At 38.1% G+C, this 116,323-nt stretch overlaps 3 protein-coding genes across 3 annotated transcripts; all 3 read left to right on the forward strand.

Moving 5' to 3' along the window:
• The first annotated feature begins 16,339 nt into the window (after positions 1-16,339).
• LOC139722946 (NADH dehydrogenase [ubiquinone] 1 alpha subcomplex subunit 7-like) lies at positions 16,340-21,439 on the forward strand. Its single transcript, XM_071634229.1, has 4 exons — positions 16,340-16,390; positions 18,119-18,171; positions 19,488-19,637; positions 21,317-21,439. The coding sequence occupies exons 1-4, from the start codon at positions 16,340-16,342 to the stop codon at positions 21,408-21,410; spliced, it is 348 nt and encodes a 115-aa protein (XP_071490330.1). The 3' UTR covers positions 21,411-21,439.
• Positions 21,440-29,164: 7,725 nt separating this feature from the next.
• Positions 29,165-37,779, forward strand: LOC139722947 (uncharacterized protein F21D5.5-like). The gene is made up of 5 exons (XM_071634230.1): positions 29,165-29,576; positions 33,820-33,998; positions 35,418-35,756; positions 36,207-36,441; positions 37,471-37,779. Exons 1-5 carry the CDS (start codon positions 29,291-29,293, stop codon positions 37,719-37,721), a joined length of 1,290 nt encoding a protein of 429 aa, XP_071490331.1. The 5' UTR covers positions 29,165-29,290; the 3' UTR covers positions 37,722-37,779.
• A 4,856-nt stretch (positions 37,780-42,635) lies between these two features.
• On the forward strand, positions 42,636-106,907 carry LOC139722953 (AP-3 complex subunit delta-1-like). Its single transcript, XM_071634235.1, has 32 exons — positions 42,636-42,817; positions 45,878-45,973; positions 53,772-53,933; positions 60,926-61,033; positions 64,039-64,104; positions 64,717-64,780; positions 65,849-65,988; positions 66,598-66,671; positions 67,754-67,803; positions 69,689-69,738; positions 75,153-75,201; positions 76,224-76,369; positions 77,031-77,179; positions 77,843-77,969; positions 78,948-79,130; positions 79,556-79,711; positions 81,652-81,797; positions 82,198-82,290; positions 83,228-83,448; positions 86,247-86,294; positions 94,844-95,007; positions 96,137-96,216; positions 97,083-97,263; positions 98,623-98,835; positions 100,726-100,881; positions 101,877-102,032; positions 102,253-102,300; positions 103,288-103,425; positions 104,689-104,829; positions 105,110-105,195; positions 105,746-105,953; positions 106,812-106,907. The coding sequence occupies exons 1-32, from the start codon at positions 42,716-42,718 to the stop codon at positions 106,905-106,907; spliced, it is 3,897 nt and encodes a 1,298-aa protein (XP_071490336.1). The 5' UTR covers positions 42,636-42,715.
• The last annotated feature ends 9,416 nt before the right edge of the window (positions 106,908-116,323 follow it).

Below are 116,323 nucleotides of genomic sequence, written 5' to 3' on the forward strand. Positions count from 1 at the left end.
GCACTATTATTAAACAGAAAGATCACTGAACATGCATTCATGATTTGAAATGATCAAAGGTTTTGCCAGTTTATCAACACCATATCAACATCAATTGCATTCTACTTTTAAAATTGTTCTTTTATTTTTCAATATTTTTTTTTTTCATGTTTAATATATATATTTGTTTACTTCTTTGAGGTGAGAAATCTGCTACCCGAATGTAGGTAGTGCTTGAAAACTTTTGCTGTCATCTGTTAACAGTGATAGTTATGAATGTGCTCTGCCATCATGTTGGCATGTGTAAATGCAATATTTCAGATTTGAAATTGATTGCTGCAGTCCAACCATCATTAATAGTTTTATGTTTGAAACTTGCAATCATGTTGTATTTTGGCAGAGATGTTCTTAGTAGCAGACAGATGATAACTTGCCATAAGTTCTCATTTTGCTCGTATGCCTATCTTGCAGGTGATTTGTAACATAGTTTGAAATTTTGTGGTAGTGTTGTCTCAAAATTGAAACTATTACACCGGTGACTACCATTGCACATGGTGAATAAATAATGTTAGAGCATGTGATGGTGGTACACTGGAGAGTCAACTTACAGAGATTGGATATAATGAAATATGTGATGTAAGAAAGCATGTGCCTTGGTTCCAGTTGAAGGATTATTATTCCTCCTCCTCCCCTCCTCCTCCTCCTCCTTCTTCTCCTTCTCCTTCTTCATCTTCTTCTTTTTCTGGCTACTGACATGAACAAATTTCCTGGACCTAAGGCTCTGTTATGTAACAAGCTTCCACTGTAATCAAATATTTGTACAGATATCTTAATTTGTGATTCCCTTACAATATATTACTGTAGTCTATTTTATGGTCTTTTTAAAGAAAAAAAAAAGGATATCAAAATTTCAGCATTGTTTGAATGTTATAATTTCAGGATTTTTAAATGTTTGAATTGCATGAAAAAAAAAAAGCATTTTGGATGTTCAGTAAAGGTACCTCAATGTCGCACTGCAGCAATCAAGGAGCCTCGGCAGATATATATTGATAAGCCTAAGAGCTTGTTAGACAACATGAAATCCAAGGAACCTTGTTACCTGAGAAATCCCCCAGTTCACCTCCCCACACCCTCCCCACACCCCCCCCCCCCTTTTATGATGCTTATTGGAACAAACAAATCAGGCTGTTCACAAATCTTGCTGATGTATTTGTACCTTTTTGTGTTTTTACCCCTTCTTTTTAATACTCAGGTGTATTGGTTTCTATCACCCTCAACCTACATGTTTATTTCACTGCCTTTAAGAAAAGTTTGAGTGTACTTTTCACCTTTATCCTTTTATTTCATTTAGAAAATGGAGTTTCTTTGTGGTAAAGAAACAAAAGAAACCTTGAGAATGGGAGCTGCCATAATACCATTTAGTTTGAGTATTATAAGTATTATTACTTTTGTTTATACTATCCATTATCCTGAAGTTTTTGCTAAGGGACACATGTCAGCATACCGTCAGGATAGCAGTTTTAGTAGCCATTTTGTTTATGTTGCATGCTCACCCTATATGCTGTATTTTCAGGAGATATTCGACATCAATATCACATTTGTGTCCCCAGGCCATTAGGTGGTGGAGGAAAAATGTAAATGCGGAATATATTTCACGAATGCTGCATTGGTGCTGTAACACCACTGTACATGTACTTATATAATTATGTCTTCCATGTGAGCTTTTGGTTTATTCTGCAGTGAGCCATCTGGTGTCAGATCTTCCACCACACCACCCCCCTTTAACCCCCTCAGCATACCATCTTTGGGATGCCACTGTGATTGAACACAACTGTTTCACACCTGGCTCTGAAGGGGTTAGTGCAGGCTTCTGATCAACATTGAACATTACAACATGTATGCCTCAAAAGAGGCCAAGACTTGGATGAATGCTATGTAAACGAAAATGAAATTGATGGAGCACAGCTGAAAGGCACTACGTAGTAGGATATGCAATAGTCTATCCGAGAACAAGAACCTTTAAAAAAAAAAATACAAATTTGGCCAAAGTATTTGGCCACAGGGAAAATACAATGTAACTTTTTTGTGTGAGCAGAACTCCTTTTGATCATTCATCTACAGTATCTGTGGCAGTATTCAACTTGGGTCAAGAACCCCCCCCCCCCCCCATAAAATGACTTCATCTAATTCTCAGTAGACAGTTGGAATCTTCATCACTTTGGTGATTAGAATGCACATCTGGTAGAGGGTGCACATTCATGTATTCCTTATAGGATAGAATGTATAAAAACTGTCAGAAGTAATTGTATGTGGCAAAACCTTTCCCCGCTCCCTGTAGCTCCCCAATGTTCCCAGCGTCAGCCTACTGGATACACTTGCAATCACTGTCACTTTGAACCTAGGTTAATGTGAAAATCTGAAATGCCTACTCCTACACAAGGGGATGAAGGGTGTATGGAAACTTAAGTGTGCCAAAGAAGAGAATGTACTTTAAGCAAGTACATTGTACCTGTATCTTTTTAATGCAAATAGACTGCTTTTCACTAGGTCGTCTTCCAGTGTTTTGCCAACTTGCATTGTAGAAGGGCACCACCACTTTATACTACATCTTTACTAATATTCCTGATTCCTGCACCATATCAGTTTTATGTTCACATTGGCAATATACAATCGTTCAAGCATCTCCAATTATTATGTTGGTGTTGTTACCAGCAGATATCATCTTCCATTACAGTTGAAGCCGATGAGGGTTTGCTCGAGTAGATAATCTGTAAAATTCCTCATCCCAGTTTTAGTGTCATTACACTCTGGTGTAATTATGTGTAAAATGTGTGTATACTGTATACGCCATATATTTCGCGAGTCTAAATTTTCGCGAATCGGGAATTCCCGACGATTTCGCAAGTGGTTAAATTCGCGATCATGGAGTCCTGTACTGAACGGAGAAATGTACATGCGTACGTCACATCCACATTGGGATCAGAGTCAATATTTTCACGTGTCTTAAATTTCACGAATAGCACCTGCCTCGCGAAATTCGTGAAAATAAAAACCTCGCGAAATATTTGGCGTATACAGTACTTCATCCCCATTAGACAGCACCGTTGTAAGATGATGCCATTGCTAAACATCAACAACTGTTGCAGCGATGGATAATTTAACGTTATTGTGTCGCGAGTGTGATGATAATGTTCATGCTTTGAAACTGACATTTTCCAGTAGCCCAGCTGCTGGCTTTGTTGACTTTGGCTGCAGCATATGGACAAGTGCTGTTCTACTAGTGGAACACAAATTAATTGTATGTATGTATGTATGTACCTGTATCTGCACTTTGGTCCAGTATACCAACAACTTATTGTTCATATACTCCAGCCACTTAAAAAAAAAACCCAACAAAACAAAACAAAAAACAAACTTACAGGAGCAAGCAGTTATTGATTCACGTATGGTTGCATGGAAATGGCTATAAGCCTCATTTCTTTCGTACTGCAAACTCTTTTCTCCTGTCTGTGGAAAAAAAAAATGCATGTGCTGAAAGTTTATGTTGAAGTTGAAGTACTGGGTGAGCAAAAATGTGCCTATACTGTATTTTGAAGATTATACAACAGAAGCAAATATATATCAGAATAAAATTATTTCATACAAAGCAAGCCCGTCTTGTGTGTAATGTTTCAGGAAGTAGGCAGAATTACTGCTCTAGTACGATCCTCAATATTTATTTCTACAATGTTCTGTATGTTGCTCATAAAATATTTCAATGACAAGTCATTAGGAAAGCTATGGGAAAGGTTGTCTTCATAGTAAACTACTGTTGCAGTCAAGTTGGGAAGGAAACCAAAGACCTCCGAGACTGAATGTAATTGGAAAAAGATACACACACACACACACACACTCACATTGTTACCCTTGATCATTCTGTGGGCAAGTTGATAAGAATTTGCTTGTACAAGTGTACTGTAGAACCTTGTCTTTGGGGAAAGAAGGAAGAAAAATATGCCTCTTGAATTAAAGGACAAGTCCACCTTTATAGACATGTGGATCGAATGAATGCAGCATTATTGGTAGAACACATTAGTGAGAGTTTGAGGAAAATCGGACAATCCGTTTAAAAGTTATAAATTCTTTCAGTTTCTGCTTAGTCACTGCTGGATGAGAAGACTACTATACCTTGTAATGTCACAGGTGTACAACGATTAAAGAAAATACATATAAAAGAAAAATCAACATATTTTCACTTATCTCGCAAAATAAAAGAATGCTTGACTTGCCTCTTTCAGAAGGTAGGGGGACTAATGTTACCCTGTCCTGAACATACATCAGTGACAAGGCGAGTAAATGCACTTTTTACCAACAATTTAAATTTGGGAAATTCTGTTCACATTTTCCTCATTATTGTTGTACGCATGTGACATCATACACTGTAGTAGTCTTCTCATCCAGCAGTGACTGCACAGATACTTTAAAAATCCATAACTTTGGAACGAATTGTCCAATTTTCCTCAAACTTTTACCGATGCATTCTACAAATATTGTTGCTTTCACCCAATCCTCATGTATATGAAGGTGGACTTGTCCTTTAAACTGAGCTCGCCCAATGTACAACACAGGTCCATCACATTGAATACTGCACCACACACACCAGCAGATGCTTGACCATGCTACCTTACACTACACCACCATAACTTCATACTGTAAATCAGTGTAAGTGTATACACTTGTAATATATGCGGCAAAACTTTACACCATATTTGAACTGATTTTGTAGTGTATGTATTTGTTTTTCTGAATTGTGGCTGTTGTCTTTTTCTCAGGAGTGGACCATTTCTACAGTGTATTACAATTCATGGATGTTTCTTTTCACATAGCCTACATTGTAGTATGTAATGAAGCATGTCATTACCTATTCCACCCCACTTAGTTGTTGCTAGGTAGGGCAAGCCTACGGCAGGCTTTGTGGTTGTTTAAGGACAACTTTCGTGAACAAAACATGTATAGATTTGATTACAAGTATGAATTAATGTAATGCAGATCATTTCTACATTATTTGACATCAACATTGATATCATTTTGCACAAAAAGTGCAAAAATTTTTTTTTTTTCCCTCTCGCTCTCTCTCTCCTGAAAATTCATGACTTGGAGATACGAGGTCTTGTCAACCAAGAGACAATTGCTCATGTCACCATCAGTATGTCTGAAAAATCTTTCTCTCTCATGAGCATACACACTAACATACAATGTATAGGAATATTCACAATCAACAACTCCCGCTGACAAGCATTATTACACATTCATATGCAATGAATGAGGAGAACTGAAGAACAGCATACAGCTGTATTTACTGATTCCAGGGCTGAGAAGCTTTATTTCAATCCATGACTAAGTTTGTTGTGTGTTGTGCTTTGACAATAAACTGGTGAGTGATGGAAAGTCCCTTGACACATAATCCTGTTTGGAGAGCCATGACCTTCAGTGGGACTCGAAGGGAACATGTCCAGATGAGACAGATGTGTGATGCAGCTGTACTCCAGATGCTGTGTGGATATACCAAAAAGGGAGAACACCCATATCAAAGTGCTGTGAAATATGGAAATTGTTCGCCTATAGATGTATTTCCCATATCTGTAAAAGTGGTTCTTTCGCGTACAGATACTTTCGCCGTTTCCATCGGTGCCGACTTTTTCGCGTGTGTTTAAATTCGCGGTCGGCAAAATCTGTGAATTCACAGGCGGCAAAAACTGTTTTATTTTGCACATGAAAACCCAAACTATAATCCAATTATTCTTTTATTTATTAAATAGAAGTTAAAATTAAATGCAGGCTTACCTGAAATCCCGTCTCTCGAGTACTTTATAACATACGGACCGCACGCGTGGGGCACGCGCACAGGAGTTAACCTACATTGCGCGGAATCGCTGTGTGTGTGTTGACCATCAATACACTCAATGTGCGGGATCTTCGTGTGTGCATGTGCGCAATAGCGTCGTAACAAGCGGTGAGTTCAAAACATTTCCTTGCGTGGTTAATTTCGCGCGACTTTTCAAAACATTTTCGCGCGACATTAAATTCCAAGTCCAACCTCAAAGCGCGAAAATAGAACCACCACGAAAGAAACCACTTTTACAGTATTCACTTTGGGCTCCCTTGTGTTACAGCAACATGATTAGATATGCATTTATCGTACACATACATAGGCAAGTGAAATACCATCCCACAATGGAATTCCTAGAGATTGAAAAGGCTGAAAGAAACCCAAAACCTACAAACAAAACAATACATACAATGTGATACAAAACAAAACTCTTAAGGGCTTTTTACACTTGTAAATTTTTGCTTAGTCCTGTACCAACGGTGGGGCTAAGGGGGGGGGGGGGGGGGCCTTAGCCCCACCGTTGGTACGGGACTATCCTTAGCCCACTTTCTGGTTACACTCGTTTTTGCCAAAGTGGGCTAGCCCCACGGATAATCCCGTACTATTTGGCCCTGCAAAATAGCAGGGTTAGCACTGCAATTGCCGTGCCAAGCAAGTGAGTGTAAACAGAATGAAAAAATAATCCTGGGCTAGGCGACGGAGACAAAGTCCGACCCTCACTGACCAATCAGAAACGAGGTAATCAAGTGCTGCCGGTGCGTGCGTGTACGTGTACAGTACACAGCGTAATCATGAATATTCATGTGGTTTGGAAAGTACCGGACTAAGAAATACGAGTGTAAAAAGGTCAACTTTCTCCTTAGCCCCGGACAAGAGCTTAGTACGGGACTAATTGGCGAGTGTAAAAAGCTGAAAAAATTGGTACGGGACTAACGATAGTCCTGGGTCAGAGAAAGTATGGGGTTAAGAAACACAAGTGTAAAAAGGGCTATACAGGGTGTCTCTAAAAAAAGTAAACCCAACTTCAACGGCAAATTTTCAGAAAACTATAAAATATTTACACATTATTTTTTCATGGTTACATAGTCCAATAAGTCCTCTGTCCAATGATACCACGTAGGTTATGTAACTCTCATGCATGACTGAGCATGATTCAACTTAGTGAATGGGTGTGAAATCATCACTGTGGCAAGTTCCGTGATCAGCATACTTTCTCACATTGTACCAGATGGCTCTTTGTGTTGGAGGCTGCCTGTCGGGGAACTGCACCCGAAAAGCCTCTTGAACTTCCACGCAACTTCTTGTTTCCTGGTATCGAGTTACCAGGAATACTCTCTGCTCAATTGTCAACTGTACCATGTTTGGAAAGCATGTGAAGTGTGCCTGTGTCAGGAACAACCTTTGCTGACAAAAATTTAACTTCAAATATGCCCTAAATGCATGACAATATCAAGAAATAACTTGCCACAGTGATGATTTCACACCCATTCACTAAGTTGAATCATGCTCAGTCATGCATGAGAGTAACATAACCTATGTGGTATCATTAGATAGAGGACTTATTGAACTATCTAACCATGAAAAAATAATGTGCAAATATTTTATAGTTTTCTGAAAATTTGCTGTTGAAGGTGGGTTTACTTTTTTTAGAGACACACTGTATATACTTTGCACTTTTTGTCATATTGATTCATAATGGGTTACAAACAAATGGAGACCATAATCTACCTTTGTAAATGTATCCTCCCTGTAGGGAGAAATTAAACCAAGTTTCATTGCATAACATTTTTTAATCACACTCTACCTCGACATAATATCATCACACTTTTAAGTAGACTACCGGTACTTTTATCTTGCTGTACACTTGTAAATTTCAGATAATTCTTACTTTACCAAAATGTTTTTAATTTCATGAAGGAAATAAAACACGAGAAATGAAAATTGAAGCGAAAAACTCACATAGGTGTAGCCTCTGGTCCAGCAGTTTCTCTATCTTAATCTTCTTGCCTCTCTCTCAGACTCCAGCAGTGTGAGAATATCTCCCTCGCGGACTGGTCCCTTTACATTGCGGATGATTGACCTGTTTGAGTCGTCCAAGAATTCCACACGGACTTGTGTGCACTGTCCCTGGGACCCGGTTCGGCCCAAGACTTTGGTGACCTACCACAAATATAAAAAAAAGGAGACTTCCAATTCATTACCCTGGATGCGTGATTGCAACAGGTGAATATGAATGTCACAGACATGTACAGGTTTAGAAAACACGAAAACTATAACCAACTAATAAGGTTAGGAGTCTAAGAAAGTATCAATTGTGTCTTGAACCCAAAATACCAAACTGACTGCTACAGAAATAGCTCTCTTCCATAGTGCATGGTTTAATCGAGTGATTTTTTTTTTTTTCATTGATGTGCAAGTTCTGTCAATCATGTTATGGGAGATTGTTTGTATATGTTCCAATCAAAATCCATGTCAACACGTATGTATTGTGCACTATGTAGGCCATTATACAGGTATGTGGATTTAACATCATTCTGTAAACTGACAAAAGGAAGCAACATGTTTTTATTGCATTTATTTCATCACAATACAACAGTATTATACGAATCAGATTATTTTCTTCATAGGACACTGTTTGAAATTCAAAAACGTATATTATTTTATAAATGTTCTATGGTGATTTTAATCATTGTGAGATTTTAAATAATGAATGAATTTATAAATGTCAGTCACTAATATTTTGTCAGTGTTGGGCAGTATTGGTTTAGAAAATTAATGCCTATTGGATGAAATTGTTAATATAATAATAGTTTATGTGTTAATCATGATTTGAGGGATGAATGCTGTGAATAGTGTATATATAATGTGAATGTTTTTTGTGTGTATTTAGATAAATTGAATGCACTGTGAGATCTGTAGTTAATTGGTTGAGAGGGTTTTAGTATATTAGGCAATTGCGTATGAATGTACATGAGTATGTAGATACTCACTGTACTTTGTCACTGGGAAAATACTAAGAAAGACATATTGGCATATGGATTTATATTTTCTTATTTAGACCTATATTCATGAATTGCATAACACACATCTATTTACACAACAGTTAGATGGAATTAAATAATAAAAGCCAGGAACAAAAGTATAATTGAAGTTGGTTACAGAAATGAAAAACTGAATGCCTTAAAATTTTGTTTAAATGTAAATATTTCTACCATGTTTAAATGTTTAAAATTGTTCGATTAGGGGCCTACAAGGTATCTCTAGATTACTGTTTGTTTGTTTTTTTCATGAAGCTTACTAACCCCGTCGCGGGGCGCTGTAACACAGTAACAGCGCCCCGAAGCAACCCATGCAATTTTAGGAAGCACTCAAATGCACTGCAACACGTAAACAACTCACCGCTCAAAAGGACACTTGGATTCGCAACGAAAAGCCACATGATATAAAACCATTATTGTTGAACAATAGAAACGACTATGTATTTCTCACCATTACCTCCGAAAACAAGATAAATAGTCATCTTTGAGACCGTCTAGTCGAGATACTGTCCGTTCGCCGTTTTGAACGTATCACGCAAATATACTGATCTGCGCATGCGCAAATGAATATTCATATCTTACGTCATCTGCCATATCATTATGTACAATGTTGCTCGTATTTGGTTCTCGGTCTCATTTAACCCTATCTGTGTCACGGGCCGATTAAATCGGCCCAAAACCTGCCATGTAAATGCTTGGGCCGATTAAATCGGCCCTATTTTGATTGACAGATTACTTCAATGGCTATGACACTACCACTCTCTAAACTCATTTGTGATTGGCTGACAGTGTAAGGAAACGATATCCAGTGTGCAAAAAAGCATCCCCACCTTCAACCAATCAGGAAAGCCTTCTCAAAGTCAAAAGAATTGTGGTGGCCCCGCCCATGTTTATTTGCATTCAGACTGCAATGTATTGTGTACAGTTTTGCTATAGGTTTCTTGTGTGGAGAACTTACACGAATCTGTATATGTGGGACTGTAATAAGATCGCCGTGTGCGATGAAAAGATCGTACACATGGGTCAATTTTCATCCATTTTATCTAAGTCAATATAGTAAAATATGAAGTGAAAACATTCAGGATAGGGATTTCAACATCTTTGAATTCTGTGAAGGGGTATGGTTTTCGTGATATCGGCCTCATAAATGAACTGTAGAATAAATGAACACTGCACATTCAGTGCAGCAGTTGTAGCTGTTTACTCAGCACTAACAGCGGTGCAATGGGTCTCTAGTTAGCCGGGGCTAGCGGGGCAGGGTGCTAGGAGCAATAAGGGTACAGTAGCCTCCTACCCGCAGCTGGACAGTCTCGGTCTCGAAGCTTAGAAGCTGAGGTATGTTTGACTGTCGATCATTATTATCTAATAAACCGTTACTTTATGAAACTTATGTTCAATGTAGGTTTATCATAAAGCAAATGACTACATTGTTGGTTCAATTCTGTTCAATGAGGAGAGTGCAAAGGAGTCTAGCATACTCAACAGGAATGGACACTCTGAAGACTGAATATTTTCAGTGACAGTTTTTACCCTTAGATTATCTTACCATACATGGCAATATTATAGGACAAGAATAATCTAAACTACAAGTAAAAGTCGTATAATCAATTAATATTTTCATCCTGACTAGATGTTAGCATGCTTTATCTACTTTCATGCCAACATTTCATTCATAAAACCAGAAATTGTGCGAAGTGTGTAAAATGTAGGTTGTACTTGCCACACACTTTTGTTCATAAAATGAAAAGTACTAATGCTACTGACAAAATAATCACATCATCTGAAAGCTGAATAAATTCTCTACAACATTTGTATAGACCTTTTTGGGGTATAAGAGCATATTGTGTGAGAAAATGAGGTGGTAACATGTACAAGTAAGTCTGCAAAGATAATTATGTGACATAAGAGGGCGTCCTACTTAAAATGTGAGGGCGCCCTCACTCAGATTATTATGTAATATGAAAGTATAGACCATAAGCTTTCAAATGATGTATAACATGACACATTAATGTCAATAATAACAATCAGAACTGGCCAACAACAATCCCATGTCTCCGCACTGCAAAATGTCTGAACATTCTGGCTTCGTCTATGTGACAGAGATAGGGTTAATAAAGGACACTTGTTCGTACCAATACGATAGGTATCATGGAGTTCAAAGATGCTCTAAGTGAAGTAGAGGAGGATGCAAAAAGAATTAAGTTCAAAGTGGAACAAATAGAAATTATCAAGAATGCAGTGAAACAGAATGACACCTTCCTAATGTTGCCAACTGAGTATGGCAAGAGTGCTTGCTTTGGTTTCATCACCAAATCTTGGAAGTTGGATAAAGCAGGGCTGCACACTAACCCATTTTTTTTTTTTTTTCTGCCGGTCCAACCTGTCTCTGTCGGATCAGTAAATATCCATTTTTCCTCCCCATTTTTGTACTGGTCGGAACAGAAAATTTACTGGTCAACAACAACCTGAAAAAGCATTAACTGGCTTGCAAATTTATTTTCATGTTTTTGTCGACAATAATATTACCTCCCCCCCCCCCCAAAAAAAAAAAAATACATTTTGCAAATAAACATTTTGTAAACTCAAGTGCCTTGTTTACGGATCATTTTCTTGAGAAGGAACAAAAAGGAATCATTTGTGAATTGATTTGTTGATACGAAAAGGAAGTAAAAAAAAAAGAAAAAAAGAAGGGACTGAAATGCGGTTTTTAACTTTCCTCCGAAAATTTCTTCCCGTATCTTGGCGTTCTTGAAAGTACACTGCAGGGTCGAATTTGTAATGCTTTGTACTCCTATCTCTTCTTCGTGTATAGAACCATTTTAAAAGAATTGAATGTTTGTGAATCAAAGTGTTAAATGATTATGAACAAAATCAGATTGTATCAAATGCGTTTGTGACTTTTTGTCAACATCGGCGCACGTAGAGTAACACGCGTTACTTAAGTTCTGCGCTTTTCACATTTTTGGTGCTCAGCTGGATTGTAATGATTATATGAATTATTTTTGCTGTATAGTATTTTCTGATGCACGTGCCAGAAGGGGTTCTTTATTTTTCTCCCGATAATCTTTTCGCATTTGTGCATGCGCTCTTGAAAGGTATATACGGCAGCATACGGCATCAGGGTCAAATTCACGATTCTTTTTGCGCTTATTTCTAACTCAAATATCAGCGGGATTGTGACGATTTCATGAACTTTACTTCGGATCACTGTTCGGATGTAATCTGTTGTGATGAACACACCAGAATTGTTGACAATGCACCCTTTATTTTGCTCCGGTAATCTTTTCGCATTTCGTAAATGCGTCCTCTCGGATTAGAAGAAATGATACGGCCGAATTCATGATTCTTTTTGCACCTCTTGTTCTCCTCAAACTTCAACGGGATTGTGATGATTTCATGAATCATTTCGGCTGTAATTTTTATAATGCACGCGCCAAAAGAGGTTTAAAATGTGTCTTATTTTTCTCCCGAATTTGTGCATGCGGTATGCGTTTTTGAAAGATACACAGCATGCAGGGCCAAATTCACGATCCTTTTTGCGCCTATTGTTTCCTCAAATTTCAACGGGATTGCCATGATTTCATGGATTATTATTCGGCTATAATCTTAATGATTCACGTGCCAAGAGGGGTTGAAAATGTGTTCTTTATTTTTCCCCGATAAAATCTTCGAATTTCGTAAATGCGTTCTTGAAAGATCATAACACGGCCGAATTCATGATCCTGTTTGCGCCTATCAATTTAATATCAGCGGGATTGTGACGATTTCATGAATTCCTACGGCTGTAATCTTTTACTTTGCACACACCAAAAGGGGTTGAAAATGTGTCCTTTTATACTTTTTACCGATATTCTCTCCCACATTTCGTAAATGCGCGTCCTCTCGGATTAGAAGGTATTCACGGCCGAATTTATGATTCGTTTTGCGCCTATATTGTCTCCTCAAACTTTAACGGCATCGCGGTGATTTTATGAATTATTTCGGCTCTAATCTTTTGTGATGCACACACCAGAAGGGTTGAAAAAACATTCTTTATTTTTCTCCCGAAAATCTCTTCGGAATTATTCATGCGTTTTTTGAAAGACAGTATTCAGGGCCGAATTCGATATCCTTCTTGCGCCTATCGTTTCCTCAAATTTCAACGGGATTGCCATGATTTGATATTCGGCTGTAATCTTTATGATGCACCACCAGAAGGGGTTGAAAATGTGTCTTTTATTTTTCCCCCAATAATCTCTTCGCACTATTCGAATATCACGATTTTTTTGCGCCTATTTCTATACCTCAGATATCAGCAGGATTGCGATGATTTCGTGAATTCTTTCGGCTGTAATCTGTTGTGATGCACGCACAAGAAGGATTGAAAGTACATAGTTTTTTTTCCCGATAATTTCTTCGCATTTGTGCATGCGTTTTTGATAACCAACATGGCATGCAGGACCGAATTCAAGATCCTTTTCGCGCCTACTGTTTCCGCAAATTTCAACGGGACTGCGATGATTTTATGATTTTTTTTTTAAATTTTTTTCTCGTCACATTTTGTGCATGCGTTCTTGAAAGGTAAACAACAGGACAAATTTCGTTATCCCTTTTGTGCCTATCTTCATTATGAGACCATTCTGAAGGAATGAAATGAAAACAAACGCAATCAGATCTTTTAACCTGCTGTAATTTTTTCAATTTTTCTAAAAATCTGCACAAGTAAACTCGTTCTATCATGTCATCTGCCACGCTGCTGCAAAGCCGGGATCGGATCATGGGTTAAAAAAAAGGCATAGCTGAAATGACCACAGAAATGCGTGCGCCTCTACGAATACATACTCCTTGTCTGATGGCATGACCGCCGATCGCAAGCAAACGAACGATGTAAACGCGTTGGGGAATACCGGCATGCATTTCAGCAGTATTGTACATACACGTATGTATAAGGCTTAAAAGGGTATTGATCAAGCAAGACAACATTAAAAAAAAAAAGCCATGGGGAGGAATGGAATACAATCCCAATGACCATGTGGATGGATCTGAAAGGGTTAATTTCTAGTTTTTCATTAACCAATCCATTATGCCTTTAAGATGAAAGCCAATCTAAAATTTTATCAATTTCACGACAATGATAAAAAAAAATCCAGCAGAACAGTGCAAGAATGATAAAAATCGGATAAAAAATAAGGAAGTTATGACATTTGAAATTTCAAAAATTTTCAGAAGACACTTCTTGTCCCATTGCTATGAATGAATGAATGAATGAATGAATGAAAATGAATGAATACTCAAGAGTCAATTTTATTTATCTGTATGTCACAGTACATAGAAATTTAGCTTCCAATTCTTCCAACTTGTTACACACAATAATTATGAAACACACACGCACGCGGACACACACACACACATACACACAATCAAACAGAAAGTGACAAGCCTGACAGAAAAAGAAAGACAGGAAGGATCTCCTCTCATGCGATAGAAGTCTTGGGGGGGGGGGGGGAAGGTCTCTCAATAAATAATCAAACAATTCTCAACTATTGGAAATAAACAAAACATGTATGTAACAGAAGTGTATTCGATTCAAATCACAGTAGAAAATGAACATGAAGCAAAAATGAATATGAGTCCCCAAGAAGCAGAGCATGTGAGTGGAGCCCATTGTGAATGTACAACATTTAATAAAACTATAATGTACAGTGTGAAAGGAAACTTGATCTACATAGATGAGACATCTGGGGCATTTCCTCTGCAGACTGGGGAAAAAAATAAAAAACAAAACAAAACATACCCTCTATCATGAAAATCACCTATTATTTTCTTAATCCTTCACATCTCCAGATGTTCATTATGTGTGCACTTCCTTTATTGCAAATAAATAATGAACCACACATTCGAAATGCGCTTTAAAAACGAAATAAATAAGTGCCGGTAGGCCCGATAGTAAATCATCGCCCAGCATGCATTCTATTTGTTACGTCTCATGAATATTCATTTCAGTTCTCAGCGAGCCGTCCGGTTTTTTTCCACACGCATACATTGCGTATTACAGTATGTGCTACGTTTTATCCATATTAGCGCATGCGCTGTGTAAGTCATACTACAATACGAAATGCGGTAGGACTATAAAAACCTCGGATAAACTCTTTCACAGGGCTCTCAAAACAGATCATATTGTAAATCGACTTCTTCTGCCGTGATTGTAAGTATCTTATCTAAGAGTAAGGCCACTAATTTCGGTATAAAACCCTCTATTTTGGTCTCTGGTCACGTAAATGCTTAGCCATATCAGGTGCTTCCGTGACAGGATAGGTTTGCTGTGCGACCCCTTTACGGTACGTATTTGTCCGTATGGGGTCGCTGGTGCGGTTAGAAGCTTACCAGCTCAGCATTTTAATTTACCCATTTTGTTTGGTCACATGTAGAAGTTCTAGGTGCCTACTTCTTGACTTACAATTTTCTATTCTAATAATAAGGATTTTTTTTTTATGTCTGTTTACACAAGTTGAAATTTTGAATGGGTGCACAAAGATGAGTCATATAGGGGCGTAGGGCCTATTCTAGATCTATATGCACAGCATTGACCTGAACATGGGTTTATCTGTAACTTTAACCTGTTCGTTTGAGACATGTGCATGTGTGTGGGGTTTGAGATGTCCACGAAATCCATTCACAACTTTTCGTCGGGAATTCTGAGTTAATGTATTATGTACTTGTAAGTTGTATGTACACAATCACAGACAGCTGACAGACATAAATTTTACCTGTAACCTCCTAGGCGGAGTTGATAAGTTATCAATTATGTGGTATATACTGTGACTTTTGTAAAATTTGGGACGCGGAATTCGAGATATCAACGATATGCGATACGACCTTCCGAGTGACCGACGGTAAAGTTTACATTTTACAAGCATACAATGTACATGTGAGGGAGGCATGCATGCACGCAAACGGTTCTCATGCCATGCTTACTATGGTACAGTCATTGTCATTACACAGGTAAACGTAAGTCGCACTCGCACTCTCTTCCCAAACCCTACTCACAATTTACACCCTTTTCTGAGAATCAGCCTTCCGAGACTTGATTAATATCAAAACATGAGAACATGGTGACATCTAAAGCTACGAAATTGTTACTCATTTTTGCATCAGTACGGAAAAGAAGGGATAAAAGGACCTTTGCAAGTTTAACTGGCTTATCCATCGTGTGATTCTGGCAACTCGTGTCCGCTGAAAAGAACGAAAAAGAGGCAGTCGATCAAGAAAGAGTAATATCAATTGTCCCTAACTGGGAACTATCCAGTAATTGATTCCTTGAAATTGAATTTAAATAATAATTTACTGAATAAAGACATTAAAATGCTTTTAAATTCTTAATTTTAGTACATATTTGGCATCATACTAAGTCGAATAACGCTTTAACAAATAACCTTTGTGAACGAGGATGTAATGCTACAGAAAAAAATTAAAAATGGCGACAGCGTCAAAAATTATTCAAAGAGTGCGGAACTTTTTCGCTGGGGTAAGATGCTTTCCGTTTCTGTAACACTCCTATGGTAGCTTTTTTTCTTATGGATAAAGGTACATCTAAGACTTATCACGTTTGATTTGTAAATTGAATTTGCAGATAATTTATAAATGTACGATTACTTGATGCTTTCAATTGGGAGAACCTTAGTCCCATATGTTCATATTTATGTAATGCGGTCAGCTGTACCGTACGCTGCACTGTACGCGTATAACGGAGCTCATTATTACTCATTAGGAGTTCGATTGTCGGACGTCCGAAGCAAAGATCAATTCCGTGATCCGCCGCCGAAAGGCTGTTTTACCTGGAGCAGATTAATAGTTCTCTATAGGCCTATTCATAATTTTTTTGAGATGGCCTTATTATATGGCTATTCTTTAGTGCAAATACTCATCAGGAAGTCATACAAAATTTAATTTAAAACGTTTCATGTAACTAGCTCTAGATTCTAGAGCTATAACTCATTCATATATATATATATATATATATATATATTTTTGTAGCCTACATTTACAAAATGTAGCTTTTATCATGTTTGTCTTATATTTAAATTAGTATGATACGGGTGGCAATGGTGACCATACCATGTTCTAGTTATTGTGTTACTTGTTAAGGCCTCGTAATCTGTACAGATAGATGCCATTTCGAAACTTTCTATCATGTCTATTGGTGAATGTATGGACAGATTAGACGAACGTTGTGAAACTGTCATATAAAATTTACTCACATCTTTGTCTGTCCAGGGTTATTCACCACTATTTTAAGTCTAGAAATGGTATAAAATACAGTGTTCAACAGAATTTGTGTGTATAGTTTAGTGTTGTTTTCTTTTCTAATTAATGTTGGGCCATTCAGTTGAAAAAACAACAAATTTTCAATGGACATACAATTATTATTATTTTTTTTTTTAATTCCTAGAACCCTATCTAATGTGGGCTTGTTACATACTGTCCAGCGTTTGGAATACTCATTCACCACAAATTTTTCATTTTGACAAAAATTCTAATCGCTTCTTTGAAGCAATTTTGGTGCAGTTATTCTCAAACAACTGTTCTAAATTAGTGAAAAAAGAAGAAGAAGATTGTATTGTATTGTATTGTATTGTATTGGGGGTAGTGCACACATTGGAAACAGAAAATAAAGCAACATCCCCAAAATGTACCCTTATACTGTGTGTGGAAATGCCCAATTCTATTTCTTTCAATGAAATCTCATTCCACTGCAAGTGCAACTCTGTTTTGTCTGGCCTTTAAAGGGGACCTCCGGATGATTTTCAGAATTTATACTGATTGGGATAAGGAATGAGAATGTTTTCAAAATTTATAACAAATTACAATGAACAAGGATGATGACATGACAGCCTCACCATAAGAATGCATGAGTTAGGGCTCAAAGAAGCAGAACAAAAGAAGAAGGCATGCACAGATTTTTCACAGGTGAACTTGTTGAGCAGGCGGTTTTGTAATGGAATTGCACTGCTACATTTCTGAAATATGAGGCTCTGATGTCATCAACACTGTTCAGTGTAATTTGTTGAAGATTTTCAATTCATTGGTTTCTCTGCTCAAGGACCACAATAAATTCCACAAATCTAGACATGGAGCTGTTGATTTATGTACTACATGATGTGAAATTATCAAAATCGTCCGGAATGTCCCTTTAAGTATTATGAGAATACGCTACATGTATTATCCTTGCATTCTATTTCCCCTTTGCCTACAGAGAGACTTACAAGCAAAACTGAACAATCGCTATGCATATGGACAGTCTCCACGGTAAGTTACAGGAGTATGACTTGATAACACTGTCAATGAGTCAAGTTCAATTACATTTAACATGGTTTATTGTACATTTTGGTAAAGAAATTGCAGTGCAAGTAATGGATTTATTACCACAAGCTGCTGTTTTTTACAGTGGGATTCTTTCATAACTTAAAAGACTTTTGTGATGAGGAAACAGAAAAATTGATTATCAACAGTGTGCCTAAAGGATTGTTTGACAAACCAGTGTTGTTTTGATAATTCACTTCATTCTTGTGATCATATTTTGAACATACAATTCCAACATGTATGGGCTATGTTTGTTAGGCTTCTGTTATGACATGGCATTTTTCTTCCCATTGATTTATTGTCTGTAACTGCTGAATATATGTACAGGGGAAACTCGGTATAACGAACACTGCTATAACGAGATATCGGTTATAACGAGGAAATTTTCCCGGTCCCAAATTTCCTTCCACACAAGTCTATGTAAAATGCTACTCTTATAGCGAGATCGGCTATAACGAAATAACTGCTATAACGAGATAAATTTTGTGACTTCCAAACAAAGAAAAACATAGCCAATCAAACCTGCTATAGCGAGGTAAAGCAAAATGCCTTCGGTAAAGCTTTACTTCGCCTGTGCTATCATCTTCCGAGATTGTAAAGCTTGATGCGCCAAAAACAGTCTTGTACACTAGTCAGTGCACTCCAGCTAGCACTGCATGTTGTACGTGTAAGTGTGTGTGTGCGCGCACACTGATACATGCAGAAAATGTGGTGGGACGGCCATAATGTATGCATGACCTCATCATGACGTTTAGCAGGAATGAGACAATCTGATGCTGTGATTGGCTTTCTACATAGGGAATTCCCCATCTTCACACACACGCAGTCATAATGTACATACAGAATGTGTCACATACACACACAACATTGTGCAGCCCATATTCAAGCTTCCATACAACACACACCCATACGATAACCACATACCGATCCACATGCGATCTTGATACAATCGCAAGCTTTATAAATTTACAAATTCAAACATCTACAATTAATAAGAAACACATTCATGACTTGATATTGGATTTCCTTGGCGAAAAACATCTTCTTACCCATAAAGGTGAGTAATTCCCTCACACACAATATCAAGTTATCAGTATTGATTGAAATATGATGGGTAGTCCCACATGTGCAAATTAATGTCTTTATGTTATGCCTTCTTTTATGCCTACTGATATAACGAGATATCGGCTATAACGAGGAAAATGACTCGGTCCCGACCACCTCGTTATATCGAGTTTCCACTGTACCCTGTTATTCTCCAGAACCCAGCCAGACCCCATCCTACCTGATGGACCATCCCACAAACTAGCAGCCAACTACTACTGCACAAGGGATGGGCGGAGGGAGACATTTCCTCCAACGCAAGTGTTCTCCACCACTCAGAGGCTGCCAGCTCCTCAGGCAGCAGAGGGGTAAGAGTGAAGAGTGTGCAATTACAGTAAACCTCGCATGAGTCGAAGCTCTCGGGACTGACAAAAATGCGTCGACTTAAGTGAACTTCGACTCTCGCGAGAGTCGATTTTTTTTCGACTCACAGTTATGTACATGTATTATAGTACATTTGCATGCATGTGTGTGTGTGTGTGCGTGCCCGTGTGTGTTTGTATTCAAATTTGTCTGTTCTTGAAGATAATGTTCTTATTTTGTTCTAAATTGAACATGGAATTTGCATCAATACTAGTGTAGTTAAACGTAGTTCTAAGAATGTCTGCGCTAATGTGGCAATGTGCATGTGCTTTGTCTATGTCTATGGTGCAACATAGGTAGCCATCTCTGTCAACCTACCATGAGACAAACACTCTCCCAGGCCCATCCCACCTCCATTGAACAAAACTATACAGCCAGCCGGGCACACACAAACAAGCTCCGCCCACTTGGCCTGTCACTAAAATATTAAAGCAGCAATTGGTTGACCAAGGAGTTCTGGCTTGACATGGATAAAGTATGGATGTGAAGTGTGTATGGATAAAGTATGGATCGATGTGCTGTGTATATACATGTATACATGTGTATGTATTTGACATGCGTGCGGAGCGGTACGGTGAGTGTGCATGCTTACCTGCAGCAGGTCAGGGATGGGGTTCTGCGACTGCCGATTTTTTATTCTCCTCTAAATGTAATGAGAATGCCAGAGAAATCTTCTTCGGCTCAAGTGATGTAAACTACGTGTATTTTGTACAAAAGGGACTGAATGTTTTACTTCGACACAGCCGAAATTCGACTCTCGTACTTCGGCTTATCCAAATATTTCTTAGAGAAAATACATAGGGAAAAATCGGGACTTTTTATTTTGCTTCGAGTTAAGTGATTTTCGACTCACTCGACGTCGACTTATCCGAGGTTTACTGTAGTTTCATCCCCACGAGAACTTTGACATGTGAGGGTGCTGTGGCATAGTGGATAAGACTCCCCACTCCCGGTCAGAAGACCCGAGTTTGATTCCTGCCCAGTGCTTACATCCTTAATAGACAAGATGTTTTTACTTGCTATGTCCTTCAGGACCCGGGTGTATAAATGGTTACCTGGCTCTGCTAGGGTAATAATAATGGCAGGACCCTCTGGTAGAGCAGTGGCAACACTGAAGAGGCTACCCTGGCTAAATTATCGTCATTATTATCTGGGCAGCCATGTGCTATTTAAATTGACACCATTTGTGAACACAAGATTTCTTTCTTGTTTATTAGGAAACATTATTCCCAAGCTTATTATATTCATCCTTGAAAATATTTGCATCAATATTCACTGATCTCATTTATGCATACTGTAAAAATTAGCAGATTCATGATGATGCATTTTGTTCTCATTGATCACTGTTATGATGTATGATTATAAGGTCTTTCTAAATTTCTCTTTTAATGATATGCGCTTGCAAAAAACATTTCTGATAGTCTCACCCACAATCACCACATATTGTGAATGTGTAATTTACAGTATACACATATTTAAGAACTTGGCTGCACATATCTTTGTTATCTTTTTTAATGATATTTGTACTCAGTGTTTGTGAATGTGCTTATACAGTATCAGATTCCAGGTGTATCTAGCTTGTACAGGTTGTATTTGATTTTTTTGTGTGTGTTTTTTTATTCAGGGAAACAGCTGTTGGAACACCTGTCAAGAAGCCAATAACACCTGGATTGCCTCCACCGGAAATGAAACTCTCTACTGATGAACCATACTTATGATCAACAAAACAACAACTTATGAAGAAGAGATGTCTTATTTTAAAACCAAAATATTTGTTTGAACAGATTTTTTGTCATGTGGCAATCAGTTCATCGCTGTGCAGGAACTTCATCTGTCCCATTCAAAGTCACTGGGAATTTGAGAATTTTAAAGGAAACAGGATGAGTTTGTTTGTTAAATATCACACCTACCAAAGTTTGACATGAACCAACCGGTACACCAGCATAACCCTAAATGATTGTGGAAAATTGTGCATGGGTAACATCACTTCAGAGCAGATAAGAGACCCAACCCCCCCCCCCCCCCTTCATGGATACATAGCAATAATGAAATCTTGTGCTAAGTTAATGGAGACTCAAATATGTTAATCTATACAATGTACTGAGGAAGTCATAAAAATTAAGTTTGCATTTTCTGACAGTGACTTATGGGACTGAAAAGTTGTTACAGAAACAGTCCTCTTTGTTTGCCACATCACACTGTTCGGAAGGTCTGAAAAGTACAAAAGTGGAGTAATTGTTCATGTAAATACTAAGATACCTGAGAATATTAAAACCAAAAAGAGAAAAAAAAAGAAATAAAAAAGAATACTGATGTACATGTGGTGAGTCATATTCAAATTCTGGAATGTCTTTATGTTTTGTGTAAGTGTACATATGTCAGCTTGATGAAGAGTTATGGTGAGTGTGTGATGATTACAAGTGTGTAAATGCATGAGTTCTGATGAAGTTGTCATTAACTTAATTCGTGAATGATCAATGTGTGTGTGTGTGTGCGTAGGGAAACAAGCGTAGATTTAATAGTACAGCTGTAATTTGCAAAGCAGGAAATGTGTCATATATCTGGATATATATATATATATATATATATATATATATATATATATTATAAGCATATGTATTTTTTTTTTTTGGGGGGGGGGTATGAATCGACCTCAGTGCAGACTTGTGGGATAGTGAAATCTATTAAATCTTGTAGTAGTCCCCTATGATTTATACTCAAATAATTGGACATTCAATTCAATTCAATTTATTTCATATTTCTCATATACACATGTATATCAATATTACATCAAAAGTAATAGCACAAGTTCTTGTACAATTGTACCTTGTCAACGATATACCAACCCCCCCCCCCCCAAAAAAAAAAAAAAAAAACACGATATACAATGTACATACATGGTATACACAGTAGTTATAATGATAACTGGTCGAAATCTCCAGTCAGACCGCAACGTCCTGAAAAGCCTTCGCATTTATCGTACGCGTATGCATGGACCTCGCGGACATGAATACGTAATGAGCTGGGAGACCACATTTTTAGAGTGTCTGTAAATCTAAACGACATTATCAATCTTCATGATTTATATATCGATAAAAAGCTGAAGAGTTGTACTTTGATGAAATTCGACCACTTGATAGGTTATGACATATAAAATATACTGAACAAGGAAATTATAAAACACAAAATTTGCATATTTTTCATTCTTTTTAAGGGGTACACTAGACCGACGAAATTAAGGTGGACCAAAACGGAAGAGGTATAAAATGAAAGAGGAAATATCATTCTATGAAACCATAATGACTTTATGTGGACTGATCCTATGAACGGGTCAGGTTGGCGAATAAATCATTCCGTTGTACAATTAATTTTTGACGAGATTTCAGTTTGCCGCGAATACGCGTTTCTGATTGGTTAATTCCCTCTGAGTGGAGAGTTGAACGCACCTCGCGGAATGACAGTAAACGTGTACTCTACATAACAGTAATGCACTGTGTGTAGATGACAGTGTAGGACCCTATGGTGTGTGTGTGTGCGCGCGCACAATGTATGTATACGCGCTCAGGTTCAGGCAACTGCAGCTGGTGTAAGATCTCCACGTAAACAACAAGAACAACACCCCACTCTGATCGACAGCTCAACTTTGGCTTGAACTTTTTTTGCCGGCACAACTAGATAAGAGTAGAGTGCATTAATAAATAGCATACAAATCAATAATAAAAGATCTAGCACTGTGTTTGCACACATGAGTTCTTTGGGACTCTCTTTTTGGTATTAGAATAATTATTCCTTATTAATCCACTGTATACATCGCTGAGTAATTTATCTAATGATACCCTGGGAGCGCATGTATCTCAAATTGCCACACTATGATTTTTACTCGACGAGACTTTCAATTTTTATTGTTTTCTAAGCGAGGGACCAATTCAGTTCTTAGTGGCTATTATAACAGGTATATCTAAAACGTTGACTATCATTCATGTGGTGATTCAACCTATGAACGGGTCGGGTTGGCAATAAATAGAAAGCCTTGTTCTAATTTGTCTCAGGGTCGTTTGGAAAATATCGATATAATGCAGATATATGAATAATGGTATCATAAGCTCATTTTGTATAATGTAAGCAGTAAAAGGTTGTGATTTATTTCAAATATTCACAAACCATGTCAATTAGTCACGGATAGTAGATCTTCATGTTGCCAATAAGTGAATCTCGTAGACCATGCACTTTGTCTCTGAATTATCTCGCAAAATCTCGGGTGCTGAAAAGGACATGCGCAAATACCTGCGCGTACGATAAATTTTTGATTTGAGCTCATTAACAGCAGCGTTGCGGTCTGACTGTCTCGGTTCGGGTTGTACAAAGAGAAGTATGACGGGGACCTACATGAGAGCAAGCTTGCTTGGCTGTAAGCCCCGAGTAATCAATGTTTGTGGAAGAGAAACGGAGAAGAATAAAAAACGAATAAAAGTTAAGACCTGGTGATTTAATTATACCAAATACGGGAAGCAGAAAATAATGTTGTTATGATTTAATATAAAAAAAGGGGAAAAACGGCCTATACTAAAATATGAACCATAATGGTGACCGAGCAATGTTTTCAGAGTAGAACATGATTATAAGAGCCTACTTTGGTGTACTAATACTCTAATTTATTCTTGCATTACAACTATCACATGCAGCAAAGCACACACAAAAAAAGTGACATGTACAGCTATTGAGTCATTGGTGCCTGTCGTCGAGCTCTGGCAAATTTTGTTTGGGTAGAAAGTGAGAGCGAGGTAGAGAGGAGGGAGAGGGGGAGACGAAATAGAGTGCGGAATCGCTAATGATGAATTCAGAGAGCGTGACGGCAGGCCAGACTGCAATCTGCAGTGTGACTGTTAACAAATATGTTTGATCGGACAAAGATATACAACAATGTGTTATACATTGCGTGTTTATTCAGTTATGTGTCTGTAAAAATATGCATTCAACAAAAACTCTTTTAATTTGCGTTTGAAGGAATGTAAAGACAAGCAGCTTGTTATTTCGGGAGAGAGGTCATTTTAGTATCTGGGGCCTGTGTACATTATCGGGTTTTTTCTTCTCGAAAACAGTTCGAGTACGTGGAAGATGAAATGCGTCATTTTGGCGGGTAGGATAACTGTGAATCAAATTATTTTTTCTGAACATACAAGTAAAAACATCTGGTAACTTCTTGGCGGCCAGGAAAATTGGTACATGAATATGCCGACAATATAAGTGAATAGGTCTGGTGTTTTCAGTATTTTGTTTTGAAGAATAAATTGTTCGTATATGGTACAAATATCCGACATGGTTGATATTTCTATATGGCACGTTTTTGCAAGAAGACTTGTAGATGCATTCCCCCATACAAGAATTCCATCATTGAGGTATGGAGTAATCAAAGTAGAATAAAGACTATGAAAAATTTGCCTTGGAATAAAACTCGTTTATTAAGAACACCCGTGTTTCTAGAAAGAATATTACTTAAAATAAATAAAGTGGGATTTCCAAGATAAATCACTATCAATGAAAAGCCCTAAAAAATTTGTGCAATTGACTTGGTTTAATTCAATTTCATTAAATTTGATGTGAAGGGGAAGTGTCTTGAGACGACTGCTAAAAAGCATACAATGAGTTTTACTTATATTGAGTGATAATTTATTGGCGTATATCCAAGACTGCACGTTCTTGAGTTCTTTATTCATTGTGTCATTGAGAGTATGAGGATCTCTGTGTCGGAAAAACATTTTGGAATCATCAGCAAAACATATAAAGCACATAATAAAACACATAATAGACACATAATATTGGGCATGAGGTAGAAGGTTATAAATCCCAAAAGTTCCCCTGTCATGAAACTGCAATACGTAGTGAGTACAATGTACAACTGTACCACCACAGAGATAATGAAGTGATTATGTCGTAGTCTCAAATGTCACTCTATGATGGACATGCAATTTTCCATTCAAAAATTTTTTTCTGTGCTAAAATTAGGTAAAAAACAGATATTTTGTGTCTTTGCTTCAATTCAGAGTTGAAATTACTGGCAATGCGTTGTAGTGAGCACATTGAAAAAAGAAAGAAAGAAACATTTCCATCCTCTAGTTTCGCATCTTTTATTCTAATTTGTGCAAATTTCATAATGGTAGAGTGGAAGTTGATTTCTTATTTGAGATCCTTGTTGTTTATTTGTTTGTTCATTTCCATCTGAGAAGATGGCTGGATAGCCCATATTCAGCTACGCTAAGCTGGTCTTCCATGGGGTCCAGTTGGATGTGAGGTGGGACCACTTCACCGGGTTAAACGCCCTGCTCTTTGCGATGAATGAATGAAGCGGGATCTTTTACGTGCATGAGTTGTAACTCTCTCATACACGCAGTGGCGGATCCAGAGGGGGGGGGGGGGGGGGGGGGGGGCGCAACCGGCGCACGCCCCCTTTATTTTTCGTTAAAAACAAAAGAAATAAAAAGAAAAAAATGAAATGAAACCCGGAAGTGGCACCAGAAATATTAGTTGCGCCCCCCCCCCCCCTTTACAGAATTCCTGGATCCGCCCCTGTACACGGGACCTCAATCTTATGTCCTATCCGAGGGACAGAGTGTTTTGCCTCTTGCTAGGGGGGACGGTGTGATTACACACAACATTGCTCAGTCCAGACTCAGGTTTGAACCCGGGTCCTTAGGATCGTGTGGCAGACGCGCTACCGACTGAGCCAACTCACCGCCCTATTATTCACAATCTTTGTTGTGGTTCAAGAATATTCAGAACGCTGCTAAGTTGCTTGGCTGGTGTTCATTATTCCAAAGATTTTTTTATTCCGAATTACACAAATTCCATTTATCTATGTTTGTTAATCCAAAAATACAATAGGGTTGGTTAAACTGAACATTCGTGACACTCTTCCAAAATGAATTTAATGAGGTTCGTAATTCTGATGGTTCATTGATCCAAAAATAAAATAAGGTTAATTAGTCCTTAGATAAAACAAGGTTTGTCAATCCGAAAATAAGAACATGACACTGTGCTTCCAAAAGAGTCTTCAGATTACAAACCCTATGGTTTTTCGTTTTCAGATTAACGAATGATTAATGGGTGTGATGAATCTTTCGATTACAAGCCCTATTTTCTTTTATTAGGTCTTCATAATAACTAACTAAACCTAACTATGCAGTCTCTGACATCCATTATTGGCAAGCAAGCAAGCACAATTAATATTTTTATCTCAAACTGACATTTTTTTTTTTGTTATGTCTGATTTTGCACTGAGTTAACATGTTAGTTTTCCAAGTCCATCTAATATTCCTACAATGATAGGTAATATATGTAATAAAATTTAGAATTTTCAATTTAAAGATAGCAAGATGATAGTTTCTAAATCTGTAGTTCTCCAAGGACTTGATGGGTTAAAATGAAAATTAGGAGGGTGTCATTCTGGCTCATTTTTAGGAAACTGAGGAAAAGGTATGGTACAATTTAGGGTGTGCAGGGGCCACGAAACGTTTTTCACTGTGCAAACTTGTGTGCGTGCATGTATGTGTGTGTGTGTGTGTTTGTGTGTGTGTTCTCTTAAACTTCTTAATCGGGGATATTGTAGTGTTTCACTCCAGGCAACCAGGGATTTACACGTATTTCACATCGGGCATTATGCTCGTTTGTTCAGAGTTTAGATACATGTAAAATGAAAAAGCGCCCTCTCACGTCCTGTCCGTTCAGGGGGCATTATTTTCATGAAGCGTTTTGGTCGGATATTTTTCTGACAAACTGTTATACATGCTGCTGAAATCCTTGCATCTGATTGGCTGAGAACAATTTTGTCCGACAACTCTGTCGGACAATGCTCCATGAAATACCCCCTGCACTCGTATTCAGGGCCTGTATGTATTATAATAGTGTAGGATCTAAGCGAATAGTTTTCACACTTTAAACTAAACGGGGAAATTTGAAAAGTTGTACACTATCCCGCATTGTTGTGTTTGCATCTATACACTACATGTAGCCTGATTTTTTACTTACTATTAAGAAGATGGTATAATAGGTTTGGTCGAAGTGGATGGGGATTCAGATTTTAACTTTTTGTGAGATATTAGAAACCACTTACGAAAATATTCAGATGAGCATACATATTCTAAGAGTAATTCAAAGTTTTTGATTAAAAAATACTTTTGAAATTCCTGAGATATCCAAACACAAATAGGTCCTAATGAAAGGTGGGACCCACCTTTTATTAGGATCAACCCTGTTTTGGGATATCTCATCCATTTCAAAACCGACTTTCATCAAATAAACTTTGAACTCCTCTTTAATTGTATGATCTTTAATATTTAATAAGCGGTTTCTAATTGTCTCGCAAAAAATCCCTATCTCAACCAAAATATTACTCTAACTTTTACTGTCATATCTTTTTTTTTTTCAGAAACGATTAGGGGCCTCTTGGAATATATCCCCTGCTGAAGCATCTTGCGAGAATGGTGTGTGCAGTGGGTGTGTGTGTATCTGAATACACGTACATAATATGTACGTGTGTGCGTGTGCAATGGGGGAGGGGGGGGGGGGTAGGCCTACTGCAATCCCTGACACGATTATGATGAGGATGATATGATTTAAACGTGTATTTCGTGCCTTGGAATTCAGGAAGCATATTGTGTTTACTTTATGTTCCATGTATGGATTCGCAGTGTTTCATATCTTGTTTTCAGATTTTAAAAGCTCCTTCCCCTTCCCCTCTACTCCACCATGCCCCCGCCCCCTCCCCCCCCCCCAAAAAAAAGGACGACATGCCAAAATGTGGTCTGCCATGGTTAAACGCTGTAAAGTGTATCCTTACAGCGCCACGGAGGTGGATCCCTACTCCAGCTCCCCATCTCCGCGCAGAGAAACAACTACATTGTATCACTTTGATAACAAGGTAGATGTTCTAGTGCAAGTGATGGTGATGATGATGATGATGATGATGATGATGATGATGATAATGATGATGAGTGATAATGGTGGTGGCGGCGGTGGTGGTGGTAGAGGTGTTGTTGTTGTTGGTGGTGGTGGTGATTGTGAACGATGATAGATAATTATGTTAGGCCTATGAATATGGATCCACTTTGTGTATTTGCAGCAAGTCTTCAATAAAAGCAAGTCCCCCCCCCCCCCCCCAAAAGCTCACAAAATGGTATATAGACCAGCAGGCATAGGTACACTTTTTGATTATTAATATCGAAAATTTAATGCGTTGGTATTACAAATGTGGTTAATTTTCTAACCACTATTAAAGATTACTGCTATAACAGGTGTAGAATCATGTGTTCTATTGCACTGTGTTCGTAAGCCGCCAGTGGGTACGGACATGTTGGCGCTTGCAAGCTTCGTGTGTACGCGGTATTCTCAGGCCGGTGGTAATGGGTGCGAAGTTCGCCAACGACGTGACATGCTCGTACTTGTATGAGTGTACACGCGTGCAGAGCTAGCGAGAGGGTATAAGTAGCGAAGGTTACGGCGTTGGCATAGACAAACCCACCAGTTACCAAAACCCAGAATTGAAAAGCGATATTGGTAAAAGCAAGTCTGCTTGTGGATACTGCAATCTAATACAGTCATCAATATGCCACCTAAGAAGAGAGGAGCTCCGAAAACGTCGCAGAAAGTAGCTACAAGTGATGAACCTGAAGCGAAAAAATCGCGTCGAGCTGCTGCGGCAAAACCCGCGGCCTCCGACATGGAGGTGTGGTACGATGCGGATTGGAGCGCCGTGGGGGAGACAGGCTCCAAGGGGCTGCCGCCAATGTTCAAGCTCTCCGGGCCAGGTGTGAAAGGATCAAGCAAAGTGGCTGGATTCGATCTAGACTACACACTAATCAAGCCCAAGAGTGGCAAGAAATGGCCAACAGGTAAGTGTGCAATGGAATAAAACCCTCAACATGTTGCTATTCATGATCAGTTTGACTTGCTCGTTGTAAACCGGGTACAAATTTTCTTTAGGATTGAACGGAGCTCCCAGGTACAGGTGGTGGGCGTGTCCGTCTAGGCTAAGGGCCAACAAGGGAGTGTCGTGTGATCGATACATCAGGTGGGATGTGTCAACTTTTTAGAAGGTGGAATCGAAGAGATAGAATGAATGACATAACTTTTAGATGATTTGTGCACTGTGCGTGCTGTGGTACACTGTAACACCTGCACAAGCATTATAAGTTGATTAAGGAGATTGAACCTGAAATTAAGAGAAAATGACAAAGTTATTCCCTATTATATGGATCACTGGATGTGGTGCAACTGAAAGAGCATGCATGCAGATAAACTGTGTGAATTTGATAAGGTATGTTTTTATGATTTTGACTGCAGTTTCAACCTTACATGTAGGGGAAATCAATAATAAAAGTGATCTGACAATTGATGTTTCTAAATTCGTGCTTCATAAAAAGAGCCATGAAGGGAGCATTATTGTCTTATACAATATGCATCACAAGTTCACAACATGTGAGGTTGCATTTCTGAAGACCACTTTGAGGTCTGCTGAGAACACAGAATTATATCTAACAACTCTCAGACACTTACACTTTCAGAGATATCTTTGTTAATAATTAATTGTAAATTTTTATAGTATTAAATTTTCTTCTATACCATAAATCTCATTCAATCCAGAACAACTCTCTCCCTCTCTCTCTCTCCCTGAGCAAACTGCTGCATGTTGTAAATCATCAAGTAATCTAGAAGAAATATACAGAAAATGTAGTTTCTAAGTTTCAGAATTAAAAAAAAGAAAAAGAAAACAAAAGCCAATCTATAATAACTTTTGAATTGTTTAAAGAGATGGAGTTAAAAGGGGCCTGAGCTTTCGATCCCAGCAGAATCTTCATCAGAGGCAAAATGACAGGCAGGGAAAGCATCCACAAAGAAGGACTATACACAACAAGCACAGTCAGGGGAGGACTAGGGACACAGAACAAAGGAAACAAAAGGGATTGGTTAGAAGTCATGGGCAAATAGCCCAACAAATAAGGGAGGGGGATTAAAGCAGGAGGGTGGACAGACAAAAGGCAGAGGAGGGTCAGTGATGATCCCAAGGATCAGAGGGGGCAACCTGTGAAGGACAAGGATGAATAGGGAGGCAACATCAAACAAGATAAGGAACAACAGAGGGATAAAGAAAAGAGTGAAATGGCCACTAAGTAAAGGGGGGTGGGGCTGAACAAGCAGTGAGCCCTGATTATTACCTCATGTTTAAAAAGATTTTACCTTGCAGGACCATATTCCCCTGTTTCTGGGCAAGTCCAAGATATCGCGCACCTTACGTATGGGACATTCAGAGATTTCAAACCCCTGAAAAGTAATGAAGGAGCACTTGGATTTTATTGTTTATCCTCAGGAGGACTGGTAGCCCTGAGAAGAATATTGTGTTTAAGTTTGATGTCATTTGACCTTGGGTTAATGGTTTTATTAAGAAAAATATGCCAACTTACGTATGGGACCAGAGAAAAACTGGATTTTTCAAAATAAAGTTTGAACTGAAAATTCTCTGAAAGTACCTTACTGATCAAGTTCAGTTTGGAAGTGAAGAAAGGTACAATACTGAAGTATCTTTCAGCAAAGTTTCACTGCAAAAGAATAAAGCATATTTTCATGAAGTTGGTTTAATTAACGAAAGAACACCTTACATATGGGACATGGCTCAACTTACGTATGGGACATTTGTCTTTAGTGCACAAATGCATTCATGGGAATGACTTTAAATTTCCCCATAGTGTCATATTCAGTTCCACAAATCATGCTACAACATGTAACAAATGAAATAGACTTTTAAGTGGGTACTTTCCCGGTTCAGGTACCTAGCAAAAGCTAAAATAAAACAAATAAAAGTAATTACCAATTTACAATTAAATGTCTTAGTTTGGATTCCGTCATGCATTAACACTGTTCTCATGATGTCTATACATACAGATATAGTATACTGACACTCTATTTCTAGCCCATTTGTAATTATTCTAGTCAATATTTTTTCATCAAATGAAAAAAAAAATGAGCGAATTCTAGCTTGTGACCTTGATATAGCATACATGTACATGTACAATAACTAATTTGTAGTCTTGATAATTTCAACTTTAGAATCAAATACAGTTTGAAGTGGGTACTTTCAGTAGCTCTAGGCTTACCTTGCAAGTTGTCTAAGTTTTTATAAAGCTTTATAATTGTTTGAAATGTAGCACAAAACAACAACAACAAGAGTACTTCATTTTGCTCTGTAATCATTATGTTTTGCCATGTGAACTTTAGCTGAACTGCAAAATCAATCAAATTTTAATGAAAGTTTTACATTTTAAGGAGATAGAAGAATGTATGTACCAATGCTGTTTTTTTTTTTTCAAATTGTTTGGCTTCATGTCTACGAAACCAAAGATGACAAAATTTGTGTTACTTTGTACATACATACATGCTTGTGTAGTGATACAGGAAAGATTATCATTTGCACATTCAAATCTAGATTTGAAACACTCAAGTAACTCACTGATTTGCAAATTACAATTTTGAATAAATTCTAATAACCTCATTTGATCATACACTACCAGATTGCAATGTATGTTGCAATGTGATTGTGTAGATGTGGAGTACAAAGTAAGTATGAGTTGATGAAGGTGTCTCAGAGCACATCTGTCTCTTCAAACACAAAATAGAAAAGAATATTGAATTCCCTATTTGTTTGTGTAATTTGTGTTTTCAGCACTCCAACCACAGAACCAGTATTGATATTGTGGTTTATGGCAAATGTAAACTATCGTCTTCATTTTACAGGATTTTCAGAAATCATATTCGTGACCTTGATAAGTCATGACATATTCTGAGGGTGAGCAGTTGAAATATTAACAATCATATCAAAATAAAAAGTATTCTCATAGGGTTTTTCCTTTGCTATCAACTCTAGTAATGACAAAGTTACGTGCTGTCACCTTAAGTGATTTTTCTTTTCAGTAAGACCTATAATGTTGTCATTGACGAGCGCCATAAGCACAATTGTTTTGATTTCCCTTTTGAGGCTGTACAACCTGTAGTACATGCTGAACAGTGTACTGCACCTAAAATGACACTCAGAGAATCCCATTCTTGGACAAAATCATTTTGTAGAGAGGTAAAGTTGAAAATGATAACTGAATTAAGAAAATGTCCAATATCAAAATGTTAACGGGGAATGTTAATTTATAAGACCAGCTGCACAGCCTGTAATGAAAATAAGAAAATACAAGTATAAATGAATATTCTTTATTTTCCTTTCTTAATCATAGAATGACTCAATAATGCTGTTCTTACACTCTCCCTGAGGTCAACTGAGTAGGAGAGGCAGATATATCCTTCAGAGTAGGTGCAAAGATAACCATTAACCAAACAAATGTAAGGACATATAGCATCCATGTCAAAAGGCGGTTTTCCCATTCACTTTGTATGTAATGTCCCATACGTAAGGCATTTGTCCCATACGTAAGCAAACTTTAATTAGTTATAAGATGAAGGACTAATTAAATTTCCTCATTTAGTTTTGCTAATCTGGAGTTGAAATGAATAAATTAGAACTTCCTAAAGTATGATTGGTCAATGTTACAAATCTTTAGAAAAAACTTAAAAAAACATACTCAAATCCTTACGTATGGGACACTATGTTCTGGGAAAGTGCATAATTTGCATAATTAATGTGCTGACCTTGTCTTACCAATTGCAGATTATACTAACTCATACAGGGGTCATGTCCATTAAGGAATTAGGTCAAGGACAAATTCAACTGATTTTAGATGAATATTTATAGTTTGTCCCATACGTAAGGTTTGTTTTTGATTTATGCAAATCAAGGCCATATTTCTTGCATAAATTTGCATAATTTAATCTCTTCTTTGCTGGAAATATATGATTTAACTCTTTGGCTACAACATGATATCAATAACTTTTTGATAAAATCAAGATGAATTTTGAGCATCTGAGGGGACATTATCTTGGACTTGCCCTTCTGCATACCTCGCCTCTTTCCTCAGCACTTGGTGTACAGGGACTACCATTGTTAAATCATCCAGGAAAGAACAGATTATAATGAATACAAATTGCTATTTGTGCCGTTTTTCATTAATGCAATTTCAAATTGCCCACCCACACTAGGTCCATCAGACTGGATGTTGCTGGACAAGGTGGAATCGAAACTGAAGGAGTTACACAAGGATGGATACAAGATCGTCATCATCAGCAACCAGCGAGGAATGGAAAAGGGTCACACCAAGCCAACTGACTTTCAGAGAAAGATCAATCAAATTGCCAACTATCTGCAACTACCTATTCAGGTAAATTGTGAGTTTCATATGAACTCTTTGATAGCTCATCCAGTCCTGAGGAAAGTTTGATGCAGAAATTATCATTTTGTCATCATTACCTGTTGGATTGGCAACTCTGGATTTTACTGTATATACAGTGTATCTCATATTACAAGATTGGATGGAACAGGTCAATTCATAATATCTGTATAAATCATGGGTTAAAGAAAAAAAGAACTTAAGAATTTGTCCATTTCCAGGATATACACAGAAACGGTATCTAGTTAATGATAAGCCTTGTTTAACTTTATCCCTTATCAATCAATGCTTGGATTAATGTGCTTTTCATGCAAAGGTTGATTTTCATTTCCATCCACACCTTTTTTTTTTTTGGTTGTTAAAAGAGATGGGAGCAAGTTGATTTTCCTTCAAAGCCCGACATCTGTTGATCCACTTTACATTACTGTCAAGCAACTGTTCAGTCTTAAAAAAAATAAAAAATAAAAAAATAAATATCTGAATATATACATTGCCTCCCCAGTTCTACAGCCAACATTCTTTGCTCCAAAGTTGATTATTTTCCTCCACCTCATGTGGTGCCATTGTAAACTACAATGTACTAAATTGTGTCCTTGATACTTCTGGTATAGTAAGTTTCAAGCAGTTTGTGGGACCCCAATTATGACATAGCATGTATTCCCTCTGTAGCACCTCCATGGTATATATCCCTACCTTTACATTTGTATTTGTAGGAGAGAGAAAGAGAGAATGTGTGTATTGATATTTTGTTTTGTGTATGTGTTTATATATATGTCTGGGTGTGGGTCGGTATAGATATGAGTGCCTCCTCACTTGCATAATTCAAATCACTCATGAACTACTCCATTCTATGCTGCATCTACAATGATACAGGGAAACCTTGTTATAAAGAGGTTGGGCATCATATACATGACCAGTGCTACGTTTTGAAAAGTGAAGGGGCCCACTTTATATTTTCTGCTGCCACTTCTGGGTTTCATCAGCTGACAAGCAAAAAAGAAAAAAGAAAGAAAGAAAGAAAAAGGCTGTTTCCTGCACTCCATTGGCTGGCAAACGTCAAAAGTTTAACCACAAAAGTGTGTGTGTGTGTGTGGGGGGGGGGGGGGGGGGGGAATGAGCTCCTTTGCCCCCAGGTTCCACCAACCCTGATATACCAAAACCCTTTTTGGACGAGGTGATATTGCAGGTCCTAACTTTAGTCAACTTTATACATTTCTTTGTTGTTGTACCCTGGTATACTATAACAAGGTAATTGTGATTTTTAGCTCCTCATTGTAATGAGGTTCAATCCCTTGTTTAGTGAAATTTGCTGCTTCCATCATTTATTGGTATTAGGTTGACATTGCAAGTAACCTGTAACTTGGCTTAAGTGTGCATTTTTAAGGGTTAATCTGCTTGTTCATTGTACAGTGCTTTGCTGCAACTGGAGAAAACCACTATCGCAAGCCAGCCACTCTCATGTGGGACTACATGGTTGAGGAGGAGAACGATGGAGTGAAACTCGACATCTCAAAGTGCATGTATGTTGGAGACGCGGCGGGCCGGCCCAAGAACTGGGCCCCAGGCAAACCGCGGGATTTCTCTTGCTCTGACCGCATGTTTGCCATCAACATTGGAGTCCAGTTCTATACACCGGAAGAGTTGTTCCTCGGCGAGAAGGCAGTCCCATTTGATTGGCATTCCTGTGATCCCAAGAAGGCACTGGAAGAAGCCAAAAATAAAAAGCCTGCAAGCGACTACCACAAGAAGGTAAGGCTGCAGAGACAATAGTTGTCGAGGGATACTGAAAGGTCAATTGCAATAATCTTGAAAATTACTTTACAGCTTTGTTGAAAAATGTGAAAATAGCGCAAATAAAAAGACAACCTCATTTGCAGGTCTTCACAGAGCTGAGAAGAGTGAAAAAGAAGGAGTCATGAAATTAGCTGGGAAGCACTGCTTTTGTAGGGCTTATGTTTATGTTGAAGCATTTTAAAACTTAAATATGATAATTTTGGAAGGAACACTTGAGCCCATGATAGTTTAATAGCAAACATGAATGGATTCACATGGAACATATAGAATAGTGAAGATGAATATAAAGCTAAATCATATTCATCATTCTCATTTCATCAAGAACTATTTATGAATTGTTTGCATTAGAACTTCTGAGTGAAGACATTGTCATTTTTAATATCCCTTTACTGTATATTATTGCAGAGCAAAGACCTGGTCCTGATGGTGGGACCACCCGCATCAGGAAAGAGCTTCTTTGCCAAGCGGTTCCTGGTCCCTCATGGCTACACCTGGGTGAACCGGGACACCCTGAACACGCCTGCCAAGTGTCTGAAGGCCACGGCCGATGCAATCCAGGCGGGGAAGTGTGTGGTTGTGGATAACACCAACCCGTCTAAATCTGCCCGTGGAGACTACATTGACCTGGCCAAGGAAGCAGGTCAGAAACCATCACACAAAATCATTTCCTTCTGTCCCCTTTTCTCCCGTCTCCACTAGTGCAACTTCAACTTCCAGCTCTCTGCTGCCCCTTACTTGTCACTATTTGCCTTCCTCACATTCTCCCTACACTGTATGTCGCTTTCCTCCTCAACTCTCCTCTTTCTAGGCTTTTCTTTTGTCAAGCCTCAATCCCTACAGGCTACAAGGACTACGTATACATGGTGTTATGCGCAAACCTTTCTCCCTCATTTACTTCACCATCCAAACCTTCAAGCAACACATAAAATCATTTCATATTTTTGTGCTCTTCAACTAACAAAAAACTTCCAAAGCAACAGCAATAACCGAAAGACAGTGAAGTACAAAGATGAGCAGTGCTTGGCCTAAGAACAACCTTGGTGATTTACTTTCTGAGATATCGTAGATGAAATTGAGCAGAGATGCTGTTCAGGTTCATTTAATTTTACTTTGATAATACACATCAGTGAAGGCATCAGTAAAAATCACCCACACAAAGTACTTGGAACAGTCCAACATGCCTGAGGTGATAGCTGAGAGTGTTTGGACTGTTTCAAAAGTACACTGTATATACCTAGTGTGGTTAGTCATACTACAGTGATGTGTATTATATGTTTTATAACATGATGAAGCAGCTCCTTGTCATCAAAAAGAATGTCAAATGTAGGCATTTTAGATTCTGCAGCAGCCAGCCATTTTCACAAGTGTATACAATGATGAAATCTCACGTGATCATCATAGCAAATGTGAAAGTGCTAATGACCGCTCAATATACTTTACTTTTATAATAACATCCAGTCATAAGCAAAATTATGTTTAAGGCAAAATGAATATTGCATGTTTATAGATTTAAGTAAGTATTGTATGTCATAGATTTGAATAAGTAAAACTACACTGTATTTGGAAAGCAGCAGAAGCCATTTGTGCAAGTATATAAAATGAAAATAAACAGAACTTGGCAAATGCAAATTATGTTTCATTAACATGTTGTGTCCATTCTCACCATCAGGCTACACTGTTCGCTGCTTCATGATGCAAACTCCACTGGAGCTGGCCTTCCACATGAACATGTACCGACAATCGCTGACAGAGGGCGACACACGACGCATCCCAGCGGTGGCCTACAACATGTACAAGAAGAATTTTGAGATGCCGAAAACCAGCGAGGGCATCGCAGAGATTCGGGAGATCTCATTCATGCCTCATTTTGAAAGTGAAGCGGACAAATCAATGTTTTTGAAATGGACGGACATGAGTTGAACAGTTATGTGCCACTGACTTGTGATCTATTCCATAGAATATTCTTCATAGTGATGAGTGTAGGTCTGTAAAACTCTGTCTTTCAAAGCTTTAAATTTGTGGAATTTTTTTATATGTCTTTCGTATTCCTCTTGCACTTTGCAAAACCTTGCAAAAAGCCTGTTAATGTTGTGTCAAGATGAAACTACTGGAAATTATTATGTGCCTCAAAGAGTAAAATTTGTCTTTTATAGTATAGAGTGTGATACAAAGTGGTCCTTTGAGTGTGAACAGTTCTTCTGTTCGTGAAATATATGTGCCAATGGATAGATTTTTGTACCAGTTATTGATTATGCTCATTGTTAGGGAGCAGGATGTTCATTCAAAATGTTGTTTAGTTTGCAAAAAAGAAAGTATATATATATATATATATATATATATATATATATATATATATATATATATGTGATACTTGTATGTGTACTCTGTATGGTGAATTTCAATTTTGTTGCTTGTAGAAAGTAAAAAAAAAAGAAGAAAATATTGACTGTGATGACTTTTTTAAAAAATCAATGACTTACTGATTTCCTTATTTCTATATCAAGAAACACCTTCTATTACTAGGTCTTCTTTTTTGCCAGAATATGATGATCATCTGATTGATTTTGAAAGCAATAGTTAATGATGAAGATATCCAGGTAATAATATTGTGTAATTTGCAGGCAAAGACCTATCATAGTGTAAGAGGTCATGCAAGAAACTGAAGAGATATGTTAAGGGTGATGGAAAACTGTCGTATGGGTTGTCAAGATATCATCCAGTATGAAGGCTAGTATGTCAGCATACAGGTAATATTATACTCTCATGGTCAAAGAATTGAGCATGAAATCTCTCCAATGTCCAAAAACTTGTGACTCTGCTATACATGTACATGTAGTTGTAAGAGTATTATGTTTTGAGCAAACCTTCATGTGTAAGATTAAGTCAACTTCTTCACATGTAATCTAACCTCATATTTTTTTTTTTTTGTTTCTGCAGCTGTCAGGTATATACTGCATATTTTAGTAACTTGTACTTACTGGATACAACAAATTTTGCAGGTGTGTGCAACAGGCTGCTCCTGTTTTCTGTTGTTTCAACAGATATGGCGTTGCTGTCATATAATGTGTCATTTCAGTTTATATCTATTCAACTGCTTGTTTTCTGGGTTTTTTTAAAAAAAAATTTCTGGAACATGATGTATATCTTGTAATCATACATACATGTATATGTATATATATACACACACACACACGCACACACACACACACATATATATATATATATATATATATATATGTATATATATATATATATATATATATATATATATATGTGTGTGTGTGTGTGTGTGTGTGTGTGTGTGTGTGTGTGTGTGTGTGTTAGAAATCCAGAAAAGGATTTATTTTGATAGCAGGGCTTCTGTGTCAGATCTCAGATGTGAAAGTGTAATTGTACATTTCTTTTTGAAACTTAATACAGCGTGTACAACTCAGTGACAGTACTACACCATATCATTATTGCATAATTGTTAATATACAAATGATGCACAGGATAGAGTGCACTACGCCTACACTAACGCCACGAAATAATCCTGTGCATCATTTGTTTTATAAAATGGGTCGAAAATTCGAAAACTAACATCATTTTTCAGCGTTTTTCACATACCTTTGTGGGTCAAGACGTCCGAAGATGTTCGTCCCAAACTTTTACGCACGTCGCACTCGCGGAAGTCCCGCACATACAGTATAAGTATAATGGGGGGTTGGGTTTCCGGACACCCGCATGAAAACTTACTTATTTTACATAGAATATGCACCCTTTACCTTAAAGACTTGATATAGACTCCTCATATAGGCCTACTAGACAACATACTCTGAAAACGGCGTGAGAATTAACCTGCTAAATCGTTGGATTTGCTCTTCAAAGTGACTCCATGTACGCGTCCGGTCCCAAAACGCTTGGTCTACTGTACTGTACAAAGTGTACGTATAGTACAGTATACGTACGTACGCCACATATTATGTTATGCACAAGGGAAGACAGGCCGGCCGGCCGGCAGCCCGAACTAGAAGTTGTTTACAGGATTGACAGCGCGTACGTGTATGCATGCAATTCATCAAAGGAGCCGCCGCGCGCACAGACGATCGGCAATCTACCATAGGATTACAGGCAGTGCAGTTGTACTGAAGTAAAGGAAGGAGGTGTGTCTCATTTCAGCGCTTCCTATTGGCTACATTCTTGAACCCATTTTATAAACCTTTTTAACAAGGTCCAAGCTTGGTGCTGTGATGTGGACAAGTTACCAGATAAACAATTTCAAATTGAACCACTTTTTAAAATGATACTTAAAATATCATCAAGAGTAATGTCCATAATGTCAACAATAATAATGATTGTGATAACAACAGTATGACCATCGTCTGTCCTCCACTAAAGATTCCAGCTGGCTTGTACGATGACATTAATCAAAATAACCACTGGGGCCGATACTTGTGAGTTACCTACACAGATTTGAGACACCATGCTTTGACGAAGAGCTTGCCTTTTATCTTACGATATAAAATGCACCTGTAGTACTATAATATTTGGAAATGTATATATTGTCCTGATGTTTTTGTCCTTTCTTGGTGGAAGGGGATTTTAATTATCACTGAAATATGAAGATTTGTAGTTTTGTAAATGAATGTTTGGATGAAATACCTTTGTACTTTCAATATACATGTAGCGTGAATGATTATGGCAATTGGTGAGTATTCATCCAATGTAGTTCATCAGACCACATGATGCTGATGTTTGCAATACCGTTATTTATATGTGTAAATGAACATGATGCACATTATCTATCCATATTTTGATGCAATTGTAAAAAATTCAGCAATAATTCACGTGCATTTGTACTATGCTGAAAACTGTGTTGTAAGGGAGTGATGACACAAAGATTTTTTTCCCCCCAAAATGAGACATTTTTAGTTGCAGAAAGTACAGAGGAATCACGATATAACGAGATTGTCGGTTACGGGTGATTTTTCTCGTTATATTCGGATTCTCGTTGTATCCGATCTTGTTATAACAGGATTGCCCTGTACATCCAATTGTCTATCAGTCTCTCTCTCTATCTATCTATATCTATCTATCTATCTATCTACTAGTATCTATCTATCTATCTATCTATTTATCTATCTATCTATCTATCTGTTAGAATGCATTGATTTTGAATGTCATAAAGTTATAATGTGTCAGCAGCAATGTACTCACAAAAAAAAATTGTGCAGTTGATTAAACTCTCAGACACTGAATTCTGATACAATATCATGTTGTTGATGTTTCTTAGTATTGAGTTGCTTATGTTGAAGATAAATGGTAGATAAAAGGGGAATGATACCCAAACATTTATGTGAATTGAATGCAGTAATATTACTATACATGTAGTAGAATGCATTAAGTTTGAGGAAAATCAGACCATCCATTCAAAAGTGCTGAGGCCATCGTTGGATGAGAAGACTACATGTACAATAGTTCATTTTTCTAGCATAATACAGCTGTATTGGAGCATTTAACTTACCTCTTTTCGGAAGCAGCCCTGGGAAATAATACTATACTACCCATAACATCATGTCAGTAACAACCCAAGCAAATTTGTATCATCATGATTATATGAATTTTTAAAGGAATTATATATTTGTGTTTTTTTTTTTACAGTGATGGCACTAAATTTTTTTAATTCATGACTGTTGAATGTATTATCAGATTTTCGCGCAAACTTCAGTGATGTATTCTACCTGTATTACTGCAATTTGCTGCATTCACACAATTGACACACCGTTCCCCTTTATGCTTAGGTGTGGTATATGAACCAGCTATCATACGCCCTATTTTGGAACTTGTGTTAACAGTACAGGAAACTCTGCCCTGTGTTCTTAAGTTGAATCTTAATGAAGAGATCAAATTACTGGCAAACAAATGAGTAGCACCTAAATTAAAAGTTGAAAAGACATGAAAGTTACAGAATTTTTAACTTAAATCTGAATTGTACATCTTACTACGTATTTGAGATATGGTTAAAAATGTAATATTCATGGTATAGTCGTAACCAGTTGAGGACGAGTGTATTTTGCTATACAAGTATATAACACACATTTTTCATAGACACCTACTGGAGTATGAATATGGGGGTAGTGTTAATTAATACTCTGAATAACTTAATGAAACTCTCACTCAGTATTCTCCATGTTTATTTTTGTTTTTTGCTCCAACTATTTTTTTAAAGTTAAAGATAATGATTTTAAAGTTTTTTTCTATTCTTTCTTTGCCTACAGATGGAACAACTATGAGAATACATATGTGTAGCACTCTTTACCCCACTATTCACATCTGTACATACAGTAAACTTTCATGTATACACCTGTGTTATACACATAATCATGTTTGTATACAAATATACAAACTTGAATCTAATAGTGACTTTACATGTATCACTGTCATTGAATAGAACATTAAATCATTTTGCTACATTTGAATTAATCTAAAGAATGCAAACGTTCTTCCCTTTACTTTGAGGTACCGTATATATGTATATAATGTATTCCATCATCTTTTAGTAAAATCAGGGAGGTTGGACCTCTTTCTATCTCCCTGTTAAAATCTTAGATGTTTGTAGTGAATACTAACAGTACAAGTAAACTTTCTATCTCAAAAGAGCGCTGTCTAGTTGAGATTTACGGTCCATCGTGTGACGTGTCCACTGGACTTGTCACGTGACAATTAGCTATGCAAATCTAGGCGATCGATGTACAGTACATACATACAACGTACAGCTAGCTATGCATACGCTAGCTAGCGCAGCTGGCAGCCGAGATAGCGAACCGTACATAAAAATTGTGGCAGACTGTGACAGACTTCGGGGGTGGAAACGTGTCTTTGACCCCTTACGGTAAACATTTTATCGTCACAAGGCATCTGCAAGACAAAGCAAGATGTCGGTGGCTCTAAAAAAGGTGAAGGGAAGCCTTGAGAGGGTTTTCGAGAAGAATTTGCAGGATCTTGTTCGAGGAATCCGCAGTAACAAGGATAACGAAGTGAGTATTTTCTACTCTTTTTCTCTCGTTTAAATCAGTCTAATTTTATGCTAAAAATCAGTACCGATGTTCCTGTGGCTGGGTTGCATTTTCATCACTGTGTTAATATTTTGCAAGTACCGCACTTATTTTTCATCACTGAGAATGAGGGGTCGAAATATTAACTTTTGAAGGTTATTGAAATCACTGTAAAGCTAAAGGCATCGCATCTCATCGCAATCGGTACGCCTGCGCCTGCTGCTACCATCATCATGCACAGCCGTATGGCTATGGCTGAACCCATTTTGTACAGAGAGGCTGAGCCCTGTGAGACTGGAGGAGGGCTCTTTCATGCCTGCTGCACGAGCCTGTGCTTCGTGCACTTGCACAGCACCGGCCCGGTACTTCGGCCATCTGTCTGTAGTTGCACTATGCCATAGCCATCGGCTGGGGTGTGCTGCCAACCAGTTCTTAAGTGTCCAGGTAGCTGTCTGCCGCAAATAAGTTACGCTGCACTGACCATGGCCACTGTATATTTGGTGACTATTGCCCACAAAGAGTATCATTAAAACTGAAAAGGAAATTTCTCTGCCTGAAGAAGGTTACCCCAATTGCTCAACGCGAGAGGGGTACAGCAGAGCTACCAAGTCTCACGCATACAGGGGGTCCTCATGAGGCGGGGCAGTCCTCGTACGGGGGAGCAGTCCTCATGAGCGCAGAGACTCCAACTCTCCCGTTTTCGACGGGAGATCTCCCGCCGAAAACCCATTTTTGCAAAATCTCCCGTTCTCCCGTTTGAGATTTAATTTCTCCCGCCCTGGCTCTGTGTCTCCCGTTTTAACAGGATTTCTTACTTATTGCTAAATTTGAAAAAAATAAGCCGTAGATAGCACCAGAGAGCATCTAGAACCCTAGGAACTTCGCGCTTCGCACACATCAACTTGGAGTCTCCCGTTTGCTAGGGGTTTCAGGAGGGAGAATCTCCAGATCAGAAGGTGCTTTGGGTTGGAGTCTCTGTGAGCGGGTTTCCCGGACTGTTAGGAAATGACACCTGATTGGGCCTTTTCATCAATGAATGGTTTTCAGCCCCTGCCACAAATAGGCACCCTGTACAAGGCCTGTCGCAAACCGGATTGTTACTCTAGGCCGTATGTATGATGATGTCACGCAGCCTCAGTAAACCAACGGCGCCCTCCGTCAGAGGACAAGTGATGCTAGTGCTGTGAAGTACACATCTACATCATTGTATTTATACAGGGTCAGCATTTATGTGACATCATTACCTCTGTCAAGGGAGGAGGTTATGTTTTTGTTACCGTTGGTTTGTTAGTGAGTTTAGTTTGTCCGTGTGCAAAATAACTCAAAAAGTAGTTAACGGATTTGGATGACACTTGCAGGAAAGGTTTAGAATGATACAAGTAACAGATGATTAAATTTTGGTAGTGATCCGAGAATTTTGAGGGAATTTATGAAGGATTTTTGATATTTTGGCAGGTAGGGTCATTGAACTTGGAGTTCAGGCTGCGCATATTTGAGGTTTGCATGCGTGCACTAAAGTGCGTGCTCTAGTTTCTGCTAGGGCGCGGTGCGCCGTGCAGCTGAGGGTTTATGACATAACAAATGCTTCTATATCATATTAGGAAATCGGGCTACTTTCAGCACACTCTTTGAAGTACTGTACACTGGGTGGAAAACACTGATACATGTATCTATATGGAAGAACAAGATCAGTGGTGGAAATGAGCCGCATGCTTGGCGGAGCCTGCGCTCTCAGAGTGCTTCTGTAGTTAACTCTAATTTCAAGATCTTCCTGTTATCTGCTGAGTGTAAATGGTAAATTTGTTTACATACATGTATTGTTTACTGTTACAATTCACAGCAACAGACACAAGGATATTTTACATACACACCTCTGTTGTTGAAAATGAAGATGAAAGTATGCAGAAGTTGTCCGATTGACGACGTGAAATATTGCAGGCCACTCACAAATTTAACCTCTGAATGAGATGCACTGTATTTGGGGTCACAGAATTTATGCATGCACCCACACAAGTTATCTGCAATGATCTTCAAGACTGAATATTAAAGGAGGCAGAATAAACAAGAAGATACTGAAATATTTCTCCTGTGCTGTACGTGAACAAGCATTCATATTTAAGTCTCCAGTGTACAAAATTATTAGCCCATCATGCACAAGGCTGCAGATATAATTTCCATTAAGATATTTTCAGGTATTCTATTGTGATCTGAGAAGTTATACAAAAATTAATTCTATTTCTGTGCACTTTTGATACAACAATGATGAAGTAAGTGTTTGCACTGTGATTTCAGCATTAATATATTATACTCATAAACCAGTGCAGTGGTTATTGATATGTTCTAGACTGTGTCAGTGGCTCATGGTTAATGATGCATCCGTTGAATCATTTTCTTATCAGTCCTCTATCATAAAAGAAAAATGATTATCTAAATATGATTCTTGTTATGTAAATATCCGTAACATACTGTAAAAGAGCCGTAATTTACATACATGTACAGATACTTTCACAAATGAGAAGGACACAGACATTTTCACAAGATGTTTTCATTATTTGACTCCAAGGCTATTGTAAGGGCATGGCACTTTGCTGTAAATGGCAATATTAATGCACATTGTTAAATTCGCAGCCCGATAGTGATTCGCAAGATTCGCAAAAATTGAACCCTTGCGAAAATAACAGCCTTTAGTATTGCCTGAACATTTTCTCTCTTGGAAGATGAACAAAAACAAAGTGTACAAATCTTGCACTACATGTAAGTATTAAAAAATGCAGTCAGTTCTAGTGTGAAATAGATTAATTGGGATGTTTTTATTAAAGCCCAGTTACATTTTATATGAACATGACTGCCAATGACTTAAAGTTTGTGGCTATGCATAATGCGTGTGTGTTATTTTGATGTAGATTTTTTTTTTACATGAGAATATTTATCACTCTTTTCTATGAGGTAGTGAAAGATTAAAGCAAATCTCTTCATTTTTTCTGTTTTTTTCCAAGATGAATTCACAGGCTGTAATGTGCTTTGTTTGTTTGTTTTTCACAGGCCAAATACATCTCATCATGCATGGAAGAAATCAAACAGGAACTGAGGCAGGACAACATTGCAGTCAAGGCCAATGCAGTAGCCAAGCTAATTTATGTGAGTATCACTAGCAGTAATGAAACTGAAAGAAGTCAGACAGGTCCTAAATGTTACGCACATGCCAGTGGTTGTGCTCCAGAAATTTCTAAAGCATCTTATTACAGACAAACACTGCCCTACTGTAAAGAGAAAGTGTTATTGTCGTGACATACTGTGTGCGTATACTAGTCTATCAGCATATCTCCCTGTATTTTGGAACCAGGGGGTGAAATGTGGCAATTGATGGATAGGAAATTACAAAATCATCTTGGCAGATAAAGTATTCAAAACCATCAGTGTGTGAAAGGTAAAAGCAGCTATGAAATGTTGCAGGTGGAATTTGCAATTGGCTGAGTAAAGCAAATAATTATAGAAAAGACAGGTTGTACCAAGAAAATTGAGATTATTGTCCACAGGTATTTGTAAGAGTAATGTCATGCCATGGTCATTTTAGATGACTTCAACTAACTAATGTATTTAAGGTTTCAAAGACAGCTTATTGTGTGGCTGCGTTATTTGAAGCTTTTATAAATTCCTTTACATTTGTAAGATTTTGGGATCTGGATAATGTGTCCTAAGCATTCTCTAAGTATGCTTTACTGTGCACTGTTTGCAGATTAGCACCCCAGCAGGAGTGTTTGTTTTTTGTTTTTTGTTTTGTTTTGTTTTATTTTGTTTTTGTTTTTGTTTGTTTGTTTGTGTGTTTTTTTTTTTGTGTTTTTTTTTTTTTTTGCGGGGGGGGGGGGGGGGGGGGGGCAAATTAGCACTGCTGTCTGGAAACTAATTGTCAGTTAAAACAAATTACTGTACCTGCATTGTTGTATAAACCCCCATAATCCCTATTGTGTTACCATGATCCTTCTGTTGGTCTGAGGCACATTGCTATGTTTTCACCTGAGTGGGCTCACTAACTTCACATCGACAGTTTACTTGTACAACCATGTAGGTCAAGTTCAGGGGGGCGTTTCATCAACGAGTTCGTCGGCGGTTTTCGCCGACAAATTTGCTATCAGCCAATCAGACGCAAGGATTTCAGTAACTTTTAACATTTGTCAGTGTAAATCACTGACAAAAAGTTTCATGAAACGGTCCCCAGGTGAATTATTGAATGCTGGTGAAAAAGTTTGGCAAGTGAAGGTAAACTGCTTTGCATGTAAAGAGTTGAATTGCAATTCAGAAGTTTCTGATGTGAAACAGTTTAGAGAATCTATCCACACATTTGGTTCTCACTGGTTGAAATTACTGAAATTTGCTTGTATTCTGGATAGTTCATTCACCGGGCAAATTTCATACAAACTTACATGAATTTGCAATGGGTTTAATAGCTCGGCTCATTCAAAGGCAGTGCAAACACACATTTATGCAGATGTACAAATAAAGCATACATGTAGTTCTGATATGTATCATAACCCATCATTTGCAGGAATGTGGTTGTCCATATTAATATACTGTCTCTATGGGGAACAACATCCAAGAGACAGCGGGGTGACCCAGTGGTTTGCTGTATCTGCACAGGCGCCCTGTATAAAGGCAACATCAATTTAGTGTCCGCCAGCATAGCGTGCAGTACATGCTTTGTGGCATATTTGTAAAATTAGGAAATTGATTTCGGGGCTCAGACAGAAACTGGGTTCTTCCACCATCCACTGTGTGTAATTTTTGTACATTGTAATCATGTTAATGGGCAAACCGAAAACATCTGCCTCTCAAGAACGAACCACAGAGATTTATAGCTAATGAAACCAGACAGAGAAAAGGAGAAGACATCGTACATATTACTCGTACTGTAGATTATAACCTCTTGCTGGTTGGCTCTGCTACTTTATGGTGAAGACTCTACCCTACATTTGTACATTGTATGTGTACCTAAAGGTCATGACCTCTATGTTCTCCTTTCAGTAGAAGATACTTGAATACAAAAGTGTACATCTGTCATACCCTGATTATATGTAGAATACAAGTGAAGTTACTGTATACGGCAATATTTTCGCATACAGATATTTTCGCGAATCGCGGTATCAGTGGCATTTTCGCGTGCTGTTAAATTCGCGATTGATACTCTCAGTACTAGTAACGTTAGTAGTATGGTCTACTCTGCCAAGCCCGAGAAACACGTTCAAACACTTGCCAACGTGCTCGTAACGTTTTTCCATTTGCATTGTGACTTCCCAAACATGACAATAGAAAAGACACAGTAGAAGATTTATAAAATGAAAAATTACGGGAACTTGCAGTGAGACACTCACACACGGCATTCACAAGTACCTACCAAATGTTGCAACATAAAACTCTAGATGACAAATTTTCAGAGCTGCGCTAGCGCTAGCGAAAGTTTTACATGCATCCCTTGGCCTCACCCAACCACGTCGAGCCAGTGTTCGTTCGCGTAGGCAAACGTAGCACGTAACTGCGACCAGCAGCCCTGTACGCATAGCGTATAATGGGACCGCGGACTGTAGCATTCAGGATCATGACAGGGGAATATCGCGGACAAATGTCAACTTGAAATCGAAAAATTTTTCATTTGAAGACTTCCTTAAATGTAAAGATGAAGTATTGAAAATAGGGTTCGTGCAACGTTTGGTCCTGCCAATAGTCCCTTTCTGTTCGAATTGATGACTTAATGTGACTCGGTCCAGAGGAACCTGGGGGAGCTACACTGAATTGACGGCCAGCGCATACTCACACAGAAATCTGTAAATTTGTGCGCATGTGATGTGTGCACATGCATGCGCTGGCCGTCAATTCAGCGTGGCTCTCAAGCTCTCCCAGGTTCCTCTCGACCGAGTCACATTAAGTCATCAATACGACCAGAAAGGGACTATTGGCAGAACCAAACGTTGCACGAACCCTGTTGTCAATACTTTAACTTTACTGGTAAGTCTTCAAATTGAAGAAATGTTTTGATATCAAGTTGATATTTGTCCGCGATTCTACGCTGTTGTGATCCTAAATGCTACAGTCCGCAGCCCCATAGCATACGTACTATAGGAGTGTGTGTACGTACTCGCCGGTGTAACATCCGCGTTGGTCCGGCCAGCGTTGGATGCATTTTGTCATCGATTTGTACATAAGGTATGACGGGGTAATATTTTAGCATGTTTTTAATTTCGCGATCAGCCCGAAACTCGCGAAAATAACCGCGAATACAGTATACACTTCTTCTTCTTTTTTTTTTTTTCGTAGACACAAAGAGGGCAGACCTTTATATAGCAGAGACATTGTTCAGTGGTCAGTGTTCAAAGTTCCATGTTCCTGTTCACTAATTTCAGTGTTCACCTTCAGTAGCAAAATCAATTTGTTGCCATTTCCTGTCAAATTTCCTTTCACTTCATCTGTGTTTAGAGGACAGCAATGTTGCATACAAATGGAAATGCATCCATGATGGACAAGTCAGATTGCAGGGTGCTACAAAAGCACTTGCCCGATTGCATGGGGCAAGTGAAAATCAAATTCGGGCAAGTGTTTTCGAACAGTAAGAACAAATGCTTGCCCGAATCGGGCAAGCAGAAAGTTTTGAAGCCACCTTTTTTCCCTTATTACCCCCAATAAACCCAGAAAGTCAACCATACAGAAGCCCCCCAAAATGGCCGTTTAGTGATGCAACACACTTTATATTTCATTTCAGCAACTTTCCAACACATGAAGAAGCCCCATTACACAATGCAGCGCTAGCAGCAACACTTGATAGGATAGAGTTTGTTACTACAAGTACTCCAATGTGTTGAAGCGTGCGAATCAATGTATGGTGTTTATTCAAATGATTCTGTTTTTTTTAAGCCCTTGACTTACACATGATTTTCTATATTATTTCCTTTTATTATGGGCTCTCTTTTCGGGCAAGTAAAACTGATGTTCGGGCAAGTGTTTTGCAGCAAATTTGAGAATATGCTTGCCCGACTGGGCAAGTGGTAAAATAAAGTTATGTAGCACCCTGGATTGGTGTCTTGTTCTCCAATAAAGTGTTTCGTAATATTATTAATAGTGCTGAATTTGATGGCAATTAAAGGCTGCATCGCCGTACAAGCCACATTCAGACATTGGCACCAAAAAGAAGAAGAAAAAAACAAACAAACGAAGAGGGATTAATTCCAGTCAAGGAGTGTGTAATGTAACTTCAATAATTCTATTCCTTCTTGCCATACGATGTACAATTGTAGCTTGTTATGCAGTAGCCGAGTATTGGATTACAGCTTTTGCACTATTGTGTGATGCCTGCAGGGCAGGTATTACAATCACCACTATGGCTACACAAGCCTGCTACTACACATTGTAATTACTATTCACAAATGAACTTGTTTGCATTGTGTTTGTTTGTAAGGCTTTCTTTAATCTCCCAAAAATTGGTATGGAAAAAAACAGCGATTAGTATTAAAGTGATGAGAAAAACCAAGTTTTCACTTAATTGCAGAATGTATTTTAAACATTGTTTGTATAAAGATTGTCTAATTCATGGGATGATAGTGAGTTGCTCCTTGGCACATTGCATAGTCCCAAACATGATTATGTGTGTCAGTTATGCAGGTGATTCACTGGGTTGAAAAGACCGTGATTTGGTTTTACTGGCATAGATATACACTTGTAGGCCGAACCCTGAGTTTACTTCGCATTAATTTGTGTTGAAAATAGTGGGACTTTTTGACATTGCCTGTGAATACAGTACATACATGTACTAATTGTCTTGCATGCATTTGTACCTTGTATGTCATCAGAATGCCCATATTTTGTCTTTTTCCCCGATGAAATCTAATATTTGGTGATGTTCATTTCATGGTATTGTGATGAGAAATAGCAGTTCCCTCAAACTTCTTGTTTACTTTTCTTGAACATGTGAGCCATCAGAAGAATGATTTTTTCTACCAGGGTAAACTCTACATAGTGTATGTCAGTGAATGTCCTATTTTAAGAAGGCCCTACCCCTTACCATTATCACATGCTTTGCAAATGAAATGTACTTCTGCATGTACCACCTGAGGGTTTATAATGTAGGCCTACATGTACAAGTATTCCACCACGTGGCTGTGTGTGTGGGGGGGGGGGGGGGGGGGGGTGTTCTGAAGTGAAATATACTTGCATGTACCAGCAACAGCAACTACTACCTGTCTACTGAAAAAAAAGAGAAAAGAGTTCAATGTTTGTAAAGCAGGAATTATAAATCCTCAACTGAATTTTGAATAAAGGAACATTTTGTTTTTGTTTTTGTTTGTTTGTTTCTTTTTCTTACCTGTACGCAGAAACGATACTGAACATTCACACTCCTTGTGAGGACGAAGAAAATGAGAGGGGGAAAAAAATGTTGCTTTGATATCAAATGAGCAAAACAAAAGCAAGAGATAAGGGAGCTGTCTCCTGATTCGCAAAATTCGTGAAAATAAAAATTTCCGAAGACATTATTGGATTTGTCAGTGCAGAATGTGACCTAGTAGGCTTACAAGTTTGATTGATGACTCATGAGGTGAACATGCCATGACGTTTGTACAACACACAGTATGCAGGGTCAGAGTGCAGCATTAGAATACGAAAGGCCAGCTTCTTTTCAACCTGTCCCAGGTATAATTCTTTGGTTTGATGTACACAGGACTTGTGTACATTGTATATTCATGATGCTTATAACTTTCTTACTTTTCATAAGTTCAGATAGAATGAAGGTAATTTCCTATACATTCTTAAATATGAGCTGGAAAATTTTATTTGTATATTTGTGGCTGTCTTGAAAACCTCATCTTTCTCAAGATGAGTCAAATGATGCATCATATCATATCAAATCATATATCATATATCATATCATATCATATCATGTCATGTCATGTCATATCATATCATATCATATCATATCATATCATATCATATCATATCATATCATATCATATCATATCATATCATATCATATCATAAGTATCATACCATGTACCGTAGTCCATCTGGAGGCAGACAAAAAAGGAAAGTGAACATCAACAACAAAAATTGTTGACCGAAAGAATGCCAGACTGTGATGGAATCTGAGCTTGCGTCAGCATCAGTCCCCATTTTGTCTCAATTTTCATGCACCACAAGGTAATAACTCTGACCTTTCAGGGCTGAAATTGATATTGCTGGTGCTGAAATCTATGATGCTTGGTTTGTGCAAGTAAATTGGCTGTCCAAAAGACACCTGCTCTGTCACCATATGGTTACATGCGGTATGAGGACATGTGTTGAGGAATATGCTTTTCTCAGGATTTGAGTTTTACAATGTACACACACTGTAGGTGTTCTTTTTTTAGGTGATCTGTGAAAGCTCCTTTTTTGTCAGTGTTAGCAGTGCATACAATATTGTATAATGTACAATACTCTATTTTGAGTGGTTAACAATGTTTAGCTGAACATTAATTTGCTGTGGGTTTCCACCCGTGTGTTTAATTCAGTATTTGTGGTGTATCTCAAATGCAATTTGAAGAAATTGTGTGTGTGTGTTTTTCTGTTCTTTCTGTGAACACAAACTCAAGTTGCAGAAACATATTAAACTGTATCAAAAGCTCATTTAAAGGCATTGTTGAAAATTGTATTTCAGGTTTCATGGTCATGTGTAGCATTGCAATATATTGCATTAAATTTGTAAATGTCACACATGTACTGTATACTGTTGTATGGGGACCTTTAGCAATCCATAGACCCTGAGAGTGAAATGAAATGGCAAGTGAATTCATGGCTAGTTCGTATACTACAATCCAGTCAAATGATTACCATTCGTTACCCAAGGGAATGGCAGTGTTAGTTTAATTTGTAAATCTTAATCTCAAAGTCTGTTGATTAACAATGTGCCGGTCTTGAAGTTTTGAGCCGAACATTGTGAGTGTGAAGAAAAAATTGGTATTCTTTTTTAGGATTATTATTATTATCATCATGTTTATTTTATTTATTTTTTTTTAGTGTAGATTGAATTTACTTTAAAAAAAAATAGAATTTTAGTACCATCGGCCAGGTTGCTATTATCTGTAGTAGCCTCCGATTTGAAAAATTGTTCATGAATGTTTAGCCCAGGTATTAATGTACATTATTTCCCATTGTCACACCAGAGATTATAGGCTAAAGAAAAAAAAAAGTGTGAAAAGAGAGTGCAAATAGTACCATGTGATTTAGAGTAAACAATGCTGGTCTTGCCTCCCCTGAGTAGCTGACAAGAGACCTTCTTTGTTAACAATCGTGTGTCAGGTCCTCATGATAATACAATACTATTACTAATACCACACTGTACATGTAGGCATGTGCAATCCCATACACGCCGGCCTTTATTCGGGCATGACTGCGATCAAGGAGCTTCTGCTCCTTGCTGCGATACACATAGAATTTAATACGCGGGAGGAGGGGGTAGTTTCTAATAACATTTCATGCATAAATACAAATGTGTCTAAAGATGTATCAATATTTGGTCTTAATCCACACCAACTTGTGTCAGCCATAACTGGGGGGGGGGGGGGGGGCTTAAAAAATGAACAGAAAACATGATTCGATGGGTAATGTAATGAGTCGTAGTACATGTAAGTTCATCCAAAATTTAAAGGCTGAGATACCACAAGAGAGCATCTACTTTGTATATAACCCAGGAGCTCCCACGACCCTGATGTGGGCCCTAAGACCCCAGCCGCAAGCGAATGTTGTGGGTCCATGCGCATAATGCTGTGTGTGTGTTCGTGCGATCAGAGCCTTCAGCAGACGAATCTCCCATTTAAGAGATACTTTGGGTTGGAGTCCCTGCAATTGCTTCAAAATAGAGTAATTTGTTCTTTCTCTCATTTCATGTAATCTACATCATGGGTCTTTTCATTCCATGCCACAGCTAAATATGTTGGGCTACGACATCAGCTGGGCGGCGTTCAACATCATCGAGGTGATGAGCTCGCCAAAGTTTACCTTCAAGCGGATTGGCTACCTGGCCGCTGCCCAGAGCTTCCATGAGGGGACGGACGTCCTCATGCTGACCACCAATATGATCAGAAAGGTATGTTCTCTCTCGGTCCATTGTACAAGTCAGTTTTCACACCATCATCCGGCTAATAGCTCAGAGATATCATTTCCAGAACCTTCTTTGTATGAACATTGAAAGTTTAAATTAAGGAGTACATCAAGTCTGAAATACATGCTATGTACTTGTGAGTTGTAGATAAATTTAAAAATCTGTATCATGTCCTACATGATCAATCAGTATGCTTTGACAACTTTCCGTAGTAGTAAAAGGAATCCATGTCATGATTGTATTAAAATGAGTTCACCTGTTCAACAATATTTCTTGTGACCTTTGCAATTGAAGCTGCAAGAACTTTATTTTTATGCCTCCGCAACGAAGTGGCCGGAGGCATTATGTTTTCGGGTCGTCCGTCCGTCCGTCCGTCCGTCCGTACGTCCGTCCATACGTCCGTCCGTCCCGTTTTGTTTTTGTCGATATCTCAAGAACCGTGTGGTGGTTTTACATCAAACTTGGTATGAGGGTATATCCTTGGGGGATAATACTTTGTGTGGATTTTAGGGTCACAGGGTCAAAGGTCAAAGGTCACAGGTTATTTTGTGGAAAAAAAAATGAAATTTCATGTTTTTCTCCATATCTCGCAAATGGTTCAAGGTATCTTCATGGAACTTAGTATATATGCTTGTACCGATGGGCAGTGATTATCTAGGGAAGTTGGGGGTAATGGGTCAAAGGTCAGGGGGGTCAAAGGTCAAGGTCAACTCCTCAAAATATCACTACTTTCCTTATATTTATGCAATGAATGAAGGTTTTTTTTTTTAACTTGATGTATACATGTATTACCCAATATATATCCTGTGGGAAGTTTCTTGCCAAAAGGTCAAAGGTCAAAAGGTCAAAGGTCAAGTGAAAGTGCTGAATTGCACTTTTTCCTCCATATCTCAAAAGTAACTCAAGGTATCATCATGAGACTTACATATTTATGCATGTTCAACCTAACAGTGATTCTCTTTGGAACTGTGAGGTCAAAGGTCAAAGGCCAGGTTTAGATAATGCTATTTTCCCATTTGATACTGAAATTATACTTTTTCTCAATACCTTGAAAAATTACTCAATGCATAAACTTATAAAAGGGTCAAAAGTCAAGTAAAAATCATCAGTTCCCCAAATACCTGCACTCTGACATTTTAATCATTCATCCAATTGAACCTATTTCTAGGAAAGTGAACATTCAGCACATTTGTGTCAAACCTGTCATTTTAATATTTTGCCAATTGTTTGAAACTGTTATCACACATTGTCAAGACATTGTACTATAGACCTATTAGGAGAACCATGCATTATGGCGGAGGCATATCAGTCGCCGTAGCGATATATCTAGTTTCTACATGTAAAGTACATGTACTATGAAATGCATAGATCATTATGCAGTCAATTTTAGATGTCTACAACTAAAAGTTATTGCCATTCTATAAATATGTTTGTATTCTGACACATCTATTAAAATGTCAGGTGTATTCATGTACTTTAAAATTTACCCATGAGCACACACACACATACAATCACGCACAAAAACACTGAAGATACAACTTTGTACAAGGTTGTACACCTATACATGAAGAAGACTTTCCTGTGTACTGTGAAAGCTGTTCACAAACAAAACACACCAAAGCAGATACACTGTACCTACTGTAAAAAATGGTACTTTGTGTTTTCATTCAGATGGCAGAAGTATTTATGAGTTATGGAAGACTGGCAAGTTTGGCAGCTGGACTTAATCAATTTCCACAAATTACATTTCTGGGGTTTGGTACCATATCTTCTTATAATTTGTTGTTGTTGTTGTTGTTGCTATTTTATAGTTGATGTTTCCTGAGTTACTAGTGTAAAATATTAATTCTAATTTGAGATTTTGGTTGTTAACATGATATTGATTTGGTTAGAGAATTTTCAGAAACTCTGTACCCGGTAATTTCTATTCAAAAATTTATTTGAAAAATTATTATTATAAAATTTTTGCTTACCTCCAAACTTGGCAAATTTTTATAAATCTGATTCTGATTTTGTGCAGACTTAGTGAATTCAACCAGATCTATTTAATCATTCTTTATATTAAAGATGAGCAGTGAAATTCTGAGTTGCCAGATTAATGATGCAAGGTGATGATTTCAGCAGCCAGATTGCCTCTGGAAATCCGATCCCTTCTGTTGACGTCGTTCAAACCATTACTAATTGAAGAGTATACCTTAATCATTTAATGAGAGCACGGGCTAGATAGAATCCCAGAAGTGGACGCCGGAAAATCCACTCAAAGCAATCTGCAAGCATTTGTATGCTGTCAAAAAGAGCTCTGGTGACCAATATTACAAATACAGCAAAGTGCAAGTACATTGTAGAGGAATATTGCATGAATAATGCAACTTCTTACCATTTAGACTTCCAGCACATACTGCTCGGCCCAGCAAGAGAATTGTGTGGACCTCACCTCAAGTAATCATTTTTTTTTTTTCATCCCGCCTCGGTTGGTTTGATCCAGGCCTTCTAAAGAGCAAGGTCATTATAATTGCATCTGCTTCCCTTGCTTGGCCCGTGGAGATTGGAATACAGACTGGTTATTTATTTATTTTTTTTCTGGTTATTATTCTTGTGTGTTTTCATGACAGGAGAGGGGGGAAAAAATGTGGCAGACATCATTTACTATAATATGCTGTCTTCAGATGCACTGTATGCTTGCAGCACAATGTTCAGCTCGTTTACATCCTGTGTGTGCGTGCAGATCTATGTCGAGTAGAGTGAGAAGTGCAGATATGCCCTTCAGATATTTATGGGTAGGATACTTGAGGGAGAGATGTGCAGATGTTTTCTCCAGACTCGCTGTCTCTCTATCTTCTCTCTCCCCCTCTTTTCTCTCTGTCCTCCCTTCTTATTTTTGTGTTTTGCCCTTCTGTCTCTCCTTTCTTCTCTCTTCTCCTCCTGTAGCCTCCTTCCTCTTGGCTACGCAGTTGAATGCTGCAATATGGAGAGGTCTAATTCAGTTTATTCGTAAATACATGTATTACATGCACATGCAGTATGTACAATGTGCAACACATCATGCGTTGCTCTTTGGTTGAACCAAACGTGCTGAATTATCACAGTGCATTCCCAATGAAAATTGTATTACATGATTTATGAATGTTTGGTCTACTCATACTAATAGTTACAGTGAATAGAAATGATATCAAACATAGTGATCATAAGAGCTTTTTCTTCAGTAGTAGGCCTACAATTTTATGTGCTTCTAGTACAGAGGAATACATTAAGTGTGACTTCTTTCTGTCATATCCTTTCTGATAAATCCTGTCTCTCTCCTACCCAAATACATCTACTAGAATACTGTAATCTTGAACGAAACAATTTATGCACAGTGCTGTAATTAGTAGGTGATTTTACATCATTACTACAGTCTACACAACTCTGTATGTATTGTGGACAAGCTGTCAGGCATGAGTAAAGTGCATCATACCAGTAAGAACAGACCAACCCGATCCCCCAGGAAGTATTGCAGAAAGAGTTCCTATCCACTGTAGTTTTGATCTGTCTCATTATCCTCAGCAATTCCTGTTGCCAGAAAGGATTCTTGTTGTCATGAATGATATCAAGCCACCGTTGTCACATGTACATTATTGTATATATTTTGCCTTTAGCTGTGTGTGAGTTGATAGAGGCAATGATATTATGCATGTAACGGTAACGGTGGGCTTGTAGTATAGATTTACTATCTACAATGTATCACCACTTACTTAAAGGCCAACCCTATACATGAATTTCACATTTTCTTACCAATCTTTGCACTAAATTGCATTGACCTATTCTATACATTTTGTGTAGTTTGGGTTAATTTCATTGTAATATTGGATGGATTGGGTTTGAAGGATTCTACTGTTACAGTACAGTTGTAGTTGTTCATGGGTACACAGCATGTGTTGAATCATACAGGCTCTCATGCGCCGAGAGTATCAGTAATGATAGATACGGCACATACATGTACTTTATTCTAATTATTATTACTGGGTGTGTGCTTTTTTGCACTCATGTACAAACCTGTATTGATATGAGGGTCATTTTGTGCCCTGTCATACATTATAAGTATTCCGCCCTTAAAGACATTATTTACCATTTGCAGATGAAACAAAAACCCAGCTTTATTGTATCAAAATAATTCTAAAACGTGAGTTAGAGATAGTAGACACAACCAGTGTAAAAAGGTTAATCGGTCTAATCAATGTTGAGTAAATTGTTAAATATACAAGATGTGAGCAATAATTATAATAAAATTATTTCTAGAATAGACATTTCACAGTAATGGTTTATTGAGAAAAATAGTGATATTTCCCTACATTTTAGGCTTTATTGCAAAATCTTTATATACAGTTTAGTTGGATGTTCTGTGATACAAGTGACCTGCACATTACGAATGTGATGACTCAAACATTTTTTAAATCACTGCTCCCAATGGTAAATAGTACCGTTAAGTGAGACCCAGTGATTATTAAATGTCTACAAACTTGTAGTTGCCTGTATTACCACTATACACAAATGCTGCACAATGGAGAAGTGCATTGTCATACATGTGGGTCTGTCAATATTGCGCATTGTACATGACAACATATTAACTAACACATGTAATCTGTTGTGATAACGTAAAACTGAACAGGACTTGCATAGCCAGAACCAATATGAGACGGGGGTGGCCATGACAGGATTGTCATGTATCTTGACCTCTGACCTGTCACATGATCTGGCCAATGACATCATGGCACTGGTAAGTATCCGCGCAGTGATGGGGCAGGGCGGATTGCCGCTACCCCCACAGAGTTGGCCACCTCCTCTTCCTCTTCCATGGCGTAACCCCTCGTGTGGACAGTGACACTACCACCCCCCTTTCGTACAGTATTGTACATACCCCATCTGTCACTTGTGCTGGCCGTTCCATGGTACATTGTATCTCTCTGGTTCAAGTAGTACACAGGTGGTGTTGGTCGAGTAGTGGTACGCGATGTGGATCATAAATGGAATAACCAATTATGTGCTCTCACCCCCTTCGATATACTCTTTTAGAAGTGGAGTTAAACCTGACTTGGGTGTGTAGATGCTAAACAGCCTGCACACAGATTATGCCCACTTTGATGTTTTATTTGGGAGGCATTTGGAGTTGGCAGAGTGAGGTATGACTGCAATGTATTCTGACCAGTCGTGATCTTTTGACAGTGCTCTCAAACCTGTGTCTGTGAACACAATCTTCTTGTGATTTTCCACCCCCCCCCCACACACACACTTATACAAATTTAAGAGGTCCATACGATTTATCAGCCTAAATCTGAGATGTGCTCTTACACTTGTATGAGCCGATGTCAAAGGCACAAAATGAGTGATATTTTACATTGAATTTTGGATCATGCTAGCCACATGATCACTGGTATTAAGTTGCATTGCCAACATAACCTCATTTGCTGGTCTGCCAAGTGTCCAATTGACCTCCTCTCATTCCTTCTGTGTACTTATTATCAATATCATGGTTGTTATTTGGTGAAAAGTGTAATTGTGTTATTTCTGTTCTTTGTTTCCCTTCTCTCCTTTCTTTACCTCCTTGCCATTGTCCCACTAATTTCTCCCCCCAAAATTGCCTGCCATCATTTGCTGTATAATTCACACAATACTAAAAATCACACCAACACCACTAAATGCTTCCAAATATTTATTTGTTCATGATGCATATTATGGCCCAATATTTCATACATCCCTTTAAACTATGTAACAAACTTATACATATTTTTTTTTTCAACCACCATTTGCCTCCTTGGAATTTCGCATCGTCTTGTACAACATTGCTTTTGCAATCATCACCATCACCATCATACCAATGTATTGAAATCATTTTGAATCATCATTGAAAATACATTTCCCCTGTACCATGATTACATTCTTCATTTGCTCCCATCCCACCATGTGCTGTATGATATAATTTCATACCTATCCATGCTCGTATCATGTTGAAAACATCCCATCATGCTTTGTGTTTTATTTTTATTTATTTTGTTTTTACCCTTTGTGTTTGTTTCCTTTGTGTAACCACTCACCGATCTCATCCCACATGAACAACTCCCTCAAATTCCACTTCCATGAATATATCATTTTCTACAACTCATTCTGCAAATCCCCACAAAATTGTTTTACTGGCCAAACCAATTTTTCTTTTCTTTCACTTGCCTATTATTTTCTAATACGAAATTCAAATTTTGTCCCTTCTCAATATTTCATTTTTCTGCATTTTCCCACATTCCTTTTTCTGGAAAATGAATTTGTCATCATAATTTATTTTTGGACTTTTTTTTGGAACCCTGGCATGATATACTGTTAAATTTACCCTTTAATGAAATCACCTCTTTTTTATTCCACTGATTGATACCATATTTCACATTCATTAAACAAATAACAATATGCATCCATGCTTTCATACCCACTCCTCCACACCTTACGTTTCATACAACTGAACCATCTTACTTCACATGGCGTGCTAATACTCCCTTAACCATATTATACTACATTTGACAAACCTTTTTCAACATGCCACACACCACATATCAAATGCCTAAACCATTTTAACCCATCTTTATCTCCCCCCCAAAAAACCATGTTTATCCTTGGTTCCACATCAAATTAAAATAATCTGATTCTCATGTTCACCTCTCATGATAACGCTGTGCCCCATCTGCCCTGGTCTGTTGTGGATCCATTTTTATCCCCCACTGTCCCATTTTCATTTTGTCAAATTGATATATTTGCCTTCATCTCATCCCTCACCCTTCTACGGTTCACACTGTGTGACACCCGATCATTTAACATTCCATCCATCAATTTTTCCCCCATCAATAATTTGCCACATTGCCCCACCCTGTTCCTTCATCGGATATTCACTGCCTTGCCCCTTCCCCCATCCTACCCCGCCCCACCCCCATCCCACCTCCCCCCAACTTGCACCCATGTAGGACATTAACAGTATCGGCCAGTATGATGCGGGCGTCGCCATGGCGGGACTTGCATGTTTCACCTCCCCTGACCTTGCCAGAGACCTGGCCAATGACCTCATGAGTCTGGTGAGTGGTGTGACCCCATTTGACCTTTTGGCCTCTGTTCCAGGTGACCTTTCACACCCTTAATATGATGCAAACAGTCTTATGTACTTGTTATTCCCTGTAACTTCCATTTTAGTATTGTTGTTACTTGATGTTGTTGATCTACCAGTGCAGTCTATCTTTTGTCAATTAGTGGTCAATTTGTCATCAATTGTTGAAATTCAACTACAGCAGGCTACTTTTCATAGGAACCTCTAATTTTCCACCCAAATATTACCAGAAAATGTTACATCCACCTTGCCTTGCCAAATTTTTGTATTCTGAATGTTTGTCCTGTGGTGTGTTGTTGTTGTTTTAAAGTGGGAAAATTAATTCCATGTGTAGAAAATAGTGTGAAAACTTGTCACACATTTGGACACCATTACATCCCCAACCAATTCATCAAAAGTCAGGGAGTCTAGTAGTTGTTTTTTTCCATTTTTTGTTGCATTGCATCAGCCATGTCAGTACTCCATAGTAATCACACCAATACCTGCAGTTGTATCATGATTGGTATTACTGATGTGCTGTGAAATAAAGAATAAACAGTTGCAGATGTAACATGGACACCATGTCAACGTTACATCCACAAGCCCAATTGTCGCACAATTTCTAATATTATTTGAAAAGTATCACAAAACAAAAAGGTCTGTGTTCTTTAAATGCTTCATGAAGGTAACACAAATATCACATCAAATGCCCAACTTTAGGTACATGTAAGCCTTATTTTAAAAGTAATGATCAAATGTCACAAAGGGTTTCCCAACTTTGTGAACAGTCCCAGATACCACTCTAGCACAAATGAAAGAGGAAATTACAGAAGCCATTGCTAAGATGTGCTCTACAGATGCCATCAATTCAGAAGTCTGCATCCAAATTTTGTTTTTAACCATTTCCAACAAGTGTCTGAAGTCCCCATAGACCTAGCATGTAGCCAAACAGGTTCCTGTTGGCAATGGCTTAAAGGAAATATCCTTTTTCACAGCCTCCATCCCTCCCAACACTTGGTTGATACAGGCTTGTATGGTTAGAGTTTATGCTACCGTGAAAACATTATTAGTTTTATGTATGATATGATTATTATTTTAGTAGTGTCTGCTGTTCTTTGCCTTTATTTAGAAGGTACACAGCAGATTTGGTGTTTGGTCCGAAATTGTGAATTCCAGGAAAATTGAAATTTAATGCTATAGACTGCACTTCTTGAAGAAGACTTGAGAGAGTTGCCAATGATTATGATTTTATTTTTTTGGTAATATTCATTTTACACACTGGTGTGTACTTACTTGTACAATGTGGTTTAAATGAGCTGAAAAAGGATCTAAGTCAAACTTAAAATCAAACAAAAGTGAAGCATACAATGTAGTACCTTTTTTTAATATTTTTTTTTACCCAGTATATCTTTCTGGTTCTCAAAGTTTTATGGGACCTAGAATTAATTTTTCATGAAATCAAAATCTAGACACCCAACTGCAAAGTGTGCTTTAAAGGCATTATATACCATTTGCAGATAACAAAAACCTGGCTTTAATGCAATGTGAGTTAGGAATAGAACAACCGATGTAAAAATGTTAATCCGTACAATCAATGTTTAGTATTATTAGATTTATACAAAATGTGAGCAATAGTTTCATGTATGATAAAATTGTTTCTAGAATAAACCATCCACAGTTATGGTCCTTTGAGAAAAATAGTGAGATCTCCTTATATTTTAGGCTTTATTGCAACATTTTTATATGGTAGGATGTTTTGAGATATACTGACCTACACATACAGCTGTACGCATCAATTGTGATAACTCAAACATATTTTAAATCTTTGTTCCCAATTGTAAAAAGTATCTTTAGGAGTAGATGTAAGAATACTTTGATATGTAAATCCTCAGTGCATGTCATCCCCTTTCCTGTCCCAGTTTATCCCAGTGTGACAATTTTATATTAAGTGGTGTATTCTGTCTTGTCTGCGATCACATGTACTTTTGATTTGGTGTTTCAAAGGAGAGATTGTATTTCATTCCTTATATGTGCCAACAAATGATTTTTGTCTCAAGGTGCCCTGTAAACCCTTTTATTTCCATCCCTTCCCAACTCTTCATGTTAGCGTAGATAAGAATTTTATAAGTTGATAGTATCATTAGTGTTTATGTGTGTGTTTGTTTATTGCTCTGCTGTCATACAAGTACATGTATTGTTTGCGGCACTTGTGTTTTAGATTCAGTTCCTCATATTCTTGTGCTTTATGCCTATGTGGAGATTAGATTTTAATGTTAATGTCCACACATTGGCTATTGCATTCATTGACTTGAATAGTGGAGATCCTAGCTTAAACAAAATTATTTGCACGTTTGCGGGATCATTGTTATATAAAACATTTTAAAAGTTGCTGCACAAATTATAGAAGTGGCTCAAGATATTCAGTGTTAGATTATTGTGTAATTGAAATATTTTTGTTGTACGAGTAACTTCAATGCATGATTCTTTTCTAAAATGGGTACAGCAAAGGTGTTGTGGCTCGGAACAATTAATACTTTACAAGAGATGTGCATTTTAAATTATCAAGTATAGAACAGCAACATGTCTTCTACTTGAATTTTTGTTTTGTTTTTGTTTTGATGTAGACAGTGTTATGCAGTGAGTCACCATGTCTACATTGTAGGTGTGTGATTTATGACTGACATGCAAAATCATCTCTCATCACTCTTCCTGCACAAAGGGATAATGTACAGCATGAATGTGCATTGATATAGAGTTCTACAAATCGGGGATCTGAAACCAGTGGCAACAAATTCAAACTTAATCATACATACACGTTGTAGAGGGGCAATGCATGAATGACACGCATGTGAACTTACAATGTACATTCAAGAGTAAGAGATTGACATTTTCTGCCATGTACAATTTTTATGTAAATTAATTGATGTACAATGTTAAAGTGAGAGATCACTATGCATGAAATCATATTGGTTTTTTTCTGTCTGCTGGGACTTGAAGATGGCGTCCACCAAACCGTACATCAGGAAAAAGGCTGTGCTCCTCATGTACAAGATATTCCTCAAGGTACTGTAGTTCTTCGTAATGTTTCTTTGTCCACTCATCAAGGTAGTCCTTCTTACCTTCTCTTTCTGTTAGCACTGTCAATCAAATATAATCAAAACATTAATACCAGTATACAATGCATCAGAGATGCATGTGTTATGAATTTATCTTATCATTGTTTTAGCAGAATGATCCTTTTCAGAGCATGTGGTATGAAAGTGCCCAATAAACCTAATTTTTATCAACATACTTGCTCAACTCTAGATTGTACTGTAGATATTATCCACACAAGTGATATGTGACAATCTAGATTGTACTGTAGATATTATCCACACGAGTGATATGTGACAATCAACAGGTTAAACTCAGCCTTCAGGCATTTAAATCAGATTTGCAGCTACTGTGTTTTGTTTTGTTTTTCTCCTCACTATCACTATGAATATGATATGTACCTCATCAGCAGTTTTGATTACACTAGCACTATACACTTTATGAAAAGAAGGACACAGACCACGTGATGAATGCTGCCATTATGAGGCCTGGCATTATATGTGGTATGATACTGTTGTATGTACATGTATACCTAGGTATGTCACAAATTTCATTTGTGATGTTTGATGAACTCTCTTGCAGTTTCCAGATGCATTGAGGCCAGCTTTCCCTCGACTGAAAGAGAAACTGGAAGATCCAGACCCAGGTACAGTTTTATGATCTATTGATACCATGTGATAAGCACTGCAACTGATACTGTAACTAAGTGGTTTCTTTTGCATACAGATACTTTCGCGGTTTCCATCGGTGCTGACTTTTTCACGTGTGTTTAAATTCGCGGTTGGCAAAATCTGTGAATTCACAGTCGGCAAAAACTGTTTTATTTTGCACATGAAAACCCAAATTATAATCAAATTATTCTTTTATTTATTAAATAGAAATTAAATCAAATGCAGGCTTACCTGAAACCCCGTCTCTCGAGTACTTTATAACATGCTTGTACCATCATTGCGCGGTATCGCTGTGAGTGTGTTGACCATCAATACACTCAATGCACGGAATCTTCGCGTGTGTATGTGCGCAATAGTGTTGTAACAAGTGGCGAGTTCAACACATTTTCGCGTGATGTTAAATTTGCGGTTCAACCTCAAAGCGCGAAAAGGGCGAAAATAAAACTGCCGCGAAAGAAACCACTTTTACAGTAGCTTCTCAGTAACATCAGTACACCTAAAATCAATGGACATCATACATATCACTTTCTGATATTCCATACAGTGCGGGTAAAGTTGCGATCACAATACACTGTCACCTACGAACGCCAACTCATTACTGAGATATTGATGTTTCAATCAGACATATCTCCTGGTGTGTACAAGGCATCAAATTTCAAGCTCATGCACACAATTAATTTTAGATGTTTCAAACTGTCCATGATTTTTGCTCTTTTGCATTAAAGGCATCATTTACCATTTTGCAGATGATCCAAAAACCCAGCCTTAGTGCTTCAAACTAGTTCTGAAATATGAGTTTTGGATAGAAACAACCAATGTAAAAATCGTAATTGGTATTTTTTAATCACTGTTAAGTATTGTCAAATATGCAAAATGTGAACAAAAGTTATACTGAAATTATTTCTATAATAAACCGTTCATAGTTATAGTTTATTGAGAAATCTCAAACATTTTTTGAATCACCGCTCCCAATGGTAAACAATACCTTTAAAGTCGTACTGATTGTCTCCCCCTGCATGCTCTTTCCTGGATTGTGACAATAGGAGTGCAGTCGGCGGCCGTGAATGTGATTTGCGAGCTGGCGAGAAAGAATCCCAAGAACTATCTCTCCCTGGCGCCACTCTTCTTCAAACTCATGACATCATCCACCAACAACTGGATGCTGATCAAGATAATCAAACTGGTGAGGAGTCCCCCTCATGGATTTTTAGTCTACCGATCTCAGAAAGTATTGGTCCTCGCTCTCAGGGCTGTACATAGAAGGGGCTGTGTTGGAGAGAAAGTCTTACTATATTTTCATCAAGATATTGAATCTGTAGGTAAAAGCATTTCCTGCTTTCCTGGCCAAAATGTGAAATTGTCCCTCAAGTGTGGACTCCATTTAGTTTAAAGCATAAAGAAGGTCTATGATACATGAAGGTGATGACAGTAAATATTGATTAAAGTTTGCCTCATGCAGATGTGAATGTATGATTGGTATTTGATAGTATGAATTGATTACATACAATGGATTCTGATGTGTTGTACAGTTTATCCTTATGTTCAATATTTACCAGATACTGTTTGATGATTTTTTGCAAAATCCTTGAGCAAATTTCTTGATTTTCTAGTTGGAAGATGATGCGAGCAATTGTCGATTCTTCTTTGATTTCAAGGAAGCTGACTGCTTTCCATCTCTCCAGTACCACCAATTTTTACTATACAACAAGAATGAAGATGCTGCCCTATCAATTTCTGTTTTTGTTTTGTTTTGTTTGTTTATGTTTTGATAATTTTTTCCCCTTTTCCCCAGTTTGGCGCCCTGACACCGCTGGAGCCAAGACTAGGGAAGAAGCTGCTGGAACCACTCACCAATCTCATCCACAGGTAGCACCATACTAGTCTCATGACAATGCTGCTGGATTTATGACTGTATATGGTCTCTCAGAAATACCTTTGGAGGGGGGAGGGGGGCATTTCATGAAGTGTTTTGTCTTACAAACTTGTCAGACAAATTTGCTCTCAGCCAATCAGATGCAAGGATTTCAGGAGCTTATAACAGTTTGTCAGAAAAAATATCTGACAAAACGCTTCATGAAATGCACCCCAGAGAGAGTTTTGCTTTCAAGGCAGTTTTAGTCTGAAAGGAGAATACTCAAGTGTAGAAAAAAAAAAATGCACTGTGAATGATTATACTGCAATTACATATTGTATGTGTTGAGGATACATACTCGGCAAAGTGCCCTGTGTTACCTGTCTTTTTTTTTTTTTTATATGACAGCCTCTTTAAAATTGTGTAGTGACCTCTTATGTCATAGTGCTGTTGTATCACTTGGCTCAAGATGCGGATACACAAACCTAAAGAATGCATGCACTTGTATGTAATGATCATGTGAACCTGAATCGAGAGCCATTTAGAGTCCTGCTAGTCTAACTCAAGACCTTCAAATGTAATAATTCCGCTTCATGTTCCAGGTTGTCTTGTAGGAATACAGTAACATCAGATGAATAGGATGGTAGAGGAATTGTAAAGTCTCCCATGTTGTTACAAATCAGTCAGTAATATTTGTCACAGCCACATACACTTGTAAAATCACTTTTGGGGAAAAAAATGTGTCCTTTGCATCAAATGATTATGTTTGTGTACTGTAAAACTGGCAGTTACGACTGAAAAGGGGAGAGGGGAGAGGGGTTGAAGTTGCTATTAGCACTGACCAAAAAGACATGGTTTAAATAATATTTTGGTGTACAACTTGGTGGGGGAATGATGAGATGATGACATTATGGCCTTTTCCAATCCATGCATCTCTCATTAAAAAACAAACAGAAAACAAAACAAAACTGGATGCTCCCCATACATATATCCCAGCATCAACAGCATCAACTCTGCCTACAAGTGAAATCTGTAACTTAGTAAAATTGCCTTCAAACGAAATGAAATTTATGTTTTTGCTTTCATTAATCCACAGCACTTCTGCTATGTCACTGCTCTATGAGTGTATCAACACAGTCATTTCAGGTGAGTAGGAGATATGTCGTCTTTTCTTCCTTATTCTTTAAAATGCATAACAAATGTAGAGATTTGATACAGATTGTATATGTATGAACATCTCATTAAAGAATTCCTTTTAATGAAACTTTATGCAAATTTCACATTTAGGAATCATGCAAGGCCAGTGGTTTCATAAAGTAAAATCTTGTAGTAAAGGACTCTGCGTGAAAGATCTACTTCAATTTGAATGATTGTTGAATGTATATACTTGGCTAAGAAATCAGAACATGTGATAATTCCACATTGCTTAGTCCCATACATTTCAAATCATGCATGGCAAACAGATTGACCAACATAGTGTGATACTGCAGATTAGGCTAGGTTCAGATTGACCAACATAGTGTGATACTGCAGATTAGGCTAGGTTCAGTTGAGTTATGCATATTGGTATAATATGATCTGTGAAATTTCTTTATCTTCATGAACAAAGAAGACCTAAACCATGCAATATCAGAGAATATTTCTACCTAAACCTGACAACTAGTAAAAGTGTCATTTAAAGTGTCAATGCATTATAAAAGTTTCTCTGAAATATGTTTAGCAAATTTACCTTTCAAGGCTCACAGTGTTAGCATGTAGTGAATGAAGAATATGTGTGTATGAATACTCTGGTTAAGCTATAAAGTACATCACTGATTGCATGAAAACATAATCAAGCAATAAACTATGCTCTTAACCATGCAAAGGAGGTTTAAAATCTCCCCAGATGACCATACGTTTAATATTCTACAACTGTGTTGACTCCTGATGATGTTTCTTGTTGGTTGAGGACTTGGTGCCATTATATTATTTGTTTAGCCATTATCAGTTTCAATAGCCTTTGGTGTACTGTGTTCTACATGGGATATTCATCAGGATGCAAGTCTATGGTTGCATGCCACGCAGTGGGACTTTGGTGATCTTTCTTGATGTGTAGTCATTCATGGCTTCAGTTCTATGTTATGTGAGCAGCCTAACCTGAAAAACACTAGTCCCAAATATACTTGGGTAGGCGTCCATGGAAAATGCATGTTATAGCAAAATCAGCCCGTCCTCAATGTCAGGATTAGTATTTACACTGTAGCAGAGACATGACCAATGCCTGTGTCTGCATTAACTAGGAGTCACTGTGTGAAAATCTTTTTTTACGTTGGCTATTATAAATAAAATAATAAAAGTTTTTTAGGTACATGACCTCAGGTAGGTACATTGTACCTGCCAGTAGATGCTCACAGTGCAACAGACACATACACTACATATGTAGTAAAGTTCAGCTGATTGAGTCATTCAGTGCACAGTGTAGGATAATATTTTGACCTGCAGCTCTAAAGGAATGGTAAAACTTTTTTTTTCTTCCCCCACCACTTGCATAAATCAAAACACTGCCCTTTGTGGCAAAGGAGCTCTGTTACTTTCTTGCAAATAAAGATTAGGATGCTAGGGCTGTGTTGATTATGTATTCTGAGCTAATGGGAAATTTCATGCCTCTTTCTAAATATCACTTGAGATTAATTTTCGAAACCTATCGCACTCTTTCATTCTGTAGAGTGCAGGTGATATATGTTCTCAGATCTAATAGGAAGAGTTATTTTTTAGCTGTTTTATCAAAAGAAAAAAATGTGGATGAGGGTACATCCTTCTTTATCTTCTTTATTCTGTATCTTGGAGGAGGATGTATTGTGTGAGTGGGCCTTTAGTGTGGGGGCTTTTAAAGTGTTATTGAAGCTTCGACATTTTGTTTCATTCCCCCACTTCCATCCTTCTTTTTCTTTTCCTTCTCTGTTTCTCCACCCGTCCCTCCCTTTCTCTTCCCACTGCCCTCTCTCCTCTCTCTCTTTCTCTTTTTATTGGACTATCCCTTGATAACCTGCAGTTTTGATTTCGTTGTCTTCAGGAATACCCGACCACTCTGCGTCCATTCAGGTATACCATCTCACATTATTCAGAATGAATTTGCATTTTACACATTTGTTTTCTCTCAAGGTAGTTTGAAGGCCTTTCATATTTTATAGTGTGTGTGGGTGTGTGGATGTGTGTGTGCAGTTTTCATTTGTAAATGCCTTCGAAAAGTGTGGACCACTGTCAACTTCCCACATGTGCAACTGCAGTCCCACACTTCGTATAGGTGTGTGTGGGGTAGCTGGATGGGTACTAGAATTACCGTTGTATCTATGAGTCAAGACAAATGGGTGCATGTTCATAAAGTCTTGAGGCAGTTTGTGGATAGAATGCACGACATCACATATAATTGTATGAGGTCCACTTTCCCAACAGACCCTGTTCTGTGATGAGGAAAAATAAAAATGTGTGTTCCAGTTGACAGATCCATGTGAAAGGCATTTACAAGTATGCACCCACATGTGCATGTAAGCAGGTGTGTGAGTTCCTGAGGTGCCGCATGGTGTTGGTTTCTTGGAAAACAGAGATTTGTTGCTATTGGGAATCGAGGGAAGTCACTATATTCAAATGGGGATCGAATCGTGGCTGTCGTATATCTCCAAGAAGGGGTAAATATCATTACCTGTCCATCATCAGAAATAAAAGAAAACAATTAAGGCTATTCATGACAAATAAGCGTTAGCCCCTGTCCAGCACTATCTGAAAATTATGCCAAAGTCAAACTGTAGTAGATTGCTTTGTAGCAAGTATCTACTGTGGCATTAAAAACCCATGTTGTCAGGACTTTTTATCTGAATTAAATCAATTTTAGTTAGAATCTTTCTGATTTTTGTCAAATTTCCAGTGCATCCACGTATATGTGGGGCTATTGATTTTTTAGCATTTCCCTTTACACTGTAAACTGTTCTATGGCAGAAACTAGTTCAAAGACTTGGGAGATCCCACCAGAAAAGTAAAACATGAAATAATTGAATCCAGAAGACAGGCCTCAGTGGCTTACAATGTGTGTAGTCTCTAATTTCTCTTAAATGTGTGGTGCTTTAAACAAAGTTTCTTGGTTTGAGAGGTGAAATGTCCATCAACTTCATTTTCTAAAACATATACCTCTCTGGACTGCAATCTTGAGTCTTGATATCATCCAAAAGCATTCGTAAATCTTTATCAAGCAGAGTTTTAATTATTATTTGAAAGGGCTGCCAGTACACTTGATGCTTACATTTCAAAGTTTCTTGTGATCAATCTCTGTTTCCAATGTAAACCTTCACCGGATGCTTGCACTTTGAAATGCGAATGCAAAATATTTTGTTGTCTTTCCCTTCAGAGAGCTCACTTCCTTTAACTCTCATGCCACCATATTTTTTCTTTTTTTTTCTTTTTTTTTTTAAACATCCATGATTTTAGCATGCTACTAATCTTTTAACATGCATTTGTTCCAACTCTCACCCGTAATGTGAGTTAGAGTTCAGCGAGCCCTTTTTGCAAAACTTTCACCGAGGGGCTGGGGTGTCATCTGACCCAGTGGTAAGCAGTTAAAGAATGAAAACAGGTCTTCCCAAATGAGGTTTTCCAGATTGAATGCTGCAACTTTCACAACATGATGCCAGGGCACTTGGCATGCTGGGAGTGGCTGTGGGTAAATGCTCGTGAACAACTGTAAAACGTGTTACCTGGCATGGGGGGGGGGGGGGGGGGGGAGGGGTGGGAATGATCAGCTCAGAGGGAAGTTCTCTCACACTTTCATTGAGTACTAGGATCTTTTATTTATTCATTTCTTTTCTTTTTTTTAAGTAGATGAGCTTTGTGCAGTACCAAATTGGTAAAGATTGGTTTTGTTGCATTCACTCTGCTCACAAGAAATTGTTTTATTTTCCAACGTGATGTACATCAAATTTTGCTTCTAATCAAAACCAGTATCAGTTGCTGAATAATTCTTTCATTTTGATATATTTTGATGCTTGTTAATCAAAACAAAGAGTTTGCATAGTAGAATACTTCGATTTATGAGCATTCATCATTCGCTTGTGCACCTGTAAAGAGTCTTGCACGTGTTAGTAAAATGTGGAATGTATCCGTAAAAGAAAATCCCCTCCCCCAAAAAGAACTAAAAAAAGTAACAGCCTGTGGTATGCAGATTCATTACTGCAAAAGCAAAGAAAAGAATCCAAACTTTATAATACTACTAACAAACAAGCCATGTATATGCAGCTGCACAAGTCAAATTTTCTGTATGAGGTTGTTGTACACTTGACATGGCTTCAAATAACACTACACTTGTTTCAAAGATTGTACATGCTGTACCTAAAAGCACAAGCATAGCAAGCTCCTGCTTAATAGCAAGATCATTAAAGCTTATTAGCAGTGCCAAAAGTTTTGATACTGTATTTGAGCTACTTACAAGTTGTTTTAGCAGTTTGATAACTTGTTGATTGAACCACCTGCTAATTCCAGTAGTTTAGGAGCTGATCTTGAAATGCATTCAGATGTGGAAATACGCATCACAAATGTATAATGAAGGGATAAAATTAAATCAATTAATCTGGACTTACTGTTTTTAAGTGAATCAGAACTTACACCAATTGATCACAAATGTATGTAAATTAAACCTCTGTTTGATATAATATGATCTCCAAAGAACCTAAAAAATACCAAGATCAGGGTAATATTGAAAAAAAAAGTGCTCATGCATGCAGCATCAAACAGTTTGATTGTTATATGATTTTATGTCATGTGGGCAGCCTGAATCTCAAATAGGGTACCTGTAGTGGGTAAAGCACATTTTGCAAGACTGACCTGTGGTGGGCCCCAAATCTCAATCTTTCCTTTGTGGATCTACATCTGCAATACCAGACACCAGGCAAGGTCAGAGAAGGGATGTGGTCAGGGGGTTAAGGTCAATGGTATCCCCGCCTCCCAATTAATTTTTATTAATCTAGCGGAGTGATATATATTTAATATCTGTTGTGATTAAGTGTGGCGTGAAACTTTTGAAACCAGACAGTAACCAATTACTAGAAGTCATTATGCTGAATAATATAAACATGACTCATTTGTGTTCACAATTCAAGCTGACAAATCATAGCAATGTTGTAGTGAGCCAGAGTGTGTTAACACATTCACCATTACTAACTGAGGTGTGAGACATTTACCTGTCTTTTGCAGACAGTAACCTAGTGCGATATTTTTAATTTTTAATTGTTATCCATTGTTTTGTGCTCTTTTATCCATTAGAAGTATTATATTCATTGGGGGAAAGTTGCTCATTAGATCATGGCATATGTTTGCTGTTTCATAGAGATTAACTATGTATTTCCATAAGAAATCTGTTTATGTACTCAGCTGTTGACATACAATTCCTAAGAGGAGCAAAAAAGTGTGTGCAACATGAATGTTGTATATATTACAGTCACTCCTGCTTTATTTACCAACTGGCTTTACATGTCGAGGCATCTGTCCATAAAATGATACATGTATTTTACAAGATATCTTAAAGGAAAAGAGAATAATACAAAGCACTGAAAAGAGAAGATGTAAATTTTATCTTTAACTATTAAAAAGGCAAAATAACTCATGGATGTACTCCAGAAAAAGGTAAATTGCTCAACCTGTTGATTTAGACTGGACTGAGAGAGGAAGTTGGTAAACTTTGCCTCATTTGGCAGTCCGGAACTCTGTGCATTAAAAGAATTCAGGGTATCTAGATATTACCACAAAGACAACAACTAGAAATCTTTTTAAAGCATAAGCCAATCAGCTTTTGCTGTGGTAGTGATAATAACTGCAAATCACCATGAACAGTGTATCTTTAATATGAGGAAAGATTTTGGAAACATGCATAAGCTGCGACGACTGCAGCACCAAAACTACAGTCATACATCTTGGATGCATGTGACTGCATTGTTATTGCTGAAAATATTCTAGAGGGGAGTTGTAGTTACTGCAATTTTGAATCCTTTTTTTGAGGTGCTTTATGAATCAGATACCCCTGGACTCCAGTGGCATTTGCCCCCTCCCCCCCCCCCCCCCAAAAAAAAAGAAGTAAAGAAAGGAACGTTCCATGTATGATTGACATGCACCATGGAAGAGTGGGCGGAGTCATAGTCTTGTTTCATGCCATGCATGCTGCATGACCGATACAAATGGGTCTCCATGCATGTTTGGTAAAACCTTGGGCCATGGCACAGTCACTCACTCACTCACTCTTGTTTTTTCTTTCTTTCTTTTTATCCTCAATTGGTATAGTCTTTGCCAAGGTGTAGTGATCATCCATTTCAAGTTTGCTGCCATTTTGTCCAATTCCACATGGTCTTCTCTACATGATGTCTAATACTAGTGCCTGGAGTATATGAGTGCATACTCCCAGACCCAGAACTGAATCCGTATAATCCTAAACCATACTTTTAATCTGCATTCTGAATCCTAGTGCCTGATCCATATCCAGATCCTAACAAGTCTAAGTCCTCAACACCCTAGACTCATACTAAATCCAGGTGTGCAAGGGAAGGACAAAGTTGGAAATGGACCAAATGAGATAGACCAGGCGGGAAAGACCAAATGGGATCTAGACCTAATGGCACTATCCTAGGTTCCATCAGTTGGTCTCATTGTAATTTCCTCTCTAACTCAACCATAAGGTTTCCAGGAATGTTATGAGCTCTCCCCCAATTCTTTCTCTCCCTCCTTATATGTATGGTGTTGGTACAGATTTATACCTTATGAGCATATTGGTGATGACATGTGGACAGTGGCATGCATTCTGGGATTTTATATTCATGTACCATTATCAATTATCTACTCCAGTGGAAAAAAATAAGGAAAGTTCAAGGAAATATTAAATCTGTCTTCCCTTGTATGTGGTTGCCATCAATAAAGGCGCATGTGTAGTAGATAACTTGAAATTTTTTCAGTCAATATGTGAGCTGTAACGTCATTGCATATGGAAAATGCTGATAGCAATTAAATTCCATGTGCTTGTGAGATAAATAATAGTCATGAATATAGATGAAATTCCTGAAAAACACACACACACAAGAAGAGGGAGAGTTTTCTATTGTATATAGACAGTATCCAAGACAAAATTTAAGTATATTATCGTACAAACACTGTATGAAGATGTTTCTCATTGAGCAACCTATGTCAATAAAAAGAAGAGAAAAGAAGAGGGATCAATTTTGTTATAAACAGAAGTGATTCTTCTAAGACAATTTTACTTTTAAGTATGAAAGTATTGAATGAAGAATCATGTTCTCTGTGAGCACACTGACTATAAGTGATTTTTTGTTGTTGTGTATTTTATTTCTTTTATTACGAATGTTGAATTTGTTTGAAGAAATTTGTTAATTCTAACTCATTTGGGGAAGTGTTTGTACATTTTGACCGAGTGAGTATCGGCAGTGATATTGATGACATACGTGTTTGGTTTTTGACTGCTACTCTTGCAGCTGTGTGTCCAGAAGCTGAGGATTTTAATAGAGGACTCTGACCAGAACCGTAAGTTACCACAACTTTGTCTTTAAAAGCCTCTGGCACTATGCATGAAAGGGAAGAAGAAGAAAAGAAGAAGAAAAAAAAAAAAATTGGTCTTTTAAGATACTATTAAAAAGGCAGAAAGCATGCACACACTTCATGTGTGCACGAACAGAACCCCAACAGAGAATGATTTTAAATTGCCCTAGTGGAGCTGCCAAGTCAGGCCTGAGTCTGCAGGAGGCTTCCAGAAAACTTCAATATCTCTTCATGTCCAGATATTACGATAATAGAAAACTCTCAATTTTGGAGGGAATTATTTTTTGCCCATTGGGATTCATACATGTATATCATGCAATATCTTCTTGATTGCTCATAGGAATTTTCTTTGATTTTGATTGGTGAAATTGCCAGCCCTGCTGTAGTAACTATATTTGTATGTAAATAGCATTTGTTTTCTTACAGTGGCATACAGTCAACATCGAGAAAGCCATGTGATATATCACAGATCATGCCCAGTAAGATGGCCATGCTGTCATTACCAGTGGTGACCTTGTTTGCAATCAAAATCAATGTTAATTGTATTATAAATCAAATATAGCCAAAAGGACGCTTCTGGCGATTAGAAGCAAGCAGTAAGTTCCCATTTCAATAATGACTATGATAATAAAAGATAAAGAAAACACTGGTAGAATTTTTAGTTTTATGTTCTCTGATCAATGGATAGACATTGTATAGCACCGGGATAATGGAACCTCTCCTTTTGTTGGGAGTGTAAGTGCATGTGTGTGATGCTTGATGTGTGTGATGTTATGCGACAGTTCTCCAGTGTCTCTAAGCAAGCATGTTTGTGTATTTGCTTTTTACACCTGCTTTTAAATTGTTACATGAGCGATTATTCATGCAATGGTTACAGAGAAAATCAGACTGGCTTCCATAGAGGAAATTATAAGAAGACCCTACCCCCCCCCCCCCCCCATGTAATGAATTTATATTAAAAAAACAAAAGCGAAAGCTTGAATGACAAACTTTCCATGTTCCTGTAGTGAAGTACCTGGGCCTGCTAGCAATGAGCAAGATCCTCAAGACCCACCCCAAGTCAGTCCAGAGCCACAAGGACCTGATCCTGGACTGCCTGGACGATAAGGATGAGTCCATCAGACTGCGGGCCCTGGACCTCCTCTATGGCATGGTAAGCGTCGTGACCCTTCAGATCGGAAATTATCATCCTGTCCACATTCATTTATTATCACTCTGAATTTTAGTGCATCTATTATATTGGGGAAAGATTGGATGAAACTGTTCACATCATTTAAACAGATAGAAATTTGCAGAATATGCTTATTTGAAGACATCTTGCCTGTGATAGATTTGAATGGTTGATGTACTAATTGTGCTGTTGTCATCTCCACTATTGTCTTGACGTCTGTACAAATAGTTTATGAGGTGTTTTTACCCAGTTCACCTTTTGATTATTACCAAGGAAAATGGACTTTTACATTTATCAGTGTGTGTGCCATTCACTCCTTTTCCTTTTCAAAGTGCATTTATGTTATGCAGATAATTTAGAGTGTACACATGCTCTATAATTACTTACGATAGGAGATCCATGCTTGCATGTACAATTGTGACAATATATTTTGATATGTCTCATTCTTCAATATGTACATTTCATTTAATCCCAAATCAAATTGTTCTATGGACTACCGTCATCGTCATCTGTACCTGTAGAGCAAGTGTGTTTGGAAATTGGGTTTCTTGGTATCAATTGTGGAAGCAGCCTAGTAGTGATGATGGGAGTCTTGAGAGTCATGGCTGACCTGTAGACCGTTTGTTTACCCCTAACCATCCAGGTTTCCAAGAAGAACCTGATGGAGATTGTGAAGAAGCTGATGATTCACGTGGACAAGGCAGAGGGGTCGGTGTACCGGGATGAGCTTCTAGCCAAGATCCTTGAGATCTGTAGCCAGAATAACTACCAGTACATCATCAACTTTGAGTGGTGAGTTGCTTTTAGTGAAAACAAAAGATAGTATCAGTTGTCTGCCTTCAGTTGGTATTTAGTGTTTGCTTATGTACTGTCGAATGTATACTGAAATTTGGCATACTGATACTTTCACAAATTTCTAATTATCATAGCATTTTCACATGTTGTTCATTTTCACGGTTACAGGGGTAGTAATCATAATTTCACCTTTCACAAAATACTAATAAATACAGGTGTAAGAATGAGTAACAAGAGACAATTCTAGTATTGGATGTTTTTACTCCGTGATTCCCTGAACATAAACAAGTAGTTTGTTTTGCATTCAAAGTGCTGTACTAGCGTGTTATGCCTCTGACATTGCTACATCATTGCCCATGCAGCGTGCTTACTAGACTCACAACAGTTACTAGTTGCGTGTGATCCAGCACTGGCGTGGCTTGACCTTTTTTGAGAAATGATGTTTTTGCACGTTGTTGTTTTCGCACATTTTTAATTTTAATAGGCAATTTGCGAAATTTCGCAAAATGAAATCGCATTGACAATTTCAGTTCGTATAGTATGCTGTACTTATAATATTTTTTGTTAGAAAACTTAATCCCAAGCCAAGTGAATTGTTGGGGGGAAGAAGCTTTTTGTACTTCATTCAACATGACTTGATTCATGCTTGTTATTTGGCAGGTACGTGAGTATCCTGGTGGAGCTGACGAGAATTGAGGGCACCAAACACGGGAACCTGATTGCAGCCCAGATGCTGGATGTGGCTATCCGTGTGAAGGCCATCAGGCCCTTTGCTGCTAGACAGATGGTAGGTTGTGGGGTTCAGGAGAAGGAGGGAGCGGAGGTCCCGCCTGATTCTCAGTGATATTTTAGGTGACGGGGAGAGATAAACTTGTGAAAGGATTGGCACTGATGGGCTCACCATTGACCTAAGTTGCAGATGTGGGCAGGTACTAGGTGTGTGCAAATGGGTTTATACCAGTTCAAAGAAATCCTGTTCTTGTTCTAGAGGATCCAAATGTAAAGTGTACTGTATCTTGCACCTTTTTCACCTGTTGGTAATTGAATTTGCAAAATGTATGTTTTGTGAAGTGAATTGTTTTCTCAGTGCAAGTTACATACATTGCTGGTCATACCCCTCCCCCATCACTTCCGAGTAATGTGTGTCCTATACTCCTTTGCGTTTTTTTTTTTAAATGTCACAACCTTTGACACTGGGTTATAAAAATCAGTTTGGAAATAGGATTGAAATGGGATTTCACAAAGTTTTAAAGCTGTAGGATGCCATATAAACTTGTGGAGTCCTCACTTACTGAGTGATGCATGTTTAACCCAGAATATATATTAAAGAGTGAAAGTGTAAATCAGTTGTCAAAGATTGTATAAACTGGATTTTGTATAAAATAGCATCTACTAGATCATCATTTGCATAGCTTTTTTTGAGATGGCATTTGTCCAAATGAAATTATTAAATACTAAATGTGTACAGTCATACTGTACCTTCCTTACCGAACACCTACCGTGTACAGCCACTAGAAAAATTCGCCCAGAGAGAAAAGCCATGTTAAAGACACTGTCTATAGTAGCCACCTGTCCAGAGCGACCACTTTTTTCATCTCCCTTGGGTGGCTCCTTTAGACAGGTTCTTACTGTTAGTTGATGGAAGCTCATTGATGCTTGCTGTGCAATTTTATGTGAAGCATCTGTGGCAGTTATCACCAGGGATTTGAATCCCCAACCTTCAATGATCCCTTCCCCTCTCCCCTGCCTTGCTGGCTTATCACAGGCCATGCTGCTGGAGAACACCCACCTATTGGTCGGCAACGCCACCCAAAGGAACGGCATCTGTGAAGTGCTCTACGCGGCTGCCTGGATTGTCGGGGAGTTCCCCGGCTACCTATCCCAGCCGAACGTCACGCTGGAGTCGATGCTGAAGCACCGTGTCACCAACCTGCCCGGACACATCCAGGTGCGTGCACGATCCCCTTTTGACATGCAATTTTATGTGCCCCAACAAAAAAAAAAGATTGAGTCTTTGTAGTTATGTTCTCCCTAATACAGATGAAGCTATTTGATAATCTCAAGAGTCAGTCTATCGGGATTTATAGTTGTGGCAATGATTTTAAAACTTGTGATGTTATTTTTGATAATGCTGATGATGAGAAAGATGAGGATGATGATAGATTGATGAGGATGAAGATGCTCCTCTGCAGTGAAAGTGATTTTGCTATTAATGCAATAATAGTGGCAGACTTCCACTTATTACATTCATAGTGTTGTGCTAGTGAAACCAGGTGTTGCTTTGATTAGTACTGATGGAGATGATAAATCAAGTGAAGGGCGACTTTGCCAGTGGGCTTCAGGTATTCTGTCCTCACGTTGCCATGGCTACAGGGCATCTATGTGCAGAATATCTTGAAGCTATACAGCAGCATCCTGACCAAGCTGGAGGAGGATGAAGACAAGGAGGACATCCAGCGGGTCACTCAGCTCCTCATCGACAAACTGCCATCCTTTGCTGAGAGTGCTGACCTGGAGGTCCAAGAAAGGGTATGGCGGCTTGCTATATGTGTCATATATTTTGCAGGGTGTTTTGGGTGCTTTTTGCAAATTTATACTGAATTTCCAATAATGTTATTTTTGTGTTTTCAAACGATTTTATTACTGAATAAATGTATGAATTTAACAGCATGTGAAAATATCAACTCTGATCTGAACATGAATGCAACATTCACGCCTATTTTCTCTATTCATTACTTTACTCCATGATTGTGAATGTAACCACTTACGAAATTGTTGGGAAGTCCTGATTTGCAAAAACTTTGACTCCCTAAATATATGGCATATGCACCAATGTAGTGTTGACTTTTTGTCCATTAATATGAAACAATGATTCATCTTCTGGTAGTAGCCTTTATCTGTATATCCACCCCTTGATATTCATTATTTTTGTTGTAGTGCATGGCCATGCAATATCACTGTCAAGTCTTGCATGGGGGATTCAATGTTATGAACACACTTTATATACTGTAACAAATGGCGAATACTCTGTCATGGACTATACATGTTCTCAAAGCACTTGATTAGCCCTCGTGCAATTGTATGGCACCTCTGTCTTTGACCTTGGTGTAATAGCACAGTGCTAGTGCCGATTATGCAATCGATGTGTGTATTGATTTGAATTGCATTTTAAAGCATGAAATATTTTATGACATACACCTTGGCTAGTGTGTTTGCTGTTCATCTCAACATAAAAGAATATGACCCCAAAACATAGTATGTATTTCACACATGTTACTTAAGGTTGTTTGAAATGTGATAGAGATTTGTACTATAGAGGTATTGTATATCATAACATGCCCCACCTTGGAATTAGTCTGAAGTATGGAAGGGTTTATGTTTCTGCAGACAATTTTTGCTCCCTAAGGGTTTCCCCCATTAGCAGTTTTCAATGGTGAGCACAGAAATGAAGATAAAAGCTTGACAACCTGATTTCATGTGCTGTTTGTAAAAAAAAAAAAATTCAACAACATGTCCTGCATTATGAAGAGATATTTCCCTGTCTCCAAGACAGCCATGAAGTCACAGCTAAAAATAGATTATGGTAACATGATATTAGATAGCTTTTTTCAAATCACATACATCTAGAGTATCTTCCACCATTCAGGCATTGCACAAATTAAAATTTAAGCTCCCTCTTTCCTCTTACAAATTGATTTTAGAATACTCTTACAATATACTTAGTCGCCAACAGCATTTTGTTATGTTAGTTTTCATTTTGCTTGCCCAAATGATTGCGTATGTCATCAGTGTGTTAGCAGCACAGTTTGAAAGGAGATGGGGTCATGATGTCTACCAAGATACAACCTCATGACAAAAGGTCTGAGCTCAAGGTACAACTTACAAGCATGTATAAGGCTCCTAAGTTTGTGGTCTTTAATACTCAGACTGCCCCTGAATCTCATTTGACTAGTGAGGAACGGAGTGAAGAGTCTTCTTGTTTATTTCCACATTGAGTTTATTTCCACATGTCACATCAAGCATTAGAACAATATCATCGTTGGTAACACACACACACACACACACACACACACACACACACACACACACACACACACACACAAAGTGCGAAACATACAAATGATTGTGGATAATTCTAAAAAAAAACACACAAAAAAAAAAGGCTTATTCATAGTGATCCCTAGATAAAGTAATACAGTTTTGATTTACACACAAACGTAGTCAGTGATATTCAAGTTAAAACAAACCCCATACAAAATATGAGGGTATAGAAAAAAGAAAAGAAGGAAGTATCTCATAAACTACACTGAGCTTCAAGTTTATCAAACAATTGCTTTTTATACAGTCTCTTGAATTGATTTAAAGACTTGCTATACTGAATTTGACAAATTTTTCCATAGGATTGAATCATTATAAAATATATAAAATTGTGACATTTTAATACAATTAAACTTTGTCCCATGCTCCAGGCCTGCTGTACACTCCAGCTGCTCAAGTATGTCAACAAGCTCCTTGAGAAGGACGAGACAGTGGCCGCAGAGCTGGCTGACCTCTTTGCTGGCGAGCTGAATCCCGTGGCGCCAAAGGCCCAGAAGAAGGTCCCAGTCCCCGAGGGGTGCGTAGTATAGATTTACATTTGTCATGAGTTTGGCGTTTTACTGTCCTTTGGTTAAGATAGGTATAAAGCACCAGTATCTGTCTGTAATACATATATTCTTAACATTCTCTGTTTATGTTGGCATTCTATACTTCTCATGGCACCTCATCTATTGTATTAGGTGATCACTGTTTGTAGGGTGAATATGATTCTATCAACAGATGACTTGCACTGTGAATGAGAAATAAGGATATGACAGTTTTATGAAAATTTCACGTAAATTTTGTGATTGATATTTGATATTGTGAACAGATGGTGAAGAATCATTGCAAGGAATTATAAGTTTTTTGTTCATCGCTTTTCGCTTCAAAGTTGCATATTGGTTTTATAAGCGTGACTGCTTTTTATGTTGTTCCAGACTTGATCTAGACAAGTGGATTAACGCTCCCCCATCAGACAGCTCGGACGAGGAAGTGACCATAGACACAATGTTCATCCATGATGCTCACAGGTAAGATGCTGTCTTCTATCAACGCTTCCTTCAATTTCTTTCATATCAAAATTTAAAATTATGATTATGCATTTATTAGCTTGATCAGCATCATTTTCCTCGAATCAAAGTTATATCTATTTAATTTCTGTCTGATATTTATATCCATTACCTGATATTTGAAAGGTTGTCGCATTTTGTGTTATGCTTTTGACCTCCAGAACATTGTATTTCATGAAGTGCCCTCTAAACTGCATCTGTACTATTCCATTCAGCATGATTAGTAATTGTGTCGTAACTTAAAACTTAAAGTTTACCCTTGGCTGCCCATAGAGAAAACCACCAAGTGTGTTGTGATATCATGGCTGATATGTTATTATACTTCTTCTTTTTTGTTTTTCTGCAAAATCATCCCAGTATCTGATTACCTCCGCCAAGGAAGGAGACTATGTTTTCGTTGGCGTTGGTTTGTCTGTTTGCATAATAACTCAGAAAGTTGTGAACGGTTTTGGATGAAACTTGCAGGAAAAGTTGATAATGACACAAGGAAGGGGTGAATGAATTTTGGTAGTGATCTGGGGATTTTTATGAATTTTTGGTCTTTTGGCACATGGGGTTAATGAACTTGGGAGTTCAAGCTGCGCTATTTGAGGATTACATATGCGCACTCAAGCGCATGCTTTGCTCCCTCAAGCGCATGCTTTGCTCCCTCAAGCGCATGCTTTGCTCCGCCGAGGCACCACGCAGGTGGAAGCTGATGATGCAAACCAAACGGCTTCTCTATTGGGAACTTGGGCAATTTTCAGCATGCGTGTATGGGTGGAAATGAGCTGCGTGGTGGAGGTCTGCGTTCTCTGAGTGCTTTTCTAGTTCATAATTGTGGCGTATTCTTTTTATGCCTCTGCCACGAAGTAGTGCCGGAGGCATTATTTAATTTTGTGGTGATTTCTCATTGTAGAGTGAACCACCAGAAGGTTGTGTACGAGGAGTTGGACGAGGACGAGCTGGAGAGGAGGCGGGAGGCGCGCCGGGTGGAGCAGGCCAACAACCCCCACTACCTCAAGGACAACCGAACCCCGCGCAAGAAGAAGCTGAAGGATCTGGCCGCGGAGAACGAGCCGCCTGTCAACAGCATCCCCGTGGCCCAGATCGACCTCAACGTGCCCCTCCATGTACCAGGTAGGCATGGGAAGAGCGTGTGGGGTACACACACTCTCTCTCTTCATTTTTTCTGCTTCCGTTCCTCTCTTGCCATCCCCCTCCCCCACCCCCAAAGAAAAGGAGAAAATGCAATGAAGTACTGTAAAAGTGGAGATTTTCATATGGTTTGTGTGACATCAAACTAGTATGAAAGTAAAAGCACACACATATTTTTGCTTCTTTTGCTTAATCTTACGTTATTTGTAGCTTTCTTCAAGTTCGCTAGTCCTGTAGTAGGAGTGAATTTGTTGTAATGCAGACCAGTTACTTTTATACTGCAGTAGGTGCTGCAAAATCCCTTAACCTCTGTGGCAGTTGTGAGCTGTTTTGAGTGCTCTCTCGAAATTAAAAGCACACAGCATTTGTCTTACCTGGTCGAGTGCGAAAAATTGATTGCACAAAAAGTTCAGCTTTTACGGTAAAGCAAGTGCAATACAGTCAATTCAAAGGACACATTCTCTTGCTTCCAACCCAGTTGCCTCCCTTATCTTGGTTTTGTACGTGCAGTTCAACCTTTGCTTATGAAATAAAACATTGGAACATTGTGTGCAATTGTAAGTTTGTTTACTAGATTATCCATTGATTAGTATGATGAATCTTCCTTTTTAGACTCCCATTCAAATTCCGTACCAGTACAAAGAACTGTGTCTTATTGAATCATGGGTATGCTACATTGCTCACTCTGTTATGACTTGTCATGATTCAAATGAGGCAATGACCTAAAAAAAAATGCGCAATTGCTCTTTTTTCAGGTAAGTCAATATGAGGGTGAACGATACATGCATGTCTTATTTGACTGAATGAAAGCAGAAGATGGTTATGAGGCAAAATTTTGCTTCTGCAAAAAGAATAGGGGTACAGAGAAAAGGTGCCCAGCATGTATCACAGTGATTCGTATGTGATTGCAAGGTACAAAGACATAAGAAATCGTTGGGAGATGACATTGGTAGGTGATACATTGTGCTCATTCAGAAATATGTAGCCATTGAAAGGTGTGTTGATGTCTCTACCAACACTGGGCTATATGCAGTTCTTCTTTGCTGATGCTGATGCTGATGCTGATGCATGCATGCTTTATCATAAGAGCTGTTCGTTTGTTTCCGTCCCCCTTTTGTTTATTAGGGTGCCATAACACTGTTCCAAAATTGGCACAAGATGGCCATAGGGAATATGGGATTCTCAATTTTGCGCGAAGTTTGCCCCAAACTTGGTTAAAAGGTAATCAAGAGCTGAAGCAAATACAATGCCTATGGAAAGTCACACAATGACACCTGAACCATCCGTAGGAGGCTACATGAAGATGTTAATTTTCAATATGAAATGCGCCTTTGCAAGATCTTCGGGCTATTTTTGTGCTTGCCAAAGATTTTGCCACCACTCACAAAGTTGCTGCCAAAAAACTCCATCGGCAGTCATACAATTGCTTGAGATGTCCTCGCAATGACAGGAACTTTATACGATCGGAGCCAAAATTTGAAAAATTCCTTTATTGGATGTCCATCTTTGCTTACTTTGGTACAGTGTGACACCTGCATTAGTATTCAAAAGTGAAGGGAAAGGTTTGAGGTAAAGTGTCCAATCTGCTCTGTATGCCTATCTGGTGAATGATTGCTCATGAGATCTTATTTTAGCCTTCTACAGTATACTGCCTGAGTTTTATTTGTGGTCGTAGTGTTAGCATGGTGACATTACCTTCAGTTTCCCACTGTCCCTTTACCATGCTTGCTCCTTTCAAATTTCTCTTTGGCAGATATATGTACACAGTTACTTTTCAATGACCTTGTATTCGTTAGTTCACGGAACTTTTCTCCTTTTGTGCGGAGCAAGGGAATAGGTACAGGTGTAGTGTGCTGAAAAATCAATTTAACCAGAAATCATGATTCCATAGCAATATATGGCACAATTTTGGCATATCTTCAAAGTTATGTCCACTATCTTTGCAGCATTATTTTACCAAACTGCCCTCAGACTGGTGAAGGTCCCCTTTCATATGTTTGTTTCCAGTGGAATATCTTGAGTAGATCTACATGTGTGGTAGAGAAAAAGAAGGCATGAGTGCCAGAATATACAATAAGATTCTTGTTTTGTTTTTTTCTTTTTTTGTGTGTACCGTAAATGCAAGATGCATAATTGATGTGCTTTATCGTGGAAGTGGCACAATTTTCACACAGCTGCGTTACAAATTTACTGCCAGTGCCAACTAAATGTGTCACCCATAGTGTATGTTGCCATGGTAAGTGAGGTTTACTGGACAATGCTGGCAGCACACCAAGCACTAATACTGTATACGCCAAATATTTCGGGAGGATTTTAATTTTTGCGAATTTTGTTAGTCTGGTACTATTCGCAAATTTAAAAAACATGCAAAAATGTTAACTCTGATATTGACATGAATATGTCACATGCTCGCGTACATTTATCTGTTCATTTCTGTACTCCACAATTGCAAATTTATTCATTCATGACATTGTTGGGAAGTCCATATTCACGAAAAATTAGACTCGCTAGATATATGGCGTATACAGTATGTTATCTCATTCTCGGTGTATATTAGTATTAGTTATGTCACCTGTGCTCCATTGGATACTGTATTTTGTCCTTGTATGACTCATGGCAAAAGTGCATACGAACAGTTGTTCTTTTCAAGTTCTTTGTCTTGATTATTTGCTTTTTTTGAAAGTATCTCCTCTCACAATCCTCTGTACTTGCATCATTTCTTTGATGATTATTTTTTCCTCGAAACCCTGCCCTCACTCGGCCGGCTAACAAACATGTAGGCATGACCAAGGGTCGGCCAAGGCCCCCGGCATACGACGATATTCCAGGTGAATCAGAGACTCCACTAGCTGCACGCCGCTAGCCAAGCTTTTCCTCCATGCCTTCTTTTACGTGTCCAAGCATGCTCTGTCTCTAGGCCTTGAGTCCCCCAAACAAAAATTGACCTCTTGGAGTTAATGGGTCAAGGGTCACGAGTCAAAGGCAGACAAATTCTTTTTTGAGATGCAGTCTCGTTCAGCACATTTATCTTTTCGACACAGGTTTTATTGCAGAAATATTTAGCCTTCCAACACTGAGTTTAGTTAGTAATGATTATTCCTTTGGTGCCCAATGTTCTTTCCAAGCCACTTTACTTTGAATATTTCAAAACTTTCAACTGTGTTGTAGCCATGCTTCTGACGATATACCAAAAATATGTTATAATTTTTTACTACATTGAAAGAGGCACATATTAAGCAGCTGCATTTTCAATTATTTTTTTGATCTGTTGAGTGATGGATTACATTAATACCTGCTCACTCTTAGCCAAAACGTATGATTAATGCAAATTCTATTTTTCCTTCTATCCTGCCTCCACATCAGAGTAATTCCCTTGAAATTCATGTGCAATGTATATGTAATGCCCATAGATAAAAAGTGCTCAATGATATAAAGAATCTTGCAAGCACACTCCCCTTGAATACAGATCTTTTACCCTTCGAGTTCTTCTTCTTATCATTTTGTTTTAGTTCCTTTTCCTCCAAATGTCTAGCCGCATAGCTGGGTACACTTGCCTGTCGTGTGCGCTTTGTGTAGTTACAGTTATAAAGAAAATGCATACAATAGACCAGTTCGCAGTTAGTGATGTTTCAAATGGCCCCCAATTGTAAACCATCGAAACAAAACAGTTGTTGTTGTCACTCGCTTTACAAAATCCAACCTGCTTTTCTTCTGAAAAAGCTGCCTTAGATATTAAGAGATGTTCTTTCACTGCAACATAAAGAAACCGTCCCCTCAGGAATTGTCCATGTTATTACAACTTTGTATCTCAATATGTCGTTTTTCTCAGATGATCTTTATCTGCTCATGTGCAGAATGTAACTCCGAACTGGCTTATTGCAACCACAGAGAATAGGAGGGAAAAGGAAAAACCCAAATCCAAAACATCAAGGCCTAGATTCTTTATGTTTGATGCATTTTGCATGCACCTTTGTGTGTGTTACATATTCCAATTGAATGTAGTAGCCCTCAGTTCAGAATAGTGTTGGGCCATCAATGGTCATATTGTTGAAAAAGAAGCCCAAATTCTAAAAGAAACAAAAAAACAAAGCATTATCTAGAATACTGAATAACAGTGTAGAATGAAACATTCTTTTCCGTGCACAAACCTCCCATGTCATGGGGTCACTAATGCTATAAAACTAGGAACAAATCCGTTAAAAAAGATCCAGAACTTAGATCATTATATGGAGCCCCACCAAATACTAATCATCCGCTCCCTTTACCACAGTGGACATACCCTGAAAATTTTATAATCCAAATCTGTTCTCAATCTTGGAGTAATATTGCTAAAGAGATGAACAAGCAACTAAATGCTTAACGCTAGCAAAAACATCATTGGCGGTGGAGGTAATGAAACGAAAAATCATGGATATCTGTCATGACATAAAAATTTTACATCCTTCTTGGAATTGATGTGTGCTGTTTCCACACCATCTTGTTTGATTTGTAACTTGGTCACACTCGTGCAGTAAAGCTGAAAGGACCTATTATCTGCAGACAGCAGACACACTCACACAGCTGTGCATATTATCAGTATTGATACAATCCTAACTGTTCTAGTGTGTTCTGGGCACCATTTTATAAAGCTGTTTGACTGATACTCTTTTAGCTGTCCCATTGTGAATTGGGCATTATTTGATTAAGCTCTTTGATTAATACAGTCTTTACATAACTGTTCCAGTGTGATCTAGGCGCCATTTCATAGAGCTGATTACAACTACTGCAGTATCGTAAGGTGTAATAATTGCAGTTCAGTGGCAGCTGTTCAGCAACCAATCATATGGGAGTATTGGAGTCATTACCATGGTAACTGCAATTACGGCAACTTTCAAACATTGCAAACCCCTGTACGAAATGGCACCTGTGGGGCTACCAGCTAGTGGCAGCGATTTGTACTGTGCTGCAAGAATGAGAAGGAACCGTTTCTCAGATTGTCTGGAAGGGGTTGCATGAGGGGATGAGTGATGACATTCCAACTGCATTACACAATTATTCCAAATGTAGCTCTGTCTGAGAAAGCATGTCTGCTCTCTGATTTTCAGCTCCAAGAAAAAAAAAAAATGCGATGTTGCCAGAATATTTGATGAAAATTAACCATACTGTTGATTGGTCAGGTCAAAAACTGTAGACGATGTTCCCAGACCCCCTCAGAAACTGAATGTGTGTGGTTATATTTTGTTTTTGTGGTCCTCGTTAATGCAGAACACATCAATCTGCACTCTGCTTTTAGTTTGCTCTCGATAGCTTCTGACTACTATTGCTGCAAGCTCTGAATCGTGCATTAGTGTCACAAATTGGCAAAGACTGTTAAGAGTGAGTACATATACACACATTGTTAGATGTAGAAACAAAGGAATTATGAATAAAGGAATAAATGATAGAATACACACATATGAATAATGACAGTAAAATAGATGAGTGAATAAGTGAGTAGATGAATACATAAGTCAGGACATAAAGAGATAATAAGTAGATAAATGAATAGACAAAATGGATGGATAACTAACTAAATACATGAGTTATATTTTCTTTAACCCAGTAAAAAAAAAAAAAAAAAAAAATGCAGTGAGGGCTGCTATCCATGTAATCACTCCACCTATCATTGCGCATGTGTGCAAACATTTGTTCCTGTGAACTTTGTGTCTTTGGCTATACTTTCAAGCTGTGGAAAGGAGAAGATTGATAATGCAGCTGTGGTTACATGTGTCTCGTTAAATCATCACATTTTACATTACTTTTCGCTTTCGATGTCCAATCCACTGTAGGCTGCTGGCTGAGATACATTTGTATGTTCATGTACTATGCAGGGGAATTCCCCACAATACTGTACATCATTACCACCTTAAACACACTTTTATCTGCTCTCCAAATGCCAGAATCTTTTCCTAGCTCATTACAGTTCTCAAGCTGCATCCATTTGTTATTGTTGTATCTTTGCTGGTATAAGAAACGTATCAGATTTCTGGAAAGCCTTGGTCATGGGCAAGATTATCTCCTTGTCTTATTACTGGTCATTAGAAAAGCTGATTGAAAGCTGCTGCTTAGTAGTGTCCTGTTTTTAGTATATTTAAACTTTGGCAGATTCTCTCAAAGCTATTAAATGAAATATAATTTACCCCACTTTCCTTCCAAAAAGCAACCTCAAAGCAAAATCAAATACTAGTCTTCAGATAAACAGTTTCTTTATGAGAATTAGCCGTACAGTTGAGATGCATATCCAAGCATGCTGTAGATTTAACATACGAGTGCAATAGGTCAATACAAAACCATGATAACCCGCTTAATGAAAGAAAAAAAATTCGAAGCATGCATAAACAAGTAAGAAATTCTGATTTGAGATAGTAAAAATACAACAGTTTCTAAACTGATGACAGGTTTATGTTTGTTTGTTTTTTCAATATCACTACATATGAGCTCTCTTTGATTTTTATGTCTGCAACTTTATCGCAGTAACATGATGGTGGGTCACACTTAAGCAGACCATTTTAATACTTTGGTTGTGGCTGTACTAAGCATCAAGTACAAGTGCCCATTGATTGGAAAACGAAGCAAATATATGGATAGAAATATACAGAAACCAAAAGGACAAAATGTAATAAAGGTAGTGGTGTGTATAGTTCCATTGGTAGGCACTTCCAGCACCTAGCAACCAGGGTTCAAGAAATTCTTCGTTCTGAAGTAATTAAGATATGACATGTTCTTCTTTGTTTTGTAAGTTCTATAGACAATTTGTACATGATTAATCATGAAACAAACATTAGACTGTTTTAGAGAGTGCTTCGGTGTCATTGTTCAGACGGTGGAAACACCAGCTGCGGGAAATATTTTGACACTTTGCACTGCCCTGCGGTGTGTGAAGACAATCAGGCAACAATGTCTCTGTCATTAAGTTTCACAACATGGCCAATCCATCATTAGAAGCCTGTTGCGTTTGTACTCATGTGTAAGCCCACCATATACAGTATATTTGCCAATTAGTAGTAATGTAAAATTTGGCTGTCATCCAGTGTACAGCATTCTAATGAGACTTCTCTGATTATTCTCCGTTCAAGACTCAGAAGATGATCTAGACCACAGGAGCCCCCTCATGGATGTTGTGCCACAAAAGCGTAAACCAGCCTCAGTTTTTCCTCAATGTATGCAGCTGGAAATTATTCATTTGGAAAAGAAAAATATATATGTTTATGGGGTTGACTGGTGCAATTCAATCTGCTTTGAAAGGAAGTATGGGTCTTGAGGGCATGCATGGAAAAAAAAAGAAAGAAGAAAAGGCAGTATGTTCTTTATACCATACACATTCATTCCATTTTTTTCTTCTCGTCCTTACTTAATTGGAACAGGAGTACAACTTTTGACGTCTCTAAAATATTATCAAACCCCTTCTTTCTGTTATTCTGTTGATATCATTCTTGTACAGCCGATATTTAGTTCCACTTTCATATTGCCTAAAAAGGAAGTCTTTGCCTTTTGTATCGGATTTTGTGTCACTCTCTTGGTGTATTGGGCTCCTTCTTTATCAATCTCAAGTTGTTAGTTTGCTCTTTGCTCACCTTGAAAAAAAAGAGAAGATTTCTCTGCAACAAAACTCTGTCAGGACTCAATCTGTGAGGCATGTACATTGTGGAAAAGTCTTCAAGAGGAAGAAGATTAAGCAACAAAGAAAGAAAGAAAACAAAAGAAAGAATAGATTTTAGGGTGATGGTCAAAAGTCACTTGACTTCCTGTTTTAACTTCACTCGAAATATCCAAAGCTGATATATTATAGTAGAAAGGGAATGTGAATACACAGAATAATATCAAATCAAATGGTGAGGGTGAAGAATCAGAGGTTCCTCAGAGACTCCAACTCTCCCACTTTCGACAGGAGATCTCCCGCCGAAAGCCCATTTTTGCAAAATCTCCCGTTCTCCCGCTTGAGATTAAAATTTTCTCCCCCCCCCCCCTCCACTGGCTCTGTGTCTCCAGCTTGAAATGATTTCTTACTAAGTGTCATCGTATGTTGAAAAATAAGCCTTAGATAGCACGAGAGAGCACCTAGAACCCTAGAGCTTCCAGGACCCTTAAGAGGGTCCTGGACCCCGGCCGTAAGGAACTTCGAGCTTCCCGCTCGTGATGTGCGCTTTGCGCATTAAGTTGGAGTCTCCCGTTTGCTAGGGGTTTTAGGTGGGAGAATCTCCAGATCAGAAGGTGCTTGGGGTTGGAGTCTCTGGTTCCTAGCTTTAGCTAAGATGTCATTGTGCAGCCATAATTTCATCTACAGAAAATCCAATGAGAATGTCATTCAGTGAGAGGTACAGAAAGGAAGCTGTATAGAGGAATGAAAGGTCATATCTCAAGGTCAAAGGTCATGATCAATAGACTTCACTACATTTACAGTACTGTAGTAATGGGCCAGACTCTATAGTGTAATATGGCAATCACAGAAAGAAGATGGAGACGTCGCATTCAAGTGCATGTGGCAGTCCGGTTGCTCTCATTCTTTAAAAAAAAAAAAACAAACACCATAGGCTTTGTTATACAATGTTTTTGTTACATATTAGAGTTTACCATTTAAATCATTACATGGTACAGTTTGATGCCTCATGGCATATCTAAAGCTAAGGGAAACATCTCTCATTTTGTTGTTTACACTCATTTCTTCTGTCATTTATAATGTCCCAGATTGTATCTAGTCATGTCAACACCATTATTTAAAAAGTTATAATGTGGGCTTTTGTTTTGATCAGATGAAAGTATGTTGAAAAAAAACCCACACAAAATGAATGTGGTAGTGCTCCCTCTCAAAGATTAGGTGCACTGTCTTTTGTTCTGCTGTTCGATCTGCCACTTGTAAAGTGTTGTTGCACACCTTGTGCCACGTTGCCATTCAAAAGCATGCATGCCAAATATTTCAACATTGTGAGAAAAAGCTAAGTGTGTGTCTTGTGTTACTGTAGAACTCCTGTGTCTCCATGTCATGCAGTAGAGTATGTGATGTTGTCATTCAACTGTATCAAAGTGTAATAATATACTGTAAAACGAGGAATGTTCGCGTGCATTTTAATTTCGCGAACGTCAAGATTTGCGAAATTAAAATGCATGCGAAAGTTCTTGTCTACACTATATGCATTGAATGCCAGTGGCAATTCGTGAAAATTTCATGCCGCTGATATATCATGTTTTACAGTACTCCGCTTTATGGACTTTTTTTTTCTCCCCCCACCGCTATTATACATGTGTTAATGTGTATGCACATATATTTGTCAGTGTAAATTTTGCAGTTTGGGGAATGCAAAACCAGCAATAATACTAGATATAGATCTACAATAAAACTGTTTTTATCTGTGTATGTTATGAATATTTCTCTCTGTGATAGTGACCATTCTCTTTAATATTTCTGGTGGAGGGTTCAGTGCTTAGCTTCCCCAGCCCATGAGTATGCTCTTCTTGCTGGCAGCATAAAACATACTCTCACTTTGCATTGTCTCTGTGAGCTTCATGTCAAAGCTATTTTCTATTTCACCTGAACTTGCCAGTACAGTATCATGATATGGATTTGGAAGAAACAAGTAAATCTGATTCATACAGATCTTTCCAGTTGCCATAATATCAACAGTGATGTGGCCAATTCATCACAGTACCTTGTAATATCACACATGATATTTTTAGACAAGATGCTACAATGTAGTTTTTATACAGTTGTCTGTGGATAGCATACTTTACTGAATTTATTTTGTTTTGTCTTGTTTTATTTTGTATGACAATGGTTCTCAAAAAGTGGCTGACTCTTGATATTAGCGCTTGAGTCATAGACCTTCAAAAAAGGTTGTTGAAATGTACTTGAAATTTATAATAGATTTCTTCAAAAGTTTGTGAGAATTTGGGATGTAAGTCTTCATTTCTTTCATGTAAGTCCAGATTAGTTTCTCTTTGGGGAAAGTATGCCCTCTATCTGCTCCCCTACAGTATCTCTCTGCTTTGTGGAAAAATTAGCAGAAAATGAAATGAAATGGAAATAGATGAAGAAAAGAAAAGATTTCCTTGAAATCCCCCGAGTTTCAATTCTCTGAGCTACCACCCTTGATAATCCAGCTATGACTGCATACCACATATTCCTTGTGTAGCTTGAGTGTAAACTCCAAGTGCATACACCGAGTGGGATTCGGATGATGTAAGTCCATTCTTGGTGAAAAAAAAAAAAAAAAAAAATGAAGCTGGGGTGATTTTTGGTACCGTTTTGAGTCCCATTGGCCAGTGCTGAGCTTCCATTGGGCATCATGAGCTGTTGTATATCGTGTATTTTGGTTGTGCATTATTCGTATAGGAACTGTTTTGGGCCTACTAAGTCTGTTCTGGATGTAGTGGGCCAAAATGAGCCTACATGTATATTTGGCGTTAACAGGCGTGATATTCTGTAGATTTAAATCTGATTTTAGATTTTTTTTTTATTCTCAAGTCTATACACATTTTGCTTTTTCCATGTATCAAAATCACCTGAAAACTTTGATTTCCGATTTTTTCAACAAACCTCAATATCATCCCTGCCTTTAGAAGCAGTGTCATATTAACCAAGATTTTTGTGTCTACTATAAATAGATTTAAAGAAGGTAAATGAGAGCCCTATTTCACATTCTTGTTTCATGAAGAGTTTGGAATTGTAGCAAACTACAGTGATTGTTGTCACCGTAGTAAAACAACAATCTCCTGCTCTAACCATTGCAAGTATTTCAGATTGTATAGGGAAGCAGTGTCTTATAAATGATTACAGATAGATGTTACACAAAGGAAAGAAAAAGTCAGAAATGATGTCCATTCTGTTGCATCAGCAAAGTGGCGTGGAGTTTCTCCCTTTGCTGTTGTATATCATTTGGTGCCTGCTACGTATCAGCTGGCGATTTGAGTTTGAAATGCTTTGCCATTTATGTACAATGCACAATATGTTGTGTTGTGCTATCATCCCATGGAGATATTTGCCTCTCAGAAGATATGCCTCCTACTAGAGCGTATTTTGAAGTCTGCCATGGCAACATAGGGGACAGAGTTTGCATTCTGTTGATTTGTTTTTAGAATGGTTGTCTTAGATTAAGTGGGTGTCTGTAGGTTCTTTTTTAACCTGTTGAAGACGAGTCCCGACTATACTCGGGCAAGCGTCTATGGGAAATGCGTTTTGTAGCAAAATCAGCCCATCCTCAATGGGTTAAAATCCATCAGGATGCCAGGTGTAATTCAGACAATGGTCTGTTTGATGGTTCTCAGAAAGAAGAAGGCCAGTGAGGGTGGTGACTGAACTTTCTGCTCTATTTTTAATTCTCTTGTCCGTTTTCCCTTCCTCTTCTGTGTTCACATTTTGCCCCAGGGGTCAACGTGACCGATCAGTACATGCAGCATACCAAGGGCTCCTCTGGCAAGAAGAAGCACAGAAAGCACAAGAAGGGCAAGCGAGGGCGCCACACCTCCGTTTCCAGCGACGACATTCCCGTGGCGCACCGCGTCGACATTGTGGGAGAAGAGATGCCAGAGGTTTGGGCCAAAAGTTTCAATCTGATTATCCCAGCTCCACTTTTTCATGGATGGGTTCTATGAATAATATGCCATGTTTATTCTGTATTCCACTGTGTTAAATAAGGCATATACTGTATACGCCATTTCGCGAGTCTTAATTTTCGCGACTCGGGAATTCCCGACAATTTCGCGAGTGGTAAAATTCGCGATCGTGGAGTCCTGTACTGAACGGAGAAGTGTACACGCGTATGTCACATTCACATCGGGATCAGAGTCAATATTTTTGCATGTCTTTAATTTCGCGAATAGCACCTGACTCGCGAAATTCATGAAAATAAAAACCTCGCGAAATATTCGGCGTATACAGTATGTCTTGACTAAATGTAGTATACAACAACAACAACAACAACAATGAAGCAACATTACAGATTCTACCATGAGTTTTCTCAGTTTTAAGGTTTGGCAGGCTGAGCTGAGCTGCAGCATTGAAAATTTAGCTTCTCTTCATGCAATGACACTAATATGAAATTTTCTCAAAGTAAATCATTGGTACTATGTTACCACACAACTTTTATAATAGGCATTACATTGTCCTGACAGTTACATGATATCATTCAGATTAACCATAGAGATTAACAAAAAGTATTTTAGAAAAAAATTTGGACCAAAGATGATAGGTATTGTTTTATTGCACATGCATTTTCATATTCAAAAGGGACTTTTTGCAAAAGGAGGGTTTTTCTATGAAGATTTTTCGATACAGATGCTCACAATTCATTTAATCTGTTGATCCCGTTTTAAAAAGAAATTAACGAGAAACAAATCTATAATCACTTCATTCCCCTCAAAAAACAGATAAGCTGGGAGAAAAGAATATCTAGTGTACGATTTCTGCCTACCACATGTCTGTCGCCCAAGTTACAAGTCCAAAAATAAGCTTATTGGTAAATGTTAGCATGTCCAAAAGTCAGATGGCTTGCATTATTACCAGACTTGTCTGAGATAGGGTAATGATGCTGAATGTATGCTTCTACTAGCAATACTCTGTTTGTGTGGTAAGATATAAAATTCAGATTTAAAATAAAATAAGTTTTGAAATTTGCATGTTGCTGAGGAAAGTGTCCACCATCTTCTTGTTTGGTTACAGGGGGCCGTACTCTCAGACCACGAGGAGGACAATCGTCCAATGGACGATCCCCACCGAGCACTGGACATTGACTTAGAAAGGTAAAGTTAGGCCTCTTTGTTTGCTCTTTGCTCCTTGCAGGATATCCAACGTGGCTGAAGCCAGTTGGTGAAACTATGGTAATGGTTTTGTATCTACAGTGAGGCTTATCATCATATCAATGCTGATTGGACACTTATTATTTGTGACATATATGATGGCTTTTTTTTTTTGTAGAGGTTGTGGCAGTGGTGGTAGTGTTGAATGTAATTGTCGTTATCATCATCATCTCCGTCGTTATAATCATCATCATCATTATTGTCATCTTTGGCATTATTGCCATTTATAGTAATTATCAGTACTATTGTAGTTGAATTCATAAAAATTCTAATTTTATTTCCACCCTTGCCTTCTGTGGGGTACGTCATTGCCGTACTGTGAAAGTGGATATTTTCGCGTGACTAATTTGTCGCGCTCGGCTGGGTAAGAATAGTTTCGCATGTTTTTAATTCAACGGAATCAAGACATAACGCACGGGAACATATGGCATGCAAAAATATTTGCGTGCTTTTATTTTCGCGGTAGTTTCTGGTTGTGAGAAATGCGCGAAAATTACAACACCGTGAAGATTTCCACTTTTACAGTAGTTGATGAAGAATCGTTGATTTGAGATATTTGCAGCTAAAGCTGCTGTAAAGAAAACAATGAAAATAATCAAGAATATGGAATATCTTCAATCATAGTTACAAGAATATTCCTTGTTATATTCCAAGTGAGGTATCACATCTGTCAAGGTTATATTTTGCTCCACTAGTATTTGATGATGGACTGACTTAAAGATATTTAGATATAGCATTTAACCCGTTATAGTACTCTTGTTATTGTACTCTTTATTATGTTGACTGTATTGACGTTGATGCCTTGTTAGGCCGCTGGACGACTCGGACCGCCTGCCTGTGAGGAGGCATCGCAACGTGGGCGGGGAGCTGAAGACCACCCATGAGGAGGCGGAGGTAGGCAAGGCAGAGGAGCGGCCGAAGAAGAAGAGGAGCAAGGACAAGGGGGCGGAGAAGGAGCGGGGCAGAAAGTCGGAGAAGGATAAGAAGAAGGTGGGTCCATGCCACGCAAAATGGACAATCACTTCCCCAGGAATGACGCCCTTTAGACAATTGCTGCAAAAGGGGAAATTTTCGTACTTTATGTCAAGATGAAGCTATTTTGCTTGCGAAAGATAATAATCTATTTCTTCTTTTTTTTTTTTACCTGGAATGATTGTCTGGTTACCAGTTTGTTGTGATTGTAACCATAAATGCCATGTTATAATAAAAAAAGAGTAGAGGTGGGGGATATAGGTGCAGGCTAGGTATAAGAGTGAGAAATGCACTTTGATTTATACTGATTTTGAGTCAAAACAGGTCAGTTGTCATTATTCTTCCTAAACCACAGATTCATAATCCTCTTACAAAGAAGGCCATGCCATGGTCTTTGCATTTTGGAAATATGGACAAGAGACTCTTATGTGTATGCGTCTGACTCTTGACTGTAAATGTAATAGAGTTTGTGTATATCCATACACAAGAGAATTAGTGCGAATTCAGATCGTAAAGTTCAAGGGAAAGGCATTAATTGGAAAAATAAGTGCTCCATACACCAGGGCGTCATCAATCCTTCAATTTATAAATGTAAACAATTTGAATGGATTGCCATCTAGAGATTACATACTTGTAATTAGAATATGTTGTATTCTTCAAAGAAGCAGTATAGCAATCAGAATTGAGTTCTTCTCTTACAGCCTACCCAGTCCCCTCCCTTCTTATTCCCCAAGATTCCATATGCTGGTGTTCTGTTTTCCCCCCCATACTAGTATTCCAGTCATTCCTCTCTACAGTATGTCTCAAAAAAAAAAAAATTACAACTAGACTTTCGCATTGAAAATTTCCAATGTGATCGAACTGTCTGAATGCTACTTCAGGGTCTTAAAATATAACATCTTAGCTATATTTTGCAGAAAACCCCATTCAATTTGGTCAAGTGGTCACAGAGAAATGTGGATCTTTGTAAAGCATGTCACGAGCCTGATTCTTCCAAATGTAGTACACTTGTACATGGATACTCTTGGAATTGCATAATGTGTGAACGCAATGGACAGAACTTGGAGGGAAGGGATTCCTGACATGCTCTACAAAACTCCTCATTTCTCTATGACCACTAAAGCAAATCAGATGGGGTTTTCTATAAGATGTGGGTAATAAGTTATACAATGTAGTTTCATACCCTGAAATTATATTTGGATTGATTTAGTATTTTTAAAGTTACCATTGTGGAAGATCCCGTTGTAATTTTTTTGGGGACATACGGTACAGTACCTACAATAGTGCAATGCCTAGTTAATGTAGTTTCAGAAACTTTCAAAACAAAGCAGAAATTTTCTCAAACTGACAAAGTGGAATAAAAATGTCTTCTTGCAGAAGAAAAAGTCCAAGGCAGCCAAGGAAGAGGTAGAAGAGGCGGCCGAGCCAGACCTCATGGGAGCAGAAGAAGAAGAGAGCAAGGACACCCCCGCTGAACCCGTTGCCAATGGCAACGATGCTGCGGCCGCTGCAGAAGCCGAGGTCGAGGCAGCAGCCGTCCCCGAAGAGGAGGCCACACCAGCACCTGCTGGTCCTGCGGAGGTACCGGCGGTAAGTTAGCAACATTTTGTGTGCATTGTCCAAAGCTGCAAGAGTCAAAAAGTGCATGGTTTTAATGTTGCGAATGAATTTGTGATTTTTTTCTTTCTTTCTTTCTTTCTTACCTTTCTCCTTCGCATTCCATAAATTGTCTTGATATCAAGGCAATAACCTTCATGTAGTAAAAAAAACAAAACAAAACAAAACAAAATAAAAGAAAGAAGCTCATACAACTGTATGGCGAATCATCATATGGATTTTCATTGGAATTATCCATGGGCCCATATTTATGGTTGTGGCTCATTGTAAAATGAAATTATACCATGGATTGAAGATACAATTGTAACTCTGACAAATTACCTGGAAAATTTTAGAAAGTTTTCAATTTCATGTGCCATGCCAGATGGCTGTTTGATATGAACATTTGATGCTTATGACTTGCAGGACTAAATCCTGTTGATATATCGGGAGTAATTGCAAAAGGGGACTTCTACCTCTTAAGTTTTTTCCAAAAGATAAATTCCTTTCACTTCCAGCACTCCACCCTTACCCTTTCCTTTGTCATTGCACTGCCCAGATCAAAGCTGAAAGCCATGCATAGAATATTTACCCTTGTACCTGGTTTTGTGATTACAGTTTTTACTTAGTGTTGCATAGTAATATATTTTTGTTGTGGTAAATACTAGTATTAGAAGTATATTCATAATACAATTTGTACTTGTAGTGTAGATTAGCAATGGTGTTGGTGTTATCACTCTTTGTATTTTTTTTTTCAGTGAATATTTGAAATGACTGAACTGTGGCACTATTGAACAATAAGATGTTTTAGTTTATTTATTCGTTTTGTTTAATTATTATTATTTTTTTAACAAAAAGTAGTAGTATGATATTAAAATGTTTAGATTTCATACGGGCAGAACATGAATGATGTGAAATTTGGTGAAATGTTAGTGCGCTGGCAACAAGTCTGGGCATGGTTTTTCCTCTCCCCTCCTGCCCAAGCGTTGAAACATTTGCTCCTTCGATACGATCCTAAAGTAACAATTCTGAATTCAGGTGATATACAATGCAGGCATCACTCATTAAGTTCCTTGTTTGAGGATGGACTTTACCGCCAGCATGATTTAGTGTGGCAGCCGCAGATGTAAACTAGTTTGGTATATAGAGTTGCCACCCATTACTTTTTTTTGCACTAAATTGCAGTATTTTATAGTGCTTTTTGTTCTGCCAAAAAACACCGTAGGAATACTGTTACTGTAAAATGTAGAGAAAAGTGTGCTGTAAATGTGGAATATTTTATGGTGTGGCAGTTTTCACGACTATAATGCTGTGCTAAAGTAATGCCAAAATAAGAATATGGAAATGCTCTTTGAGAGATATAAATATATTGATATGAAAAAAAATGCTTTCATATACAAAATCACAAGCAAGTAAATCTTACTGAAATTGACCTTATGGAAGAAGTTCATGTTATCAAAGTTTCTGCTCTGACAGAAATTTTCCACTTTTCCACTGCCACAGATCATGTCTTTGAATAAATAGTTCATCAGGTGTAAATTCCCTTCCCCTCTTCCCCTCCCCCGGCAGTCATCATTGCTACATTATCACAACTCTGCAACAGTTTATTAATGTACTAGATTTGACTCATCATTTCAATTTTGCTTAGAGCAGGCAGAAACTTCAGCAAAAATTTTGATGAAACTGGTAGCATTCTATTAGTGTAATTTCACACCTTATATTTGAGTCATTATGTGAATGTGAACGATGGCTTTTGACATGAATCTGGTGAGAGTTTTGTGAGATCCTGGTTGTATAGCATGTTGATAGCATGTTGCGCATGTCTGGCATGTCCTCTCCCACTCTCTGTACGTATCCCTTCCCCTGTGATCCCATGACCTACAGGTGGATGATTTGAGCTTCTGGCTGTCCCAAGACACAACCACCACCACTACCACCACCACCACCACCACCACCTCCAAACCCTCCCCCGCCCAAACCCCCACTCCCGCCCCGGCCACAAACGGGCAGAGGGCCCAGGAGGAATCCCCGCAGGAAGAGGTACGTCTCACAGCAGCAACAAACCCTATCGCCATCCAGATTCAAGAGATTATTGGCTTGCATTTTTTACCATGGTAACATACCATAACTTTCCGACAAGCTGTGAGTGTTGACTGCAAACGTACACTCCACAAAATACAAATGTAGCCTCTCTCATCTGAGTTACTTTCAACTCTTTCATCATATCATTTACTGCATTTGCAAAATTTACATGCATAGTGCGTGAAAGTTTTCAAGAACAAACTGTTAAATGCTGTCTGACAAAATGCAACATACTGTGACCCTGAGTGCTTCAAATGAAATTTGTCAGTGGTAAGTATTTAATTGTACATCAGGGAGACTGTGATGCTTTCATGTAGTGTTCACTGCTTGCATCCAAGAACACCTGCTTTGTGTAGTTTCTGGTACGATGCTTGCTTCTGTCGCATTCCAAGTGATGTGAGTTTCTTTAAATGTGACTTTTTGTTCTTGTGACAGTGAGTCATTTCTAATATCCTTATCTCAAGATTTCGAAGAATACTTAGCCGCAAAGTTGTCTTTGTTATCAAGAAAAAATGCATGGTTGTATATCTTGTCAGACATGTACGTAGCTTAGCAATCTTTGTGCATATTTTGTACTTCTCTTTGTCCTCATTGAATTTTGCATCCTAATATTAATTTTCCCTGTTAATAAAATATGTTGTACTTTTTGTAAATACCAGGGTATTCAAACAAACAAGAAAGCCAGACACGGATATGGTTGTGTAGTATCAACAAATGTTATCAGGTGTGGCTCAAAGCAAAACAAAAGGTATCTCAAAATTACAAAATATGTCTTTGTACATTATGTGTAACATTAACCCAGCCAGTGCAAATCTGCATTGAAGTCTGATGAAGAAGACCCCCAAAGTTGACATTCATAGGTATAACAACACGGTGAAGGTCTGGGAACTCAAGACTAATCTTGAATTGTACGCAAGTCAATAAATCCCACATCTTATGACGACAATTCACAGAAATCCAAGAAACATCGGAAAGAGAAGAAGACGAAGAAAGAGAAGGAGAAGGAAAAGAAGGAGAAGAGGAAAAAGAAGTCAGCGAGCAAGGAGAACTATGAAGCGGTGGAGGAGGTGGAAGCGTCGCCTGAACCCACTCCAGAAGTTGTCATTCCAGTAAGTCACCTGAACGATGCAGTGATGAAAAGTTGTCTGTGTGGAGTAACAAAAAATGACTGAGGAGCTTTGAGGTCAAAAATCTTGAAAGATTAGGGTGATGGGAGATATACTTTTGAAGCACAACATCTGGTGAAATTTGTTAATTGTGAATTATGATGTGTGCAAATTGTGTTAAACTATGATGAAAATAATACTGATTTTGATTTTGTTACTACAGGCGATGTCCAGCTACAGACTATTGGCAGAAAATGAGTCCATCAAGATGGTGAGTAGGGTCCTAGGCCCTGTTTGCCAGTGCATTGAACTATTTGACTTTGCATTTCATTTTTCATGTTGTCACTTGATGTGTAAAGAGGATGATAAGATAGCCCTGTGCACAGAGGGGATTAACAAAAAGGAGTGAAAAGAAGTGAAGAGAATTTCCACCCTGTAAAACATTTCAGTTCCTAGTTCTAAATCTTGAAGTTTTAGGTATACATGTATGACTACTGAATGGAATGCCAAGTGTTAAGTTTGTTGTATACCAAGCCACAGGGTGGTGTTAGTACCCATACCATTACTTGTCAGTTTTATTCTCTCCTGGTTTCAACAAGTTATAGTGTGCAAAAGAGTTGTGTTTGGAGAGATTTTTTTTCCGCCAGATCACAAATGAATTTGCATAGAATTAGCATAGAATATTGCTGATGAGGATTGCATTTAGGAAGATGTTATGTAAACAGTTTTCCAACCATTAGCCCCCCCCCCCCCCCCCCCCCCCCCCCCCCCCATCTGCAGATTGACGTTTTGCAGGTTGCAAAGAATGTCAATGTGCACTTTAAGAATTCCGGACAGGAGATTTTCTGGGTGGCTTACACGTTCGGCTGCCACCATAAGGAGCACCTGGACAAGTAGTTTCGCTACAAGTTGCATTATGCAATGAAGCATATTTGAATATTATACTGTAAAAGTGGTTTCTTTCGCGGTGGTTTTATTTTCGCGCTTTTCGTGCTTTGAGGTTGAACCGCGAATTTAACACCACGCGAAAATGTTTTGAACTCGTCGCTTGTACAACGCTATCATTACTGACCGCGAATTTAAACACATGCGAAAAAGTCCGCGCCGATGGAAACCGCGAAAGTTTCTGTACGCGAAAGAAACCACTTTTACAGTACACTGTTGCAATGAGAACATGACTCATTGCAACACAGTCAAGTTATCCTCTTCTATGGGTGTGTCACTGCCCCCTTTCTGTCTTCTGTCCCTTCTCTCCCAGACGTACGAGACGAGAGTGGACCCCAAGCAGAACTCTCAAGTGGTCATCTCGGTCATTTTCACCAACCTCACCTCGTCCCACCTCAAGGCCCTGGAGTTCAACGTCCTTGACTCCCTCAACACCAAGCTTATACGTGAGGTCAGTCGGTCATACATTTTGTAGTCACCTTTATTATGATGTAATGTGAATTCAAACTTCTGGTTGTTTGTTTCTTTGTTTTGCACTGTTACTGCCTATCATGCCTTTTATCAGTATTCTGAAATGTTGCTATTATGACAATTTTCATATGTGACCCTGCACCACAAAACAAACTAAAAGTCGCCAGACATGAAATTTTAGTTAAGAGCATATTCTGAAAGAGCTGACATTTAGCTTTAAAATGATGTATAACTCAAAGCAAATGGACTCTCCTAACCTATCTAAATATTGGAAAGAAGGCACACACTCAGGAAAAGTGTGAACTGAGAAAAGAGGCTCTGAAGTACAGTGTCTATTCAAGCGCTTTCCAAGCCGTGCTGGCTGTGCAATGAATGGGACAAAAAACAGGATGTAAACCACAGGAGTAACAACAATGAAGGGATTATCAGATTAAATTGAAATTGATCATGCCTTATTAACACATTCTGTCCTTAATTAATGCCAACTTTCAAAGCAGTAGCGCCATCTTTTCAAAAGTTATAGGACTTGAAAGTGAAGAGTGTGTACAAGGTTTTTAAGAAATGAAAACGGGACTCAAAAAGACACAATTAATCACACTACTCTGCCAAATAATGTTCCAGAAAAACGGCTAAAAAGCACACTTTCCTGTCCGTTTTATGATCCCAAATTTTAACATAATGTAGAAGAAGAAGTGCTCTTTCAGAAAATATGAAAAAGTCAACATCTGCTCGGTTGACCCATTTCACCTATTTTCAGTCCTCACACAAAATCAGTGTGTGCGAATTTTTGTTCGTTTTGTGGTGCACGGTCACATATTTTCACCTTGTGCAAATGTTCAGTGTAAAATTCCTGAATCAGTGATGAGAAACTGGGGAGATATTTGTCTGCAGACATTTGTGTTAGAGGAGGCAGTATTTTCACGAGTTGTTACTCTGGCAATTATCAGTTGACTCACGAATTAATGAACATAAACTCAATTCAGAATATGCAACATATGCAGTACTTCTATTTTGGGGTATGTGAAGTTCATACAAAATCAATATTGTACTAGGTTTGGATATTTACTCTAGGTGTATCAAAATATCCATTGAGAGATGCTACTGTTCAGCTCTAGACAGCCAACCTCATCTCACATGATGTGTGGTATTGCTGTGGCTGTTGCATCAGTTTATTTGCCATCGACCTAAAATACCCTCTTCAGATTATGGTTAACATTCCCCATTATGGCCACTGTTTATCCAGGCGGGAGCGTCACAGCACGACGGAGTGAAGGTCCCATTCCAGCTGCCGCCTGAGGCCTCCAACGAGGGCCAGTTTGCCTTCAGCATCCACGCCATCACCATGCCACAGAAGCTGAAGGGAACACTCACATACATGGTCAAGGTGAGGTGCTTGTTGGGTACTTATAAACTCCCTTCCCCAGAATGTGACAGTTTTGTCTGTCCATGTTGTGTATATTACACACTAAGTCTAGAAATGGCATAAATGACAATGTTCAATAGAACTTTTAATAGAGCTGTTTTTATCTTTTCTAGTCAATATTAGATGTTGATTTATGTATACAGTTTGTCTCTTTCTATTTCTCTTTTTTTTTTTTTGGTGGTGGTGATTGATAAGAAATCTATTCTGTGTAAAACCTTTAAACAATTTCTTCCTTCCATAGGATGATTCAGGAGCAACGAGTGAAAAGATCGACTTCAAAGTGCTTCTACCGGTCTCTTCCTATATGCTGGCCATGCCCTGCAGCCGGTAAGATATCCTCCTCATAGGAAGCTCATTCTTTAAAGATATTTGATATGGCAATGGAAGAGTTTCATTTCAAGTGTTTTATATGTCAGTAAAGTGCTGCAGAGTCATGCTGCATTGAATGTTTTGAAGTGTAGACATGTGTGCTTTGCAATTATGAAAATCTGATGTACAGATGTATTCCTCTCCTGAAAATGTCCTCCACTCCGGGTCCTGGTGAAATCAGTTCTGTAAAATTGTACCTACAAAGGATGCACAAGAGGAGCATCTCTCGTGAATTGGAGTTATTTGTTCAGTCCTCATAAATATTAACCCACTGAAGACTAGTACCAAGTATACTTGGGCAGGTGTCTATGGGGAAATATGTGTTATAGCAAGATCAGTCCTCCCTCAACAAGTTAATCAGCAGTGTTCACAGTGAAAACTGAGTGTGTGAATCCTTTCATATTTTTTGAGAGCATCAGATTTAGCAATTTATGATTCATTTTGTATATCATACATGATTTATGATCATACTAATTCGCTGTAAATGCGACCCTCTCACGGTTTGCAGAGACCAGTACGCCGAGCTGCTGAGTCAGGGGGACCTGTCGGCCAAGAACTCCTTCACCACGCCCCCGGGCGGGGCCGACTTTGGCCTGGTACTCGCCCGCGTCTGCTTCTTCTGCCACATGGTGGTGGTGGAGCGGGTGGAGCGCACCGCCTCCCTCTTCAGCCGCTCCATGAAGGGCCACCAGGCCTGTGTTCTACTCAAGGCCACGGTGAGATTTACTGATGGGGGGATAGATAGGACCTTCCCTACCACTCTCTCTCTCTTTCCTTCTCATTAAAAGCGCAGTATAATGCGGAAATGAAATGTCATATTAAAGGAAACAGTCTACTGTAGTTATGGGTAAACTTGGCCCCTAGCGCCCTCATTACAAGTGGCCGAGTTTACCTGTTAGGCCGAGTTAACCCACACCTATGATACATTTGATCGTGTGAATTGTCATTAAGTTTTCAAGGTTTATTTTTGAGTTTATTCAATTGTTAGATTTTATCTTTCTTTCTTTTCTTTTTTTGCCCGAGATAAAATTGTTGTCTTATTTTTCACCTGGACTGATTGGAATTTTCTGATTTGATGAGAAATTTTATTGCGACGTGGAAATCAAAACAGTGTTCCATTGTATATTGTCCAGGTATAGATTAAATGTAAGATACTATGTTTTCAAAAGTCAGGGATCAGATATAGCTCAATATTATTTAGTTTCTGATTACAATAACCTGTCATATAAACCTAGAAGGGGGTAACAACAGGTGCAGCATTTCAAACTCTTACAGTTTTTGGTGATGTGTCAGTGTTCTGATAGACATTGTCACCATAGTCTGATTTGAATCATTGATGATGAATATTCCTTGTGAAGTTGGGCATTGTATTCTTTAATAACTAATTTGAGTTCCCACATCCTCCCTGAGCCAATCCCTCTTTTCCCCTGCTACTCAGCAAAGCAGGCAAGAATTTTTGCATTTGACATTGAAGTAAAAAATAAACACTCTTCTTGGATTATACATTGTATGTCAGACAATATCGAGTCAAGGTCCTCATGTATGCTTCTGTTTTTCATTGCACATTCTAACAGCCTGGCGGAGGCCTGTCCGTGGATGGTAAATCCAACGATTCCAGCCTCCTGTCAAACTACATGGATGAGATCAAGGCCATCATCCTGGAATCGTAGAGAGCGTTGGTGCACCCCGCTTGACCCCAAATTGCAAACAGGTGTGACAAGCACTGATCCATACAATCTCCTACAATGGTTATCCCTTCAGACAATTTTCTCATCCCAGCTTCAGGTCATTACGAATGTTTCTGTTTTTTGTTTGTTATGCTTGTCTATATTTTGCTTTTTCTTCTAGCTGACACAAAAATAAGAGAGAAAAGAAGAATGGTGTGGGTCTCTTGCTATATACAGTAGCTGCAGTAAGTTGCAATCAAGTGATGCGACCATGTGCGTTTGTAACTATGGTTACCAGTTCCAAAATATTTGTCGCAGGTGCGAAAAGTTTGTGTGGCAGATGTGGAGATATCAGGTGTGTATTAAGACTACACTTTCAGCGTGTGTCATTATCATCACACTCATTTAGCATGAATGAGGTTGTGTTCTAATAGTGTCACAACCATTTCTGGAATAAGGGCAGAAATTCCTGTTATACTCACTGGCCCTCTGCAGCCGATGTTGTCATTTGCAGGCTCCCATTTGCGAAACAGAATGCTGCAGTAATAGGTTCCTTGTTGCAGAGACGAGAAGCAGCGCACGACATGTCATGCTCTGTGTACACTTGGGTTGATGCTGTCAAGATGTAAGCCAGTGCTTTGTAGGATTAAATCCCTGGCCACAGAAACAGTATTTTACCCTGCAAGATTAGCATTTAAGCTGTAGTTTTATCATGCTTTAAGTACTGTAAGAGTATTAACAAAATGGACTTTGGTTTTATAGAGTGTGACTTGAAGCACAAGCATGGCAAATTTCCGTAAGAAGGATTTAATGTGTAATCCTTTCAGCGTTGTACCCATTTCCAACGGGAACCCTGTAGCCTGTGCAAAATGTATGAGGATTTCAAATTGGTGGGGGAAAGATTTAAAGAAGAAAAATCTTGTGTCTTATATCTGTAAAAATTCCCAAATTATGGCATTCTGTAGTTGCTCTGTTCTATACTAGAGATCTCTGTCGCGCCATAGCCGTACTTATGAAATGCCTGCTTAAAGCGTCTGTCTTTGATGATCATCGCTTTACTAAAAGCTATAAAAATATGCAGCAATCAGATTATTCTTTTTCATTTATTACCTCTCAATGCTCAATGCCCACTGCCATGTACTTTATTTGAAGTGGTGAAAAGTATTCAGACGGGTCAGCTCAAGTCCTGCTCAAGTTTTGAAATTAGTTCTCTTGAGTTTCTCTATAACTTGTGGGTTGACATCAGTATAAAGTACATATGCGTAAGTGGAAATAATGCCTTCCTATATCTGATCTGCACTTCTCATTGGACTTTTAACATACAGAATTAATCATATCTATATGGCTGGAGATAATCAGTCTGTAATAACCAATTTTGCAGCTGCTATTGCATGTAATGACGGACAAAGAATAGTCTTCAGGTATCAATTGTACCTGTGTGGTATTGATGTGATCAGTATTTGTAAGCATCTCAGACACATTGTTGTATTTGAGCACCGTTCAGTAAGAAGGCCGATGGAGGCATTTCAGTATGGTTTGTATTGTGCAAGTTCCCTGCAAGCCCTTGAGCTACAGATGTAAGAGCCAACACTTGCTGGCTGTAGTGGGATTTTGCCATTATTCTGTAATTAGCCCATTTCTTGTAGACATTAATCCCCTCCATTGGTGGCATTGTGCATACATTTTGGAAGAGTATGTTTTCTTACCAAGGCAGTCAAGAAGTCATACAGTCTAATTTTATGATTTTTAGGCTTTGTTTTATATCACGGCTGTATCCCAGTACTAGTAGGTAGTGATTCTCAGTGTTAAAAGCTCATACAAGTTCCGCCACTCTCATTTTCTTTTGTTTTTTATCCTGAAGATGCCATGTGGTATTGAAATGATATGCCTAATTATGGTGTTGATATTCTATTCATACTAATAGTGGCCTCATTGTGAGAAGCGAAAGCATTTTACTAATTCCTTCATAATTTCAGATAGTCCTGAAGGTGTCTTCCAATGATTCCTAAAAAACCACAACTAGTTTGTTTCCGTATGAGACCGACCATTAATCACATCCAGTCATATTTATCATTCCTTTCGTTGGTGTTTGTCATTTGAACAGTCTGTACCTGGAGAACTAATTTTTCCATGATGATACAGTTTATTTGTGCATTAACAAGGACAGAAAGATCAGGCAGATGACGCAAGTATGAATGTGATTTGAAAAGTTCTCATAGGAACTGTTATAGTAAACCTGCCACTTTTCTCCCACACCACAATTTATTAATGTGAAAGCCCACGGCAGACCCACTGGGCCACGATCATCTCAATTGTGTGCATTTTTGAGCTGGTTGAGACCTGTTGAAACTGGCTGCTAATCTTATTCTGCCAGTCAGCCATCAGCTTGAGTTTGCTGCTCATAAATTTCTCCGTGCAATGCAATGAGGCAAGCGGCTGCTCCCACACAGATTATATAACTGCTTCATTGATGCTTGCAGTGCAACGTTAGTGTTGCCATGTCTGCCGGACTCAAGGCAATCGACATGTCTTATCAGGGGAACTCTTGTTTGAGGGAATCAGAAAAGTAACTTGGTGATATTACCCTTTATACACTGGCATTAAGGTGTTTGTAGGTTGTGTTTGTAAGAGTAACACATTCAATCGTAAGATGTTCTTAATATTTTGAGTGAAGATCGGGCCACCTGTGCATGTGTGTTATGCATATGATGTAATCAGCTTGATGTTTTAAAGTGCAATAAATGATGAGTTGCACGTAAGATCTGATAGGTACAATCTTTTATGTGTATGTGTGTCACACAAAAATTGAGTTGTGTTTTTCATTTTGTATGGACTTTGCATTCTAGTTTGTGTAGAAATTGGTTTTCTATGTACATGAGAGAACAGCACCAGGAGAGATCATTGTCATTACAGGTGTACAGTTTAGGTTCATTGCTACACAAACTGTTGCTACATGTCAGCTGTGGGTACAGTAGTTTCTGTATTAAACTTTGTTTATGTTTGTGCATGTATACACTGTATTTACTATATTAACTTTATGGTGTATGCGTATGCATTCTGTATACTCCTAGACTCTTCAAAATGGATGGGCATAATCTCGGGGTTGGTTTGTGGAAACTCACTGGGTGTTGGAACATTCATGACAGCAAGAAGGTAGCATGTGACATCAAAGTTCTTTCATGCGCAGTTGTCTGTGATGGGATCAGATGTTGGTTGGGAGAGCTTTATGTAGAATATGTGGTATATGATAATTTTTGCACCATAACAAAGTTGGAACATACTTAGCAGCATAAGGTCTAAACTGGAAGCAACTGTTGATTTTTATTATGATAGGTTTCTAATGTCATGGCTCAATTTTAACACAATTTTATTTCTTTGTATCGTCGGTTCAAATATGTTTTCAGAAACTGGGTGGTGAACCTTGAAACAGCATATATTCGTAGAACAAGGTGGTTGCATTGACCTGTCATGCGATTTTATCCGTTGACATACATTCTCAACAAGGCCTCCATGGGTCAAACCATTTTTATACTCAATGTGAGTTGGAGAATATGCAGTAAAACACCGTAGTACAACTGTAGAACACTGCATATGGTCATTCTCAGAACGAGGTGGGATATTTGGAATATATGAATTGTGACAGTGACTTAATATGTTTTTCTTCTTAATTCTGTAAAGTAGCCGCGATGCACAGAAATTGTGTGTTTGTTGGCATAAAGGTTATAAATACTAACTGTAGTTTTGATTTCATGCGAGGCAGAACTTGCAATTGCAGATGACTTTTGCACCTGGAACCAAATTACACTCTTAAAAATATTGATGTGAATTTATGAATTTTCACCATTGCTTCCATAAAAACGTCTATACACCCATGCTAGGAATAAATTGTTTTATCTCAAGACCTCATTTGAACATAGAAATAACTTTTTTTGGCAAGAATGGTTGATTCCACTGGGGAAAAAAGAAAGAAAAGATGATTTTTGAACAGTACGGTGGACTGGGGAAGTTTTCCTGTGACGAGATAGCGCCACTTTCTGCTTGGTCAATTGGTCAGTCGGGTCAGGGGTCAGTGATAGCGATTAAGGTTGGTTTAGACAGAAACTAGGTGGGAAAAACAGAAAATATGGAAATAAGCATTGGAATTTCTGCTTCTTCAGAAAGTCAATTTATCTAGAGCAGTTTTGTAATTTCTGTGAGACCTAACAAGGAAACTTTTGTGTCCGGGAGTTGAACTAGCTTGGAACGCCATGTACTTGTGCTTGATCGTTACGATCTGATGTCAAAACAAAGCCAGCTTATTACAACATGAGGTTGTTATGATACATTGTATGTCCAGCCTTGTTTACTTTCTGATAGAGTCTGTAATGGCACTTAGTAGCTATCTGCAGCTATCTGCCTGTGTCGTCATGAAGAAAAAAGAGAAATATTCTACATTCCTTTGTTGATCTAATCTATCATTTACTTACATTATAAGATTTGCTATTGACAGGACGTTGTCAACACCGTAGACCATAAACTGAGAAAAGATATAGTACTGCTACTGAGTATAGAATATATAAGAATATATTATGTATGTATACAAATAAACATTGAAGATGTTATTTTGTTGGTCTTGTTCTTTGCATTGATCCAAAGGTTTTATCAGAGCAATATTGTGCTAAAGAGTGGTATGTGTATGTTACTATTAAGTGTTATCGTGATAAAGTACTAAAATTGAGGAGGAATTAAAAATTCAGCATTATGTGCCATGACAAAATCGCGCTGTAGCATTTTCTTTTCCCCTGCTGCTCTACACTGTCTCTTGCCCAGGTGATCACAATACTTCTGGTCTACTGTATACGCCATATATTTCGTGAGTCTAAATTTTCGCGAATTGTGAATTCCCGACGATTTCGTGAGTGGTTAAATTTGCGATCATGGAGTCTTGTACTGAATGGAGAAATGTACATGCGTACGTCACATCCACATCGGGATCAGAGTCAATATTTTCGCGTGTCATGAATTTCCCTAATAGCATCTGACTCGCGAAATTTGCGAAAATAAAAACCTCACGAAATATTCGGCATAAACAGTCTATGAGTCGGCCTCATTAAAGCTTGAAATGATATCCAAAGAATTCTGCAAGTAGTTTGATTATGATATAACCTATCCTCCAACTCTACTGTTGAAATTCCAGTGTTCAATATGAATGTTTGGTACAAGGGGTGCTTCACTTGGCACGTATTTAATACCTTGTATCCCACTTCGCTCTCCTTTTTCTTTTTTCTTCTTCTTCTTTTTTTAGGTGAATAAATTGTCATTTTAGGTCATTTTTTCTTTTCACTTCTCTTTCCAGCCATACTGATTTTTTTGCGAATGAAATAGTGGCATGAAAAAGTGTAGAACGCAGTACAAGGGTACTGTATACCTGAACAAAGCCAACTGTGTATGCAGCAAAGATTATGTAATAGTCGCAATGGGTTGGAGAAACTCACTGTGCATGTTTTGGCAGCAGAATGATGAAAGCCTATTAAAAAGTACTATTAGCAGTGCTAGATGTTCCATCATATTGAGCTGGAAGAAAAAAGAAGACAAATTTGAAAAAAAATATATATAAACATGTATATTGTGCCGTCCCTAGCATGCATACAGTAGCCACCTGTATATGGCAGGAAAAAAAAAACAGAAGAGAAAACAGACAAACAAACAAACCTCCCCTGTTCAAGCAGTGGGAGTTTTGTACAAATGTCTTGACACATACGAGGTCCTTATGATCTACCTAAAGTTGTAATGGCCAAGGGTTGTAGCTCTGTAGACGAATGCTTAGAATGCACTTAATATTCTGAGCGCAGGCTCTGAAGGCATGCGTAATAGAGCCAGCTTTTTGATGTATCGGGCTAACAACTGGAAAAAAAAAATGGCCACAAATTATGATGTAGAGAATGACTTTACTGCACTATACTGTGTACTATAGGCTTACTGCTTCTCTGCAGACCTCTGTAAATGTGCAGTATGCATCAATGTCGTATCTGCACACGTAGCTCCAAGGAGTTACAATAGATTGATCACTCCATGATGATACCAATGTGATGATGTTGCTGGTATGAGCACCAAATATTCCAAACCAATTCCATCTCCTGTGTTATGTGTTCTAGCGATGTGCTTGTACTTCATGCATTGAATTGTATTAACTTGAATCTAGACTTGGTCATGATGTGTTTACCAGTCAGTCTTGTGTCTGAATGATTCTGATGCAGGAGACGCTGTCCAGTTGTCATGGAAACTTTGATATATCCATCATGCAGAGATTGAAATGAGAACATGAAATAATTGTGAAATAAAAGTTACATGTTAAACAAATGCTGTTACAAAATCATGTCTTGCATCTGGGGATAAGAGTGTATGTCTAGCGGTGTTGTGTGCGAGTGTTTAATGCTAGTAATTAGGGAGTTTTATAGTGTATGTAAATTCATCAGGTCATTGTCTTTTTCAGGTAATGTACACAATTCAAAATTCCTTGACCATGTTGTAGCTTTTGATGAAGACTGCATCTGATCCAGTTTGCATCCATTAGTTGTAGTTGCTACTGTATGTAGGAAGAAGTGGGACCAACTAGAATGGAGCAGAATCTAGGACAGACAGATTTACCGACAACCTGTTAATCACACTGGCTCCAGTACCTCTTGGAATCTGCTCCATTGCCACCTTTTCAGGCTTGTGACCACAGGGGAGTTCTGGATTGTCCAAGTGGTATCTAATTTAACAGAAATCCCCTTGTTCGCATCAGTGGCTAGGTGTAAAAATGCCAAAAAATTAGTGCTTTGTAGTACGTATATACATGTATTATATTTGTCTGTGTCTGTGTCTGCTTGTGGAGCCTTCAATTCCTTTTCTGTTCTAATCACCCATTCTACAGTGATAGCAAGAGTACAGAATCAACACATATTCTCCACATCCAGACAGTATAAAAACATTTCAAATTTATTGCCATTCATACATTACAGCAGGTTAAAACACAAGAATATGCATATACCATACCCAACAAGGATTAAGCACACATTACTTCAAAAGAAAGCCAAATTAAAATGGAAGGATATGTAGCATAATACTGACAATACATAATTGTGTTTTTCAAACACGAAAAATAAATTAGCGTAAGTCCATTTTTCTTTTCGTTCTCTGTTTCATTACTAACATGAAAGTATAGCTAAGTAGTTAAATTACACCAGACTGAATTAAGTTTGATGAAAATCAGACTTTACAGCAATAATAACAAATCGTAATTTTTTTCATGTTTGCAGCAAATAGCAATATTGTTTGCAAATGAATATAGTATCTACTACGTTATGTCATTCACTCTCAATGCTTCAGTCAATTTATGCACAAAGATATCATCCAAAAATTAATGTATACGTTTTTGGTCCATAATTCAGCTCCTGTAACCATCCCCTAGTAATAGTGACACATGAATAGTCATAACTGTGGATTTTTGCACTGCAACACTAATTTGAAGGAAATACAAATTGTACACAAGTAGTTATAATAATCATTTCATTGATTAAAGGTCATAATAGAAAATTTTGAGAGGATCAGCATTTAGACCAATGGGGAACTGGCAGGCCATGACATCACCGCATCTAATTTGCATACATAATTACGACTAATGCCACCTGGAAAGTTTAAAATTCAACTTCTTTCTGGCAACTTGTATTCAAGGTCCAATTTTGATGGACTGGAGCACACTGGAATTACATTTGAAATACAGACAGTGAACCTCTTATTAACGATAAACCCTCCTAAAATATGAATGGCTGCCATATGATGATCCTTTAAACTTTTAACACATTTCACATCACAAATGTTTCCATTACCTGGAAGAAGTGAGCTTTTCTCCATAAATTCTTGACTTCCCGAGAACTCTCCTACACCAATATCTTTAAAAAAAGTTATTACAAGGCCAGTGAAAATCTTGCTTAACTAGAGGGCAGCATTTCATACAAGTGGAAAGCAGTTTGAAATAATGGACCAAAGCCTGATCTTGAGTGACTCTGATACATGTGACCCAACAGCACAATAGTCATTAGTCATTACACATTAGTCCTTAGGCATTACACATTTATAGTCATTAGTCATTACACATTGACTATGGAGAAAACTGCATGACAAGGTAATTTGGCTGAAAAAAAAAACAACAAACCTAAAATGATGTGTATCTACAGATCAGACATCACGATAAATTAATAAAGTTACGTCTGCACGGCAGAGTCTAAGGATTTCTTGGAATTAGAAGCTTTGAAGGGTTTTACAATGCAGATCACAATCACCCAGATGTTTTGAGCTGGTCTATAATATCTGGATGCACAATATCATGTCTGCCTGACTGCAGACATTGTATATGTACTTCAGAGCTTATTTCCTATAAACTGCTCATGTTTGGTGACTGGCTTTCTCAATGTTTCTGTAGCACTTTCTAGCAAGTACAATCATATCTTAAGAGTGGACCAAATCATGTACCACTGGAAAGACTATGTACATGTACATGGCATCCAAAGAATTTTTTTGAAATATGTCTCAATCAAGGCAATCAATGTTCAGTGACCTCATCAGACCGTCATGACGTCCGGTCACCAATCATTCGGGCTGGGTGCCTTTTATCACTGCTGCACCCGTAAACCAGTCTTGAAATGCAGAAAACTAAAGGAAAATATCTTAAGTGTCAAACCACTAACTACATCCAGACATATTGGTTTTTGGCAGTCTATTTCAGAAAAAAACAAAACAAAACAAAACAAAAAATAAACAAACAAAATAAAATCATATGTTGACTAAATTTTAATGATGTTGATTAGAATTATTCATAAACTGAGAGTTGACTATATTCATTGATAATCTGACACTTTAGAAACTGCTCTACAAACTGCTTGACTACATGAAGACAAATGCACATTAAATTCCACATCTTTGCAGATTCCATCAATATTCATAGCATGCCTAAACACTGATGATAAGCAAAGAAAAATGCCCTGAGATACAATCATAACCATCAAATATTGCATTAAAATGTATAGACTATTTTCTGACCATCGTACAAGACTATATATAAATGTGTCATAAGCCAAAGAAAAGGCTGTCCAATAGGGCAATGGCATTTTCATGTGTTATTGAAGCAACATATATGTACATTGTACATGTGCAACATGTACCTTAGCTCTCTATCTTTCCATACAAAATATCACTCAATAGTGGTAATAAAGCTACAGACTGCATGATCCCAATCGCTTCAAATAGGATTTAATCAATAGATTGCATAAATGTGACCAATTCGGGATAGGCAATGCATGTTGAAATCATCAGAACATTTTTAAAGACATTATAAAGACATGATTCCGTGTTAAAAGCAGGATGGATTGAGGATGGCATTGGAGGTATAGGACTGCCCA

This window comes from Diadema antillarum, unplaced genomic scaffold (assembly GCF_040938485.1).
Source record: "Diadema antillarum isolate AM-2024a unplaced genomic scaffold, OU_Dant_1.0 scf00000178, whole genome shotgun sequence".
In the NCBI taxonomy this organism is placed as follows: Eukaryota; Metazoa; Echinodermata; class Echinoidea; order Diadematoida; family Diadematidae; genus Diadema; species Diadema antillarum.

Coding starts and splice junctions, on each gene's coding strand:
- LOC139722946 (XM_071634229.1), top strand. CDS start 16,340: ATGGCGACAGCGTCAAAAATTATTCAAAGAGTGCGGAACTTTTTCGCT. Junction 16,391..18,118: donor TGCGGAACTTTTTCGCTGGG/GTAAGATGCTTT, acceptor CTTTGCCTACAG/AGAGACTTACAAGCAAAACT. Junction 19,638..21,316: donor GCTCCTCAGGCAGCAGAGGG/GTAAGAGTGAAG, acceptor TTTTTTATTCAG/GGAAACAGCTGTTGGAACAC.
- LOC139722947 (XM_071634230.1), top strand. CDS start 29,291: ATGCCACCTAAGAAGAGAGGAGCTCCGAAAACGTCGCAGAAAGTAGCT. Junction 29,577..33,819: donor TGGCAAGAAATGGCCAACAG/GTAAGTGTGCAA, acceptor CACCCACACTAG/GTCCATCAGACTGGATGTTG. Junction 33,999..35,417: donor ATCTGCAACTACCTATTCAG/GTAAATTGTGAG, acceptor TTCATTGTACAG/TGCTTTGCTGCAACTGGAGA.
- LOC139722953 (XM_071634235.1), top strand. CDS start 42,716: ATGTCGGTGGCTCTAAAAAAGGTGAAGGGAAGCCTTGAGAGGGTTTTC. Junction 42,818..45,877: donor GCAGTAACAAGGATAACGAA/GTGAGTATTTTC, acceptor TGTTTTTCACAG/GCCAAATACATCTCATCATG. Junction 96,217..97,082: donor CTGGACATTGACTTAGAAAG/GTAAAGTTAGGC, acceptor ATGCCTTGTTAG/GCCGCTGGACGACTCGGACC.